The sequence below is a fragment of the Oncorhynchus gorbuscha genome, linkage group LG22 (assembly GCF_021184085.1).
Source record: "Oncorhynchus gorbuscha isolate QuinsamMale2020 ecotype Even-year linkage group LG22, OgorEven_v1.0, whole genome shotgun sequence".
In the NCBI taxonomy this organism is placed as follows: Eukaryota; Metazoa; Chordata; class Actinopteri; order Salmoniformes; family Salmonidae; genus Oncorhynchus; species Oncorhynchus gorbuscha.
The window spans coordinates 29,794,178-29,934,225 of record NC_060194.1 but is presented as its reverse complement, the minus strand read 5'-3'; the positions used below and the strand labels follow the sequence as shown (position 1 = coordinate 29,934,225).

At 43.1% G+C, this 140,048-nt stretch overlaps 6 protein-coding genes, 1 long non-coding RNA gene and 1 pseudogene across 12 annotated transcripts; 5 read left to right on the top strand and 3 right to left on the bottom strand.

Moving 5' to 3' along the window:
- Positions 1–53,481: 53,481 nt before the first annotated feature.
- On the bottom strand, positions 53,482–60,241 carry LOC124009699. The gene is made up of 2 exons (XR_006834315.1): positions 59,156–60,241; positions 53,482–54,056 (listed from the first exon to the last, which is right to left on the bottom strand). It is a non-coding gene; the product is annotated as an uncharacterized LOC124009699 (long non-coding RNA).
- LOC124009698 (HIG1 domain family member 1A, mitochondrial-like) lies at positions 53,689–57,552 on the bottom strand. Its single transcript, XM_046321776.1, has 4 exons — positions 57,434–57,552; positions 56,859–56,933; positions 56,163–56,297; positions 53,689–55,459 (listed from the first exon to the last, which is right to left on the bottom strand). The coding sequence occupies exons 2-4, from the start codon at positions 56,926–56,928 to the stop codon at positions 55,368–55,370; spliced, it is 297 nt and encodes a 98-aa protein (XP_046177732.1). The 5' UTR covers positions 56,929–56,933; positions 57,434–57,552; the 3' UTR covers positions 53,689–55,367.
- On the top strand, positions 58,013–60,032 carry LOC124009697 (atypical chemokine receptor 2). Its single transcript, XM_046321775.1, has 2 exons — positions 58,013–58,514; positions 58,623–60,032. The coding sequence occupies exon 2, from the start codon at positions 58,638–58,640 to the stop codon at positions 59,751–59,753; it is 1,116 nt and encodes a 371-aa protein (XP_046177731.1). The 5' UTR covers positions 58,013–58,514; positions 58,623–58,637; the 3' UTR covers positions 59,754–60,032.
- A 13,206-nt stretch (positions 60,242–73,447) lies between the features above and the next one.
- LOC124010151 (5-beta-cholestane-3-alpha,7-alpha-diol 12-alpha-hydroxylase-like) lies at positions 73,448–75,897 on the top strand. The gene has a single exon (XM_046322530.1). It carries the CDS (start codon positions 73,613–73,615, stop codon positions 75,149–75,151), a length of 1,539 nt encoding a protein of 512 aa, XP_046178486.1. The 5' UTR covers positions 73,448–73,612; the 3' UTR covers positions 75,152–75,897.
- Positions 75,898–77,600: 1,703 nt separating this feature from the next.
- Positions 77,601–96,162, top strand: gjc2 (gap junction protein gamma 2). 2 transcript variants are annotated; one of them, XM_046321965.1, is made up of 2 exons: positions 77,601–77,700; positions 93,355–96,162. In XM_046321965.1, the coding sequence occupies exon 2, from the start codon at positions 93,375–93,377 to the stop codon at positions 94,638–94,640; it is 1,266 nt and encodes a 421-aa protein (XP_046177921.1). In that variant the 5' UTR covers positions 77,601–77,700; positions 93,355–93,374; the 3' UTR covers positions 94,641–96,162. The 2 variants fall into 2 exon arrangements, with proteins under 2 accessions (XP_046177921.1, XP_046177920.1); XM_046321964.1 differs by lacking the exon at positions 77,601–77,700 and adding an exon at positions 88,506–88,857.
- Positions 96,163–111,622: 15,460 nt separating this feature from the next.
- Positions 111,623–113,812, top strand: iba57 (iron-sulfur cluster assembly factor IBA57). The gene is made up of 3 exons (XM_046321356.1): positions 111,623–112,130; positions 112,350–112,699; positions 113,131–113,812. The coding sequence occupies exons 1-3, from the start codon at positions 111,754–111,756 to the stop codon at positions 113,520–113,522; spliced, it is 1,119 nt and encodes a 372-aa protein (XP_046177312.1). The 5' UTR covers positions 111,623–111,753; the 3' UTR covers positions 113,523–113,812.
- A 635-nt stretch (positions 113,813–114,447) lies between these two features.
- LOC124009411 lies at positions 114,448–119,530 on the bottom strand (annotated as a pseudogene).
- Positions 118,930–127,994, top strand: LOC124009509 (synaptosomal-associated protein 47-like). 5 transcript variants are annotated; one of them, XM_046321352.1, is made up of 6 exons: positions 118,930–119,095; positions 120,421–120,949; positions 121,199–121,698; positions 122,510–122,631; positions 126,696–126,838; positions 127,305–127,994. In XM_046321352.1, exons 2-6 carry the CDS (start codon positions 120,444–120,446, stop codon positions 127,318–127,320), a joined length of 1,287 nt encoding a protein of 428 aa, XP_046177308.1. In that variant the 5' UTR covers positions 118,930–119,095; positions 120,421–120,443; the 3' UTR covers positions 127,321–127,994. The 5 variants fall into 5 exon arrangements, with proteins under 5 accessions (XP_046177308.1, XP_046177309.1, XP_046177307.1 ...); XM_046321353.1 differs by lacking the exon at positions 118,930–119,095 and adding an exon at positions 119,701–119,728; XM_046321351.1 differs by lacking the exon at positions 118,930–119,095 and adding an exon at positions 119,747–119,924.
- The last annotated feature ends 12,054 nt before the right edge of the window (positions 127,995–140,048 follow it).

Here is a 140,048-nt window from a genome sequence, read left to right as displayed (position 1 = left end):
CGGATTGTTCTTATTTTCCTCAATAAAGTTAGAAAAATAGGATGATCGAGCAGCAGTAAGGGCTCTTCGGTACTGCACGGTACCGTCTTTCCAAGCTAGTCGGAAGACTTCCAGTTTGGTGTGGCGCCATTTCCGTTCCAATTTTCTGGAAGCTTGCTTCAGAGCTCGGGTATTTTCTGTGTACCAGGGAGCTAGTTTCTTATGAGAAATGTTTTTAGTTTTTAGGGGTGCAACTGCATCTAGGGTATTGCGCAAGGTTAAATTGAGATCCTCAGTTAGGTGGTTAACTGATTTTTGTCCTCTGGCGTCCTTGGGTAGGCAGAGGGAGTCTGGAAGGGCATCAAGGAATCTTTGTGTTGTCTCTGAATTTATAGCACGACTTTTGATGGTCCTTGGTTGGGGTCTGAGCAGATTATTTGTTGCAATTGCAAACGTAATAAAATGGTGGTCCGATAGTCCAGGATTATGAGGAAAAACATTAAGATCCACAACATTTATTCCATGGGACAAAACTAGGTCCAGCGTATGACTGTGACAGTGAGTGGGTCCAGAGACATGTTGGACAAAACCCACTGAGTCGATGATGGCTCCGAAAGCCTTTTGGAGTGGGTCTGTGGACTTTTCCATGTGAATATTAAAGTCACCAAAGATTAGAATATTATCTGCTATGACTACAAGGTCCGATAGGAATTCAGGGAACTCAGTGAGAAACGCTGTATATGGCCCAGGAGGCCTGTAAACAGTAGCTATAAAAAGTGATTGAGTAGGCTGCATAGATTTCATGACTAGAAGCTCAAAAGAGGAAAACGTCATTTTTTTTTGTAAATTGAAATTTGCTATCGTAAATGTTAGCAACACCTCCGCCTTTGCGGGACGCACGGGGGATATGGTCACTAATGTAGCCAGGAGGTGAGGCCTCATTTAACACAGTAAATTCATCAGGCTTAAGCCATGTTTCAGTCAGGCCAATCACATCAAGATTATGATCAGTGATTAGTTCATTGACTAGAATTGCCTTTGAAGTAAGGGATCTAACATTAAGTAGCCCTATTTTGATATGTGAGGTATCATGATCTCTTTCAGTAATGACAGGAATGGAGGTGGTCTTTATCCTAGTGAGATTGCTAAGGCGAACACCGCCATGTTTAGTTTTGCCCAACCTAAGTCGAGGCACAGACACGGTCTCAATGGTGATAGCTGAGCTGACTACACTGACTGTGCTAGTGTCAGACTCCACTATGCTGGCAGGCTGGCTAACAGCCTGCTGCCTGGCCTGCAACCTATTTTATTGTGGAGCTAGAGGAGTTAGAGCCCTGTCTATGTTGGCAGATAAGATGAGAGCACCCCTCCAGCTAGGATGGGGTCCGTCACTCCTCAGCAGGTCAGGCTTGGTCCTGTTTGTGGGTGAGTCCCAGAAAGAGGGCCAATTATCTACAAATTCTATCTTTTGGGAGGGGCAGAAAACAGTTTTCAACCAGCGATTGAGTTGTGAGACTCTGCTTGTCATGCAGGTGAAAGAGGACCCAAAAGCGACTTAACAGAAACAGAGTTTATTCAAGTCCAAACAGAAAACGACAAATCCTGAATCCTTAACAGGAAATGTCCAAACAGGGAATAACAGAAATCCTCTAGTCTGTAGAGGGGGAATAACAGGAGAAGCGGCCACAGACTGCAGGTCGCTTCGGGTAGGCGCAGGCCGTAGCTGACAGAGACACCTGCTCACACGCAGCATCTGATGAAGGCAAAAACACGACAGGACAGGGCGATACACAATCACAGCACGGTGAATTCTAAACAAGGAACCGACAGGACAGGAACGGAACACAAAGGAAGAAATAGGGACTCTAATCAGGGGAAAGGATCGGGAACAGGTGTGGGAAGACTAAATGATGATTAGGGGAATAGGAACAGCTGGGAGCAGGAACGGAACGATAGAGAGAAGAGAGAGCGAGAGAGTGAGAGAGGGAGGGGGAGAGAGAGGGATAGAAAGAGGGAAAGAACCTAATAAGACCAGCAGAGGGAAACGAATAGAATGGGGAGCACAGGGACAAGACATGATAATAAATGACAAACATGACACTGCTGTAGAGCTCATCACTCCCCCTAACTGGGAGGGGGCCAGAGACAATTACTCGATGCAGACACATCTTTCTAGCTGATATGCACGCAGAAGCTATGTTGCGCTTGGTGATCTCTGACTGTTTCATCCTAACATAGTTGTTGCCGACGTGGATAACAGTTTTAGCTTTAGCCAGCACCATCTTCAGATTAGCCTTAACGTCGGTAGCCCTGCCCCCTGGTAAACAGTGTATGATCGCTGGATGATTCGTTTTAAGTCTAATACTGCGTGTAATGGAGTCGCCAATGACTAGAGTTTTCAATTTGTCAGAGCTAATGGTGGGAAGCTTCGGCGTCTCAGACCCCGTAACGGGAGGAGTAGAGACCAGAGAAGACTCGGCCTCTGACTCCGACTCGCTTAATGGGGAAAACCGGTTGAAAGTTTCTGTCTGCTGAATGAGCAACACCGGTTGAGCTTTCCTACAGCATTTCCTTCCAGAAACCGTGAGAAAGTTGTCCGGCTGCAGGGACTGTGCCAGGGGATTTATACTACTATCTGTACTTACTGGTGGCACAGACGCTGTTTCATCCTTTCCTACACTGAAATTACCCTTGCCTAACGATTGCGTCTGAAGCTGGGTTCGTAGCACAGCTATCCTCGCCGTAAGGCGAGTACAGCGACTACAATTAGAAGGCATCATGTTAATGTTACTACTTAGCTTCGGCTGTTGGAGGTCCTGACGAATCGTGTCCAGATAAAGCGTCCGGATTGAATAAATTAAATAAATATATGAACGGTAATGAACGGTAATTAAAAAGTGAAAACCGTAAAGTTGTCAGGTAGCAAAATAGGTTGGCAACAAAACGCACAGCAACTCGAAAACAAGCCTGTAAGTTGTGACCTAATGGCTTGGTTTTTGCTCTGACATGCACTGTCAACTGTGGGACCTTATATATACAGATGTGTGCCTTTCCAAATCATGTTCAATAAATTGAATTTACCACAGGTGACTCCAATCAAGTTGTATAAACATCTCAAGGATGATCAATGGAAACAGGATGCACCCGAGCAAAGGGTCTGAATACTTTTTTTTGTAAATAAGATACTTTTTTTATACATTTGCAAAAATGATTTTGCTTTGTCATTATTGGGTATTGTTTCTAGATTGATGAGGAAAATGTTTAATTTAATCCATTTTAAAATAACATGTAGCAAAATGTGGAAAAGGGGAAGGGGTCTGAAGACTTTCCGAATGCACTATATATAAACCCTGGATTGCTGATGCTATGTATTGGCTATTGAGAGGCTTTGAAGCCACCAGTCGGCCATATTGGCACTCTCCAGTAGAAGCAGTCCTCCATAGGAATTAATGGAATTCTACAGTATTTACATGTTTTAAATTTTGTTGTTGTTGTTGTAGTGGGGACAGTAACGTTAGTAATCAAAAAGAATATACGTACTTCAAGGGAAAAAAAATATTTGTGCATTTTTTAAATGTTTGTCTCACACTCTTGAATGCAATTTAAAAGTATGCATTCAGGTGTCTGTAATGGAATAAATGTGGCAAAAATGCAGACATTAAAAAATGCATTTCTATTTTTTCCTAAATATTTTTTTACAATGATGGGGGAGTGCCAAGATCGAGGCACGGTGGTTTCAACACAAATCCCCCTATCAGTCAACTAGTGTGTATACAAATCATTGGTTTAATCTAGCCCCATAGTTAATGTCTACTGATCAATACATGATGGGTCAGGACATGAACACTTATTAGGTTTTCTGCCGTTGTAAATAATCTAATCTCACACTGTAATGGGAAGACGGTTTATGAAACAATACATCTGGGAAAAAGCCAAAACACTTACTTCAGATGACTGTCAAGCAAATGGGACTTTCATGTGAAAAATTACATTGTTTTTTAAAATTCAGAGTGCAATATTAGAAACAGTCATAAGAGCACCGCCTCCCAGCTGCCCACTGCACAGAGGCTAGGAAGCACTGTCACCACCGATAAATCCACAATAATCGAGAATTTCAATAAGTGTTTCTCTACGGCTGGCCATGCTTTCTTCCTGGCTACCCCAATCCCGGCCAACAGCTCCGCACACCCCACAGCTACTTGCCCAATCCTCCCCAGCTTCTCCTTCACCCAAATCCAGATAGCAGAAGTTCTGAAAGAGCTGCAAAACCTGGACCCGTACAAATCAGCTGGTCCAGACAATCTGGACCCTCTCTTTCATCATCCGCCGCCATTGTTGCAACCCCTATTACCAGTCTGTTCAACCTCTCTTTTGTATCGTCCGAGATCCCTAAAGGGAGGAAAGCTGCCGCGGTCATCCCCCTCTTTAAAGGGGGTGACACTGTAGACCCAAACTGTTATAGACTAATATCCATCCTGCCCTGCCTTTCTAAAATCTTTGAAAGCCAAGTTAACAAACAGATCACTGATCATTTCGAATCCCACCGTACCGTCTCCGCTGCACAATCTGGTTTCCGAGCTGGTCACGGGTGCACCTCAGCCACGTTCATGGTCCTAAACGATATCATAACAGCCATCGATAAAAGACAGTACGGTGCAGCCATCTTCATCTACCTGGCCAAGGCTTTCGACTCTGTCAATCACTGTAATCTTATCGGCAGACTCAACAGCCTTGGTTTCTAAAATGACTGTCTCGCCTGGTTTTACCAACCACTTCTCAGATAGAGTTCAGTGTGTCAAATTGGAGGGCCTGTTGTCCGGACCTCTGGCAGTCTTTATGGAGGTACCACAGGGTTCAATTCTCAGGCCGACTCTTTTCTCTGTATATATCAATGATGTTGCTCTTGCTGCGGGAGATTACCTGATCCACCTTGACGCAAATGACACCATTCTGTATACTTCTGGCCCTTCTTTGGACACTGTGTTAACAAAACTCCAAACCAGCTTCAATGCCATACAACACTCATTCCGTGGCCTCCAACTGCTCTTAAATGCTAGTAAAACTAAATGCATGCTTTTCAACCGATCACTGCACACCTGCCTGCCCGACCAGCATCACTACTCTGGACGGTTCTGACTTAGAATATGTGGACAACTACAAATATCTAGGTGACTGGCTAGACTGTAAACACTCCTTCCAGACTCATATTAAACATCTCCAGTCTAAAATTAAATCTAGAATCCGCTTCCTATTTCGAAACAAAGCTTCCTTCACTCACGCTGCCAAACATACTCTCGTAAAATGGACTATCCTACCGATCCTCGACTTCGGCGATGTCATTTACAAAATAGCCTCCAACCCTCTACTCAACAAGCTGTATGCAGTCTATCACAGTGCTACCGTTTTGTCACCAAAGCCCCATATACTACCCACCACTGCGACCTGTATGCTCTCGTTGGCTGGCCCTCACTACATATTTGCCACCAGACCCACTGGCTCCAGGTCATCTATAAGTCTTTGCAAGGTAAAGATCCGCCTTATCTCAGCTCACTGGTCACCATAACATCACACCGGTCATCCCCAAAGCCAACACCTCCTCTGGCCGCATTTCCTTCCAGTTCTCTGCTGCCAATGACTGTAACGAATTGCGAACATCGCTGAAGCTGGAGACTTATATCTCCCTCATTAACTTTAAGCATAAGCTATCTGAGCAGCTTCCCAATGTTGTTTTTATTTACTTTTTTTGCACTTTTGCACACCTGTATTTCTACTTACACATCATCATCTGCACATTTGTCACTCCAGTGTTAATTTGCTCAATTGTAACTGGTGGCAAGGAAGTCAGACGCAGGAGAGGAGGATTGGGTAATAACCGGCGCAGTTTAATTGTCAAAACCAACGGCATCCAGAATAACAAAATATGGGTACAAAATCCTTTGCGCACCAGTCACAAAGTGCACAAGTACTTACAACAAACAATTTCACACACAGACATGGAGGGAACAGAGGGTTAAATACACAACAAGTAATGTGAACCAGGTGCGAACCAAGTGTGTGGGAAAACAAGACCAAACAAATGGAAAATTAATGGTGGATCGGCGATGGCTAGAAGACCGGTGTCGTCGACCTCCGAACGGACAAGGAGAGGAACCGACTTCGGGGGAAGTCGTGACACACACTGTATATAGACTTTTTTCTATTGTGTTATTGACTGTACGTTTGTTTATTCCATGTGTAACTCTGTGTTGTTGTTTTTGTCGCACTGCTTTGCTTTATCTTGGCCAGGTTGCAGTTGCAAATGAGAACTTGTTCTCAACTGGCCTACTTGGTTAAATAAAGGTGAAATTAAAAAACAGAATGAACGGAACAGAATGAATGGAATGGTCTCAAACACATCAAACATCTGGTTTCCATGGGCTTGATACCATTCAATTAATTCACTCTATTCCATTAATTATTATGAGTCATCCTCCCCTCACCAGCCTCCTTTGGGTGAAATGTAATGTAACAGTCAATAAACAGGATGGGAACAATGTATTACTGTACATCTTGAAGCCATTGTTATTTATGTAGATGTGTTGTTTAGTCATTGGTGGATTGACCAACAAATAACATCATATGTCGGAAATGACTTTGGGCCAAACTCTTCTAGACAGCATACATGCTGAAAGACCATTGCCTTGGGGTACTGTATATTTCGTAAGGGAATTGTATTTCTTTGAAATGTTATATTGTAATTTTTCTCAGTATTATTGCCATGTTGTCTCTCATCTCAGTGTGACAGACAGGGGTGTGTTTGAAATGGCACCCTAATTCCCCATAATACAGTGCACCTTTGACCAAAGCAGATCTATTCCCTACGTAGTGTATGACTTTTGACCAGGGCCCTAGGGCTTTGTACAGGGAATAGGGTTCCATTTCACACTCAGCCAGGGTCTTACAGGGCTGAGTGTTTGGCCTCAGTTGGGAGCTGCGTGTTAGAGCTGATTGGCTTTGGTGAGTCAGCATGTTAACGAGATGTCATGGGCCTAACCTTGTCTGACTTCCCAGCCAATCTCCAAATGTCATCAGTGTACCGTATGAGTATATGTTCTATCTGCCAAGGCCATCAACCTGTTGCCAAAACCAAAACTAATAATGGATTTTTGATTAAAATTGTTTGTAGCCTGACATGACTTTACTCCAGAGTGTAATGCCACTTTAGGGGGGGGGGACAGATTGTAACTCTGCTGCCCTTAATTCAAAGTAGTGAATTCATAGTATTTCAACATGATTATGTAATGCTAAAATGTATTTCTCGCTCTCCTATTTGATGTGGTGGGATTAGTAGATGAGCCAGATAACTTTGGTAAACATATTGAGACAACTCAGATCCAGTGGGAGAGTTGACTGGCTGCAGCTTGCAGTTGCTATGGTTGTCAAATTTTCGATGTCAAACCTGATTCAGGAAAGGCTTAGTTGAGATAATTCTGACTTTATGCCATAAAATGAACACACTCTTAGCATATTTTTTTTCTAAGTAGAACCATACAGAGTTCTTTGGTTTGTCCCCATTGGGGAACCCTTTTTGGTGCTGGGTAGAACCCTTTGCAGAGGGTTCTATCTAAAACCCTCTATGTAGGGTTCTTCAAAGAATCCCCAGTATCCTCTATGAAGGGTTCTACCAAGAACCCTTTTATCTTAGTAGTGTTCTTCCTAGAACCCTCTATGAACGGTTCCACTAGCCTTATTAGCCTTAAAAATGTAATTATTTATAACAATATATTACAAACTTTACATCATAAGGCCTTTCTTTGAGGGCCTAGTTATACCCTAACACAGGGGTGTTAGGAATCTCCTGGTTTACAGGCCACATCAGGCCTGCAAGTCACATTATACTGGCTTATAAAGTGATGTGTAATTCCTATTGGAATCCAGCCAGAGTTAGAATATCCAACAAGTGGAAATGTTAATCACCCGCAAACTGCATTCAGAATAGGAAAGGTTGAAAAGGTTGAATAGTGAGACTACCTCAATCATCTAAACTGGAACAACCATCTCAGTAACTGGTGCAATAAATCCAATTGCTAACAGATGAAATTATACAATTCATCAATCAACCAATCAATGTACTGTACATGCAAAAACACAGATATTACAGTAAAACAAACAATTCTGAAAATCTCCCTGCAATAGAGCATGCTGGGAAATATTATATATGGTTCTATGTATAACCCTTCATGCCTTCTAAATCATTCTTCTTCTCTTCTAAAGAATCAAATAACTATTTCTTCCAAAAATAGTTATTATGATGTTAAAGGTTTTAGGTAGAATCTTTTGCCTTACAAAACTTCCAAAAACGGTTCATCTGATCAAAACGGTTCTTGGTAGAATAACCCTATCCCTCTGCAAAGAACCCTTTTGGAATATTCAAAATGAAACGGATGTCATTCTTCAAGAGAGTATACATCACATGAGTATTGTAATTCAAATGATTTGGGAGAGGTGTCATGTGCATGATGGTTATCTTTCTTTGTTATTATCTAAATGATTATAATTTCTCTAAGATTTCCCATTATTTAGATCCCTCTCGGAACATAATGAAATCTACCCCCTAAGTCAATGAAAATACATTGAGTATACAAAACATTAAGAATAAAACTAATTGGATTTGAAAAAAGTTAATGTAAGGGAATTTAGTCTTTTTTTCACCCAAATTTTTACCTAAATCCAATGACATGGTGACATTTTTTGTTGGTTTCATGTTAGTTGACAACTTAACCAAATGTAAATCAAAACTAGATGCTGAAATGACATCTTGTGCACAATGGAATATGATTGACCTTGTTCACCAAATTCCAATTTCATTACAATCAATAATATATATATTTTTTCAATGGCTCATTATATTATTAATGAATCAGCTTTTCCTACTGGATCTGTCACCTATTCTCTATTAAACTCTCTACCAAAATCTTCTGAAATCAACATTTGAATATCAGAGACTGATAAGTACAAATACATGGAGCAACCACCTTGGGAAAACTCTGGATCTATTGAAGCAAAGTCAGGGAACTACATGAATATTAAAGCTACTCTTCCTCATCATCGGAGGATTTCATCACTAACGCCCACAAGCTACAAATGCTGCTGGCGCTGCTGGTGCAGCATATCAACACAGAAATTGTCCACATGATCAACAGTCTGGGTATCCATCAGCAATAACAGTGCATGTGTTGTCACTATATCAAGACGGACATTTCTAGAACTTTCATGTTTATTCTCTGATCTAGCATGGAATTGTGTTGCTTGTTTTGTACAACACCCTGTATGTGGTATAACATGGTGTCACGGTCGTCGTAAGGAGGAGACCAAGGCTCAGCGTACATACTTATTTAATCAAAGAACGAATACTGAACAAACTATTCAAAACAACAAAACGAACCGTGAAGCTAATATGAGAAGTGCAGAATAGACAACTAAACATAGAATAACAACCCCTAGACAATACAAAAAACAAAACAAACCACCCTCGCCACACCCTGACCTAACCAAAATAATAAAGAAAACAAAGATAATTAAGGTCAGGGCGTGACAGTACACCCCCAACCCCCCACCCCCCACCCCCCCAAAGGTGCGGTCTCCCGGCCGCAAACCTAAACCTATATGGGAGGGTCTGGGTGGGCATCTAACCTTGGTGGTGGCTCTGGTTCTGGACTCCGCCCCCCTTCTTTTCACTGAGTTCGCTCTTGAAGCACTGCACCCGTGGATCATCGTCGGAGGCTCTGGACTGCGGATCCTAGCCGTAGGCCCCGGGCTGGGGACCCTCACTGGAGGATCCGGATTGTGGCCTGTCGTTGGAGGTTCCGTTCTGTGAACTGTCGCCGAACGCTCTGGACTGGGTACTGTCGCCGGATGCTCTGGACTGCCGAGGCGCACTGTAGGCCTGGTGCGTGGTGCCGGCACTGGTGGTACCGGGCTGGTGGCACGCAACTCACGGCGAGTACGAGGAGCAGGAACAGGGCGTACTGGACCCTGGAGGCGCACTGATGGCCTGGTGCATAGTGCCGGCACTGGGCTGGTGACACACACCTCAGGGCGAGTGCAGGGAGCAGGCACAGGATGTACTGGACTGTGGAGGCGCACTGGAGGTCTGGAGTGTAGAGCTGACACAACCTGTCCTGGCTGGATGTCTATTCTCACCCTGCAAATGCAGGGCGCTGGCACAGGACGCACTTGTCATGTTTTGTCATATATTGTCATGTCTTGACCTTGTGCTTCCCCTTCTGTTCGTTTCCCCCTGCTGGTCTTATTAGGTTCTTTCCCTCTTTCTATCCCTCTCTCTCCCCCTCCCTCTCTCCCTCTCTCCCTCTCTCGCTCTCTCTCTCTATCGTTCCGTTCCTGCTCCCAGCTGTTCCTCATTCTCCTAACTACCTCATTTACTCTTTCACACCTGTCCCCTATTTTGCCCTCTGATTAGAGTCCCTATTTCTCCCTCTGTTTTCCGCTTCTGTCCTTGTCGGATCATTGTTTGATGTTCGCTGTTCTGTGTCCTTGTTCCGCCCTGTCGTGTTTTTACCTTCTTCAGATGCTGCGTGTGAGCAGGTGTCAATGTCAGCTACGGCCGGTGCCTTCCCGAAGCGACCTGCAGTCTGTGGTCGCGTCTCCAGTCGTTCCTCTCTACTGACGAGTGGATTTCAGTTTTCCTGTTTTTGCATTTACCTAGATAATATCCAGGATTATCACTTTTGTTTAAGACTGGAATAAAGACTCTGTTTCCGTTAAGTCGCTTTTGGGTCCTCATTCACCTGCATAACAGCACTGGGCTGTGCAGACTCACCGGAGACACAGTACGCAGAGCCGGCGCAGGATATCCTGGTCCAAGGAGGTACACTGGAGATCAGGAGCGCTGAGCCGGCACCCTCCTTCCTGGCTGGATGCCCATTCTAGCCAGGCCATTGCGAGGAACTGGAATAGAGCGCACCGGGCTAGAATAGCGTACTGGAGCATTCCAATGCATAACACGATGCCTGACCTGTAACACGCTCCCCACAGTAAGCATGAGGAGTTGGCTCAGGTCTCTGACCTGACTCATGCAATCTCCTCGTTTGCCCCCCCCAAAACAAATCTTGGGGCTGCCTCTCTGTCATGCAGGTGAATGAGGACCCAAAAGCGACTTGGCGAAAACGGAGTCTTTAATCCAGTAAAGTAATTCTACAAACATAAGACATAATTCCACTCGTAATGACGAGAACAGACTGGAGACTCGATCAAGAACTGCAGGTTGCCTCGGGAAGGCACTTGAACCTAGCAGACTCAGACACCTGCTCTCCACGCAGCATCTGAGGGAAACACGACACGACAGGGCGATACACAGACACAGCACGGTGAACAATAGACAAGGATCCGACAGGGCAGGAACGGAAAACAAGGAGAGAAATAGGGACTCTAATCAGGGAAAAGAATAGGGAACAGGTGTGGGAAGACTAAATGATTGATTAGGGGGAATAGGAACAGCTGGGAGCAGGAACGGAACGATAGAGAGAAGAGAGAGAGGAAGGGAGAGAGAAAAAGGGGAACGAACCTAAAAAGACCAGCAGGGGGAAAATGAACAGAGGGAAAAGCAAAATGACAAGACAATCTAAGACAAAACATGACACTCTCGGGCTTCCGTGCTAGCCGTGTACCCTCATATCGTCGCCATTCCTCCTGTGCTATCTCCACCTGCTTCCATGGCAGTGTCTTGTCCCTTGCCATTACCTCCTCCCAGTTCCAGGATGTCCTCCACTCCTCTTTCTCCTGGGTCCAAGATGTCCACTCCTCTTTGGCACGCTGCTTGGTCCTTTTTTTTGGTGGGCTGTTCTGCCGCGGTCGTCGTAAGGAGGACACCAAGGCGCAGCGTGGTAAGCATACATACTTATTTAATGAAAGAACGAATACTGAACAAACTATACAAAACAACCAAACGAACCATGAAGCTAATATGAGAAGTGCAGAACAGGCATGTAAACATAGAAAATACAAATGGCGGCAAATGACTATCACTACGTCTGTGCATGCTGCAACGGTCCGTATTCGCCATGCTACTCTACGAAGAATGCCACCACAAAGTATACCATTACGACACATGTAGATTGACTATTGTCTAAGGGGCCGCCCAACACTATAGCTCTATAGCGAACAGGCCCCATTCATTAATCACATGAAAACAAGCAACCAGCCTATAAACAGGGGAGGGAGCGAGTGTGACAGACACCCACACCTCTGTAAGCAGTAACCCGATGATGAGCCTCAACCAGTGGACAAAGACATGTATGAACAAACACTTTCTTACCTCTGGGTCTGGGACCTGGGAGAATACAGTGGAGATGCAGAAGGAGAGCAGCGCTGCCTCCAAGCCCAGCATCACTGGCTGGAGAGGAGGACAGGAAGAAGGCCGTTCCCCGGCTGCCATTATTTTCCACTTTCCTTTCTCCCTGAAGGCTACAGCTCCTTGCCCCCTCTCTCCTCTCTTCTCTTCTGCCTGCCTGGCTGGGTGGCTGGGCTGTGTGGTTTCGCTGCAGGCTACCTTGGACAGGACCACAATGGCCCTGGATGATTGATGGTCAGAGAGGGGTGCTGAAGAGGAAAGAGGGTGTCCTCTCTCCTCTCATCTGGTGTACTGCCTCTGCCTCTCCTCCCCTGTTCTCTCCTGTTCACCACTATAGCACATCACACTGTCTTCCTGTAGAAAGCTCCACGAGCCACTAGCCAGCCCCTTCAGGTAGGGTCATTAATTATTGAATAGGACCGGTGTAGTTTACAGCCCATTCTGCCAGGAACGAGAGGTAGGGAAGTTATAACACTGCTCTGTCTGGGAGACGAAAGGTTAAGGAGGTTATAACACTGTTCTGTCTGGGGGACGGGATGTAGGGAGGTTATAACACTGCTCCGTCTGGGGGACGGGAGGTAGGTAGGTTATAATACTACTCTATCATGGGGACGGGAGTTAGGTAGGTTATAACACTGCTCTGTCTGGGGGACGGGAGGTTGGTAGGTTATAACACTGCTCTGTCTGGGGGACGGGAGGTTGGTAGGTTATAATACTGCTCTGTCTTGGGGACGGGAGGTAGGTAGGTTATAATACTGCTCTATCTGGGGGACGGGAGTTAGGGAGGTTATAATACTGCTCTGTCTGGGGGACGGGAGGTAGGTAGGTTATAATACTGCTCTATCTGGGGGACAGGATGTAGGGAGGTTATAACACTGCTCTGTCTGGGGGACGGGAGGTAGGTAGGTTATAATACTGCTCTATCTGGGGGACGGGATGTAGGTAGGTTATAACACTGCTCTGTCTGGGGGACGGGAGGTAGGTAGGTTATAATACTGCTCTATCTGGGGGACGGGTGTTATGCAGGTGAATGAGGACCCAAAAGCGACTTGGCGAAAACAGAGTCTTTAATCCAGTAAAGGAAATATGCAATACTCCTAGACAAATCGGTGCGGTAAATAAAGCATAAAAACAATTCCACTCGTAATGACGAGAACAGACTGGAGACTCGATCATAAACTGTAGGTTGCCTCGGGAAGGCACTTGACCGTAGCAGACTCAGACACCTGCTCACCACGCAGCATCTGAGGGAAACACGACACGACAGGGCGATACAAAGACACAGCACGGTGAACAATATACAAGGATCCGACAGGACAGAAACGGAAAACAAGGGGAGAAATAGGGACTCTAATCAGGGGAAAAGATAGGGAACAGGTGTGGAAAGACTAAATGATTGATTAGGGGAATAGGAACAGCTGGGAGCAGGAACGGAACGATAGAGAGAAGAGAGAGAGGGAGGGAGAGAGAAAAAGGGAACGAACCTAAAAAGACCAGCAGGGGGAAAACGAACAGAAGGAAAAGCAAAATGACAAGACAATATAAGACAAAACATGACAGTACCCCCCACTCACCGAGCGCCTCCTGGCGCACTCGAGGAGGAATCCTGGCGGCAACGGAGGAAATCATCAATCAGTGAACGGTCCAGCACGTCCCGAGACGGAACCCAACTCCTCTCCTCAGGACCGTAACCCTCCCAATCCACTAAGTATTGGTGACCCCGTCCCCGAGAACGCATGTCCATGATCCTACGTACCTTGTAAATAGGTGCGCTCTCGACAAGGACGGGAGGGGGAGGGAAGACGAACGGGGGTGCGAAGAAAGGGCTTGACACAGGAGACATGGAAGACAGGATGGACGCGACGAAGATGTCGCGGAAGAAGCAGTCGCACAGCGACAGGATTGACGACCTGGGAGACACGGAACGGACCAATGAACCGCGGAGTCAACTTACGAGAAGCTGTCGTAAGAGGAAGGTTGCGAGTGGAAAGCCACACTCTCTGGCCGCAACAATACCTTGGACTCTTAATCCTACGTTTATTGGCGGCTCTCACAGTCTGTGCCCTGTAACGGCAAAGTGCAGACCTCACCCTCCTCCAGGTGCGCTCACAACGTTGGACAAACGCTTGAGCGGAGGGAACACTGGACTCGGCAAGCTGGGATGAGAACAGAGGAGGCTGGTAACCCAGACTACTCTGAAACGGAGATAACCCGGTAGCAGACGAAGGAAGCGAGTTGTGAGCGTATTCTGCCCAGGGGAGCTGTTCTGCCCAAGACGCAGGGTTTCTGAAAGAAAGGCTGCGTAGTATGCGACCAATCGTCTGATTGGCCCTCTCTGCTTGACCGTTAGACTGGGGATGAAACCCGGAAGAGAGACTGACGGACGCACCAATCAAACGACAGAACTCCCTCCAAAACTGTGACGTGAATTGCGGGCCTCTGTCTGAAACGGCGTCTAACGGGAGGCCATGAATTCTGAACACATTTTCGATGATGATTTGTGCCGTCTCCTTAGCGGAAGGAAGTTTAGCGAGGGGAATGAAATGTGCCGCCTTAGAGAACCTATCGACAACCGTAAGAATCACAGTCTTCCCCGCAGACAAAGGCAGACCGGTAATGAAGTCTAGGGCGATGTGAGACCATGGTCGAGAAGGAATGGGAAGCGGTCTGAGACGACCGGCAGGAGGAGAGTTACCTGACTTAGTCTGCGCAAAGTCCGAACAAGCAGCCACGAAACGGCGCGTGTCACGCTCCTGAGTCGGCCACCAAAAGCGCTGGCGAATAGAAGCAAGAGTGCCTCGAACGCCGGGATGACCAGCTAACTTGGCAGAGTGAGCCCACTGAAGAACAGCCAGACGAGTAGAAACAGGAACGAAAAGAAGGTTACTAGGACAAGCGCGCGGCGACGCAGTGTGCGTGAGTGCTTGCTTAACCTGTCTTTCAATTCCCCAGACTGTCAACCCGACAACACGCCCATAAGGAAGAATCCCCTCGGGATCAGTAGAAGCCACAGAAGAACTAAAAGACGGGATAAGGCATCAGGCTTGGTGTTCTTGCTACCCGGACGGTAAGAAATCACAAACTCGAAACGAGCGAAAAACAACGCCCAACGAGCTTGACGAGCATTAAGTCGTTTGGCAGAACGGATGTACTCAAGGTTCTTATGGTCTGTCCAAACGACAAAGGAACGGTCGCCCCCTCCAACCACTGTCGCCATTCGCCTAGGGCTAAGCGGATGGCGAGCAGTTCGCGGTTACCCACATCATAGTTGCGTTCAGATGGCGACAGGCGATGAGAAAAATAAGCGCAAGGATGAACCTTATCGTCAGACTGGAAGCGCTGGGATAGAATGGCTCCCACGCCTACCTCTGAAGCGTCAACCTCGACAATGAATTGTCTAGTGACGTCAGGAGTAACGAGGATAGGAGCGGACGTAAAACGTTCTTTTAGAAGATCAAAAGCTCCCTGGGCGGAACCGGACCACTTAAAACCCGTCTTGACAGAAGTAAGAGCTGTGAGAGGGGCAGCAACTTGACCGAAATTACGAATGAAACGCCGATAGAAATTAGCGAAACCTAGAAAGCGCTGCAACTCGACACGTGACCTTGGAACGGGCCACTCACTGACAGCTTGGACCTTAGCGGAATCCATCTGAATGCCTTCAGCAGAAATAACGGAACCGAGAAAAGTAACGGAGGAGACATGAAAAGAGCACTTCTCAGCCTTCACGTAGAGACAATTCTCTAAAAGGCGCTGGAGAACACGTCGAAAGTGCTGAACATGAATCTCGAGTGACGGTGAAAAAATCAGGATATCGTCAAGGTAGACAAAAACAAAGATGTTCAGCATGTCTCTCAGAACATCATTAACTAATGCCTGAAAAACAGCTGGCGCATTGGCGAGACCAAACGGCAGAACCCGGTACTCAAAATGCCCTAACGGAGTGTTAAACGCCGTTTTCCACTCGTCCCCCTCTCTGATGCGCACGAGATGGTAAGCGTTACGAAGGTCCAACTTAGTAAAGCACCTGGCTCCCTGCAGAATCTCGAAGGCTGATGACATAAGGGGAAGCGGATAACGATTCTTAACCGTTATGTCATTCAGCCCTCGATAATCACGCAGGGGCGCAGAGTACCGTCCTTTTTCTTAACAAAAAAAAACCCCGCCCCGGCCGGAGAGGAAGAAGGCACTATGGTACCGGCGTCAAGAGACACAGACAAATAATCCTCGAGAGCCTTACGTTCGGGAGCCGACAGAGAGTATAGTCTACCCCGAGGAGGAGTGGTCCCCGGAAGGAGATCAATACTACAATCATACGACCGGTGAGGAGGAAGGGAGTTGGCTCGGGACCGACTGAAGACCGTGCGCAGATCATGATATTCCTCCGGCACTCCTGTCAAATCGCCAGGTTCCTCCTGAGAAGTGGGGACAGAAGAAACGGGAGGGATGGCAGACATTAAACACTTCACATGACAAGAAACGTTCCAGGATAGGATAGAATTACTAGACCAATTAATAGAAGGATTATGACATACTAGCCAGGGATGACCCAAAACAACAGGTGTAAAAGGTGAACGAAAAATCAAAAAAGAAATAGTCTCACTGTGGTTACCAGATACTGTGAGGGTTAAAGGTAGTGTCTCAAATCTGATACTGGGAAGATGACTACCATCTAAGGCGAACATGGGCGTAGGCTTGTCTAACTGTCTGAAAGGAATGTCATGTTTCTGAGCCCATGCTTCGTCCATGAAACAACCCTCAGCCCCAGAGTCTATCAAGGCACTGCATGTAGCACCCGAACTGGTCCAGCGTAGATGGACCGACATAGTAGTACAGGATCTAGATGGAGAGACCTGAGTAGTAGCGCTCACCAGTAGCCCTCCGCTTACTGATGAGCTCTGGCTTTTACTGGACATGAATTGACAAAATGTCCAGCAAGTCCGCAATAGAGGCACAGGCGGTTGGTGATCCTCCGTTCCCTCTCCTTAGTCGAGATGCGAATACCTCCCAGCTGCATGGGCTCAGTCTCTGAGCCAGAGGAGGGAGATGGTTGCGATGCGGAGCAGGGAAACACCGTTGACGCGAGCTCTCTTCCACGAGCTTGGTGACGAAGATCTACCCGTCGTTCTATGCGGATGGCGAGAGCAATCAAAGAGTCCACACTGGAAGGAACCTCCCGGGAGAGAATCTCATCTTTAACCACTGCGTGGAGTCCCTCCAGAAAACGAGCGAGCAGCGCCGGCTCGTTCCAGTCACTAGAGGCAGCAAGAGTGCGAAACTCTATAGAGTAATCCGTTATGGATCGATCACCTTGGCATAGGGAAGCCAGGGCCCTAGAAGCCTCCCTACCAAAAACTGAACGGTCAAAAACCCGAATCATCTCCTCTTTAAAGTTCTGGTAATTGTTAGAACAATCAGCCCTTGCCTCCCAGATAGCTGTGCCCCACTCTCGAGCCCGGCCAGTAAGGAGTGATATGACGTAAGCAACCCGAGCTCTCTCTCTAGAGTATGTGTTGGGTTGGAGAGAGAACACAATATCACACTGGGTGAGAAAGGAGCGGCACTCTGTGGGCTGCCCGGAGTAACAATGTGGGTTATTAACCCTAGGTTCCGGAGGCTCGGCAGACCAGGAAGTAACAGGTGGCACGAGACGAAGACTCTGGAACTGTCCAGAGAGGTCGGAAACCTGAGCGGCCAGGTTCTCCACGGCATGACGAGCAGCAGACAATTCCTGCTCGTGTCTGCCGAGCATGGCTCCTTGGATCTCGACGGCAGTGTTACGAGCGTCTGTAGTCGCTGGGTCCATTCTTTGGTCGGATCCTTCTGTTATGCAGGTGAATGAGGACCCAAAAGCGACTTGGCGAAAACAGAGTCTTTAATCCAGTAAAGGAAATATGCAATACTCCTAGACAAATCGGAGCGGTAAATAAAGCATAAAAACAATTCCACTCGTAATGACGAGAACAGACTGGAGACTCGATCATAAACTGTAGGTTGCCTCGGGAAGGCACTTGACCGTAGCAGACTCAGACACCTGCTCACCACGCAGCATCTGAGGGAAACACGACACGACAGGGCGATACAAAGACACAGCACGGTGAACAATATACAAGGATCCGACAGGACAGAAACGGAAAACAAGGGGAGAAATAGGGACTCTAATCAGGGGAAAAGATAGGGAACAGGTGTGGAAAGACTAAATGATTGATTAGGGGAATAGGAACAGCTGGGAGCAGGAACGGAACGATAGAGAGAAGAGAGAGAGGGAGGGAGAGAGAAAAAAGGGAACGAACCTAAAAAGACCAGCAGGGGGAAAACGAACAGAAGGAAAAGCAAAATGACAAGACAATATAAGACAAAACATGACAACGGGAGGTAGGTAAGTTATAATACTGCTCTATCTGGGGGACGGGAGGTAGGTAGGTTATAATACTGCTCTATCTGGGGGACGGGAGGTAGGGAGGTTATAACACTGCTGCCTGCTTGTGTTGAGCAATCAGGGGAATATAGAGAGGTGAATGACATCATCTTTCAGTTCTACTGTCCTTGTCCTCTGTGTGGCAGGATATAATATAAAGCATAGGTCGTAGGTGTCTAGCTTCAGATCACAGTGTTTGACTGACACTGTGTTGTTGCCAGTGGACTGTTGACAGGTATTTTGTTGCCAGTGGACTGTTGACAGGTATTTTGCCATTACAGATGGATAAATATCAGAGATGCAAGTATGCTATAACATAGTTCATGTTTTTGTCCAGTTTTTTTGGTCTACAATGACCAGATATTCACACAAATCTGACTGGTCCATTTCACAGGATTGGTTGCTGAATTTATTGGTAAAATCGATGTGGAAATCAGTTGACTCTATACTCTGCTTTGACCATATGTAACACCCCCACCTCCACAGCAAGCAGGCAGAGGCAGAGGTGGTTAGCTAGTGGTCATGGAACACACAGATGATGGCTCAGTTACACAATAAGAGAGCTGAGGCATAGTGACTGTCCCTGTAGCAGCAGCATGGAGGAGGATCCCTTTCCCTTTAATCCCAGGCTCACATCCACATCACAGGAAGAGATCTACTGGTTGATTTAGTTTAGTTGAGTTTTTAAAGATATCCATTAGTCCATCAGGGATAATACTCCCAGAGTCTTTGTCTGGCTAAGCCACCTTTTCTCGACTGGCTAAGGAGTCACTTAGGCTACTTAGGCTCCGTTCACACTTTTTTCTACTAATTGGTCCTTGACCAATCACATCAGGATATTTTCACATCAGATATTTTTCAGAACTGATTGTTCAAAAGACCAATTAGTGGAAGAAAAATAAACATCAGAATCGGGCTGCCTGTCTAAACGCAGCCAATGCCCTAGATCTGTGCTCTTGAATATTAAGCTGTCTTGCCCTCTATGATTAACCCTTACAGGATGTGAGAGGCCTACAGTACTCAATATGATACATTAATGTGCAGCTCTTAGTTTGAATTAGGTTGCATCTTGTTATGTAAAACAAGACACAATTAAGGATTTCATAAAGGGGGCCAACAGCCTAGGTGTTTTTCTTAGACTTTTTAATGATCAAATACCTCACTTTGACATGTAAGTGCCCTTACAATGTGGAAAGAACGGCATTAAATTACTCATCATTCCCTTTTGACTGTTTTGTGTACTACCAACTACCAATGCGCTTCTGATAATGGTATTCGGGAATGTCAAATGGTGGAAAATGTACAGGTTATTTTGGATCTGGGTTGCGCCGGCAGCGTGAGGTTGCTAACTGGGTGACAACATCACTTCCTGTGGGCAGCCATCTGGAACACAAGAATAAAGGGGTTTAAATACATATCACTTAGGTCAATTTTCCAATGGACACACCTGCTGATTTCCCAGGAGCAATTAGTTACACCTGTGACAGAACAAGTGACACAATCTGGCCTGATTCCTCTGATGGTTAGATGGCCTGATGGTTAGATGGCATGATTCTTCTGATGGTTAGATGGCCTGATGGTTAGATGGCCTGATTCTTCTGATGGTTAGATGGGAGGATAAGGGGGTTAACATGACCTAGTGTAAGTGACACAAGCAAATTGGTTGGAAAACAAAATATGATTGAAAAGTGATTACTGGTTATTTTCTTCCAAAATAGGTCATTTTTTTGTTTAGTCTAAATGTATTTGATATAGATGAATGTGGTGATTAGGCAATAAGTATTTCAAGGCATCATACAAACATTTGATCAACTAGTTTTATAATGCCCTCAGCGATAAAATGATATGAGAGTCAATACCCAAAGCGTGATTGGCATTGGAGGAAGCGTTTGGACATTTGCATGGTTACCAGAAGCCATAGCAGCGCAACAACTAAATGGATGTCAATGGTACCTTTTATTCAGCATTGCCCTTGGTGCTACAGATTTTGTCACACAATTGCACATTTGTATTGCTTTTCTCAATACAAATTGCTGGCATGATCAGTTATCCACTCCAATCCATTGATGTACTCCGTGTAGACACTAGACACTGGGCAAGGCTTTGACTAGACGATATACAGCTACGAAAATCATGTACTTTTTTGTAGCAGGTTAGGAGAACTTATGCAGCAGGTTAGGATAATTAACATATTAGCTTAGTAGAAATAGGTTAATGTTAGGAAAAGGGTTTGGGTTAGGGTTAGTTAAAATGATAAAATTCTCCCCGACCACTAGACCTACAGGCAACATGGGAATTAATAATTGGCCAATTAGGTTTTATTTTCTATAGTCACAAGATGCGAGGGGGCAGCTGTCATCTTCACAGCTCACAACAGGAAATAGGCAGCAGTCACGCTCAAAGACGTGCTGATATTCTGTTCTCTAACAGCGAGGTCTGGAACAACATGTTCGTGGAGGAGGATTTCCCTCGTGCTCTTTTCTTCTTCATGACAGTTCCCATTATGGTCTTTTTCTATATATATATAACCATTACTTACTGATTTGTCACAATGTCAGTCTTACATAATGTAGCTATATACTGTATCTTTATTTGATTTTTAACATATCCTTATTAGGGTTCTTCACTGTTTGACCCTGTGTACTTTGCACCCTGACTTCTCCTTCGACCTACTCTTCCTCAGATCAAGTGGATTACATCATGTGCTAGAAACACACTCACACACACACACACACACACACACACACACACACACACACACACACACACACACACACACACACACACACACACACACACACACACACACACACACACACACACACACACACACACACACACACACACACACACACACACACAGGGAGCAACCTTTACCTTAAGGCCATTAAAGCTTGGGACCAGGAAGTAGAGGACAGAGCAAGGTGAGAAACAGGAAGTGCCCTCTGGTAGCACTTGAATAAATGTAGTCTGACAATAATGTATTACTCTATATGACCTTCAGTGATTGGATCCATCTAACATGAATATATTGAGATGCTGTGCGTGAGCAAACGTTGTCCTTTTGACAGCTGCTTTTGACAGTATCATTAGCCTATGAATTATTATTCATCCTACAATTTTCAGGGGATCTGACATTTCCTGGTCTGATCTATTTCTCCTTCGGACTAAGATCAGCATTCTTATCTGAGCAGGGACTGGAAAGACAAACTGATTTCTACAACCAATGAGAGAGCTTGACAAGCCAAGATAACCAAAGAAAATACCAAGAGAAACATGCAAAAACTAGCCTGCATTCTTAAAATACAAATGAAATAACTTTGAGGAAAGAGAATATTCCCTTGATCAATGGTACTCTTCCTGCCATTTGCTATAAACAAGGCAATTCCCCTGTATCTGTTTTGCCACGGCACTGTGATATAACACAACACCAGTCATATCCACCAACCATCTGTCGGTGGGGCGTCATGGACAGCAGTGTGTGAATGTGAAGAGGAGTTGAGCTCAAACGGTCGCCAGGCCTTATCCCCATTTATCCTGTCTTGCTTGTTTAACATATGACTCATGGCTGTACTTACATGTCAACTGGGGTACAAAGGGTATCTGCGTCAGTGGCTATGGCAATCGCTGTGGCAGACACATAACACAGTCAGTCATTCAGACTTCCAGGCAGCTTGAGTTGGGCCTATTCATCCTTACTACCTCAGCCATAAAAAAGTATATGCCCCTTTGCCATGAGGGATGATTGGTAATAATGTGTGTGGTGTCTTCTCAGTGAAAGGTGAAATACACTACCGTTCAAACGTTTGGGGTCACTTAGAAATGTCCTTGTTTTAGAAGGAAAAGCACCATTTTTGGCCATTAAAATAACATCAAATTGATCAGAAATATAGTGTAGACATTGTTAATGTTGTACATGACTATTGTAGCTGTAAATGGCAGATTGTTTTAATGGAATATCTACGTAGGTGTACAGAGGCCCATTATCAGCAACCATCACTCCTGTGTTCCAATGGCACATTGTGTTAATTGTGCTATTCCAAGTTTATAATTTTAAAAGGCTAATTGATCATTAGAAAACCCTTTTGCAATTATGTTAGCACAACTGAAAACTGTTGTTCTGATTAAAGAAGCAATCAAACTGGCCTTCTGTCATGCAGGTGAAAGAGGACCCAAAAGCGACTTGGCGAAAACAGAGTCTTTAATCCAGTAAAGTCAATACAATCAAAAAAACACAACTTTCACTCGAGATGACGAGGACAAACTGGAGACTCGATCTTGAACAGCAGGTGAACAGCAGGTTGCCTCGGGAAGGCACTTGAACCAAACAGACTCAGACACCTGCTCACCACGCAGCATCTGAGGGAAACACGACACGACAGGGCGATACACAAACACAGCACGGTGAATTCTAGACAAGGAACCGACAGGGCAGAAACGAATAACAAGGAGAGAAATAGGGACTCTAATCAGGGAAAAGGATCGGGAACAGGTGTGGGAAGACTAAATGATGATTAGGGGAATAGGAACAGCTGGGAGCAGGAACGGAACGATAGAGAGAAGAGAGAGCGAGAGAGTGAGAGAGGGAGGGGAGAGAGAGGGATAGAAAGAGGGAAAGAACCTAATAAGACCAGCAGAGGGAAACGAATAGAATGGGAAGCACAGGGACAAGACATGATAATAAATGACAAAACATGACAGTACCCCCCACTCCGAGCGCCTCCTGGCGCACTCGAGGAGGAATCCTGGCGGCAACGGAGGAAATCATCAATGAGTGAACGGTCCAGCACGTCCCGAGACGGAACCCAACTCCTCTCCTCAGGACCGTAACCCTCCCAATCCACTAAGTATTGGTGACCCCGTCCCCGAGAACGCATGTCCATGATCTTATGTACCTTGTAAATAGGTGCGCTCTCGACAAGGATGGGAGGGGGAGGGAAGACGAACGGGGTGCGAAGAAAGGGCTTGACACAGGAGACATGGAAGACAGGATGGACGCGACGAAGATGTCGCGGAAGAAGCAATCGCACAGCGACAGGATTGACGACCTGGGAGACACGGAACGGACCAATGAACCGCGGAGTCAACTTACGAGAAGCTGTCGTAAGAGGAAGGTTGCGAGTGGAAAGCCACACTCTCTGGCCGCAACAATACCTTGGACTCTTAATCCTGCGTTTATTGGCGGCTCTCACAGTCTGTGCCCTGTAACGGCAAAGTGCAGACCTCACCCTCCTCCAGGTGCGCTCACAACGTTGGACAAACGCTTGAGCGGAGGGAACGCTGGACTCTGCAAGCTGGGATGAGAACAGAGGAGGCTGGTAACCCAGACTACTCTGAAACGGAGATAACCCGGTAGCAGACGAAGGAAGCGAATTGTGAGCGTATTCTGCCCAGGGAGCTGTTCTGCCCAAGACGCAGGGTTTCTGAAAGAAAGGCTGCGTAGTATGCGACCAATCGTCTGATTGGCCCTCTCTGCTTGACCGTTAGACTGGGGATGAAACCCGGAAGAGAGACTGACGGACGCACCAATCAAACGACAGAACTCCCTCCAAAACTGTGACGTGAATTGCGGGCCTCTGTCTGAAACGGCGTCTAACGGGAGGCCATGAATTCTGAACACATTCTCGATAATGATTTGTGCCGTCTCCTTAGCGGAAGGAAGTTTAGCGAGGGGAATGAAATGTGCCGCCTTAGAGAACCTATCGACAACCGTAAGAATCACAGTCTTCCCCGCAGACAAAGGCAGACCGGTAATGAAGTCTAGGGCGATGTGAGACCATGGTCGAGAAGGAATGGGAGCGGTCTGAGACGACCGGCAGGAGGAGAGTTACCCGACTTAGTCTGCGCGCAGTCCGAACAAGCAGCCACGAAACGGCGCGTGTCACGCTCCTGAGTCGGCCACCAAAAGCGCTGGCGAATAGACGCAAGAGTGCCTCGAACACCGGGATGACCAGCTAACTTGGCAGAGTGAGCCCACTGAAGAACAGCCAGACGAGTGGAAACAGGAACGAAAAGGAGGTTACTAGGACAAGCGCGCGGCGACGCAGTGTGCGTGAGTGCTTGCTTAACCTGTCTTTCAATTCCCCAGACTGTTAACCCGACAACACGCCCATAAGGAAGAATCCCTCGGGATCAGTAGAAGCCACAGAAGAACTAAACAGACGGGATAAGGCATCAGGCTTGGTGTTCTTGCTACCCGGACGGTAAGAAATCACAAACTCGAAACGAGCGAAAAACAACGCCCAACGAGCTTGACGGGCATTAAGTCGTTTGGCAGAACGGATGTACTCAAGGTTCTTATGGTCTGTCCAAACGACAAAAGGAACGGTCGCCCCCTCCAACCACTGTCGCCATTCGCCTAGGGCTAAGCGGATGGCGAGCAGTTCACGGTTACCCACATCATAGTTGCGCTCAGATGGCGACAGGCGATGAGAAAAATAAGCGCAAGGATGAACCTTATCGTCAGACTGGAAGCGCTGGGATAGAATGGCTCCCACGCCTACCTCTGAAGCGTCAACCTCGACAATGAATTGTCTAGTGACGTCAGGAGTAACGAGGATAGGAGCGGACGTAAACGTTCTTTTAGAAGATCAAAAGCTCCCTGGGCGGAACCGGACCACTTAAAACACGTCTTGACAGAAGTAAGAGCTGTGAGAGGGGCAGCAACTTGACCGAAATTACGAATGATGAAACGCCGATAGAAATTAGCAAAACCTAAAAAGCGCTGCAACTCGACACGTGACCTTGGAACGGGCCAATCACTGACAGCTTGGACCTTAGCGGAATCCATCTGAATGCCTTCAGCGGAAATAACGGAACCGAGAAAAGTAACGGAGGAGACATGAAAAGAGCACTTCTCAGCCTTTACGTAGAGACAATTCTCTAAAAGGCGCTGTAGAACACGTCGAACGTGCTGAACATGAATCTCGAGTGACGGTGAAAAAATCAGGATATCGTCAAGATAGACAAAAACAAAGATGTTCAGCATGTCTCTCAGAACATCATTAACTAATGCCTGAAAAACAGCTGGCGCATTGGCGAGACCAAACGGCAGAACCCGGTACTCAAAATGCCCTAACGGAGTGTTAAACGCCGTTTTCCACTCGTCCCCCTCTCTGATGCGCACGAGATGGTAAGCGTTACGAAGGTCCAACTTAGTAAAGCACCTGGCTCCCTGCAGAATCTCGAAGGCTGATGACATAAGGGGAAGCGGATAACGATTCTTAACCGTTATGTCATTCAGCCCTCGATAATCCACGCAGGGCGCAGAGTACCGTCCTTCTTCTTAACAAAAAGAACCCCGCCCCGGCCGGAGAGGAAGAAGGCACTATGGTACCGGCGTCAAGAGACACAGATAAATAATCCTCGAGAGCCTTACGTTCGGGAGCCGACAGAGAGTATAGTCTACCCCGAGGAGGAGTGGTCCCCGGAAGGAGATCAATACTACAATCATACGACCGGTGAGGAGGAAGGGAGTTGGCTCGGGACCGACTGAAGACCGTGCGCAGATCATGATATTCCTCCGGCACTCCTGTCAAATCGCCAGGTTCCTCCTGAGAAGTGGGGACAGAAGAAATGGGAGGGATGGCAGACATTAAGCACTTCACATGACAAGATACGTTCCAGGATAGGATAGAATTACAAGACCAATTAATAGAAGGATTATGACATACTAGCCAGGGATGACCCAAAACAACAGGTGTGAAAGGTGAATGAAAAATCAAAAAAGAAATAGTCTCACTGTGGTTACCAGATACTGTGAGAGTTAAAGGTAGTGTCTCAAATTTGATACTGGGAAGATGACTACCATCTAAGGCAAACATGGGCGTAGGCTTGTCTAACGGTCTGAAAGGAATGTTATGTTTCCGAACCCATGCTTCGTCCATGAAACAACCCTCAGCCCCAGAGTCAATCAAGGCACTGCATGTAGCACCCGAACCGGTCCAGCGTAGATGGACCGACATAGTAGTACAAGATCTAGATGAAGAGACCTGAGTAGTAGCGCTCACCAGTAGCCCTCCGCTTACTGATGGGCTCTGGCCTCTTACTGGACATGAATTAACAAAATGTCCATCAAATCCGCAATAGAGGCACAGGCGGTTGGTGATCCTCCGTTCCCTCTCCTTAGTCGAGATGCGAATCCCTCCCAGCTGCATGGGCTCAGTCTCAGAGCCAGAGGAGGGAGATGGTTGCGATGCGGAGCAGGGAAACACCGTTGATGCGAGCTCTCTTCCACGAGCCTGGTGACGAAGATCTACCCGTCGTTCTATGCGGATGGCGAGAGCAATCAAAGAGTCCACACTGGAAGGAACCTCCCGAGAGAGAATCTCATCTTTGACCACAGTGTGGAGTCCCTCCAGAAAACGAGCGAGCAGCGCCGGCTCGTTCCACTCACTAGAGGCAGCAAGAGTGCGAAACTCAATAGAATAATCCGTTATGGACCGTTCACCTTGGCATAGGGAAGCCAGGGCCCTAGAAGCCTCCCTACCAAAAACTGAACGGTCAAAAACCCGAATCATCTCCTCTTTAAAGTTCTGGTACTTGTTAGAGCAATCAGCCCTTGCCTCCCAGATAGCTGTGCCCCATTCTCGAGCCCGGCCAGTAAGGAGTGAAATGACGTAAGCAACCCGAGCTCTCTCTCTAGAGTATGTGTTGGGTTGGAGAGAGAACACAATCTCACACTGCGTGAGAAAGGAGCGGCACTCAGTGGGCTGCCCGGAGTAGCAAGGTGGGTTATTAACCCTAGGTTCTGGAGGCTCGGCAAGCCAGGAAGTAACAGGTGGCACGAGACGAAGATTCTGGAACTGTCCAGAGAGGTCGGAAACCTGAGCGGCCAGGTTCTCCACGGCATGGCGAGCAGCAGACAATTCCTGCTCGTGTCTGCCGAGCATGGCTCCTTGGATCTCGACGGCAGTGTTACGAGCGTCTGAAGTCGCTGGGTCCATTCCTTGGTCGGTTCCTTCTGTCATGCAGGTGAAAGAGGACCCAAAAGCGACTTGGCGAAAACAGAGTCTTTAATCCAGTAAAGTCAATACAATCAAAAAAACACAACTTTCACTCGAGATGACGAGGACAAACTGGAGACTCGATCTTGAACAGCAGGTGAACAGCAGGTTGCCTCGGGAAGGCACTTGAACCAAACAGACTCAGACACCTGCTCACCACGCAGCATCTGAGGGAAACACGACACGACAGGGCGATACACAAACACAGCACGGTGAATTCTAGACAAGGAACCGACAGGGCAGAAACGAATAACAAGGAGAGAAATAGGGACTCTAATCAGGGAAAAGGATCGGGAACAGGTGTGGGAAGACTAAATGATGATTAGGGGAATAGGAACAGCTGGGAGCAGGAACGGAACGATAGAGAGAAGAGAGAGCGAGAGAGTGAGAGAGGGAGGGGGAGAGAGAGGGATAGAAAGAGGGAAAGAACCTAATAAGACCAGCAGAGGGAAACGAATAGAATGGGAAGCACAGGGACAAGACATGATAATAAATGACAAAACATGACACCTTCTTTAGACTAGTTTAGTATCTGGAGCATCCGCATTTGTGGGTTCGATTACAGGCTCAAAATGTCCAAAAACAAAGACCTTTCTTCTGAAACTCATCAGTCTATTCTTGTTCTGAGAAATGAAGGCTATTCTATGCGAGAAATTGCCAAGAAACTGAAGATCTCGTACGACGCTGTGTACTACTCCCTTCACAGAACAGCGCAAACTGGCTAACCAGAAGAGAAAGAGGAGTGGGACGCCTCGGTGCATAACTGAGCAAGAGGACAAGTACATTAGAGTGTCTAGGTTGAGAAACAGACACCTCACAATTCCTCAACTGGAAGCTTAATTAAATAGTACCCTCAAAACACAAGTCTCAACGTCAACAGGGAAGAGGCGACTCCGGGATGCTGGCCTTCTAGTCAAAGTTGCAAAGACAAAGCCATACTGTATCTCAGACTGGCCACTAAAAATAAAAGATTCAGTTGGGCAAAATAATACAGACAGAGGAAGATTGGAAAAAAGTGTTATGGACAGACGAATCTAAGTTTGAGATGTTCGGATCACAAAGAAGAACATCCGTGAGACGCAGAAAAATCAAAAGATACTTGTATAGTTTGGAGTGCTTTTGACGCCATCTGTCAAGCATGGTGGCGTTAATGTGATGGACTGGCGGTGCTTTGGTGGTGGTAAAGTGGGAGATGTGTACAAGGTAAAAGGGATCTTTAAGAAAGAAGGCTATCACTACATGTTGCAACGCCATGCCATACCCTTAATTGGAGCCAATTTCCTCCTGCAACAGGACAATGACCCAAAGCACAGGACCAAACTATGCAAGAACTATTTAGGGAAGAAGCAGTCAGCTCGTATTCGGTCTATAATGGAGTGGCCAGCACAGTCACCAGCTCTCAACAATATTGAGCTGTTGTGGGAGCAGCTTGGCCGTATGGTACGTAAGAAGTGCCCATCAAGCCAATCCAACTTGTGGGAGGTGCTTCAGGAAGCATGCGGTGAAATCTCTTCAGATTACCTGAACAAATTGACAACTAGAATGCCAAAGGTCTGCAAGGCTGTAATTGTTGCAAATGGAGGATCCTTATGTCAATCAATTACAACCGTGTCAACGTCTTGACTATATTTCCTATTCATTTTCAACTCATTTCATGTATGTTTTCATGTGACCCAAAACTTTTGAATGGTAGGTATAGGTGACATGGGCAGGGGCGGCATCTTGCCGGGGGCGGCACAGGGAGCCGGCACAAAACAAATCGTAATGGTGACATTTGTGCGATCAGTTTTCTGTTGCTCATTTGCATGTCACGTCAATGATATCATGTCACCGTGTGGGACTGTAGGTCAATTAACCTTGTCGGAGAAGTCGCCCTGATTCTAGTTTGTGTGCTAGGCAGGCTACTGCCTGGGAAGGTCTCCACTCAGAAGTACGAGATGGGGATGGAGCGGGGTAGATTGACCTCAGGTCTCCGCACTGGAAGCCCGAGGTAGGGGGAGCAGGGGATCTATGAAATAGCGCACCTCTAACTTTGTACAGTACTAATGCAATTAGTCAAATCAGTCACACTACAAAATGCTACCAAATAAATCACAATTCATTCATAATACTATAAGTATATAGTTTCAAAGACATTGACATGCATTTTTTTCTGGTTTGTGCGAAATCGTTAAGAATAATATAAAACCAGTCTGCACACAACCAATGTGAATTGGTTTAGTCTTGACACTTGGTTGACAGTTTTGGGGTCATGGGTAATGTATTGATGCTCGAGCGCCAAATCAGTACATTTGTGTTTTTATTTGTCTTTATTACTTCTTTTTGATATTTATGAGTCTTATTTTTGTGTATATTTTTATATTTATATAGTTTTAAATGTTAGGATTATTTATTTGTGTTGTTCCAAATGTCTGAATAAAAATTACTGTTAGTGCAGAATGGTGCTTTTTTGTGTTGGGTGGGGTGGGGGGTTCGCCCAGGGAGCCATACAAGCTAGAACCGAGAAGTCATTTTCCAAAAGGATTGCTTTGATGGGAGCCTCTGTCACAGGCTACTATAATAGAGTTGGGGTCAGCTGCCAAGGTGTGCATCCATTAACATCTGATAAAAGATTGTATAAAAACAGGTATAACTAGAGGACAGAGTCATATGAAGACAAAACAGAGGAATTGTCCAAGATAACATGCTGGTGTATTGCAGCCTAGGGTTTAGCAATTTGACCAAATACGTGACCTACACAAAATGGGTTGCTCCCATTCATTTTCAGAATAAAAGTGTTTATTTGAAGACTCGGAACATTGCTATTCATTGAGGCCTCAGGCAACATCTTATCTTTGATTATTTCCCAGAAATGTTTTCTTCTTGGAAATAAAAGCAGTGCTTGCTGTACCTGTTGAAAATACAAGATAAGTCTGGAACACATAGGCTATGAATTCAAATTGGTAATTGAAGGGATAATCTAATTTATTAGAATAGAAAGCTGCACAAATTAATGTGTTTTGTCCATTGTGAAATCAGATGAGATGTTCATCACATGAAATTAAATGATCATTCATTGTCAAAATCATTTCATCAGAGGTAGAAAGTTGAAATACAGAATTGACCATACTGCCATCTAGTGATATGCACTGAATGTAAATATTGACCCTGTCCCGTCTGTTTGTGCTTAAGCCAAGTCTCTGTGTATAATATGTTTGTTATCATTCCAAAGATGAGTTGGTTACAGCACAATATGGTTAGTACTGTTTGGGTGCAGAGCTGGTTTGTGTGCGCAGTTTAAAACCCTGAGAACTTCCCTTTTAAAACCAATGACAGGGAGTGACACTGTGATATCAACATCTATCTATATTGTACATCATGATATATTGAATATCAATGGCAATGTCAAGATCAGTTTCAATTACCTTTTCCAAGTCACCAATGAAGGTTATTCCAAAAAAAAAATATTTTCATTGTTGTAACCTTGATTTCTTTTTATCTAGCCTAAATACCTTTGTTGTAAAACCACAGTCTTGGCTTGCTTTCCTCCTTACTTACTGTAAATGACCAGATTAGGACTCATCTGGGGCAGCATATTTATTTGCTTTCCATTGCATGTAAATGAGAAAGTTGTTACAGTGGGAATGAATAGACTCATAGAGGGGCACACATACCGTCAATTCATTTTCAGGGCCCAGAGAAATGTTCACACACACTCACAGTATCCCTCAAATACTGATGGCTAACTTAAACCTCTGCGTTCACAGCTTCGGTGGTTGACTTTAGTTTCTGGATGCAGTGAATGGTCTGGAGGAAGCACTGATCCAGAATGAGGGGGAACACCTCTGAGGAGAAGGATGGAGAAAGGAGTCATTGAAACCTGGAATGACAAATAGGTCAGCATGTTTACGTACTGCTGTTTACACAAGCTTATGTTTGGCTTGGTGGGTTATTGGGCATTTTGGAATAAATCTACACCTTTCTGCCTAATCCAACTTTTATACAACAACATTAAAATTGTTTGGTTGAAATGTAATTTATTTGAAAGTGATGACAGTGACATCCCTGTAATTACTGAAGTCATCAGGAATAGACATATGAATGTTAATGCTGCATTTGTAAACAAGAGGTGGGAATTTACCTGCTGTGAAGTTGTAAATACCAGTTGGATTCATTCACGTGCTAATGACCAACAAGCTGCATAAACCATAAACTAAAAGTACAGCTATCATGCTTGGAAACAAATTACAGTGTTCAAAAATCATATTAGTTTTATAAACAATGTTTTGTTGCCTCATTTAACTGCCGAAAATGCTGTTATTGAGGTCATTTCCTTAGTAGGTGATGTCAGAGGTCAAAATGTGGGAGAAGTGGGTGAAGTTGGTCTGGATGATAGAGGAGTTTCCCATTAGTAATTTACCAGTGGAAGGGCCGTTGAAGATTTTTTCCCAGTCATATGTGGTAAATTCTCACTTCCCACTTGGTTACAAATGCAGCATTAGACAACATGGAGGTTTACTACTTGGCGACATACAGGAGTGACTGACAGCTCATTTAAGTTGCAAATGAATGCAATATAATGGTATGATTGTATTCATAACTGACTTACACAGAATGTAAAAAACATTAGTCCCGTGTGGCTCAGTTGGTAAGAGCATGGCGCTTGCAATTGTAACGTCAGGAGAGTGATGGGTGTGGAGTCAGGCGCAGAGAGCAGAAGTTTCACGGGGAAAAAAACGCTTTAATGTCCACAGTAAACAGGAACAGGTTAAAAAATGGGTGAAGCCAAAACACAGGCGCAACACAACCCAAAGACCACTGTTACATAAACCGGACAGCGAAAACCCAAAATGAACAATACACCTCCAACGTACAATGACAACAAGCCCGCACAAACACAAGCGGGCTAAACAAACTTAAATAACACCCACCCCAAAACCCCAACAAGGAACAGGTGAAAACAATTAGACCAAAACAAACTAAAAGGAAAAAAAGATAGGTGGCAGCTAGTAGACCGGCGACGACGACCGCCGAGTGCCACCCGAACAGGAAGGGGAGCCACCTTCGGTGATATTCGTGAAAGCAATGCCAGGGTTGTGGGTAGATTCCCATGGAGAACAAGTATGATAAATCTATCCACTCAATACTGCAAGTCGCTTTTGATAAGAGTGTCTGCTAAATTATTAAAATGTACAAATGTATTAGGAAGACATGCTCTTTCCATGACAGACTTGTCACGCCCTGACCAGAGAGCCTTTTTATTCTCTATTTTGGTTAGGTCGGGGTGTGACTAGGGTGTGTAATCTAGGTTGTTTTATTTCTATGTTGGCCTGGTATGGTTCCCAATCAGAGGCAGCTCTTTAGCGTTGTCTCTGATTGTGGATCATACTGTATTTAGGTAGCCATTTCTCCACTGTTTTTTTGTGGGATATTGTTTACATGTAGCTGCCTGTGAGCACTCCATAGCTTCACATTTTGTTTGCTTCTTTTTATTGTTTTGTGTGTTTCACAAAATAAAAGACGTGGAACTCAAAGCTACGATTTGGTCAGAATGTTATTTCGACGATCGTGACAGAAGATCCCACCACACCAGGACTTGGGCTTGGGAGGAGATCAAGGAAGAGAAGATATCCTGGACTTAGAAGGAAATAATGGGAGGACACTAAATCCTTCCTTGGAAGCAGACGCAAAGAGAGAAGGCAAGACAGCGACGACGCCGGGGTTCGCGGCCACAACGAAAGCCCAAAGAACAGCCCCAATTTAAAAAATGGGGGGGGCACACGGGGTGGTCGGCGGAGATTGAACGGAGAGAGTCAGAGACCGTCAGTGAGCTGATGTAAAAATTGGAGGAGAGAGAAATGAGAGAGTCGTTGTGTTGGCGGCACGACATTCTCCCTAAGGAGAGTGTCATCAGTTTGATGCCACCTGAGTCAGCTCTCCGTACTCGTGTGTCATCTGTCGTCTCCACGCACTAGGCCTCCAGTGCGCCTCCCCAGTCCGGTGCGTCCTGTGCGTACTCCTCGCGCTCGCCCTGAGGTATGTGTTACCTGAGCCGGCTCCACGCACTAGGCTTCCGGCGACGGTCCCCGGGTTCAGAGCTTCCGACGACGGTCCCCAGTCCAGAGCTTCCGGCGATGGTCCCCAGTCCAGAGCTTCCGGCGATGGTCCACAGTCCGGAACCTCCTGCGACGGTCCACAGTCCGGAACCTCCTGCGACGGTCCACAGTCCGGCACCTCCTGCGACGGTCCACGGGCCAGAACCTCCTGCGACGGTCAACATTCCGGAACCTCCAGCGGGGGTCAACGGTCCGGAGCTTCCAGGCAAGGTGTCCAGTCCAGCTCCAGGGCAGGAACCCTCCTCTGCGCCGGTGTCCAGTCCAGGCACGGTGTCCAGTCCCACTCCAGGGCTGGAGCCTTCCTCTGCGCCGGTGCCCAGACCAGGCACGGCGTCCAGTCCTGCTCCATGGCAGGAGCCTCCCTCTGCGCCGATACCCAGTTTGGGTACGGTGTCCAGTCCAGCTCCATGGCCGGAGTCTTCCTCTGTTTCGGGGCCCAGTCCGGGCATGGCGTCCAGTCCAGCTTCAAGGCCGGAGCCTTCCTCTGCACCAAAGTCCAGTTCAGGTCCAGTGACAAGTCCTGCTCTACGGCAGTAGCCTCACTCTGCGCCGGTACCCAGTCCGGGTATGGTGTTCAGTCCAGCTCCATGGCCAGAGCCTTCCTCTGCGCAGGTGCCCAGTCCAGGCACGGTGTCCAGTCCTGCTCCAAGGCCGGAGCCTTCCTCTGCACAGATATCCAGGTCAGGTCCGGTGTCCAGTCCCACTCCATCCCAGGAGCCTTCATCTGCGCCAATGTCTAGTCCAGGCACGGCGTCCAGTCCAGCTCCAAGGCCGGAGCCTTCCTCTGCGCTGGTGCCCGGTCCAGGCACGGCGTCCAGTCCCACTCCATGGCAGGAGCCTTCCTCTGCTCCGATGTCCAGTCCAGGAACGGTGTCCAATCCCGCTCCAAGGCCAGAGCCTTCCTCTGCGCCGGTGTCCAGTCCAGGCATGGCGGCCTACTCAGCTCCAGGGCAGAAGCCTTCCTCAGTGCTGGTGCCCAGTCGGTGGCGGCTCTGGTGCGGGTTGAAGAACCCGCTCATCGCGCGAATCCAGCATCGGTAGCGGCTGGATTCGGGACTTTGCCCCCGCCCAGACCACGGGTCCGTCCATGGAGCCTGGTAGAACGCCCTCCCCGTAGTCTGGGCGGGGGCAAAGTCCCGCACCAGAGCCGCCACCGATGCTGGATTCGCGGGATGAGCGGGTACTTCAACCCGCACCAGAGCCGCCATCGATGCTGGTGGATCCGCGAGCGGAGTGGATACTTCGCCCCGCAACGGAGCCGCCACCGACGCTGGATGCCCACGCGGATCCTCCCCTATAGAATCAGGTTTTAGGCAGCCATTTCCCCACTGTTTTTTTGTGGGATCTTGTTTATGTGTAGTTGCCTGTGAGCACTCCATAGCTTCATGTTTCGTTTGCATTTTTTTATTGTACTGTGCGTTTCACGAAATAAAAGATGTGGAACCCATACCCTGCGGCGCCTTGGTCCGAAAGTTATTTTGACGATCGTGACAAGACTGAACAGGTGAAATCTGTGATCCCTTATTGATGTCACCTAATAAATCCACTTTAATCAGTGCAAATTAAGGGTAGGTGACAGGTTCAAAAGAAGGATAATTGAGACGTGAATTGTGTATGTGTGCCATTCAGAGAGTAAATGAACAAGACAATAGATGTAAGTGCCTTTGAATGAGGTATGGTAGTAGGTGCCTGGCACACTGGTTTGAGTGTGTCAAGACCTGCAACACTGCTGGGTTTTTCACACTCAACAGTTCCAGTGTGTCTCAAGAATGGTCCACCACCCAAAGGAAACCCAGCCAACTTTACAAAACTGTGGGAAGCATGGAGTCAACACGGGCCAGCATCCCTGTGGAACGCTTCAACACCTTGTAGTCTATGCTCAAAGACATTGAGGCTGTTCTGAGTGCAAAACGGGGTGCAACTCAATATTAGGAGAGTGTTCCCAATGTTTTGTAGCCTCAGTGTATACTGTGTCTTCGGAAAGAATTCAGACACCTTGACTCTTTCCAAATGTTGTTACGTTACTGTAACGGCGTTCTTCGTTTGTCGAAAGAGAGTCGGACCGAAATGCAGCGTGGTGGTTACTCATGACTTTAATGAAACAAATGACGATACATGAAATAACTAAATAAATACAAAAACAACAAACGGAACGTGAAACCTAATTACAGCCTATCTGGTGAACACTACACAGAGACAGGAACAATCACCCACGAAAAACACAGTGAAACCCCGGCTACCTAAATATGGTTCCCAATCAGAGACAACGAGAATCACCTGACTCTGATTGAGAACCGCCTCAGGCAGCCAACCTAAGCTACACCCCTACTCAGCCGCAATCCCAATGACTACAAAACCCCAATACGAAACACAACATATAAACCCATGTCACACCCTGGCCTGACCAAATATATAACGAAACACAAAACACTATGACCAAGGCGTGACAGTTACAGCCTTATTCTAAAATGGATTAAATAAATAAAAATCCTCAGCAATGTACACACCATAGCCCATAATGACAAAGCGAAAACAGGTTTTTAGAAGTTCTGCCAAATTGATTAAAAATAGAGAACAGAAATACCTTATTTACATAAGTATTCATACCCTTTGCAATGACACTCAAAATTGAGCTCAGGTGTATCCTGTTTCCATTGATCATCCTTGAAATGTTTCTACAAATTGATTGGAGTTCACCTGTGGTAAAGTCAATTGATTGGACATGATTTGGAAAGGCACACAACTGTCTATAAAAGGTCCCACAGTTGACAGTGCATGTCACACAAAAAAAAACAAGCCATGAGGTCGAAAGGAATTGTCCGCAGAGCTCCGAGACAGGATTGGTTAGAGGCACAGATCTGGGGAAGGGTACCAAAAAATGTCTGCAGCATTGAAGGTCCCCAAGAACACAGTGCCCTCCATCATTCATAAATGAAAGAAGTTTGGAACCACCAAGACTCTTCCTAGACCTGGCCGCCCGGCCAAACTGAACAATCGAGGGAGAAGGACATTGGTCAGGTAGGTGACCAAGGACCCGATGGTCACTCTGACAGAGCTCTAGAGTTCCTCTATGGAGAATGGAGAAATTTCCAGAAGGACAACCATCTCTGCAGCACGCCACCAATCAGGCCTTTATGGTAGAGTGGCCAGGCGGAAGCCACACCTCAGTAAAAGGCACATGACAGCCCACATGGAGTTTGCAAAAAGGCACCTAAAGACTCAAGATTCACTTAACTCTTTGCCCTGCATGCCAAGAGGTCTGGAGGAAACCTGGCACCAACTCTATGGTGACAAATGGTGGTGGCTGTATCATGATTTGCGGATATGAATAAAACCTTTGCACAGGTCAAAATTTACAAGGCAGCAGGGCCAGATGAATTACCATGACGTGTACTCCGAGCATGCGTTCACCAACTAGCAAGAGTCTTCACTGACATTTTCAACCTGTCCTGAGTCTGTAACACTAACATGTTTCAAGCAGACCAACATAGTCCCTGTGCCCAAGAACACTAAGTTAACCTGCCTAAATGACTACCAACCCGTAGCACTCACGTCTGTAGCCATGAAGTGCTTTGAAAGGCTGGTCATGGCTCACATCAACACCATTATCCCAGAAACTCTAGACCCACTCCAATTTGCGTACTGCCCCAACAGATCCACAGATAAAACAATCTCTATTGCACTCAACACTGCCCTTTCCCACCTGGACAAAAATAACACCTATGTGAGAATGCTATTCATTGACTACAGCTCAATATTCAACACCATAGTGCCCTCAAAGCTCATCACTGAGCTAAGGACCCTGGGACTAAACACCTCCCTCTGCAACTGGATCCTGGACTTCCTGATGGACCGCCCCCAGGTGGTAAGGGTAGGTAACAACACATCCGCCACACTGATTCTCAACACGGGGGCCCCTCAGGGGTGCGTGCTCAGCCCCCTCCTATAATCCCTGTTCACTCATAACTGCATGGCCAGGCACGACTCCAACACCATCATCAAGTTCGTGTGGTGCCAGGACAACAACCTCTCCTTCAATGTGATCAAGATAAAGGAGATGATTGTGGACTACAGGAAAAGGAGGACTGAGTACACCCCAATTCTCATCAATGGGGCTGCAGTGGAGCAGGTTGAGAGCTTCAAGTTCCTTGGTGTCCACATCACCAACAAACTAACATGGTCCAAACACGCTAAGACAGTCGTGAAGAGAGGACGACAAAACCTATTCCCCCTCAGGAGATCTTTTCCCCTGAAAAGATTTGGCATGGGTCCTCAGATCCTCAAAAGGTTCTACAGCTGCATCATCGAGAGCATCTTGACTGGTTGCATCCCTGCCTGGTATGGCAAATGCTCTGCCTCCGACCTGCAAGACACTACAGAGGGTAGTGTGTACGGCCCAGTACATCACTGGGGCCAAGCTTCCCGCCATCCAAGACCTCTACACCAGGCGGTGTCAAAGAGTCCAGCCACCCTAGTCATGGACTGTTTTCTCTGCTACCGCATGGCAAGCGGTACCAGAGCGTCAAGTCTAGGTCCAAGAAGCTCCTAAAGATGCTCCTTCTACTCCCAAGCCATAAGACTCCTGAACAGCTAATCAAATGGCTACTTTGACCCTTTTTACGCTGCTACTACTCTCTGTTTATTATCTATGCAAAGTCACTTTAACTCTACCTACATGAACATATTACGTTAATTACCTCGACTAACCGGTTTCCCCACACATTGACCCTGTACCGATACCACCTGAATATAGCCTCACTATTGTTATTTTACTGCTGCTGTTAAATTATTTGTCACTTTTATTTTTTATTTAACACTTTTTTAAATTAAAACTTCTTAAAGTGTTGTTGGTTAAGGGCTTGTAAGTAAGCATTTCACTGTAAGGTCTACAACTGTTGTATACAGCGCATGTGACAAATACATTTGGATTATATTTGACTGAAGGCTGTAGTCGCTACCATGGGTCCTTCAACAAAGTACTGAGTAAAGGCTCTGAAAACATATGTAAATGTTATATTTCAGGGTTTTTTGAATGATAAATGAACACAAATGTATAAAAACCTGTTTTTGCTTCGTCATTATGGGTATTGTGTGTAGAATGATTTACTGTTATTTTATTTCTTTACTTACCTATTGGTCACCAAATACCTTTTTTGCACTATTGGTTAGAGCCTGTAAGTAAGCATTGCACTGTAAGGCCTACACCAGTTTATTCGGCGCACATGACAAATAAACTTTGATTTGATGAGAACATTTCTTATTCAATTATTTTAGAAGAAGTCAAGGGGTCTGAATACTTTCCAAAGGCACTGTATGAGCTGTCAGTCACTAAGTGTAGTGAGTAATTAGTTTAGAGAAAATCCTGGTTTCATTTGTGCAGATTGATGTTGTGAAGGGATCCCAATCATAATCATGAATGTTTGGTATAGCCTAACAGTGTCAAATTGGTTATTGAGGAATATTCAGAATGCACACATCATTCATTTGAGTAGCCTACACTTAACATATCAGACTTTGTCATACGATCATTTGAGGATGTTTCTATATCGTGATAATGTAGTTATTGCATATGATAAAAATTTGCTCCATCAACAAAAGCTGTGAAGTTACTTTGATACAAAACCTGGCACCGTTGTGGTGAGAGCCTAAAGTAGCAAGTCCTTTGCTTTCTTCTCTGTCTTACCAAGTCAAAGTCACAGCTACAGTAAGTAAAACGCTGCTAATAGTTCACTACCTAGAGTGCCTCACCTTCGATCCTAGGTGGTGTGCATTGCAACACAAGCAGTTTTTTGTTTTGTTTCTTGCAGTATAAAGCATTTCTTCATCACCTCCTGAAGTCTGATACTTTTGTCTTGTGGCACTTTTTCTCTCTTTTGCTCGGTCCAGCCGGGACCTGCTAATCTCCCACGGGGTTCTGGGAGAAATAGTGCAGTATTTCAAGCAGCACACTAACTCAGCCATGGGTTTAAATTAAGCGTGATGTGGAGGGACGGGGAGGGAGAGCAGGGGGTTCTGCTGAAATCCTTTTGGCTAACTCCCACAAGGGTACACAGTCCAGTGGACAGATCTTTGGAATCGACTAGTGGAATGAGATGCACAGGTCATATACTGTAGATACAGTATGCATTGAGAACATGCTCTAGGGAACCTAGTTTGTGTAGCTTTAAGTCTGCATTCGTTTTCAACCACTATTCCCCCACATCTGGTTTTAAGTCAGAAGTGATTATCCGCGATAACTCTGAATAAATTGAGAACTATGGAATGTCTTTACTTTATTTACTATTTGGTTTGGGGTTCTCAAATATTTATGTGTGATACTGTAGCCAAGTCTAACTAAACATTACCAAATGTCCTTTCATTGATCAAATTAAAAGAATATTTCTGTTGCTTTGTTGCTATAACATGTTGAAGACTCCATTGGTGGAATACAAACACACTGCGTCTCTCTATAATATATCTTACAAACACACTGAGGCTCTATAATATATATTAGAAACACACCGAGAGAGTGCTAGAGGTGCTAAAAGGAGGATACACTATATTAATACGATATGAAAGTGACATTTAGAAAAGAAAAGCACCTATGGACATGTCTATCCACTACATGGGGGCCATCAAAGTAGGTCATTGTCTTTTTGTGGTGAACAGGGTTAGCAGGGAGCAGTCGGGAGACCAGAAACCAGTAATGACAATGTATTGCTGAAACAGACAGGCCTGTTCCATTACTGTTCTTCCTCAGAGCTGATATGACTGGACAAGAGGAACTAAAGGTCTTGTGGGACGTTGTTGAAGTCCAGCAGCCAAGCCAGGGCCTATTATAACATAGCTAACTAACTCCCCTGGTTTGTGTCCCTGTCCTGCTTGTGTTGTCGCAGCGCCTGCAGGAAGACGTGCTTGACTTGGTTCATCATGTCACTGCAGAGCTGCATGTTCTCAACCTTGGCCTGGAGAGTGCTCCTCAGCTCAGCCCCTCAGAGTTTCATTCTCTCCCTGCAGCACCGCCAGCCTGGGGGACAGAGGGAGGGAAACACACAACAACACGGTGGTGTCCTCCACTCATTTAGGAGTTTGTAATGTATGAATATCCTCTGCATTTTGCCAGCTGTTCTTAGTCTTCATAGAAAGCGAAGCTCCAATGTGTACACATGTGATGCATCTGTCTTTGTTTCCCTAATTGTGATTATACAGTACATTTACATTTGAGTCATTAGCAGACGCTCTTATCCAGAGACACTTACAGTAATGAGTGCATACATTTTTATACATTTTTCATACCCATGTGCCATGCTATACCAACTGAGCTACACAGGAACACAGTACTGTATGTAGTATTTCTAGTATGTTAGTTATATTCTGTAGTCTTGTGTGTGAGCTCACTGAAAACTTTCAGTCTTATCGGAATTTAACAGAGGTTGACAGTTTGTTTCTCCAGGCTGTGAGACCGACAGGGTAACCACCCACAACTTCAAGGAGAGATAGAAGACAAAATAACACTAAGTCAGATTCGCTAGGTAGTTAGTTCATTGACTTGGGCCTCCCTGGAGAGGTCAGGAGGGCTTCGAGAGGATGATTCCCCCTGTCTCCCGCTGGATGAAGCTCCTGGGAAGCGGAGGAAAAACAACAAATAAGAGAAATAGCAGGAATGGATCAATATATCCCATTTTCAGTCTTCTCACTGTGTTACTGTGTTATAGATCAGTGTGCCTAATCCGAGACTTATCTCCAGTGCCCTTGTTGCTAGTTTTCCTGGGAGTCAATCCTTTGCCCAGATCCAGCTTTGCCTTCTCTAGCTGCTGCTCTAGGGCTACGGCCCTTCTGCGTTCTCCCTGGAATGTTTGCTCTGCCCCTAGGCACCCCTGCTTCACTTCCTCCTCCCTGTCACATCAATCACACCAGCCCAGTCTCTCACTACTACTGTGTGGTCATCATGAAAATCCCCATCAAGTACTATGTAGTACTATGTATGTAGTACTATGTAAATGTAGTAATAACAAAGTAAGGAGGGTTACATTTCCATGGCGGAGAGAGATGCAAAAAAGCAGTGATAAAACAAGAAAGGGAAAACAAAAAGGCCCACATAAAATATTTGCATTCTAAACACCCACCCGGGGAAACTAAACAAACATACTTTACACAATACACCCCAAAAATAAAATGCACTGGGTTGCTGTATGTAATACCCGGGTTGCTGAAGCTTGACTAGCCCTAGGAGCCTATCTCTCTCCACACAGGCAGCCTCACAGAGGGTCTGGGACTCTGTACACTGGGGATTCAGGGACCTCACCTCCTCTGAACAGTGTTGACAACCCAAAGGAGCTCCTGCATCTCTGAGATAGTAGTGGTAAGCTGTATCAGTCCACCATAAACAGCTTTTATTGTAGTACTAACTTGTACCACACGCTGCTGAGGCTAAGACTTGCCTGACCTCGAAACTGATCCCAGCTGCTGACAACACTAGTTCATGTCCAAGTTTACATACTGAACTATATGAGAGAAGAAAAAAAACTCACTTGAGAAAATGTATAATGCATGAATATAGTCATTATACAGTCAATGAAACGATCAACAGATAATTCAATAATATGTAGGCAAGTTGGAGGAGTCATATGTACAGGAAATCTACATGGTCATGGATGTACTATAATATTGAGCTTATAACCACTTACTGTTGTCTCCCCCTGCTGTCGAAGGCCTGGAACTGTCAGTAGTAGTCTTGAGCCTGACTGACCGTCATCCTCTCTCAGCAACACATTTACAAAGTCCATTGTGTTTCAATTACAGCCCTGAATTCCACAGGGAAATTTAATTTGAATAAATGCTCTTCACCATATAGCATCCTTGTTACATTTTTCTATACCGGAAACGATAGGAACAAAATTGAACTGGAACAAAATGCTGGTGCCAAAACTCAGAAATAACTTGAATTGCTGCATCTCGTTGTGTTGTTGTCCTCCGGTGGCTAGCTACCTAGAAGAAAATGTCCCTTTCCTGAATTATCCATGGATGGAGATAGGGATTTTGTGGTTTTAATTTATTCTCCGTACTGGCCAATGATTATAACAGCGATTCTGATCCAACCATTAATTCATACATTGTTGTGCCCCTGGCATGATAGGATGGAAGTCCGATATGTACAGTAGCTAGATGTAGAAGGCTAATGTTATCTAGATAATGTTGCCCATGAATGGAAGTTAGCCTAGGACAACAAAAAATAAAGGTAGGTACTGTATGACAGAGTGATAGACCATTTCGTCAACATGAAAAAGAGGAGGATGGCATTGGCATTTCTCCACAAGTAGGATGAGTCAACATGTTTTTCTACTTGCACGAACAAACAAACGAATGCACGCACGCACACACACACACACACACACACACACACACACACACACACACACACACACACACACACACACACACACACACACACACACACACACACACACACACACACACACACACACACACACACACACACACACACACACGCGTCCGCAAACAGAAATCAGATCCATGGACAGCCACATATTTAGCTTATGTTGATTGGACTCAATTGTTAATTTGCTTAACCATGCTGTAGGTTATGTAACTGTCTGTTACATGTGATATGCATCATGGACTTCACCAGATAGAGGTTTCTGTAAGGATCTTTGAGTGAACATTTAATAACGACGGACAGGAACAGAATACGGACAGCGTCTGGACAGGGGAAACCCAAAAGACAATAATGCTGACACAGGGATGAAACAGAGGAAACACACAGATATAGGAAAGTCAATCAAAACGTGAAGTAGTCCAGGTGAGTCCAATGAGCGCTGATGCACATAATAATGGTGACAGGTGTGCTTAATGAAAGGCAGCCTGATGTCCTCGGGTGCCAGAGATGGAGAGCGGGAGCAGGCAAGACAGGTTTCTATCCGGTTTTGTGATTACAGTAATAAAAAGGTGTGGTTGAATTTATTCTGAACAAGAACAAGTTGACAATGACGGCCTACAAAAAGTAGGCCGTCATTGTAAATAAGAATTTGTTCTTAACTGACTTACCGAGTCAAATAAAGTTTTATTAAAAAACTTTTTTTTAAATACTTATTTAAAAACTTAGTGTATTCTGTTTAACATTTTTATAAATGTGCAAACATTCTAAAAAATATATTTTTGCTTTGTCATTATGTGGTATTGTATGTAGATTGATGACTTTAATCAATTTTAGAATAAGGCTGTAACGTAACAAAATGTGGGGAAAGTACTGTATATATCACGGTTGAAAGCACGGTTGGAGTGCTTGGCTTCCCCAGTGATTTTACCCACACACTGCTACCGGAGATAGGTAAGTATAATTAGTTCACAATACAATACATTCATTGCACTATAATGGTGACAAATGGTGCCCACAAACTGTTAGGGTCTACATAAAGCTGTCCCAACAGCAGTCCCAACATCTTACGACTGCTACACCTGGCTATCAGCAGAGCCTTGTCTGTCAGCAAAACAGTTCATTCAGCCTAATTTACTGCCTTTAAAAAAACATAGCTGATATGGCTGACTTGCTTAAACAACTGTGGTTTCCTAATGACAATTGAGATGTACGAACTATGGCATAAGGGGACGACAAGCGCATAAGACTATCCGTAATTCCGATTAAGACATTAATGAGCGAGCTAGGATGGACGTAGTCAATATAACTATGTTTAGCACTTTTGAAGTGTACAGCAACAGAATTCAGAACATGGGCCATTCATACAGTGTTCTCCTTGTACACCAAGTCAGAAGCGTAGGATAAATAAAGGGGGCATATAAGCAGACAATGAAAGCTCTTACCATATTCAAAGATTACATTTCTCTTAAACAGGTTATAGGCATGTGCACCACCAAATGAGAACCGCATGCAAAATGAATAGAGGTAAGTAGACCAAATTATTAGGGTGAGGCATATGGGCTACTAACATCTTAATACACAACACACACTTAGTATTAATTTATTAGCTACAGTATAGATATCTCCCTGGCATATTACTGCAGCATACAATACATTTTTGGACTCACCTTGTGTTGTGCTCACTTGAACAGGAAGGTGGCGCAGTGGTCCTTCGTGGGCAAATGTTGTAATCAAAGTCTGGCATTCTCTGGATTTATGGTGCTTTCAAAACAACAGGGAACTCTGAAAAAAACAAGGTTGAATCATGATGATGTCATTGATGTTCAGGTTGTAGCTCTAGAAAGAGGCCGGATTTACAATTCCGAGTTGGATGACCGTTCTAAATGTATTTTCCCAGTCGGAGCTTGTTTATTCCCAACTTCCCAGTTGTCTTGAACACACTGAAGTCAAGTTTTCGCAGTTCAGAGTTAACAGTTGCCTATTCAATTCATTATTTCTCTTCATATGACAAGGATTAAAAATAATTTGCCAGTAGATTGTCGACTTGATTCATGATGATGACTGCGAGCTAAGATTTTGAAAGTATGATGTTGACAAGATCAGTCCATTCACAGCTACAGTACATATAATGTAATTTGAAGTAATTTTATCTGTGTTCAATGACCATGAGCGTTCTTGGATGGGCACTTCTAATGTATCTATATGGCAGCACCCAAGAGGCTAGATTTTTCTAGCTCTACCCTTAGACTTGGCGGTGACGAAGTGTCCTCATGAGTGACAAAACACTGAGGCAATCACGGCGCAATGCACCGTATTTTCTCAGGGCTTGCCCCACCATCACAGAAAGCACTGAGTTAGGCTGAAACACCCCCATTTTAGAGCTGCCTTACTCAAGACAACAAAAAACAGACCACGTTTGTATGCGGCTTTATTAACTCAAAGATATGTATTTTTTTTACATTGTTTGCAAACTGATGTGACATGTATTAATGCCAAAATAACATGCAAAACAGGCAAGCCCCAAAAACAGGTGGCGTTCAGCCCCACATGCCCTGAATGACGGGTTACCACTGCTCAGTTGACATGCCGGTAAGCGAAAATGAAAAGCTGATCGAGTTGTCATGTCACCGAATGCATTCACGGGTGACTACGGATAAGCGTTGGTTCCTGACTCAAAAGGAATTACCCTGCTGTTTCCCTCTGACCTTTAACTCCGCTTTCAAAACTCAGAAATCTCAAACTTCCGACTTCAGGACGTTCAAGACAACTGGGAATTTGGAAAAAACAGAGCTCTGTCTCGGAAAAAATAGTTTTTAACGTTCATCCAACTCGGAATTCCAACTCGGGAACTTTGCCTCTTTCTAGCGCTCCAACATTCCGACCTGAAAATCACTGACATAATGATTTGACCTTTTATTTTTCCAACTACCTAGTGTTCTTGAAAGAACCATAAAACTAATTTTACCCTTCGCCAGTTCATATATATGTGAAGCTGGATTCAGTGTTTTCGTCTGCATTAAAAACAAATATCGATCCAGGCTTAATTTGACAGCAAAGAAGAGGTGCGCACTGTCGACCACGCCCCCTGACTTTTAAAATCTCCAATGCGACATGCATCAAGCACACCCATCTCATTAGTGTGGAGAGAACATACATTGTGTCAGACTAATTTGCAATTGACTGTCATAGCCCCACATTAAAGGTATGTGATGGTGAGCTGAGAAGACAATCAATGGCTGCTAATTGCATCATTTTTTTTCAGATGGTTGGGGTCATGAGAATTTACAGATTTCAAAATGGGGTGGTGGCCCTAAAAGGTTTGGGAACCCCAGGCTTATGGTATGCATAATTTTAGGCTGCATTGGGGGATAAAATGTTGTCCAACTTTAATAATATTGACCTAACTTTATAAAAATGTACACCTTTTACTAAGATCATCTGTGTGATCAGTGTCTAGCTGGGAGAGGTTCAAGTCGTCCTGGGTCTCAGTGGCCTTCTGCTCCCCTTCTGTTTGTCTAGTATTCCCTGGTGATGTTTCTCCTGCTGCTCCCGTGGAGCCTGGAAATGTAGTCGTAGGCTATTGGGGGTCATTGGCGGAGATCTGTATAACTGGATTATGGACTCATATGGATGAGGGTGGGATCAGATTTGTCAATGGGGTTGAAGTGGATAGTACTCCTCGGGGAACTGTGGTTAGTCCGGTGTTGTTCGCCCTGATGACAGATTACATACTTAAGGAGGTGGGACAGGTAATGTGCGTGGCCTTGTATGCTAATGATGGGGCTGTATGGAAGACTGGTGGGAATGTGAAATATGTGATGAGGAAGATGCAAGAAGTTGTGGAAGATCGGTATCTAACATGGGGTTTTAGGATGTCTGTGGTGTATTTTAGGGCAGAGGTTAAAGATGTTAGGTTGCAAATATACGGTCAGGATATACAGTTGTGGCCAAAGGTTTTGAGAATGATACACAAATATACATTTTCACAGTCTGCTGCCTCAGTTTGTATGATGGCAATTTGCATATACTCCAGAATGTTATGAAGAGTGATCAGATGAATTGCAAAGTCCCTCTTTGCCATGCAAATGAACTGAATCCCCCAAAAACATTTCCACTGCATTTCAGTCTTGCCATAAAAGGACCAGCTGACATCATGTCAGTGATTCTCTCATGCATTGACGAGGACAAGGCTGGAGATCACTCTGTCATGCTGATTGAGTTTGAATAACAGACTGGAAGCCTCAAAAGGAGGGTGGTGCTTGGAATCATTGTTCTTCCGCTGTCAACCATGGTTACCTGCAAGGAAACACGTGCCGTCATCATTGCTTTGCGCAAAAAGGGCTTCACAGGCAAGGATATTGCTGCCAGTAAGACTGCACCTAAATCAACCATTTGTCGGATTATCAAGAAAGTCAAGGAGAGTGGTTCAATTGTTGTGAAGAAGGCTTCAAGGTGCCCAAGAAAGTCCAGCAAGCGCCAGGACCGTCTCCTAAAGTTGATTCAGCTGCGGGATCGGGGCACCACCAGTACAGAGCTTGCTCAGGAATGGCAGCAGGCAGGTGTGAGTGCATCTGCACGCACAGTGAGGCAAACACTTTTGGAGGATGGCCTGGTGTCAAGAAGGGCAGCGAAGAAGCCACTTCTCTCCAGGAAAAGCATCAGGGACAGACTGATATTCTGCAAAAGGTACAGGGATTGGACTGCTGAGGACAGGGGTAAAGTCCTTTTCTCTGATAAATCCCCTTTCCGATTGTTTGGGGCATCCGAAAAAAAGCTTGTCCGGAGAAGACAAGGTGAGCGCTACAATCAGTCCTGTGTCATGCCAACAGTAAAGCATCCTGAGACCATTCATGTGTGGGGTTGCTTCTCAGCCAAGGGAGTGGGCTCACTCACAATTTTGCCTGAGAACACAACCATGAATAAAGAAAACATCCAACACATCCTCCGAGAGCAACTTCTCCCAACCATCCAGGAACAGTTTGGTGACGAACAATGCCTTTTCCAGCATGATGGAGCACCTTGCAATAAGGCAAAGGTGAGTGGTTCTGGGAACTAAGTGGCTCGGGGAACAAAACATCGATATTTTGGGTCCATGGCCAGGAAACTCTCCAGACCTTAATCCCATTGAGAACTTGTGGTCAATCCTCAAAACGTGGGTTCACAAACAAAAACCCACAAAACCTGACAAACTCCAAGCATTGATTATGCAAGAATGGGCTGTCATCAGTCAGGAGGTGGCCCAGAAGTTAATTGACAGCATGCAACACTGCAAATATTGACTCTGCATCAACTTCATGTAATTGTCAATAAAAGCCTTTGACACTTATGAAATGCTTGTAATTATACTTCAGTATTCCATAGTAACATCTGACAAAAAATATCTAAAGACACTGAGGCAGCATACTTTGTGAAAATTAATATTTGTGTCATTCTTAAAACTTTTGGCCACGACTGTAGGTAGGGTATATGAATTTAAATATCTACGTATGTGGTTTGATGAGAGGCTCACGTGGAAGTTGAGTATATTTAATTTTAGTGCAGGAAGGTGCGGAACCTCATGAGGGCAGTGGTAGGATGTGATCGGGGGTCAAATAGACAAACACTGTTGTGTATGTACCAGGCATTGATCAGGTCATTTTTGGATTATGGGTGCTTTGTATATGGATCAGCAGCCAAAACGGTACTATAGTACCTGGATAAGATACAGTCAAGGGCATTGAGATTGTGTGTGGGTGCATTCAGAACGACACCCGTTGAGGCATTACAAGTTACAAGGATAGTGAAGAACTGCCACTGAGGATAAGTCGGAACAAACTTGCATTAGCGTACTTGGGCGAGGTTGAAAGGGAATTCAGAAGGACATCCTGCGGTCACAGTAACTAGGGAATGCTGAGAGCGAGGAATGGGTAAGCAGAGGGAGAACGGGTGGACAATCGGGAAGAAAGTGGTAGAATATGGAGAGGGAGATAGGGCCAGCAATTGCATTGGGGAACGATCCTCCATGGCTGTTTCCGAAACCATGTGTAGATGTGCACATGATTGAGGGCAGGAGAGAATAGGGTGAGGACGTGAGACAGTGTGTGGAGAGATATATAGATAATCATTTGTATTTGTTTTTAAGGATATACTGTATAGAGATGGTTCAAAGGATCCAGTCAGTGGTAGGGTGGGGGCAGGGGTGTATATCCCAGATTTCAATGTTAGAGTATGTAAGCATTTAACTGATGTGGTGTCAGTGTATGCGGCTGAGTTGATGGCCGTGATTATATATTTGAGATGGGTGAAAGAGGCGAAACCACATACCAGAGTGGTGATCTGTTCTAATTTGGCTGCAGTGTTTAGTAGTGTGAATACAGGCAGGTTGGATAGAGGAGACATGTTTGTGGAGATGATGGTGTTGTTATTGGGATTGGAGAGAATGGGAGTGGTGGTAAGCTTTTGCTGGGTTCCCTCCCATGTGGGTGTGGATAGTAATGAGAAGGCCGATGTGGTGGCTAAGAGTGCTGTGACGAGAGAGGGAGTAGATATTCAGGTTCCGCTGGCCCGCAGTTAAGTAAAGTCCTTGATTGGGGCAAAAGGGCTTGATCTTTGGCAAAGGGAGTGGGATGTTCATAGTAAGGGGAGGCAATTTTATCACGTTCACCTGTCAGTAAAGGAAGAAGTGGGGAGTATGGGATGTAGGAGAGAGGAAGTTGTGTGGAGTGGACTACGGTTTGAGCACAAGGGTTTGAATGCCACATTGTGGATGATAAGGAAACATGAAACAGGTCTGTGTGATGTGTGTTTAGTGGAGGAAACGGTGGAGCATGGGTTGATATTTTGTGAACTGCATGAAGTAGATAGCGAGAGATTGTGTGAAAGGGTTTGGGTGGTGTAGTGGGGGGAGGAAAGGGGAGGGAAGTGATCCCAAACAAGAATAAGAAGAAAGGGAAAGCCCCACCCATAATCCCATTGTCAAGATGGCTGCGACTCAGTCTGTTAGTGTGGAGAAGCTAAAACTATATGGTATATCAGCTGGTAAAATGAAAGATGGACAGTCATGTTACCAATGAAATCAGCTTTACAGTCATATCAGATGATCTGGGTGGGACTGGGTAAGTCTGACTTGCTCTTTTGCATAATACTAACCATTGCTACCAGCATTGTGAAAGGACGCACTCAGAACACATTAGGTATTTTGAACAGATGCTTTCAAAGCCTTGGCATGAATATGTTTTGGACTGTATGTATAGCCAACACACAGTGTAGGCCTATCTAATTGTGTCCTGTTTGTACAATATTTTCTAATTAGTTTTCCACTGGGAGGCAGGGACACAGGCCTACCCACTTGGGAGCCAAGCCCACCCAATCAGATTGAGCAAAAACAAAAAAGAACACATTATTACTACAAAAGGAACCAGTTTATAATTCCCCATGACCTGCTATGTGCAGTGGGGGAGGGGGACTTACTGAAGTAGTTAGACATTTACAGTGTTGCCTCTGAGAGAGGGCTGTGAGATGATGTGATAAAAGTCCCCAGTAGGGAATTTGTAGAAAAGTTGAGGCTGGGTGTAAACGTTAAGTATATTGCTTTTACATAACAGTAATGTAGTGATGTGTATCTTAGCAATATCGATCCTTTTGTATTCCTTTATTTTATTCTCCACAGAGAGGTTGATGACGTTTAGGAGCAAACCCCCCCCCCCCCCCCAAATCAAATGTTATTAATCACATGCGCCCGACTACAACAGGTAGACCTTACAGTGAAATGCTTACTTACGAGCCCCTAACCGACAATGCAGTTTAAAAAAAATATGAATAAGAAGTCAAAGTAACAAGTAATTAAAGAGCAGTAGTAAAATAACAATAGCGAGACTATACACAGTGGGGTACCGGTACAGAGTCAGTGTGCGGGGGCACTGGTAAGTTGAGGTAATATGTACATGTAGGTAGAGTTATTAAAGTGACTGGGGGGGGGGGCAATGCAAATAGTAGCCATTTGATTAGATGTTCAGGAGTCTTGTGACTTGTTGAGAAGCCTCTTGGACCCAAACTTGCCGCTCCGGTACCGCTTGCCGTGCGGTAGCATAGAGAACAGTCTATGACTATTGTGGCTGGAGTCTTTGACAATTTTTAGGGCCTTCTTCTGACACTGCCTGGTGTAGAGTTCTTGGATGGCAGGAAGCTTGGCCCCAGTGATGTACTGGGCCGTACGCACTACCCTCTGTAGTGCCTTGCGGTCGGAGACTGAGCAGTTGCCATACCAGGCAGTGATGCAACCAGTTCTCACCATGCTCTTGATGGTGCAGCTGTAGAACCTTTTGAGGATCTGTGGACCCATGCCAAATCTTTTCAGTCTACTGAGGGGGAATAGGTTTTGTCGTGCCCTCTTCCCGACTGTCTTGGTGTGCTTGGAGCTCTCAACCTGCTCCCCCTGCCGGTCAAGGTCTTCACCCTCCTCTGCCAGATCCACAACCCCCACTGCTGTCTCTAATGATGGTTCAAGGTCCACCAGTTCACACTCCTCTTCCACTACCTCCACTGCAGGCCCTGGCTCCACTCCTCTCTCAGACAGTTCATCTAGAGGTGGGGGGACAGGGAGGACAACTAGGCCTCAACAGAGAAGATGGAGGAGCAAATGTAGCGGCACTGGAACCAGCACTGGAACCAGCACTGGAACCAGCACAACAGAGGGAGATGAACCTGAGGACAGATGGCACACACTCATTGAAGAATATGTGGAACCAGGTTCACTTGGATGTCCTTTGACACACTACAGTGTTTGAGAGCGGTTGATATTGTAGAAATTGTGTTTTTACAGTGACCAATAGCTTTTAGGCATATTCGATGTGTAATAGCAATGGAATTCCCTAATTTACATACTTAGGACACTTTGGAGAGGTTGAGGGGACACTTGGATATGTCCCTTGACTGCAACTAATACCCATTACTAAAACATCTGTAAAGTTCAAGCTGTTGTGTCTATCAATCCCATTTTTCCCAGAAGTTTTTAGACTTTTTGTGGAAGTCATCTGATGTGTTTCATCAACAATTTACTTACAGGTTGTCCACAAAACAGTTAGTTTGTGTGTGCTTGATCTTGTGTGATCTGAACTGTGCCATTCCTATCTATGTTCTGACCATTACCTTATAATTTCCCAGGTGATTTATTTCTAATGACACCAAGTTTATGCATGTCCTTATGTAACTGCTCATTAAAAACACTTACATTTGGGTATGTCTATTTAGGCAGAAATCTACATTTTTGCAGTTACATTTAAGAGGTTTTAAGCTAGCTGGTTATTGTTATGTTGTAGCTAAATGCGGAACTATTCAACATCTGCTTCCTGTTAACAGCTAACGCTAAGAAGGTTGTTTAAAATGAAGATATCTGTGGTTATAAGCTTGTTTTGGGGTCAGTGCTTCTTGGGATCATTGTCTCAGGACATAGACATGTCCTTATATAGGCAGAAAGCTTGCATGCTTGTTAATCTAACTGCACTGTCCAATTTACAGTAGCTATTACAGTGAGTGAAAAAATACCATGCTATTGTTTGAGGAGAGTGCACAACAACAAAAAACTTTTATCACGGCAACAGGTTTGATACATTCACCTCTGAAGGTAAATAATGTACTTACATTCAATAATCTTGCTCTGATTTGTCATCCTGAGCGTCCCAGAGATAAAATATAGCAGTTTTGTTTGATAAAATCCAGTTTTATATTCAAATGTAGGAACTGGGTTCTACAGTTTGGACCCCTGTTGTGTCTGGGTATGTCATTTTAGGCGAATATTGAAGAGAAAAAATGTCAGATCCTTAAGAGGTTTTAACCCTTAACCATCTTGAATTTTAACTTCAACGGTACTGTGGACGTCCCCCACGGATCCCGAATGGCATGGACTGTTGTTTTGGTAGTGGCGATGCACTTCCTAGTCCCATCGAATGCTATCATTTCCATGCTAACGTGCTCTTCCTTGGAGGCACGCACGGCGCAACAGGGTCAACAGGCGGGGAGAGGACCAGGCCCCGTGCCCGGTCTGATGTTTTTGCCAGACATACTGGATGATCAAATCATAGACATACAGTAGACCTACGTCATTCAATCAAACACATGACCATTTTGATTTGGCAACCTGTGTGCCTGTGCATTCAGCATTATCAGTCTACAGTTATTATTGAAACCCATAATAATCCAAGGTACATTAGAATGAGTGTGATGAAATTGGTTAATATTGTTTTCTGACTGATTTTCTAAAGTAATATTGTCATACACAACACTTAATAATAATTAGTATTTATTTCACACACTATTGTTGATGAATATGTTCCAGTGCACTCAACATTGGGAGAGAATGACTTATAACATAGATGGGTAAAATTTCAGCAGCTTGTAGACAATAATGCCTTCAATGCAGTTCCATCAAAGTTATGATTATAGGCCTACTGCCCAATTACTTACTCTGTATAAACAATTCAGCCATTAGCTATGTGAGACCATTTTATTACAGAATATCAATTTATTAAGCTTCTATCAGAAAACAAAAATCACATAAGGATCTCTTTTGAGATCCTGATTTAGGTAGATTTAGGCAGCCTCTCCTATTTTCAGGTCACAGGTCACTACCACCTATTAAGGGGTTGCTTTATTGCACTCATAAGTAAAGGCTATTTGACAATAGTAAGGTGCAACACATATTTTTCATTGGTAAAATACAATACATAAAGATTTACTATGCAGAAATCGCAAAAATTCCAATAGTTTGTCCAATTTCAGTTTATGTGACAAAACAAGCAAGTATAGTGTAGAGAATCATTGTACCGTCTAAACTGCTGTGAACAGCTCCACATTGGACCTTCGTTCAGGAACAAGAGTTTCATGGCCAGAAGATTTGCATGTACCCTTTTGGAGGAAAATCACTTGCCTCTGTGGATTTTCACATAGGCAAAAATATTGTATGTTCAGCTGTTTGAAGCTGGTGCACAAAATCGAAAGTAAAAGTCACAAAAATGAAACTTAAAAGTGAAAAGCATAGAAATAGTGCACATAGAACAGATCTACAGCTAGACTTGCTGTCAATGAGTGACATATCGATTACTCACATTTCCATGTGAATTTTGTCAGGTCACCCAAAAAGTTACACATTGCAGCTTTAATAATAGAGTGAATCTAAATAATGTAACAATCAACCAATAAAATAAAACAAATACAATAAAATACCCTTCAAAGGAAATCCAGAAAAGCATTCAGAGTGACGATTGGAATAGTGGTGGTTGAGCAAGACCTGTGTCCTAATAACAGCTGGCAGTCTTGTACCAACACAGTCACTTCAACTCAAATACCCAATAGGCAGTCGCAATTGCCAGGTCGCAATTGTAAATGAGAACTTGTTCTCAACTTGCCTACCTGGTTAAATAAAGGTGAAATAAATAAAATAAAAATAGCCTTCGCTGATCCAGAGCATGTTATATAGCCCTCAAACTCAAAGCCAGTTTCACTGTATTTTTTAATTGTTCCCCTTTAATCAGAGGCTGGGACAATAGGTGCATGCAATTAATTGTCAGGTAGAATAGAACCAGCAGGCTTCGGATCTCGTAGGGTAAGAGTACCCATTTTATAGCAATCAAATGGCTGTTTGCTCCTTATTTGATAACCAGATGTAACTAACATCCAATAAATATTTCATACAACATCCTGTGACCTATCCCAAAATATTGTTCTCCTAAAATCTAAAACATTTTTTTTTTTTTTTTTTTAGAATGTGAGTTTCCATTACCAATTGTCCTCGTCAACCACGTACCTTCAACAGACTTGCATTCACAATAATCTCATACGTCATGTTTTGTGTGTCACTAAGATGCAATACCATCTCAGGTAGTTACAGTTGGCTCATATCTATGTCTCATCAAAGTGACAACCCTCAGGAAACACACACATTTTGAGGATATGGAGACTCAAACCTGAGTTGAGGTAAGGCATGGCATCTTCGTCTAAAAAGAGTGCAGTAGACATTCTTGGTGAGTGATAATTCCTTAAAACTACCTAGTACATTAAGAGGTGTGTTATATGTGGGAAAGGTGTAGATATACAACTTATGGCAAACTGAGGTAATATTAAGGGGACATACAAAATATAAATCCAAAAGAGTCCATATTCATTTATCAGGTTATTTGTGTTGAACTGCAGTCTGCTGTTGCAAAGCCTTCAGTTCTTCTCTTGGCTTCACAATGTAGTCTTTGTACATGGAATAAATGACACCTGAAAAACAGAGGGAAGAAAATGTTAAATGAAGATAATTTCCAAAACCGGTACATAAAATATTACACTGTATTGGAGCTGCTGTAACTATTAAATAGGAAAGTGTACATAATTTCATACGGTATACTTTTTCATGTAACATAGCAACATAATGACGACATCTGCATTGTGAGAGGCTTTAAGACTAGTTTACATCTAGAATAAAAATGTATCAAAATAACAGTTTCCACATCCTGTGCGATCTGATCAGTAGCCAAATCTGTTTTGGGACAGATACATTTCACCAGAAACCTTACAACACTGTGCTAAAATGTTTCAATTTGGCATGTGCCAGAAAACTGGTGCCTGCAACATTAAATAACATTACAACCTCATCCAATCACAATGTGGACACGTGACACATTTAAAGGTCATGTCATCAAATACAGATTTCAAGTTTAATACCAGTGGGGTGTTCCAGAAAGCAGGACCATTAAGTTACCAAGCAAACTTGGATAAATATAGCTCTTGATTTTCTAAATGATTTAGAATGCTAAACTTGAATATGGGTTATCGAGTCAATTATTTAAAGTTTATATTTCTCAAAAATATTAAGTTATTTCATTTTTGGGACAGTTTGCTACCTGGCTTACTTATTGATCCTGCTTTCTGGAACAGCCCCTAGGTGTCAACAGGGTCGAACAGCCTGTAATACTGTACATACCAATGGTCATAGCTCCCACCACAAATCCTTGGGCCATAACACGCATGTGGATAAGGTGCACTGACATCTTCATGTCTCCACGGCTCTTCAACTTGTAAAGTCTGTAGCCCACAATGGAAAAGAATCCTGCCATTCCTTACAAAAAAAAAAAAAGTTAACTTAGTACACAATATAAAGGATGACTGGACATATAGGACAATGGCAATTGAAGACATACAGTCAATATCTACATCAATAAAAAACAACCAATTTTCAGTTCCATAAAGGTGCATGAAAAAACTATGACGATATGGGCTACAGGTGTGGTTGTGTGTGCTGTGTATATAAATTATTGGTAGTATACACTAGATGACTAACATGGGGCACTGTTTTAAAGCCACCATCTTGGCAATCCCCCACCGTCGTAAAAAATATTTGAGTTGCAATGGAAATGAATTTGTCAATATCTAAGTTTGTTTTTGTCATGTTCATTCTATTAGATACTTTAATGCATACTTTTACATATTATGTGAGCTAAAAATAATTTAAACATTTTCCTTAAAGTATCATTTTTATAAAGTTCTAATGTTACTGTCCGCACTACAACAACAAAATACTTAATACATGTAATTTTGTCCTTCTTCTGGGGAGTGCCAATATGGCCAATACATTGCATCAGCAATCCAGGGTTTACATACAACATTTTATACTACTCACCTATTGGGACAAAAGGGTTCTCCTTCACCTTTCGCATAAACTTAGATTCTTCTTCATCATATGCAGACATCTTGGCTGAAACCAGAAAAGTATAATTACTCAGAGGTACTGTACTTTATAACATAAATCTACCAAAGACGTTATTCACAATGATTGTCTCACTACATCAACGACACAGATAATTACATTAAATAGGCTATTAGCAGTCATACTGTTGGAAAATATTGGGACATACTTATAGGTCTCAGTAGGCCTATTTGAGCTTGTAAAACCTACAACACCAAATGTAACTTGAAGTAGAAGTTCAGATATCAGTAACATGGTGTTCTCTTGGGAAATACAGTAAAACGTCGACTTATTTCAAGGACTGTCAGGATGTAACCTAGTAGTTAATATAAGATATTAAAGCAATGTGATAATTGAATACAGAATAACTTTTGGCCTAGCTATACAAGACTTCTCACGTCAAGGACACTTTTGAATGAAAGTCAAAGGGAACTGTTTCATAGTAAATATCACTTGTGATACCGTAAATAAAGACAACATCCGACATTAGAATTAACATTTATTCTTACCGTTTTGTCAAACTTCTATTGAAGATAATGGATCCGGACTGATTCTGTATGCGCTACACACCAAATAGACACCGCGCTGTCCTTACGTCGAGCTACTCAAACAGCAGTCCAAAATTAAGTAACATTTTCACACACGTGACGTAGGCTGTCTTTTTCCATTGAATTATCTCACACGTTTAGCCAAAAAAAACCTCTCAACCTTTTTAAATTAATTTGTTCAATCTCTTGATTATTATCCCTTGTTAATGGCACATTTTATTATGGCCTTTCGCTGGAAAATAATAAGCTCGAGTTGCAAATAAACTAAATCCTTCACAGAAGAAAATCTGTATGAATTGTAGTTCGGGGGGAATTACAAAATCGGTTTTGACGGAGCATATACCTCCAAATAAAACGTGTTTAATTCCATGATTTACACATGTGTATGTATGTATTTAAGGATCAGAGTATACATTTATTTTTGAGCTACTTACATTTTAAACGTCGTCTTAAAGTTTATTGGAACGCCATTTCCCAGAGTGCAAAACTAAACGGGTGGAGGGGGGGCGCGGTGTATTAAAATAGCTTGTCTCATCCAATCCATTCCCCACGTGCTAGAACAGAATGTGCGCTAGTTATTTTGGATCTCGTGCTGTGAATCGATTTGCATGAAATTATTATCTTATACAACTCAAATATCTATCATAGGTTTATAGAAATTGATAGAATTGACTAAAAACACAGGTGGTTCATGTTTTAAATATTTAAAATAATAAACGTCTATACCCTATCTATACATAAAATAGATTCAAGTTAGGTCTATAGAGGTATAGGTCTACAGGTAAGTCGTTGAGTTCAACAGCTGTATTTTGAGGTTCCATTAAGAGCACAAAAAAACAACATGATTTTTACATACCTCTTATACGTAAGAGGAAGAGGTAATGACAAATACCAGGAAACAGAGGAATGCCTTCTTACTTCAGACAAACTGCTTACTTTGTCATACCTGTAGTGCTTATTACTTAAATGCTCTTTTGTATTGCTGGAACAGAACTTTAACTACTGGATTTTAGGATTTCAGAAACACTTTTTTTCCCCAGAGGTAAGCCTACCCTACTGCATGCATAAAACATCATAGAGGAAAGTTGTTTCTTCTTCTTGACAGTACATCATCTGTCTGACGTCTGTATTTCACATTTCTCCTCCTTAGATATACAAGAGGATAATGGATTTAAACATCCCCGAACTGAGTGATGACTATAATTACAGCCATTATTATGACTATGGAGATGAACCATTGGACAGCTTTGGACTTTGTGAAAAGGCACACGTCAAAGTATTTGGAAGAATTTTTCTACCCGTCTCTTACATTATCATTTGCACCCTCAGCATTATAGTAAATATACTTTTTATTTCAACTTTAATCAAATCCAAACATCATAGAAAAACATTTCCTATGAATATGGCAATTTCTGATATGTTGTTTGCATTAACACTCCCTTTTTGGGCAGTGTATGCCCACAATGAATGGATATTTGGCAATGATTCCTGCAAGACAGTTACTGCGATTTACATCACTACTTTGTACAGCAGTATCCTGTTCATCACTTGTATAAGTGTGGATAGGTATTTAGGTGTAGTATGGACTCTTTCCAGCTGGAACCACTGTACACCTATGGAAAGCACCTTAGTGAGCTTTGTGGTGTGGAGCCTCTCCATCTTAGCAGCAGCTCCACATTGGACCTTCGTTCAGGAACAAGAGTTTCACGGCCAGAAGATTTGCATGTACCCTTTTGGAGAGGAAAATCACTTGCCTCTGTGGAAGATTCTCATGAAGTTTCAGCTGAACGTCTTTGGGTTTCTCACACCTTTTCTGATCATGCTCTTCTGCTACCTGCGAGTCTGCTGTGCTGTAGCGAAGGTTAAAGTGGGACCGAGACGAAAGAGTCTGAAATTGGTCATGATAGTAGTTGTGGTATTTTTTGTGTTATGGTTCCCGTACAACACTGTGTCCTTTTTACACTCCTTGCAACACTTGCATGTGATTTCTAATTGTGCCACAAGCCTACATCTGGATTTCGCCATTCAGGTTACAGAGGTCATTGCCTATAGCCATGGTTTTGTAAATCCCATTGTGTATGCCTTTGTCAACAAGAGGGTTTGGAAGGGCTTTGCTACGATGTGTGGGGGGAAATGCAGAAGAAGAACCAGTGATGAGTATGTGCTGGAGTGCTCTGATAGCACAAAGTCCATGTCAGTTCAGAGTGGAGTGATAGAGTTACAAGCAGTTCAGAGCTACCTAGAGAATAATACTCAACCAACAAACACAGAGCGGAGATAATCCTCCATAAGAGTTGAAATGGCTTTGCACAAATAACTGTTTACATTATAACATGTTAAATATACCTGGGAAGTTAAGTGGATTATTTACAATCAATCTTTATTTACAGTGTGTTTGTGTCCTTCTATTCCTTGTTTTCATATACAGTATATCATTGTACAAATAGGGGGGGCTATATTGGCAAAATATATGACAATAAATATGTTTAATAGTTGAGCAGTTGTTTTGCTATCACACAGTGTACTGAATAAAATGAAGAAATAAAATAAAGTCACTCAGCATATGTGTGACACCAGTTAAATCTCTTGGCAATCTTACAAGGATAAAGTGGTGTCCTCCCTTCCTGTAACTCATAATTTCATAATGCCAGTACAGATTTTTTACATTTTTTATCAGTGCTATGTACAGTGCATTTGAAAAGTGTTCAGACCCTTTGACTTTTTCCACATTTTGTTACATTACAGCCTTATTCTAAAATGTATTAAATATTTTTTTCCTCATAAATCATAAATCCCCATAATGACAAAACAAAAACAGGTTCTTAGAAATGTTTGCAAGTGTAAAAAACAGAAATACCTTATTTACATAAGTATTCAGATCCTTTGTTATGAGACTCAAAATTGAGCTCAGCTGCATCCTGTTTCCATTGATCATCCTTGAGATGTTTCTACAACTTGATTGGAGCCAACCTGTGGTAAATTCAATTGATTGGACATGATTTGGAAAGGCACACACCTGTCTTTATAAAGGTCCGACAGTTGACAGTGCATGTCAGAGCAAAAACCAAGCCATGAAGTCGAAGGAATTGTCCGTACAGGATTGTGTCAAGGGACAGATCTGGGGAAGGGTACCAAAACATTTCTGCAGCATTGACGGTCCAAAGGGGCCTCCATCATTCTATAATGGAAGAAGTTCTGAACCACCAAGACTCTTCCTAGAGCTGTCCACCCGGATAAACTGTGCAATCGGGGGAGAAGGGCCTTCGTCAGTTCCTCTGGGAAGATGAAACTTACAGAAGGACAACCATCTTTGCAGCACTCCACCAATCAGGCCTTTATGGTAGAGTGGCCAGACGGAAGCTACTCCTCAGTAAAAGACACATGACAGCCCGCTTAGAGTTTGTCAAAACGCACCTAAAGGACTCAGACAATGAGAAACAAGATTCTCTGGCCTGATGAAACCAAGATTGAACTCTTTGGCCTGAATGCCAAGCGTCACGTCTGGAGGAAACCTGGCACCATCCCTGCGGTGAAGCATCCTGCTGTGGGGATGTTTTTCAGCAGCAGGAACTGGGAGACTAGTCAGGATCAAGGGAAAGATGAACAGAGCAAAGTACAGAGCAGTCCTTGATGGATACATGCTCTAGAGCACGCAGGACCTCAGAGTGGGATGAAGATTCACCTTCCAACAGGACAATAACCCTAAGCACACAGACAAGTCTCTGAATGTCCTTGAGTGGCCCAGCCACAGCCTGGACTTGAACACGATCTAACATCCTCTGGAAAGACCTGATAAAAGCTTTGCAAGGAGTCTGAGGATATCTACCATATTCAAGGGATATATGTATAAAACTGCTAAAAATCTCAATGTAGTCTACTGCATCAGATTTTTTAAATTTTGTTTAAAAATAATTTCTAACAGACTAATCCCGAGGAGGTACTTCGAAAGGTCATAGTGGTAAGAAAGCAACTTTGACCCATCAGACTTTCCACCCTAATTCCTGCCAGGACAGAACACAATCACTGAAAAGTAGACCCAATTGAATAACTCTAAAATATCTCCTAGAAGACTGTCGATAATATGCAAACAACATGGACCATAGTACTGTGACCCCTAATTCCTGACAGCAGGACAAGACACAATCACTGATAAGTAGACCCAAAGAGATTGAACTATTCTAAAATATCCGCTAGATTAGAAGACAGTCAATAATATTCAAACCACATGGTATTTTTTGGCCATATGACAAAATAGCTCAGTTTTCCTTCAGATCCTTTTCAAAATAATGTGATTTCATATACTACAGGGGTTATATTGTCAAGATACTGACAATAAAGATGTTTATTAGTTGAATTTTCTTTTTTGCTATCACACAGTGTAATGAATATTAAAAAATGTGGCACTCACCATAATAGATTATAAAACTGCTACGAATCTCAATGTAGCCTACAGCATTTAATTTCTTACGTAAGTAATTTGTCACAGAGACATCTCAATTCCTGTTTCCCCAAGAGGTACTTCAATGTTCATCATAGGGGTATGGAACAAAACAGGATGCAACTTTGACCCATCAGACTTTCCACTCCAATTCCTGCCAGGACACAATCACTGACAAGTAGTCTCAAAGAGATTATACTACAACATGGAAACAACATGGACCTTTTTTCTGTGGCCCCTATTTAAAGAAGAATGTATGATCAATGGTGGTATAGATATACATGGCGTGGCTTAACGTAACCACACACCCGAGTAGTGTACAGCAGTAGGGTATTCTCATTACTCCCATGTAATTAGTCAAACTTTGGCGGCATCCTCAGCAAACAACTGAGAGTTTTTGGTCGTTTCAATAAACGTTTTCAGCAGCCTCACATGTTGTTATTAACATACTTGGCGGTCACAACAACACATTATTTGAAAGGCACGTATTCTGCCACTCTAATCGTCTCTTTGGCTGATAATCGAGACGTACATTCCATGCGACAGTCTATCTGTTCATGCTAATATTTTTACGTTTCGAATGAAAGGGTATTTAGGAATTATGTTTGTTGATTAAGACGGCATGGAAGTATGAAAAATGACCAACCAAGCCTATCCTAAGTGTTCATAGAATTAATAAAAAAATGAATACAGCAGTTGTCGGGTCATGAATAAATTAAGTAATTTAAGATATATGAGCAACGGGAGTACCCTATGGCTGTATCCTACTCGGGGGCGTGTTCATGTTAAGCCCTGCCTCGCTGTGTGTATCTATAGCAAAACAAATGTACCCTATCATTTTTGGCCAGATGGCATGTCCCGTGACAAAATAACTAAAGTTTTCCTTCAGATCCGTTTCAAAATAATTTGATTTCATATACAGGGGTTATATACTGACAATAAAGATGTTTATTAGTTGAACTTATATGTTTTGCTATCGCACAGTGTAATGAATAATACAACAATTGTCATTCACCATAATAGTTTATAAAACTGGTACACATCTCAATGTAGCCTACAGAATTTCATTTTGTTATGTAAGTAATTTGTCACAGAGACATCTCAATTCCTGTTTCCCCAAGAGGTACTTCAATGTTCATCATAGGGGTATGGAACAAAACAGGATGCAACTTTGACCCATCAGACTTTCCACTCCAATTCCTGCCAGGACACAATCACTGACAAGTAGTCTCAAAGAGATTATACTACAACATGGACTTTTTTTTCTGTGGCCCCTTTGTGAAGAAGAATGTATGGTCTGTGGTGGTATAGATACACATGGCAAGGCGTGGCTTAACGTAACCACACACCCGAGTAGTGTACAGCAGTAGGGTATTCTTATTACTCCCATGTAATTAGTCAAACTTTGGCGGTATCCGCTGCAAAAAAACTGGCACTTTTTGGTCGTTTCAATAAACGTTTTCAGCAGCCTCACATGTTGTTATTAACATACTTGGCGGTCACAACAACACGTTATTTGAAAGATACTTATTCTGCCACTTTAATCGTTTTTGGCTGATAATCGAGACGTACATTCCATGCGACAGTCTATCTGTTCATGCTAATATTTTTACGTTTCGAATGAAAGTGTTTTTAGGAATAATGTGGTTTGTTGATTAAGATGGCATGGACGTATGAAAAATGACCAACCAAGCCTATCCTAAGTGTTCATAGAATGAATTAAAAAATGAATACAGCAGTTGTCGGGTTATGAATAAAGTAAGTAATTTAAGATATATGAGTAACGGGAGTACCCTATGGCTGTATCCTACTCGGGGGCGTGTTCATGTTAAGCCCTACCTCGCTGTGTGTATCTATAGCAAAACAAATGTATACTATCATTTTTGGCCAGATGGGGGCGGCATGTCAAAAGATAAATTAACGCGGATCCTTTCTAAAATGATGTGTTTCTAGGCCCTTCACTGACAAGATAGGGTTCCAAAGTGTTATCATGGTGAAGGAAGTCCATGCTTAGTACGTTGCCACCCCACAGTTAAACTTAAAGTGGCACTCCAGTCACCTCTTCTAGTCAATTAACAGCTGATTTACTTAAAAGGCACATCTCAAAAGGTGGTCCAAGTAAGTCATGACATGGTACAAGTTTTAAACATTGTAGCATGAGGATGTTAGCATAAGAATTACCAATTCATAACACATTGTTGGATGTTCTCTAATACCACAATGTACCACAACGGCTTTAAAAAATAAATAAAAAATCAGTTACAATGTAAATAAATATGAAACTCCCTGAAAGTTGATTTCAATGGCCTAGAGTTAGTTTCCCTTTCAGGAGGAGAGCAGATTTACACAATATACTTATCTTTTAGATAAAGCGTACCTTGATACATGGTAAAGATGTCATCTGCCTGTAACATTATTGAGGGAAAAAAGAACACACTGGTTTTATCACACACATGATAGAGATCTGAATGTATTGTAAAAGTACTTAGGGGAATCTGGGGCTAAAAGTAACACAGGGTCAGTTGTAACAGCTAAATAACTCAAATATGAAACCAGGTAGAAAGCTGTCATTCAATGTGCTAGTGGTTGGTTAGTGTCTACATACCTGAGAAGTTTTAGGAGTACTCATAAATATTCTACATAAACAGTGCCTTGCGAAAGTATTCGGCCCCCTTGAACTTTGCGACCTTTTGCCACATTTCAGGCTTCAAACATAAAGATATAAAACTGTATTTTTTGTGAAGAATCAACAACAAGTGGGACACAATCATGAAGTGGAACGACATTTATTGGATATTTCAAACTTTTTTAACAAATCAAAAACTGAAAAAGGTCGCAAAGTTCGCAAAGTTCAAGGGGGCCGAATACTTTCGCAAGGCACTGTAAATCATATATCATCTTTAGCAATAAGAAGAGTTATTTTTATTGATAGAGTTGATAATAATTATTGCTCAGATTACACTCAAATTAGTAATTGGGGTCAGTTGTTGACACATGTTACAATTGACCCCTTACCTAAAGTGTATGCTATGTTATATAGTATTTAGAAACATTTACGTAATTACATAAAATTGTATTTCTTTACATCAAGTTTCCCAGTACAACTAAGACAAGAACTTAGAAACATAATAAATCATACCTTTGAATACTAAAAGTATCATACATAAAATATATACATTTTGGCTACTCTGTTTTTGTATTTTCATCCGAATAGCAGTTTCAAATCATACTATTTTTCATCCAGGCAACAGTAAAAACATGTCACACCACACAATCCATGATAAAGCATCCCCCTTTGAACAAATTAGTGACAAATATTCAAATCTACAGTATGTTGCATGGATTAATGAGAAAGAAAAACAAAAGTATTTTTCCCTCCCTTATATTATAGCGCCCCCTTTGGCCAGTCAGTGTAATTGTGTAAATGCCGAATGTCAATGAGAAGACGGACAGTACCAGACAAAAGTTTGAACACACCTACTCATTCAAGGGTTTTTCTTGATATGTACTATTTTCTACATTGTAGAATAATAGTGAAGAAAAACATATGAAATAACACATATGGAATCATGTAGTAACCCAAAAAGTGTTAAACAAATCAAAATATATTTTATATTTGAGATTCTTCAAAGTAGACACTAATTTGCTTTGATGACAGCTTTGCACACGCTTGGCATTCTCTCAACCAGCTTCACCTGGAATGCTTTTCATACAGTCTTGAAGGTGTTCCCACATATGCTGGGCACTTGTTGGCTGCTTTTCCTTCAATCTGCGGTCCAACTCATCCCAAACCATCTCAATTGGGTTGAGATCGGGTGATTGTGGAGGCCAGATCATCTGATGCAGCATTCCATGACTCAACTTCTTGGTCAAATAGCCCTTACGGAGCCTGGAGGTGTTGGGTCATTGTCCTGTTGAAAAACAAATGATAGACCCACTAAACACAAACCAGATGGTATGGTGTATCGCTGCAGAATGCTGTAGCCATGCTGGTTAAATGTGCCATGAATTCTAAATAAATCACAGACAGTGTCACCAGCAAGGCACCCCCACGCTATCACACCTCCTCCTCCATGCTTCACAGTTGGAACCAGACATGTGGAGATCATCTGTTCACCTACTCTGCATCTCACAAAGATATGGCGGTTGGAACCAAAAATCTCAAGGACAGATTTCCACCGGTCCATTTCATGTGTTTCTTGGCCCAAGCCAGTCTCTTCTTATTATTGGTGTCCTTTAGTAATGGTTTCTTTGCAGCAATACGACCATGAAGGCCTGATTCATGCGGTCTCCTCTGAGCAGTTGATGTTGAGATGTGTCTGTTACTTGAACTCTTTGAAGCATTTATTTGGGCTGCAATTTCTGAGGCTTGTAAACTCTAATGAATGTATCCTCTGCAGCAGAGGTAACTCTGGGTCTTCCTTTCCTGTGGCGGTCCTCATGAGAGCCAGTTTCATCATAGCGCCTGATGGTTTTTGCAACTGCACTTGAAGAAACCTTCAAAGTTCTTGAAATATTGACTGACCATGTCTTATACTAATGATCGACTGTCATTTCTCTTTGCTTATTTGAGCTGTTCTTACCATAATATGGACTTGGTCTTTTACCAAATAGGGCCATCTTCTGTATACCACCTATACCTTGTCACAACACAACTTATTGGCTCAAACGCATTAAGAAGGAAAGAAATTCCACAAATGAACTTTTAACAAGGCACACCGGTTAATTGAAATGCATTCCAGGTGACTACCTCATGAAGCTGGTTGAGAGTGTGCAAAGCTGTGCAAAGCCAAAGAGTGGCTACTTTGAAGAAGTGTAACACTTTTTTGGTTACTACATGATTCCATATGTGTTATTTCATAGTGTTGATGTCTTCACTATTATATTACTATTATTACTATTAATGAAAACGGGTCAGGAGATATACTTGTTCAATGTTTGGTAGGGGACAAAAAGTCTAATTTGCAGAAAGTCCATGTGTGGAGTTTATAGGTTCTTATGGGAAGTTGTTGCTCATGAGAGGCTGCATATATCTACAACATGTCATGACTGTAGCTCAAACGGGAGAGGAGATATGCTTGTTTAAAGTGTGGAATTTCAGTTTATTACTATAGCACCCCCATTGTCCCAATTTTGACGAAACTTGGGTGAATGATGTGTCTTGTCATCGAGATCCAACATTTAATTTGGCAAATGTTCGCTCTCGATGACAAGAAACATCATTCATCCAAGTTTTGTCAAAATTGGGCCAGTGATGTCTGAGATATGAAGCACGCAGATAGCCTAGGGGTTACGAGCATTAGGTTGGTAACCGAAACGTCATTGGTTTGAATCTCTGAGCTGGCAATGTGGAAAAATCATCCGTTCTGGCCTTGAGTGAGGCAGTTGACCCCCAAAAGCAAATGCTCCCCGGGTGCCGATGACATCGATAAAGGCAGCCCCCCTCTCTGATTCAGGTTAATTGCGGAGACACATTTTGGTTGAATGTATTCAGTTGTTCAACTGACTAGATATCCTTTTACTAATGTACGGACAGAGACAGATCCATAGTCCCCCTCTCAGTTTCATAGTGGGGGACAATTACCCATAATTTTTACCATTGAAGACAGTGTTACATTTAATCCTGCAGCCTGTTACATTTAACTCCATCCATAGGGTCAATTGTAACATTTCACCTCCGCCGCTCTTGGTTGAATTGTAAATGACTGTGTAAGGGGTGCGTAACCGGTTGCAGGGAAGTCAGACGCAGGAGAGCAGAATTAGGTAATAGCCAGAGCAGTTTAATAGCAAAACCAATGGTCTAATTGTCAAAGGAATTGAACAATTCCTATATGTGTTCAATAACCAATTCAATTAAAATCATTCTGTCTGTTTCTAAGAATTTGTAAGATCCTTATTTGCATGAAATAGACAGAGACCAGTCTATTAAAATGAGCTAGCAGTATTTATTCTCGGTGCACGCTGCTCATAGAACCATGTACAACAGCTTATATTTCACATATGACATCATAGGTTATAAAAGGTATCTCCTCCTCTCGACCAGGACAAAGCAGGTTCAAAAGTTCATTCCAATTTACTAGCGCACATACATGACACACAATATATCTGGATTATCTCCTGAAGTCTCACCATAGTTTATTACCACTTAGCAGACAGTTCCAGATACGGAAAACCTGGAGGGGCTCTCGCTGTCTCATTTGATCACCGCAGAGATATAGTTGAGTCGGTTCAAACATAGGTTAATGATTATCTTTGCTTACTTTAGACCAGTCCTTCTCAAATAGTGGGGCGCTCCCCACGTGGGGGGGCTCGGAGCGATGCCAGGGGGGGCGCGTGTGACCCCCCTGGTGAACATGCGTGTGGACATGCTTTTTTTTGCAGGGAATATTTTTTTTTTTGCACCGAACAAGAGCACACAGCACAGAGCAGCAGATATGAAGTGCAGATAACAAACCCTTAAGAGACACCATGGAAAAATATTTAACAGGGATGAAAAGAAAGGCGGAGGGAGACGGAGATATTGAGACAAGCTAAGACGAGGAAATATGACAAAGCGTATGTAGCGCTTGGCTTCACTGTGACTACGGTGGCAGACGAGTAAAGACCGGTATGTTTACTGTGTCTAAAAATGTTGGCATCGGACAGCATCAAGCAAAATCAATTAAGGCGTCACTTAAAGACATTACACCCCAATCACGCTGATAAGCCACTTGAGTTTTTTCAGCGAAAATGTGCAGAATATTGCCAAGAATCGTCCCGCTTTGTGAATGCTATTTCAGTAAACCAGCAAGCACGGTTAGCATCATATAATGTGGCGTACCAAATTGCTCAGTTAAAAAAAAACACTCCATAGCAGAGGAGCTGATACTGCCTGCAGCATTAGACATGGTCTCTGTCATGCTGGATGACGCAAGTGCTGCAAAAATAAAAGTACTTTCCTGAAAACAGATCCCAATATGACTGGGTGAGAGATCCTTTCAATGCACCAACTCCAACTAGTTTCAGCTCTGCAGAGGAGGACCAGTTCATTGATATGACATCTGACTCCACATTGAGACTGACGTTCACATCACAGACACTGAGTGAATTCTGGCTGAGTGTAGAGAGGCAGTATCCACTCTTAGGGCAGAGGGCCATGTGTCACGCCTTGGTCATTGTATCTTGTGTTTTTGTTATATGTTTGGGTAGGCCAGGGTGTGACATGGGTATATATGTTGTATTTCGTATTGGGGTTTGTATTAATTAGGAGTGTGTATTAGTAGGGGTGTGTCTAGTTAGGCTTGGCTGCCTGAGGCGATTCCTAATTGGAGTCAGCTGATTCTAGTTGTCTCGGATTGGGAACCGTATTTAGGTAGCCTGAGTGCGCGTTGTATTTCGTGGGTGATTGTACCTGTCTTTGTGTTAGTCACCAGATAGGCTGTAATTTGTTTCACTTGTTTGTTGTTTTTGTATTTTCATTATTTCATGTACCGCTTTATCTTTATTAAAGGTCATGAGTAACCTACACGCTGCATTTCGGTCTGCCTCTCTTCTAACAGCAGACGAAGTTCATTACAGAATCACCCACCACGATTCACAGACCGAGCAGCGTGTGAACTGGCAGGAGCTAAAGGAGGACGATATGGACGGCAGAAGCAGGGATTATAAGACGACCCAGAGCGAGTGCAAGAGCCCGCCTGGGATTCCCTACAGCAATGCGAAGAGGGCTATACACGGATGGAATCGAGAAGGAAAGCATTGCTATACAGAGCGAAAACTGAAGGTAACAGGGGAAAGCGCAGAGAGAGAGTGGCTGAGTCAGGAAACAGACCTGAGCCTACTCTCCCTGTTAATCGTGAAGAGCAGTTGCAATGGGAGAGAATGCATCATTTGGAGATTTGGACATGGGAGGAGGAATTAGACGGTCAAGGACCCTGGGAGCAGCCGGGAGAATATCGCTGTCCCAAGGAGGAAATAGAGGCAGCTAAAGCGGAGAGGCGTATGTATGAGGAGGCAGCACGGCGACGTGGTTGGAAACTGGAAAAACAGCCCAAAAAAATTATTGGGGGGGAGCTAGAAGGGAGAATAGTTATGCCAGGTAGGAAACCTGCGCATACTCCCTGTGCTCACCGTTGGGCTAGAGAGACCGGGCAGGCACCGTGTTATGCTATGGAGCGCACGGTGTTTCCAGTGCGGGTGCAGAGCCAGCTGCGACTCATACCAGCCCTTCCTATTGGCCGGGCTAGAGTGGGCATCGAACCAGGTAAGCTTGGGCAGGCTCGGTGCTCAAGAGCTCCAGTGCGCCTGCACGGTCCGGTCTATCCAGAGCCACCTCTACACACCAGTCCTCCGGTAGCAGCTCCCCGCACCAGGCTTCCTGTGCGTGTCCTCGCGCCAGTACCACCAGTTCCAGCACCACGCACCAGGCCTCCAGTGCGCCTCGCCTGTTCAGCGCAGCCAGTGCTTTTCTCCCCTCCTGCGCTGCCGGAGTCTCCCGCCTCTTCAGCTCAGCCAGAGCTTTTCTCCTCTCCTGCGCTGCCGGAGTCTCCTGTCTGTCCAGCGCCACCAGTGCTCCCAGTCGGCCCAGCGCGTCCAGTGCGCCTCGCCTGTTCAGCGCAGCCAGAGCCTTTCTCCTCTCCTGCGCTGCCGGAGTCTCCTGTCTGCCCAGCGCCGCCAGTCGGCCCAGCGTCACCAGTCTGCCAGGATCCGCCAGAAGTGCCAGTCTGCCAGGATCCGCCAGAAGTGCCAGTCTACCAAGATCTTCTAGATCGGCCAGACAACCTTAATCATCCAGGTCCACCAGCCAGCCAGGATTTACCGGAGCCTACTACCTGCCTGAGCTTCCTCTCAGTACTGAGCTTCCTCTCAGTACTAGGCTCCCTCTCTGTACTGGGCTCCCTCTCAGTACCGAGCTCCCTCTCAGTACCGGGCTTCCCCTCAGTACCGGGCTTCCCCTCAGTACCGGGCTTCCCCTCAGTACCGGGCTTCCCCTCAGTACCGGGCTGCTTCGGTCCCGGGCTGCCCCTCTGTCCCGAGTTGCCCCTCTATCCCGAGTTGCCCCTCTATCCCGAGTTGCCCCTCTATCCCGAGTTGCCCCTCTGTCCCGAGTTGCCCCTCTGTCCCGAGCTGCCCCTCTGTCCCGAGCTGCCCCTCTGTCCCGAGCTGCCCCTCCGTCCCGAGCTGCCCCTCAATTATGTGGGGATCAGGGTGAGGACTATTAGGCCATGGTCGGCGGAGAAAGTGGATTATCCTAGGACGCGAAGGGGAGGAACTAGGACATTGATGGAGTGGGGTCCACGTCCCGAGCCAGAACCGCCACCATGGACAGACGCCCACCTGGACTCTCCCTATGCTCTTGAGGTGCGTCCCGGAGTCCGCACCTTAGGGGGGAGGTTCTGTCACGCCTTGGTCATTGTATCTTGTGTTTTTGTTATATGTTTGGGTAGGCCAGGGTGTGACATGGGTTTATATGTTGTATTTCGTATTGGGGTTTGTATTAATTAGGAGTGTGTATTAGTAGGGGTGTGTCTAGTTAGGCTTGGCTGCCTGAGGCGATTCCTAATTGGAGTCAGCTGATTCTAGTTGTCTCGGATTGGGAACCATATTTAGGTAGCCTGAGTGCGCGTTGTATTTCGTGGGTGATTGTACCTGTCTTTGTGTTAGTCACCAGATAGGCTGTAATTTGTTTCACTTGTTTGTTGTTTTTGTATTTTCATTATTTCATGTACCGCTTTATCTTTATTAAAGGTCATGAGTAACCTACACGCTGCATTTCGGTCTGCCTCTCTTCTAACAGCAGATGAAGTTCATTACACCATGGGTATTCTTCTTCCTTTTGCAACATATTATCTTTGTGAGACTGGCTTCTCTGCTGTTGCTGCACTGAAGACCAAGTACAGGTCCCGGCTAAACATTGAGCAGGAACTGAGAGTTGCAGTATCATGCTTCAAACCCCTCTTCGAAAAGCTGTGCTCTGCAAAAGGTGCTCATTGTAGCCATTAATCCTGACTTCCTCATTTTGATTTTTTTTTAAAATCAGCACAAATTGTTTTATTCATTTTTGTTGTATAGGTCAACGTGTTCCATATATTGTGCTCCTGAGTTAATGTTGCTGATCAATTTGAATTTATTATTTATTGATTATATTTTATTTTATTTTTCAGTATCAAATACAATGGATACAATGTTATGCAGAGATGTACTTATAACAATTTTATAGACAAATGATAGTATTTACAGTCGTGGCAGAGAGTTGGGGGGCGCGAAATGTTTACTTCTTCCTAGGGGGGGTGTAACAGAAAATAATTGAGAAGCACTGCTTTAGACACACACACACACACATTATAAATCAGATATAGTAAAACAGGGTAGAATTCAATTAGTTATAGTTATAGTTAAATGTATACATTGTTCAGCCATTATTCATAAAATTCATAACAATAATGAATAACAAGACACGGGTAACAAAACCCGTCGCGCACCAGTCAACATGTGCACAAGCACGTACAATAAACACTCCACACAAAGACATGGGGGGAACCGAGGGTTAAATACACAACGCTAAATGAGGGAAATGAGAACCAGGTGTATAGGAAAACAAGACAAAACAAATGGAAAATCAAAAGTGGATTGACGATGGCTAGAAGACCAGTGACGCCGACCGCCGAACGCCGCCCGAACAAGGAGAGGAACCGACTTCGGTGGAAGTTGTGACAGACTGGTATGTCCTAGAAACGTAGAGTAGTGTGTAATGGTAGCTGAGACATGTATGTTGTGTGTATAATATTTTTAGTTATCTAACTCAAACAATCTTTTCATAAATAAGCAAAAGGCAAAAAGTTTTACTTTTAGCCCCGGTCTCCCTTTGTATTTTAACTCAAACCATTAAGGACACGGGGACTATCAATCCTATATTTCAAATACTGTATGTAAAAGGAAGATTATTAAACACAATTATTGTACATTTCTAAATATTTAACACTTAAATCAAATCAAAAATCAAATTTTATTGGTCACATACACATGGACAGCAGATGTTAATATGAGTGTAGCGAAATGCTTGTGTTTCTACTTCTGACCGTGCAGTAATATCTAACAAGTAATCTAACAATTTCACGACAAGTGTAAAGGGATGAGCGATGTCCATGTGGCATAGGCAAAATGCAGTAGATGGAATAGAGTACAGTATATACATATGAGATGAGTAATGTAGGGTATGTATACATTATATAAAGTGGAATTGTTTAAAGTGACTAGTGATACATTTATTACATCAAATTTTACTTACTGTAATATGCAATTATATCAATGGATTGACCTTTATACCTAATGATTCAACAAACTTGCAACAGCAAGGACTGTTCTGTACTTTTGGGTAGTGCGCAATCTAGTTACTCATTAACTGCTGACAAGGACATTATAGTTCCATCACTGCATGGTTAGATCTGTCCATGTACGGTACAAAATGTTTACATTATATTCTTTCCAAAAGTTTAGACATTTTTGGCTACGGTACTGAACATAGCTGAGTGTTGTAAAAGAAAGTGACTAAAACAGTCCAAAACACCAAAGTCTATAGTGGTTCCCTGAGTCTGTAAAAGTGATTTAGTAAACTAAGGGGACTCCCACAGTGCTTAGGGAAGGGGAGGAGCATGGCTGTCTTCAACACAAAGGAATTGAATCTGTGCTCCAGACTGGCTCAGTGAGAACGAAGAGGAAAGAACATGGGCTTTTTGCTTCCAATCCTTCTGGCTTTGCTAGCCTCTGTCCTGGGAGGCCTCTACTTTCTTGGGGCCTTCAGGCAGCGTCGACCCGGGGAACCCCCACTGGACCGGGGCCCAATCCCCTGGCTGGGCCACGTCCTGGAGTTCCGTAGGGACACTGCAATGTTTCTGGAGAGAATGAAGAGGAAGCATGGGGATATTTTCACCATACAGCTGGGAGGATTATATTTCACATTCCTCATGGACCCTCTATCCTTCGGGACGGTAGTGAAGGAGGCTCGCGCCAAGCTGGACTTCACCAAATTCGCACAGCAGCTGGTGCAGAAAGTGTTTGGTTACCACTCCATGGAGAATGACCACAAGTTTCTGCAGATGTCCAGCAACAAGCACCTGATGGGGGATGGGTTAGTGGTAATGACACAGGCCATGATGAGCAACCTACAGAATCTAATGCTGCACAGTGTAGGGACAAAGCATGATAGAAATAAGACCTGGAATGAGGATGGCCTGTTCAACTACAGCTACAATATTGTCTTCAGGGCAGGCTACCTGGCTCTGTTTGGTAACGAGACACCAAAATCCCCAGGGAGCTTAGAGAAAGCCAAAGAGGTCGACAGAGAGGAGTCCCAGGAGCTCTTCCGTGAGTTTCGTAAGTACGACCAGCTCTTCCCCAATCTCGCCTACGGGGTCCTGCCTCCGGGGGAGAAGAGGGAGGCAGAGAGGCTGAAGAGGTTGTTCTGGAACATGCTGTCAGTGCAGAAGATGAAGACTAAGGATAACATCAGTGGCTGGGTGCGCGAGCAGCAGCAGTCGAGGGAAGAGCATGGCATGGAGGACTTCATGCAGAACAGGTACATGTTCCTCCTCCTCTGGGCTTCCCAGGGGAACACCGGCCCTGCTGCCTTCTGGCTTCTCCTTTACCTCATGAAGCACCCAGAGGCCATGAAGGCTGTGCAGGGGGAGGTGGAGGAGGTGCTGAAGGAGACAGACCAGGAGGTGAAGCACGGTGGACCCCTCATCGACCTGACCCGGGACATGCTGCTGAAGACGCCCATTCTGGACAGCGCTGTGGAAGAGACCCTCCGCCTCATTGCTGCCCCTGTCCTCACCAGGGCCGTACTCCAGGACATGTCCCTCAGGATGTCTGACGGAAATGAGTACCGCATCAGAGAGGGAGACAGGGTGGCCCTCTTCCCTTACACCGCTGTTCATATTGACCCAGAGGTCCACCCCGACCCACTCACCTTTAAATATGACCGCTTCCTGACCCCAGAGGGGGGTAAAAAAACAGATTTTTACAAAGGTGGGAAGAAGTTGAAGTACTACAACATGCCGTGGGGTGCTGGGATCACCATGTGCCCTGGGCGCTTCTTTGCCACCAACGAGCTGAAGCAGTTTGTCTTCCTCATGCTCACGTACTTTGACTTTGAGCTCAAGAACCCAGAGGAAAAGATACCTGATATTGACATAAAGCGCTGGGGCTTTGGGTCCATGCAGCCAACCAAAGATATCCAGTTTAGATACAGACTCAGGTTTTAAAAATGAGTGACTGACACGAACCAGCCATTAACAACACTTTGAATGTAAATGTCAATTTTCTGAGCTGTTAATTTGATGTTGATTATTATAAACTAGCTTACGCCTAAACATGATTTTATCTAGAGTAAATAGTACAGCAACAAGTGGTACAGTATTACAATACTGGATATAATTGTTGTATTTATTAGAGGAGAAATCATCAACTTTGTCTCTCAAAAAAAACATCTTTAAGGATTCGTTTTGAGTCAGCTGGAAAGCAGACATTGCAAAATGGAAAGCTGACATGAGTAGAAAAAAATAAAGACTGTAAAGCTGGTTTACAGATAGTATTAGAAATGCACAGATGATAAGAACCAACTACATGTAGGAGTTGAGTTGACAATTATTTTAAGATGTGGGAAGAAGTGTACTATATTGCAGGGGCCTACTCCCACTGGGGAGCCAGGCCGACACACTGAGGAGCCAGGCCCAGCGAATCAGATTGTACATTAATAGGGTTCATAGCTTTCACCTGGATTCACCTGGTCGGTCAATATTATAGAAACAGCAGATGTTCCTAATGTTTTGTACACTCAGTGTATGTCACAGTGCTTCTATGGCTATATACACCATGCCACTGTCTATTTAATTTGTTCATTTAGCAAACAAGACAGAACCATTGCTCTTTGAAAAACATTGTGATAAGCATTACATCTTTGTGTTTTTTTCCTCCTGTCAAATGTAATAAAATATGCTTTTAAAGCCTTGATTGCCATACAAGTCTTATTGTGCACATGAAATGTGGCCTTGAATGTATTGGCAGCGGTGAAGCTAAGTGAGCAATGACCTGCGACTCTGGGAAACTGTGTCCATCAATACTATAGCCTAGCTCCCATAGATGTGCCCTGAGAAACGCTCAGGTGTACTGCGAAACCTGCCTCTAATGCGTTGGTAGAGGCTGTCTGGAGTTATTGGGGGTTGAAGCATCCCACAGATTCAACACTAAACTAAACTAGTAAGCTAGATATAAGGAAGCTTTGTGAAATGCTAAGCTTGCTAAGCTTACTGTGCACATAAAAGGGTGATGCATACTCCTACAAGTGTCCTAGGGCACCCAGTGGACACAAAGGGCAAATGTGGAAATCAGTCTAAGGTTACTAAAGTTGCTCCCATAATCAGGAAAAAAGTATTGGTTAATAAGGTTGTAGAGTATATTCTCACTTTAGTTTAACATTATGGCCTTCAACCATAATAATAAAATAAAAAACATAGAAAACATCAAGCCTAAAATTCAGATCGAATTCATTGTATTTCTGAAAATAGACCAATATTAGCCTGGGATGGCTTCTAACAGACCCCATAACAGACAAGTAATAGGGTTACTTGAATTAGGCTTCTTATTAATGCTGGGCAGCCCAACATGGTAGGGAAATATACCGAACTTCAGCCTCCATAGTGCTGCCTGCCTTGTGTTCAACAATATGGGCCATGATTCCTGAACACTGCATATCGTGTGATTGTACTGTAATGCCTGGGGCAAGATAATCATCAGTTCCAACAGAGAATATTTACTCCTGTTTTTACATAGGCAATTTACAACTGAGCTCTGGGAACGAGGCCTGGTACTGAAGAACTGTTTACAACAGCAAACAGCTTGAATTTGTATTGTGCTAGCAATAATTAATGCACAATATGATCATCTTTGAAGCTTGTTGTGCCCTTTGAAAGACACTGCCATTTATTCCAGTTTGATTACCTTCATTCTTGATAAATCCACACTATGACATTTTCAATAGTTGAATCTTTCTGACAGCCCTGTCTAAACCATGAGAGACAAAAAGGTTCCGTTGGTCTGTATTCTACCTTTGATAAGGCGTACATTTGATGTAATATTAACAAATTCTCTTATGGCCAAACTACATGATGTACTCTTATGTTAAGTTTATAATGTACATTGATAATTACAGAAAATGTAGAAACTACATTGGAAAGAAAGAGGAATAACTCCTGTTCATATAATTGGAATAGGACTTTTTCATTTGTATTTGACAATGGGTGTAAATTCACCTTTTACGTTTGTCCACATTAATACATTATTTTGCTCTACATATTTAGAGAAGAATGTAGTGGTTACTCTCTCCATCTGAATTGCTGCCGTGAAACACACACATACACACACTGTTAGTTAAGTCACAAGGCTCTGTAGCTCTGGGGGTTCATAGCAGCATCAGTGACAACTTTCTGGGTGAATAAACAGCTGTAACAGAACAAGTCATCCTGGATGAAATAAACAAATAGTCAAACTACAGTAGTTGAGCAAGAGCACCACCAGTCATGGAGGCGACCGACTGACCAAGCCAGGGAACAATGGGGCCATTGGCAGGAATCCTGAGTGTCTTGCCTGTACTTGGTGGTGAGGGGTTTTGAAGAAAAATGAGCCATTGTCTCTCTCTCTCTCTCATCCTGTTTCCGAACCTCAGCAAAGCTGAGCAATGTCTCCGGAAGCCGTCCCAGGATGCTCCACTGTGAAGAATACTAGTCTGGTCAAACCTCGCTGGCCCCATGGAGAGGTAGGTGTGCCTTCTTTATTTGTTATCCATTTGTGATGCTCTTGTTTTACCTCAGGGGTCTTCTGATGTATTTTTATGTAATGCTATGTACGTATTCTAATTATGAGGGCACCAGGCAAATCAGGCAGCTGCCCTCTGGGCAGTTGTCACACCGGTAAATTTTTGCATGTTATTTCCAAAGAAGCTTTCTTGGTTTCTTATAGACCATATCATTTACAGTATTTACAATCAAAGGAGAAGTACAGCTGAGTGTTGTTACTGTTTCTGTATGTCAGTTACCTTCGAACTGCAAACTACAATCAATCAATGTTGCCTTGGAGGCTGCTCTGCAGGGTGGTCAAGAGCTGGCACAGCCATAACATCTGTTTTAAACCTAACCCTAACTTTAATCTTAACCACAATGCTAATTCTAATGCCTAAGACCAAAAACACATTTTTGTTTTCATGAATTTTTTACATATTGACAATTTTGACGTTGCAGCTGGCCCATCTAGCGTAAACCACTCAAATCATTGTGTATTTGTCACATGCTTTGTAAACAACAGCTGTAGACTAAAAGTGAAATGCTTACTTATGGGTCCTTCCCAACTATGCATTAAGGAATATGATTGTTATTTGTCTACAGCACAGTGTGTATTCTCTTCCCTTTCTGTGAGTACACTAGAATAAATAGGATTTTTGTACCCTATCAAATTTAATAACCACCAATTCAATATTAGTAATTGAATGTCAATGAGTTTATATACCACGTATCTTCCTTGAGTTATTGTATTATCATTATTGCATGGTGTTATCATGTCTTTAATGGCCATGATTCCTGAACACTGCATACAGATAACTGGAGGTTGACCTGATGTACCCTTTAACGGGCTGATGACACAAGTCACCCTTTAACTCAGGTTGACATTTATTGCCAAGAGTCCTACCCCAGGGACAGAACAAACTGTAAGAACAAGATCATTTCTAAAAAGATTATGCTGATTTCATTCAAAAACGTTACTTTGTATCAAAGTGTAATTGTCTCGGCGGTCGACGTCACCGGCTTTCTAGTCACTACCGATCCATTTTTCTGTTTAGTTTCGTTTTGTCTGATTACACACACGGCCTGTTTTACATTCCCTCATTACATTCCCTATTTAACCATCTGACAAACATTTCTGTTCTGTCCGTGATTGTTCATGTCGTTAGTGGTTGTGTTTGTGTTTGAGTTGTGTTGTATGTTCCTATTTGGAATGCTGCTTTATTCTTTGAGTAAACTCAGTTGGATTACTCTATACGTGTGTCCTGCGCCTGACTCCGCTTTCACTCTGCACCCAATCGCTGACAGTAAGAACAAGATCATTTCTAAAAAGATCATGCTGATTTCACTCAAAAAAAAGTCACTTTTATCCAAATTTTATCAAAGGGACTTTTTTGAATGAAATCAGCATGATCTTTTTAGAAATGATCTTGTTCTTACAGTTTGTTCTGTCTCTGGGGTAGGACTCTTGGCAATAAATGTCAACCTGAGTTAAAGGGTACATCAGGTCATCCTCCAGTTAACTGTTGGCACACTACAAAAGTGGATTAGCAACAAGGTCATTCACCTTGTTACCCTGAATCACACTTGAACCAGAAAGAAAGTTCAAATAAATGATTTTTCATTGTAATGAGACTACTATCCAAATACTTTTCAGCCGGACATTGCAGCTGTATTGGGGTATTTCAATAATATCATGGTCCTGTTCAATGACTTCTCTCATAGTTGGTATGTAAAAAACATTCTCAGTATGGCCAAACCCCTAGACATGTGCTGTGTGTTGACAGAGTGATAGTTACTCAATGGCAACAAAATCTATTGAGATTCATATTTGTTATTCTGCTGGCATTCCTACAGTGACTATTGCATGTTACTAGGCTACCAGCCTTACTCAAAGTTTTACATGCGGTGTCATACTGGGGTGAAGATGATCAGTGTAGGCTCACCTCAAGCCAAACACCTGATGCCTTCTGTAAGTCTGAACCAACAAGTCATAAAATACCGATCCCATATTTAAAAAAGGAATGGGCTGCTATACATAGGGGTCATGTACCTACCTTCTTTTTTAGGAGGGGGGGGGGGGGATGGCCAAATGTGATATCTTTGAAATAATTATGCATAAAATATACAATACATTTGATATGCTCAGCTTACAAATGGGTGAAAAGGTGGTTTCCTGCTATGTAAGAACAAAGAAGGCTCTGACGGTGTGACAGATGCACCATAGGCTAAGCTATCAGATTCAACACATTATTTAAGTATAACTAATATGTTACCCTGTCTGTTTGCATCCACTTCTGATGTGAATGTGTAATTAGTGAAATTTTTTTTTATTGTGTCCCATGAAACCCTACAGTGTTGCTACGGTCCTAGTAGAACAAAAGCTTGTCAATTCACTTACAAAGTAGGCTGGATCTGATTACCTAATTCTGACCACACTTTTACTGTAGCATTTGTTACAGGCTAGGCTAAGGATTGTGTAGTGATACAATAGAGAGCCTTTTGTCATATTGTTAGAGTGGCCTACTACCCTGAGACAGCGTGTGGACGCACAACCATTCAGATACATGGATGCCACCTAGTGGTTTAAAACATCCACTGTCAAAACCAGATATGTTGGGGAAATGACATCCTGCTTACACACGTTTGTATAGAAATTACATTCTGTATCAGTAACAATGAATATGACCTCTTGCATTAAGAAATACGATTGTTCTTTTGTATACAGAAAGGGGCATATTCTATCCCTTCCTGTGAATACACCAGGATAAATAGGATTTTTGTACCCTATCAAATTTAATAACAAGCAATTCAATATTAGTAATGGGATGTCAATGAGTCTATACACAGCATATCTTCTTTGAGTTTATTTAGTTTCAGGTAAGACCCAGATGCAGACAACGTCGAAGTAACAGTTTATTAATCAAACAGGGGCAGGCAAAAGGCAGGTCAAGGGCAGGCAGAGGTCAGTAATCCAGAAAGGTGGGGCAAAGGTACAGGATGGCAGGCAGGCTCAGGGCAAAGGTCAGTAATCCAGAAAGGTGGGGCAAAGGTACAGGATGGCAGGCAGGCTCAGGGCATGCAGAGGTCAGTAAACCAGATAGGTGGGGTAAAGGTACAGGATGGCAGGCAGGCTCAGGGCAAAGGTCAGCAATCCAGATAGGTGGGGCAAAGGTACAGGATGGCAGGCAGGCTCAGGGCAGGCAGAGGTCAGTAAACCAGATAGGTGGGGTAAAGGTACAGGATGGCAGGCAGGCTCAGGGCAAAGGTCAGTAATCCAGAAAGGTGGGGCAAAGGTGCAGGCCGGCAGGCAAGCTCAGAGTCAGGGCAGGCAGAATGGTCAACAAAAAAGGTTTGTTATTTGTTGCTTGGTTTGGTTTAAGGGGAAGTTGTGTAGAGTGATTCTTCTGGTGACCTGATAATTATGCAGTCTATTTTAGAGCACATCGATGAAATATATCAGGGATTATTGAATGTCTGGACAATCTACTTTTTTCCCCACAAAATGTTTTCTTTATATATTTTATATTTTTTTATATATAGACCAAAGTATCAGCTAACACACCATGTAAAGAAACAACCTCCTAATTCTTTTTTTTCCTCCATGAAATATAAAAAATGGATTTGTCAACTCTGTCAGACGTCATAAAAGGCTTTTCATTCTTAAACGTATGGTACAACAAATGTTTGAAACCTTGATTGTTTAATTCTAACATTAGATTATTCAAATATGAAATACGAATCTTCAAATGTTGTTTTGTTTTATATATAATGTTATATAATGTTCCAGGTCTAATATTGTTAGCATTTGGCATGTTCTTCTAGATTTAGAACATGTTTTACGGAGTTGACAAAAAGGGCACTTTTCTAGGTAGCAATTTAGTTTTTCCTCAGTTGCATTGACTCTAAAAACCGCAAAGGTTGTGATGTGTACCTTACGTATGTCTCACATAAAGATAACTGATGGTCGGCTAGTAATGTTACAAACATCTCTAATCATCTAATCATTTATTCTAGACAGATCACATCTTAATGTTGAGATTAAAAAGGATAACTTTTTTTCAAATCCAAAAATATTGCATGAAAATCAATTTAGACATCAGCAAAGCATTTCTCTTGCTGCCTCATTGAAGCTATACTAGAACGTCTCAGAATAAATTGACTGGTGCTTTCACCTCAGAACCTAGGTGAATGGACAATTGGGTGCTTTTCTGGCATTTTTCATGCAGTTTTACATGAAGCGGCTTAGAGTGTGTTTTATACAATCGAGAGACATGGTCCGTACCAAGCAGACAGTACTAAGCACTTGTTTGAACATACAGTCAGGTCCATAAATAGTCATTATTATTTTAGCTGTCTACCACAGCATATTGGAGTTTAAATGAAATAGTGCAGACTTTCAGCTTTAATTTGAGGGTATTTACATCCAAATTGGGTGAACGGTGTAGGAATTACAGCACTTTTTATATGCGGTCCCCCCCTTTTAAGGGACCAAAAGTCATTGGACAATTGGCTGCTCAGTTGTTCCATGGCCAGGTATGTGTTATTCCCTCATTAGTTAATTTACAAGTAAGCAGAAAAAAAGTCTAGAGTTGATTTCAAGGGTGGCAAAGAGCTGTCACTGCCAGTGAAGCAAGAAATTATTAGGTGGAAAAATCTTAACAAACCCATCAGAGAGATAACAAAACATTAGGTGTGGCCAAATCAACTATTTGGTACATTCTTAAAAAGAAAGAACGCACTGGTGAGCTCAGGAACATCAAAAGTCCTGGAAGACCACGGAGAACATCTGTGGTTGATGACAGAAGAATTCTTTCCCTGGTGAAGAAAAAACCCTTCACAACAGTTGACCAGAGGTAGGTGTATCTGTGTCAAAGTCAACATTCAAGACAACGACCCAAGGCACACTGCGAAAGCAACCCAATACTTTTTTAAGGCAAAGAAGTGGAATGTTCTGCAATGACCAAGTCAATCACCTGACCTGAATCCAATTGAGCATGCATTTCACTTGCTGAAGGTAAAACTGAAAGGAAAACGCCCCAAGAACAAGCAGGACCTGAAGACAGCTGCAGTAAAGGCCTGGCAGAGCATCACCAGGGAAGAAACCCAGCAATTGATGTCTATGAGTTCCAGACTTCAGGCAGTCATTGACTGCAAAGGATTTGCAACCAAGTATAAAAACTCACAATTGAATGTATTAATATGTAAGTTTGTACAATTACTTTTGAGCTCCTAAAATTGGGGGGACCACATAAAAGTGCTGTAATTCCTACACTATTCACCCAATTTGGATGTAAGTATCCTCAAATTGTTCATCTTGATTGTTTTCTTTCAAATCCATTGTGGTGGCGTACAAAGAAATAATGATAATAACTCCAAATATTTATGGACCTGACTGGATGTGGGTGAGGTAAAACATGCTTTCTAGATGCTACCTACCAAACGTGCAGAAAATAGGATTGGTGTAGCTCAGGTAATACTAATTACATTTTTGGGATCATCCATTAAATGAACAAACAAATCACTTTTAATCTGCAGAAACTGAATAAGACAGTCCTTAGGCTTACATCTCACTCACTCCAAGTGCAACATCTGCCCGAAAGACAGAGCACTGATACATCACTTCCTACTGACCCCGGAATAGACACAGCAGCATATGCTTTTCCACTATTTCTCTCAACTTGCATAAACATTAACGGGACATGGATGTCTGCTCATCATGTCAACCCTACAGGCAATGCCAGTCTTCAGGCGAGAGGTTCTGTCTCAATATACATTAGTACAGAATGTCTGCATAGAGAAGACTTCATTCTTAGTGTGTTTATACTATCTGAACACAATACAACCAAAACCTCCAGTTGGATATTTAGCAGACCCAATGTTCTATTGGAGCATCCTTTTTGGCTGTAGTTGTAGAAATGTCCTCTTTGTCCGTGTTTGTTCTAAGAAATTGTATGGAGTTACAGTGTATGCATAGTTCTTACGTAATGATAAGCAAGGGTTTCATTGGAGGAAGAGTACTTCAGCCATTCCAATTCATTCTCAAGTTGTTTGGGGCAGTCAAAGTTTACAGGCTATTTATGTCCTACATCAGATGTACATTATTCTATTATATAAATGTACAGCAAAATGTCAGGGATCTTGCGCAATATGTTACCACGTCCTACACAACTATATTGCAATGCCTTGTTGACTAAGAGTAGACATCCAAGCTCAGCTGAAGGAAGTTTTTCTGGGATAATGTTGGCATTCACCTCTAGGCTCTTTATCCCCAGTCGCTTCAGTGGACTGGAGCCTCCATCAAACTGGCACGGGACGCACAGAGCCAGGGGGTAGGATAGAATAGGCTTGGATAAAAAACGGAAAGAAAAGTGAACAAATGAGAGAGGACTGCCACCACTCTCAGGAAGCCTATAGGATATACCCCACTCTACTCTGTGCTGCCTGGGAAGAGCAGTTGGATGGTGTGGGGGAAAGGAGAAGGGGGGGGCAAGCACCGATAGAGTTGCATGCTTTTCTCTGGTGTCTTGTGTCACTCTTTTCTCTGGGGGGCCCCGTCCAAGTCACATGGCTGTGCTTGATCTGTTACATGAACACAGACCTCTGTGGCCCCCAGTCGGCTCCCATTAACTTAGTTCTGCAGAGAGAGAAAAACTCTCTGTGTCTGGGTGACATTGGCAAAGGGCTGAGGAGAGGAAAGCTGTCGAGATGTTCACTTCTTGTTGTCCTTGTTGTTGCATCATTTAAATTCCACTGCAGACAGACGACATAACTCTCAACAACCTCTTGAAGGTGATAACTGATTAACATTGTATATTTGTGCGCTTATCAAATGCTTGTGTAAAGGGTTGTTTGAACAGCATGCACCATTTTGTGCAGCAAAAGATGACACACTAAAATTAATCTGTTTGTCAACTCAACAAATCATTTTGTACTTTTATTTTGAGTAGATACAATTCTTGGATGGGATAGCCAACACAAACTTACATTTTCTGTCAGTTTACCATCACACCCTTAAAACCTCTTAAAGATATTTTTTTCACTCAGAACCTGAAGCAAGGATATGCACCTTCTTGATACCATTTTAAAGGAAACACTTTGACGTTAGTGGAAATGTGAAAAGAATGTAGGAGAATAACACATTAGATCTAGTAAGAGATAATACAAACAAACAAAAATAATTCCATAATTTCCCAAAAAATTGTTCCATTATCTTTGAAATGCAAGAGAAAGGTCATACATTAAGGTAGGATCCTAGGTGTAATTTAGATTTTGCAGTGTGTGCAACGTTTCAGACGGATCCAGTGAAGAATTACATCCCTACACAATATTTTGTATCAAGTCTGCCAGGAGTCTGCAAACGTCCCGAATTGGTAAATTTATACATTTTCAAGTACATAACTATACAGAACATACAAAAATGCTATAATAATACAAAAATTAAGTTTACACACTCCCAGGAATGTCATTTATGATGGATCATTAGCTTCCCTACAGAAAATACACTAATTTTCACACATCTAGATGGCCGGGAGGGAGGAGTCAGAGACAGTAGTGGGGTCAAATTGTGGAACCCAGATCGTACATTTAAATATAAATCTATGCTACATTTAATCTATGCTACATTTTATCTCTGGGACCCTCATGATGACAAATCAGAGCAAGATTACTGAACGTAAGTACATTCATTTACCTTCAGAGGTGAATGTATCAAACCAATTGCCGTAATAAAAGTGTTTCGTTGTTGTGCACTATACTCAAACAATAGCATTGTATTTTATTTCTGTAATAGCTACTTGGACACTGCAGATAAATTAACAATAATTTAAGCTTTCTGCCCATATAAGATATGTCTCAGAAATGTGGCTGTTGTATTCAACGTTTTCTAGTCACATTATTGCATATTGAGCAACAACCGCCCCGGTTTAGGGACACAGTAGAGGTTACATTGAGTGGCATTTTTTCAATTGGAGATTACATTAAATGCCGAGCTTGAACAGAAAGTTTCATACACTGTCTTAGTTATTAACTGAGTGAGCACCACTTAATAGATAATGACTAACTTATAATAACCAGAACATGTATATAAATAGACTAGTTACTGGACCATCTGTGTCTTTTGGACGGCAGCAAGATTTTGGAGCTGTGCATGTGATCCGACTTGGAGAAGAAGCCATGTGATGGCCTGACTGTGTTGCTTCCCCCAGGGACAGCACAGCACATGGCTGGCTAGATGAACTCCTAATGCTCCAGTCATTCCAGCAGCATCCCCTTTTCTCCTCTAGATCTCCTCAGTCAGATTAGGGGAGGGGAGGGAGGGATATGTGGAAAATGGGATGTTTTGAAGCAAGGCCTTTGGAGGATGGGTCCTTCAGGCCCAGCTGGCTTGGTTTCAGAGCCAGCACCCCACTCTGTCCACTCACTCACACAGCCTCACGTCTCAACCACTAAAATGGCCAAGATTCTCTTCTTGAGCACTCTCACCCAGCTCACCACTCCCTCACCCAGCTCTCCACACTCTCACCCAGATCTCCACACTCTCACCCAGCTCACCACTCCTTCAACCAGCTCTCCATACTCTCACCCAGCTTTCCACTCCCTCACCCAGCTCTCTACACTTGCACACCCAGCTTTCCACGCTCTCACCCAGCTCTCTACTCTCTCACCCAGCTCTCTACTCTCTCACCCAGCTCTCCACACTCTCATCCAGCTATCTACTCTCTCACCCAGCTCTCCACACACTCACAAAGCTCTCCACACTCTCACAAAGCTCTCCACACAGAAATAAAACATTGATGTGAAACATCAAATTACAGTTGATACAAATGACAAATCTGTTACCCACACACCCCAGTATTCTAACAACAGAGATGGATAAGGCTTGCATCTGCTTTGTATCCAGATATACTTAATTTAATTATGATCATTGGCATCATTGAGGTATCTTTCGGAGGAAGACTGTAAGTCACTACACAACACAGCTATATGTTCATTGTAACACTGGCCAGATACATGTATTTTAACATTAGCCAGATACTGTTTTCTTTATACTGTTGTGCACCAAAGGTATTTGAGTTTAGCGCAAGGTCACTTACAGTATTAAATAGCATACAGTACAATGGCTAGCACATTGGGGAATGATTTTACCAATTACAACTTATGTATATGAACTATGATTTCGCCTTGGATACAAATATTTCAGCCTGGCCTTGAAGACTGGACGTAACATAATAAATGTAAATCTGTGACAATCAAATTATTCTCAAAAGTATGATATGTTGCTTTTGGTATGTTTACATAAGACAGAAGGTTACTTAAGCCCAAAAAATGTATACATACCATACAAAGTGTAACATATCATGATAAATGGAGGGAGACAGATTTAGGTTTACTATATTAGGTCTACCCCAGAGTCCAGGTTGAATAGTTATGAAGTAGGGATATAGAATATGGGCAGAGAACAATACAATATGAATAAGGTATGGTTGGCTTCCACTGTACACATAGATGCTATTTTAGTCATGTGAAAAAAGTTGGCACATGCACTATTTAACATTGTGTGCTATTGCGTTCCAGTTCTACGGCCTGACAAAAAGCCTTGAGTGTAAACACAATGTCGGAAAAGACGCGGAGCGTAGGGCAGAGTGGGGCCTGTCCACCAGTCCCATCTTTGGCCATCCGCCTGGATGGAACGTCTAAATATTTGGACATCTGATATGACTGAGCGTACCTGTTGGATACATTCAAACGAATCTGGTGTAAGGCAATGTGGTTTTTATCTCTGGGTGGCACTTTGGAGAGTGGATATCCCAGCAGGCTCTCCCTCTCACTCTCTCTCTCTTTCTCCATTGTTGATTGTTACAATTGTGGACACCTGTTATAATTATGACATATAAGTAGAAGTACAGTTGTTCCGTGTGTGTGTGTGTATGTGAATAAGAGAGAGAGTGAGAGCACTCACACGCATGACTAGCCATATGCCAACTACTGTGAAGATGTGGCTACTTTACACATCGTGCATTTTCAAGGCAAGCTATCACATACAGAACTTTAGCTGTACAGGTAGCCTAGGTATGGGGAGGTGAGGAGAGGCAGTTGTGTGGAGATAACCATGTGTTGCTGAGATCAGAGAAGTGGCAGAGAGATGGAGACTCTGGGTATTGAGCAGTGTTGAGCTATAGGGACTGAGTATTGAGCAGTGTTGAGCTATAGGGGCTGGGTATTGAGCAATGTTGAGCTATAGGGACTGGGTATTGAGCAATGTTGAGCTATAGGGACTGGGTATTGAGCAGTGTTGAGCTATAGGGGGTGGGTGTTGAGCAGTGTTGAGCTACAGGGGCTGGGCATATTTAGCAGTGTTGAGCTATAGGGGGTAGGTGTTGAGCTATAGGGGCTAGGCATTGAGCAGTGTTTAGCTATAGTGTGTAGGTGTTGAGCAGTATTGAGCTATAGGGGCTGGGTATTGAGCAGTGTTTAGCTATTGCGGGTAGGTGTTGAGCAGTATTGAGCTATAGGGGCTGGGTATTGAGCAGTGTTGAGCTATAGGGGGTGGGTGGGGAAGAAAAGGGTGGGGGTATTGCCACTAACAAGCCTCCCTCAGCTGGATGGGTGTTCATTTCAAACTGCAGTCAGATGTCCTTAAGTTTGACCCTTCTGATGAGGGTCACTTGCCAGGGGAGGGAGGGAGAGATTTTTTTCTTCTCTTTTTTATACTTCCTTCTTGGGCAGAAGGCTGGCGTAACAGAAACCAGACACGAGTCAGAATGTGAGGCATTCACAGGAGAAAGAGTGCAGTTCCGTCCTCACTCAGTGGATACACAGAAAAGAGAGAGGATAGACAGAAAATGCTGTAATAACATATAGTCTTATTATAAGATGTTTGTTGTTTTTACTATGTGGGGAAGCTAATGTTGTTGTTAGCTAGTGGGGGTCACGGCATCAGGATCAGGATCAGGATCAGGATCAGGATCAGGATCAGGATCAGGATCAGGATCAGGATCAGGATCAGGATCAGGATCAGGATGGACCCTCCATGCCATTGCTGTTGTGGAGACTATGCACGGGAACTCTAGAGATGGCCGTGGAAATGTGGACAAAGTTATGTTTGAACAGAGTGTGCGGTGCAACATCTTCTCCAGGTGGGTTTTCTCAGTTCTCCGTCAAAATTTTCTCCAAACCCTAGGATGCCTATCTCTGCAGAGTTACCATATTTTCTACTGTCATACTGTAGGTGTTGTATTTGGGAAATAGAAAGCTGACTTCAACCCATAAAGAACTTGTCTCTGATTGTTGATGATTGAATTTGAATGATAGTTATTTTTTATAGACTGAAAATGCAATATGAAATTCCAAGAACTGTGTCTGGGTAAAAATGCAAAATGCAAAAGTAGAATGTAAAATAAAACTGTTATGCCAGGTGTACCACCGTTTTAAATCCACAGGGTAAAAGTATAGCTTAGAAATAACATTGAGATAAGTGTCTATTAGAAATACTCAAGGGTTTTGTTCCATATGCTCAACTAGGGCTGAAAATTGCCAGGGACCTCACCATGCAATATTATCACGATACTTAGGTGCCGATACGATGTGAATTGCGATTCTCACGATTCTATATGTATTGCAATTCGATGCTGTGATTTTATTGCGATTCGATGTTTCAAACATATTGCTCACCATTTGTCTTCTGCAGAGGGACGAGACAGAGCCATGAGAACAAGTTTTGATCAGTCAGTCAGTCACTATTTAAAAATAAGATTGAGAACAATCTATAAAGGGCAACAGGTAGCCTAGTGATTAATTAAGAGCTTTGGGCCAGTAACTGAAAGGTCACTGGTTTAAATCCTGAGCCAACTCAACGAAAAAGTCTGACGATGTGCCCTTGAGCAAGGCACTTAACCCTAATTGATCCTGTAAGTCGCTCTGGATAAGAGCATCTGCTAAATGACTAAAACGTAAATGAAGGAAAAATACTGGAGTTTTGGTACAGCCAACTAGCACAAAAATTATATTGCGATATTGTCAAAAAAGATACATCGTCAAAAATATACCTATACGTAAATGTATCAATCCTTTCCGCCATCACTATGCTCATCACTTTAAAGCCCAATATGCCTCCTCGCTCTGACAACAATTTAATCTCAAACATCTGCATCCTTTAGTCCTGCTGTGTAAAATGTATTTTGCAGCAAAAACAAAAATGTAATTCAACTTGACATACACCCCTGACCAGGGGCACAACTTTCAGTGGGGACGGGGTGACACCCGTCCCTCCCAGTTTTATCATTGGAATGTGATACAAAAGGTGGCAATGGTGTGCTTTAGGACCATTCGGATGCCTCCGTGCGGTCGGGTAGGTTGTTGGAGAGTTTATCTGACCGGATATTTTTTTTTACAATTTTTTTTCTAAATACCAAGGTTATGCCCCTGCATCTGATACCAAGTTATTTGCAATTTTTTATCATGTATATTCTCTCAGGCAGCTACAACCTCAACATTTGTTCATTTCTAATATGGGTGGTTCTCAGTTGGATAGACAGATGGTGATGCAACCTGTGCAATAATGGGGATAGAGATTAAAACCAGAGAAATTCCACGCAATTACAGCAACATGTGCTACTGCAACTTGTTTACACCAGACTTGTAAATGCTTGTTCTATAGTTGTAAGATATTGAGGTATAGTTCTTGTTATTGTTTTCACCTTATACAGACTTGTACGATTTGGAATATATTTGACGTGTTCAAAATATTGGTTTAGATCATGTTCAACGATGAATAAAAGTGATAAAATACAACTTTTCATTCGTTATTCATAATAGGACACAGGTCAAAGGTCAAGGTCAAGATCTTGAGGGCAAATCAAGTTGCACTCCTCAGGTGCGATTGCCTTCAATGGGAGAACAAGGCTGGGGTCAATTCAAATTGAAGGCAGTCAGTTCAGGAAGTAAACTTAACTAAAAATGTATCTATTTTCAATGACTTCTCAATAAACTGAGGAGTAGAAGCTATTTACAGTATTTCAAAGATCCCCCCCCCCCCCCCCAAAAGAAATGTATACATGAAAATCACTTTCTGAATTGACTGCCTCCAATTCTTATTGACCTCAGTCCTATGGAAGCCCAAAGCATATGTTGTAATACAGAAATGGAAAGAGAGCCTACATAATAGCAGTGCATCTTTTTGGTCATATCACTCTGTTGTTTTTTCCTTCAGCTAAATCCAGATACTGAAATCGATATTTACAAGATGAATTTATATTAGGAAAGGGAATGAAATAAGATATGCCTACAATTAAAACTAACACATAAAGATGGTAATTGCGTTCATTAATACAGCATTCTCAAATCATGATTTTTCCAATACTTTGTTAAGACATGTTGTTTACAGAAAGTAAATATTGTTATTCCCCAAAGGCTCTGTTAGCAGACTTGTGAGCATGAAAACATGTGTATTGCTTTCTTGTATGGGTAACTTGCTTTTTCTGACATTAAGCATGGTATATACAGTACGTGTTAGAGACCCCACAATAAAACAGTACAATATCACACAGCGGAAGAGTAGTGTTAACAAGCTACAAAAAAACATATTCCCTTTTCAAGTTCAACTGTATGAAATACCAACTGAATAAATAATGTTGCAAACTACCAACAAACCACTGAATTGCTGTATACAGTTCCACCTCTAAAGCAAGCCCTAATTGGGGCACTATTCATAATAAAGCCAAATCATAATCCTCGATTGGGCTTCAGTTAAACAAACCTGCCTTACCTCAAGATCTAGGCAGTGACGTACTTTAGTGAAGTGTAATTTTACGGATACGGTTTACTAACTTATTACACTAGGTAAGTGTTTCAAATAACGGTTCACCCACCTATTTTTTACACCCCTGGTCCTGGGGCAGATGAAGAGTTACCCACAGTAGCTGCCATCTGTGGCCTGGCCATGTGGTGCTAGCTGATCCTCCCTCCCTCCTCAGTGTGAGACTGAAGCAGCAGCACTGGGTCTGGAGGGCAGACCTCGTGGCAGCTAGACAGATGAACAAGCCTCTCCTGTTCGCTGTGTTCACTCAAATGGCAGCGAAGGGAGATCGGGGGAGATGGCACGTCTCACGCCAGGGAAAACAGTACTGCTATACAGTCATGATACTATCAACTCACAAAGTGGACAGTCGGCCTGCTCTGTGTGTGAGGGGAGTCGTAACACTAGTGGGACAACATCCTGGGGTATAGATGGTTTACTTTTGACTTCTAGAATTTGAATTTTTATTAGGATCCCATAGCGTCACCTAGTCTTCATGGGGTCCATAGAACTTAAAAGAGATTGCAAAAAATTACATTTACATTAAGACATTACAAACATTTAACAGGTAGACAGACGTCTCTAGACTAAGATTCAACAGCCGATCTGAGAGACACCAGGTCAACGTTCAAGGGAACCTATAGGGATTCTCTCTCAGAATACTGAGACCAGCACACAGAGACACCTCCACATATGTGTTCTCTCTCTCCTCCTCCATATGCCTCCTATCGTCATATCACCCAGCTGCATCACTCAGTACACTCCTTTAACCTGGGTAGAATTCATCTAGTTATCCCTTCATTCAGCCATCAGAAGCTGCATCATTAAATAATATGAGAATAGTAGAAGCTTTTAGAGTCATCTTTACAGTAAGTTAGGTACCCCTCACTATGTATGTATATGTTTGACTAGTCTAAGGTATAGCCTATGCAATGGATTACAATTTAAATGAGTTGTATCATTGTCACACTGGTAGGAATTTGTGTGATATGTCATAAAACATCTGTGTGTTTTTAGCTAAATTGAATTGATCATTAACATTATTTAAAAAAGAATTACTCCAATAGTTTTATGTGCATTTAATAATTATAGTGTATAAGAAAGGACATACAAGAAAGCCAAATTAGGACATAGTTTTTTTGCACATGGAAGTGAGTGGGAACAGTCGATTAATCATTTGATTAATTTCAAACGGGGCCCAGGGATTATCTTCATAGTTGTTGCTTTTAATTAACATTAGTCTGTTGTGTTGTGTCCCTCTGAGGTCTTGCATGTCCAACGCCTTGGTTGACACTGTAGTGTGAATTTAATTGGATTATCTTGACTGTTGATGGGCTGAGGATCATTAAATGCCTCAGCTTGCCTTACCAAGCAACTTTGGCATTATGTACTATTTATTATAGCAAACGTTATGTGAAAATATATAATTTTAATGCATGGGATTATGTTGGGATTATCTCAATATCAAACCATTTCTGGGTAACCATGAATTACTTTACTATGATTATTTTCAATTAAAATGCTTAAAAAGAAACAACAATAGTTTCTTTGCAAAGAGCAATTTCTCGAGCAGAATTTTGATAGGACTGTCAGAGTGGAGTGAGTGGGGAGGGGGAAACCAAAAACTAGTTGTTATTGGCAGAGAGCTTTGGAACCCTCTTTCTTATTGGTCTGTTAACTAATTGACCGCCTGTTGACTTAACAGTATTATTCCAACTTCATAGTGTGAAAACATGTATAAAACACAGAAAATCACATTTTTGACTGCACTGGGCCTTTAAAAGAAAAGCAAAAGTTTTAATGAACCAAACCCCTAATTATACTTATTCTGTGTTCCCAGATTCTAGTTGAAAAGCCTCTATGACCACCATGAGCTGGAGCTTTCTAACTCGTCTTCTGGAAGAGATCCACAACCATTCCACCTTTGTGGGGAAAGTGTGGCTCACAGTACTCATCATATTCCGTATCGTGCTGACTGCCGTGGGGGGCGAGTCCATCTACTCGGACGAGCAGACCAAGTTTACCTGCAACACCAAGCAGCCCGGCTGTGACAACGTGTGCTATGATGCCTTCGCTCCACTTTCGCATGTTCGCTTCTGGGTCTTCCAGATCATCATGATCTCCACCCCCTCTGTCATGTACCTGGGCTATGCCATACACAAGATAGCCCGCGCTTCCGAGGTGGATCGCCGGAAGTTCCACCGCCGGAATAAACCCATTCGGGCCCACAGGTGGAGGGAGAGCCACCCGCTTGAGGAGGTGTTGGAGAATGAGGACGATGATGCAGAGCCCATGATCTACCAGGAGGATGTGGTGGAAGTCCAGGAGGTCAAGCTGGAGCCAGCCAAGCCGCAGAAACATGACGGCCGCCGGCGGATCATGCAAGAGGGCCTGATGAGGATCTACGTTCTGCAGCTTCTGTCCCGGGCTGTATTTGAGATTGGCTTCCTGGTGGGCCAGTATCTTCTCTATGGCTTCCATGTTAATCCGTTCTATGTGTGCAATAAGGTGCCCTGTCCACACAGGGTAGACTGCTTCATCTCTCGGCCCACAGAGAAGACCATATTCTTGCTCATCATGTACGTGGTCAGCTGCCTCTGCCTGCTCCTTAATGTTTGCGAGATGTTCCACTTGGGTATCGGAAAGTTCCGGGACACTCTCCGCAAGAGGAGGAACCAGGGGGGGCGACGGACATCGTACAGCTACCCGTACTCTCGTAACATTCCCACCTCTCCCCCCATGTACAACCTGGTCATGAAGTCAGACAAGCCCAACAGGATCATCCCCAACAGTCTTATCACCCACCATGAGAAGAACATGGCCAACAATGCCCTAGAACATCACCAAGATTGCACCAGTCCAGACGAGAACATCCCCTCAGACCTGGCCAGCCTGCACCGCCACCTACAGGTGGCCCAAGAGCAGCTTGACATGGCTTTCCAGACCTACAATACTAACAAGAACCAGCCCACCTCCGGGACAAGTAGTCCAGTGTCTGGGGGTACCATGGCAGAGCAGAACAGGGTCAACACAGCCCAGGAGAACCAAGGAGCCAGGCCGAAATCAGCCACTACAGAGAAAGCTGCGACCATTGTAAAGAACGGAAAGACTTCTGTGTGGATTTAAGAATGATTAACTTCACGTGGTACTGTAATCATACTGAAAAGCCAGTTTTCAATTTCCAGGACCATATTCTGTGGATACTGGAAGACGTGTGAGATGAGACAAGATATTAAAGGCTTTGGTGCATGAATCGATTGCACTGCCCGAATACACTGTAAAAAGTACAATTTCATTCAACATACAATTTTAAGGCAACCAGCTGCAATAGGATTGTGAGTTTGCGAAACAACATTTTCACACACAACCGTTTTGTTGTGAGTTTGCTCAACAATATGTTTGTTGAGCAAACTCACAATCCTACTGTATGTTGAATCAACATCTTTTTTCTTTTTACCGTATAGATGTAACTTTTGTCACCAGCAGAAACCAGCAGTGTGACATGTCAGACCAGGAGCACACAAAATAGGCACATTGTGACCATTGTGAACAATAGTAAACACATTTTCTTTAAACAAACAAACAAACAAATACAGTAGTATGGATCCTATTATTAGTATGTTATTGTGTGCTTTAAATGCCATAGCCATTTAAAGCCATAGCCTGAACATAATTAATATCTGCATATGTCAAACTTTTGTAATTTAATGCGATATAAAATAAACCATGCTGGCAATATAATTTTACCCTAGCTATTGAACTGGATTAATTTGAAAAAATATATTTATAATGGCTTTAACTATAACAATTGTGGCCTCGTTAGCCTAGTTAAAAGCAATGCAGTGGTAAGCACTGTTTAATGGTACTATGCTTGAATCATGATGTTTGAAAAATGGACAGTCAACCAAATGTGAAGATTTTTGTTGTTGTTGAGAAATTCAGAACTGATCAGATTTGCACTTGTAACTTTTTTAACTCATTTTGAGTTGTATTATGACATTTAGAGAAATGATGCATGAATAATTTATTTGTTTAAGAAATTTTGGATGTAGTTAGTATAGGTTTTGTTGAAAGAAGAGATGTGACATGTTATGGAACAAATGGTGTTCCATCAGCAGCAAAGATTTGAGCTACACTGTTCTCCATAAAGTCATATTTTAATTCACTCCACTTCTTAAAGCTTTGTCATGTTAGGCATTGTCAGAATAAATTAGTTAAAGAAGAAAAAGGTAAGTTGTTGTCTTGAAAACGTACCGTAAACCAATTTCTGATCATTTCTGATGTTTTTGTGGGGCATATAATGCATGCTTTTACTTTAAAACATTGCTACATTTTTACACACATGACATATACAATACAATGTACATAGTCAAAAATCTATCCCCATAAAGTTGACTCCATATTTTCCTATATTTAGGAATTTGTCTTGAATCAAGTAGTTTTCTGCATTGTTTTCATAGTAGATACATAATTCTGCCTTTAGCATTATGATACTCCAGTCCAAAGTGCCTCAAACGGTTCAGATTGTTCCTGTGTTTAATTAAAAAATAAATAAACCTAGATTATGTGTGTCTCTAATTATATGTCATTGTATATTGTATATTGTATGTGAAAGGGGATACCTAGTCAAATAAAATGTTATTTGTCACATGCGCTGGATTCAACATTTTACCTTACAGTGAAATGTTCACTTACAAACCCTTAACCAACAATGCTTTAAGAAGTTAAGAACAAAAACATGTTAAGTAAAAAATGTATAAGTAAAAAAATTAAAATAAAAGTATCAAATAATTAAATAGCAGCAGTAAAATAACAATGTGCAGGGGGACCAGTTAGTCGAGGTAATTGCGGTAATATGTACATGTAGGTAAAGTTAAAGTGACCATGCATAGATAATAAACAGAGAGTAAATAATAAATGGAGATGAGTAGCAGCTTAAAAGAGGGGTCAGGTTAGCCCTTTGATTAGCTGTTCAGGAGTCTTATGGCTTTGGGGTAAAAGCTGTTGAGAAGCCTTTTGGTCCTAGACATGGCGCTCCGGTACCGCTTGCCATGCTGTAGCAGAGAGAACAGTCTATGATTAGGGTGACTGGAGTCTTTGACAATTTTTAGGGCCTTCCTCTGACACCGCCTGGTGTAGAGGTCCTGGATGGCAGGAATATTGGCCCCAGTCATGTACTGGGCCGTACGTACTACCCTCTGTAGTGCCTTGCGGCCGGAGACCGAGCAGTTACCATGCCAGGCAGTAATGCAACCAGTCTGGATGCTCTCGATGGTGTAGCTGTAGAACCTTTTGAGGATCTGAGGACCCATGCCAAATCTTTTTAGTTTCCTGAGGAGGAATAGGCTTTGTTGTGCCCTCTTCACTACTGTCTTGGTCTATTTGGACCATTCTAATTTGTTGGTGATGTGGACACCAAGGAACTTGAAGCTCTCAACCTGCTCCACTACAGCCCCACCAATGAGAATGGGGGCGTGCTTGGTCCTTCTTTTCCTGTAGTCCACAATCATCTCCTTTGTCTTGATTACGTTGAGGGAGAGGTTGTTATTCTGGCACCATCCGGCCAGGTCTCTGACCACCTCCCTATAGGCTGTCTCGTCATTGTCGGTGATCAGGACTACCATTGTTGTGTCGTCTGCAAACTTCATTATGGTGTTGGAGTCGTGCCTGGCCATGCAGTCGTGGGTGAACAGGGAGTACAGGAGGGGGCTGAGCATGCAGCCCTTGGTACCCCCGTGTTGAGGATCGGCGTGGAGGATGTGTTGTTACCTATCCTTAGCACCCGGGGGCAGCCTGTCAGGAAGTCCAGGATCCAGTTGCAGAGGGAGGTGTTTAGTCCCAGGGTCCTTAGCTTAGTGATGAGCTTTGAGGGCACTATGGTGTTGAACGCTAAGCTGTAGTCAATGAACAGTATTCTCACGTAGGTGTTCCTTTTGTCCAGGTGGGAAAGGGCAGTGTGGAGTGCAATAGAGATTGCATTATGGTACGCAAATTGGAGATGGTCTAGGGTTTCTGGGATAATGGTGTTAATTACCAGCCTTTCAAAGCACTTCATTGTAATTATTGTGATTATATTAGCAGAATACCTTATTGAACATGTGACTAGTGGCTGATAACATAATGTCACTGTAAAATTGTCTGAACACAGTTCAGCGACAATGGATAAGTCTGCCCTTCTCTTTCTCACCGTTACAGTTAGAAATATTAGTAGTATTATTGGGGACAAAGTGATACTCCTCCTCGACTTCTCTCAGCTATGGAGACAGGTTATCAGTCAGAACTGCCTGTGAAAAAGCACCTAAATTATGCAAAAAGTTTAACATGGGGGGAAAACATAAAACAAATAATCAATAGCTAGGCTTCCATCCAATTTGCAACAGATGTTCATGTGAATATCCTAAAATCTGCATAAAACAATATGTGGATTTTCCCACCAGAGATGTGTTTCCATCAAAATTACTATTTGAGAGGAAAAGGTTGTGTGTGATGACGTTGTGCACATTAAAAAAAAGTTAAATTACGTTAAATTCCCATGTACCAAATGAAAAATACAATTGAAATGGGTTTCCATCACATTTTCAACTCTACTGATGGTGTTGTCCCAAAATATTTTGCATTATATAGCAAATGTGCCCACTCTGATATTGACATGTGCGCTCTAGCCTAGCCAACATCTTGCATATACAGTAAAGATAGGCTAACTATATTATGAAATTATTATGGATAAGAGCGATATTATTTCTATTTGTCAAACAGCAGCCAAGCATCGACCATCATATCACCAGAATAAGATCCTCAATATTTATTGGAAAGAAGCATCAACCTCATCACCACATAACATATCACGTGACTCCAAGTTTATTTCAATATGATGGTTATTATATCAATATTTGCGTTTCCACCGTCATTTCTCAAATAATTAATTTTACCGACACAAAAAGATCCCACCATGTCAAATGAACAAATTGTCTGTCAGCATTTATAAAATTGTACTGGCATTTCATGTTTCCAACAGCCGGTTGTAAAACTTTTGTCATGCATCAAGTAATAAATTCACATGAAATGGTTTGATGGAAACATTGGTAATGTAAAATGAACTAATAAGTGCACAAGTTACAATTCAATAATTGTTTTTTATTGTTCACGATAACTATAGTGCATTCGGAAAGTATTCAGACCCTTTGACTTTTTACACATTTTGTTACATTACAGCCTTATTCTAAAATGTATTAAATAAATAAACATCCTACACACAATAACATCAATCTAATAACATCAATCTACACACAATAACCCCATAATGGTGAAGCAAAAACAGGTTTTTTGAAACTTCTGTGAATTTATAAAAAAAATTACGGAAATACCTTATTTACATAAGACCATTTGTTGCTATGAGACTCGAAATTGAGCTCATGTGTATCCTGTTTCCATTGATTATCCTTATGATGTATCTACAACGTGATTGGAGTCCACCTGTGGGAAATTCAATTGATTGAACATGATTTGGAAAGGCACTGTCACGATCGTCGTAAGAACATTCGGACCACAGTGTAGCGTGATATGGGTTCCACATATTTATTGACGTGAAACGGACAAAACAATAAAAAGCAAACGATACATGAAGCTATGGAGTGCTCACAGGAAACTACTCATAAACAAGATCCCATAAAATCCCAGTGGGGAAACGGCTGCCTAAATATGATCCCCAATCAGAGACAACGCTAAACAGCTGCCTCTGATTGGGAACCATACCAGGCCAACATAGAAATAAAACAACCTAGATTACCCACCCTAGTCACACCCCGAACTAACCAAAATAGAGAATAAAAAGGCACTCCAATGGTCAGGGCATGACAGGCACACACCTGTCTATATAAGGTCCCACAGTTGACAGTCCATGTCAGAGGAAAAACCAAGCCATGAGGTTGAAGGGATTGTCCGTGGAGCTCCGAGACCCGATTGTGTCGAGGCACAGATCTGGAGAAAGGTACAAAAAGAAGTTTGGAACCACCAAGACTCTTCGTAGAGCTGGCTGCCTGGCCAATCTGAGCAATCGGAAAAGGGCCTTGGTCAGGGAGGTGACCAAGAAGCCAATGGTCACTCTGACAGAGCTCTATAGTTACTCTGTGGAAAATGGGAGAACCTTCCAAAAGGACAACCCTATCTGCAGCACTCCACCAATCAGGCCTTTATGGTAGAGTGGCCCGACAGAAGCCAATCCTCAGTAAAAGGCACATGGCAGTCCACTTGGAGTTTTCCAAATACCACCTAAACTCTCAGACCATGAGAAACAAGATTCTCTGGTCTGATGAAACCAAGATTGAACTCTTTGGCCTGAATGCCAAGCGTTACATCTGGAGGAAACCTGGAACCATCCCTACGGTGAAGCATGGTGGTGGAAGCATCATGCTGTTGGGATGTTTTTCAGGGGATTGGGAGACTAGTCAGGTTCGAGGCAAAGATGAAAGGAGCAAAGTACTGTGAGATCATTGATTAAAACCGTCTCCAGAGCACTCAGGACCTCAGCCAGGGGCGAAGGTTCACCTTCCAAGAGGACAATGACCCTAAGCACACAGCCAGGACAACGCAGGATTGGCTTCGGGACAAGTCTCTGAATGTCCTTGAGTGGCCCAGCCAGAGCCCGGACTTGAGCCCGATCTAAATCTCTGGAGAGACCTGAAAATAGCTGTGCAGCAACGCTCCCCATCCAATCTGACAGAGATTGAGAGGATCTGCAGAGAAGATTGGGAGAAACTCCACAAATACAGGTGTGTCAAGCTTGTAGCGTCACACCCAAGAAGACTCGAGCCTGTAATTGCTGCCAAAGGTTATTCAACAAAGTACTGAGTAAAGGGTGTGAATACTTGTGTAATGTGATATTTCAGTTACTTATTTATTTCAAAATGTTGCTTTGTCATTATGGGGTATTATGTGTAGATTGATGAGGGTAAAAAACAATTTAATACATTTTAGAATAAGGCTGTAATGGGTAGAAGCTGTTCAGGGTCCTGTGGGTTCCAGACTTAGTGCATCAGTAACGCTCACCATGCGGTAGCACAAAGAACAGTCTATGACTTAGGTGGCTGGAGTCAGACAATTTTTAGGGCCTTCTCCTCTGACACTGCCTGGTATAGAGGTCCTGGATGACAGGGAGCTTGGCCCCAGTGATGTACTGGGCAGTACTCACTACCCCCTGTAGCGCCTTGCAGTCGGATGAAAAACAGTTGCAATACCCAGTGGTGATGCAGCCAGTCAAGATGCTCTCAATGCTGCAGCTGTAGAACTTTGAGGATCTGATGTTCGGTTGCAAATCTTTTCAGCCTCCTGAGGAGGAAGTGGCATTGCCGTGCCCTCTTCATGACTGTGTTTCTGTGTCTGGACCATGATAGATCCTTAGTGACGTGGACACAGAGGAACTTGAAGCTCTCGACCCTCTCCACTACAGCCCTGTCGACATGAATGGGTGAGTGCTCAGCCCTCCATTTCCCATAGTCCAAGATCAGCTCCTTTGTCTTGCTGACGTTGAGGTTGTTGTCCAGGCACCACACTGCCAGGTCTCTGACCTCTTCCCTATAGGCGGTCTCATCATCATAAGTCCAACCCCTGTTGTGAGGTCAGCAAACTTAATGATGGTGTTCGGCGACGCATTCAAGGTTGAACAGTCCTGAAGGGAACTTAACACGCACTGCTGAGGGGCCCCTGCGTTGAGGGTCAGCGTGGCAGATGTGTTATTGCCTACCCTCATCACCTGGGGACGGCCCGTCAGGAAGTCCAGGACCCAGTTGCAGTGGGAGGCGTTCAGTCCCAGGTTCCCAGGGTCCTTAGCTTAGTAATGAGCTTGAAGGGCACTATGGTGTGCTGTAGTCAATGAACAGCATCCTAACATAGGTGTTTCTCTTGTCTAGATGGGAATGGGCAGCATGGAGTGCAATAGATATTGAGTCATCTGTGGATCTGTTGGGGCAGTATGCGAATTGGAGTAGGTCCAGGTTGTCTGGGATGATGGTGTTGATGTGAACCATGGCCAGCCTTTCAAAGCATGTCATGGCTACAGATATGAGTGCTACGGGGCGAAAGTCATTTAGACAGGTTACCTTGGCGTTCTTAGACACAGGGACTATGGTGGTCTGCCTGAAACATGTAGGCATTACAGAGTGGATCAGGGAGAGGTTAAACATGTCAGTGAAGACACATGCCAGCTGGTCAGCGCATTCTATGAGAACAATTCCTGATAATCCTTCTGTCCTTGTAAATGTCAACCTGTTCATAGGTCTTCCTCAAATCAGCTATGGAGAGCTTGATCACACAGTCATCTGGAACAGCTAGTGCTCTCATGCATGGTTCAGTGTTGCTTGCCTCGAAGCGAGCATATAAGGCATTTATCTCGTCTGGTAGGCTTGTATCACTCGGCAGCTTGCGGCTGGGTTTCCCTTTGTAATCCGTGATAGTTTGCAAGCCCTGCCACATCTGGCGAGCTTCAGAACTGGTCTAGTAGTATGTGATTTTAGTTCTGTATTGATGTTTTGCTTGTTTGATTGTTCATTAGAGGGCATAGCAGGATTTCTTATTAGCATCCGGATTAGTGTCTCGCTCTTTGAACGTGGCAGCTCTAGCCATTAGTTCAGTGTGGATGTTTCTTGAAATCCATGGCTTCTTGTAATCCATGGGATATGTATGTACGGTCACCGAGGGGATGATGTCGTTGACGCACTTATTAATGAAGCCGGTGACTGACGTGATAAACTGCTCAATGCAATCGGATGAATCCCAGAACAAATTCCAGTCTTTGTTAGCGAACCAGTGCTGTAGCTTAGCATGCACTTCATCAAACCAGTTCCTTATTGAGCACATCACTGGTACTTCCTGTTTGAGTTTTTGCTTGTAAGCAGGAATCAGGAGGATAGAGTCATGGGGATATTTGCCAAATTTGTGTGTGTGGAGTAAAGGTGATCTTGAATTTTTCCACCTCTTGTTGCACAGGTAAAAAGCATAATATGTTCGGCGCTGAGGAGGGTGTGCATCTTTCCAGTTCCTTCTCAACGTTGCTCTTTTATTTTATTTTTGAGTTATTGCTTTGTTAGCTCAGAATGTTCGTGCAATTATTTTCTATGACCGACAAAAACTTCTGGATTTGTTCCCTGCACAGCGGGCTTACCTGTTGCTCTTGGCCAAGATGACCTAAGGCAACAAAGAAAAGGAAGGAAAGGGGGACTCCAAGCTAGGCTACATGGCCTCCTCTTCTTAGTATCCAAAATAAACTTTGTGTACTCAGAGAAAGGCTTCAATTGCAAAGGGACATTATGTATTTGTTTTTACTGAGACGTGGCTTAGAGACAATATACTGGACTCTGCTATTCAACCAGATGGCTTCTCCATATTCCAAATGGATCGATCGGCGGCTCCTGGTAAGAGTCAGGAGGAGGGGTATGTTTCCTCATAAACAATTCCTGGTGTACTGAAGTTGAAAACATTGCAAGCTCCTGTTCACCTGAACTGGAGTTTCTGATATTAAAATGCCGACCCCACTATATGCCGAGGGAATTCACTTGTGTTATTATCACAGCATCTACCGCCACAAGCAAACACCAAGGCGGAACTCAGTGAACTGTACAGGATCATTAGCCAACAAGAATCCTCTCACCCGGAAGCAGTCCTTATTGTCACGGGTGGATTTAACCAAGCCTGTCTAAAACACATTTTCCCAAAATATCACCAACATGTGTCCTTCCCCAGAAGAGGATCCGCCGTGCATGAACATGAATACACAAACATCTGTGATGCGTACAAAGCCACCCCCCGCCCCCATTTTGGCCAGAGAATAGTGAGGTGCTGTACAGAGGCAGAGTCAATGCTGCAGGATTGTTTTGAGAATACTGATTGGAATATGTTCAAAGATTCAACCACCCTGGACTCATCCATTAACATTGAGGAATATACATTGCCTTCAGAAAGTATTTACACCCGTTGACTTATTACTGTGTCTGAATTCTGGCTTAGGAAAGCCACCAAATATTCTGAAATTTCCATCCCCAAAGTCAACATTTCCCACCAAGATAGAACTGACAAAGGGTGTGGAGATGCAATCTACTGCAGAGACAGTCTGCAGAGTTCTGTCATGCTATCCAGGTCTGTGCCCAACCAGTTCGAGCTTCTACTTTTAAAAATACACCTTTCCAGGAAAAAAGTCTCTCACTGTTGCTACTTGTTATAGACCCCCCCCCCAGCCCCCAGCTGTGCCCTGGACACAATATGTGAATTAATTGCCCCCCATCTATCTTCAGAGTTCATACTGTTAGGTGATCTAAACTGGGATATGCTTAACACGCTGTCCTACAATCTAAACTAGATGCCCTCAATCTCACACAAATTATCATGAAACCTATCAGGTACAACCCTAAATCCATAAACACGGGCACCCTCATAGATATCATCCTGACCAACCTGCCTTCTAAATACACGTCTGCTGTCTTCAACCAGGATCTCAGCAATCACTGCCTCATTGCCTGCATTCGTAATGGGTCCGTGGTCAAATGACCCCCCCCCACCACTGTCAATTGCTCTGTAAATCACTTCAGCAAGCAGGCCTTTCTAATTGACCTGGCCCGGGTATCCTGGAATGATATTGACCTCATTCCGTCAGTAGAGGATGCCTGGTAATTCTTTAAAAGTGCTTTCCTCACCATCTTATATAAGCATGCCCCATTCAAAAAATGTAGAACTAAGAACAGATACAGCCCTAGGTTCACTTCCGACTTGATTGCCCTTGCCACAAGATGTTTTTGTGTTGGTCATACTGCATTAGCATTGAATAGCCCCCACGATATGCAACTTTTCAGGGAAGTTAGGAACCAATATACACAGGCAGTTAGGAAAGCAGATGCTAGCTTTTTCAAACAGAAATTTGCATCCTGTAGCACAAACTCCAAAAAGTTCTGGGACACTGTAAAGTCCATGAAGAATAAGAGCACCTCCTCCCAGGTGACCACTGCACAGAGGCTAGGAAACACTGTCACCACCGATAAATCTACAATAATCGAGAATTTCAAGAAGCATTTTGCTACGGCTGGCCATGCTTTCCACCTGGCTACTACTACCCCGGTCAACAGCTCTGCACCACCCCAGCAACTGGCCTCCCCCACTTCTCCTTCACCCAAATCCAGATAGTTGATGTTCTGAAAGAGCAGCAAAATCTGGACCCCTACAAATCATATGGGATAAACAATCTGGACCCTCTCTTTCTAAAACTATAAACCGCAATTGTTGCAACCCCTATTACTAGCCTGTTCAACCTCTCTTTCGTATCGTCTGAGATCGCTAAAGATCGGAACGCTGCCGCTGTCATCCCCCTCTTTAAAGGGGGAGACACTCTAGACCCAAACTGCTACAGACCTATATCTATACTACCCTGCCGTTCTAAAGTCTTTGAAAGCAAAGTTAACAAACAGATTACCGACCATTTCAAATCCCACCGTACCTTCTCCGCAATGAAATCTGGTTTCCGAGCTGGTCATGGGTGTACCTCAGCTATGCTCAAGGTCATAAACAATATCATTACTGCCATCGATAAAAGACAATACTGTGCAGCAGTCTTCATCGACGTGGCCAAGGCTTTCGACTCTGGCAATCACAGCATTCTTATCTGCAGACTCAATAGCCCTGGTTTCTCAAATGACTGCCTCACCTGGTTCACCAACTACTTCTCAGATAGAGTTCATTGTGTCAAATCTGAGGGCCTGTTGTCTGGACCTTTGGCAGTCTCTATGGGGGTGCCACAGGGTTCAATTCTTAGGCCGACTCTTTTTTCTGATTACATCAATGATTTCACTCTTGCTGCTGGTGATTCTCTGATCCACCGCTCCGCAGACGACGCCATTCTGTATACTTCTGGCCCTTCTTTGGACAGTGTTAACAAACCTCCAGATGAGCTTCAATGCTATACAACACTCCTTCCGTGGCCTCCAACTGCTTTTAAATGCAAGTAAAACTAAATACATGCTCTTCAACCAATCGCTGCCCGCACCCACCCGCACTTCTAGCATCACTACTGTGGACGGTTCTGACTTAGAATATGTGGAAAACTACAAATACTTAGGTGTCTGGCTAGACTGTAAAATCTCCTTCCAGACTCACATTAAGCATCTCCAATCCAAAATGTATTCTAGAATCGGCTTCCTATTTCCCATCAAAGCAACCTTCACTCATGCTGCCCTCATAAAACACACCCTCATAAAACGGACTATCCCAATGATCCTTGACTTCGGCGATGTCATTCACAAAATAGCCTCCAACTCTCTACTCAGCAAATTGGATGTAGTCTATCACAGTGCCATCCGTTTTGTCACCAAAGCCTAATATACTACCCACCATTGCGACCTGTATGCTCTTGTTGGCTGGCCCTCGCTACATATTCGTCACCAAACCCACTGGCTCCAGGTCATCTATAAGTCTTTGCTAGGTAAAGCCCCGCCTTATATCAGCTCACTGGTCACCATAGCAGCACCCACCCGTAGCACGCGCTCCAGCAGGTATATTTCACTGGTCATCCCCAAAGCCAACTCCTCCTTTGCCCATATTTTCTTTCAGTTCTCTGCTGCCAATTATTGGAATGAATTGCAAAAATCACTGAAGCTGGAGTCTTATATCTCCCTCACTAACTTTAAGCATCAGCTGTCAGAACAGCTTACTGATCATTGCCCCAGTACACAGCCCATCTGTAAATAGCCCACCCAACTACCTCATCCCAATATTATTATTTATTTTTTGCTCCTTTGAACCCCAGTATCTCTACTTGAACATTCATCTTCTACACATCTATCACTTCAGTGTTTAATTCTTAAATTGTAATGATTTCGCCTCTATGGCCTATTTATTGCCTTTACCTCCCTAATCTTACTGCATTTGCACACACTGTAGATATACTTTTCTATTGTGTTATTGACTGTACGTTTGCTTATTCCATGTGTAACTCTGTGTTGTTGTTTGTGTCGCACGGCTTTGCTTTATCTTGGCCAGGTCGCAGATGTACATGAGAACTTGTTCTCAACTGGCCTACCTGGTTAAATAAAGGTGTTCTCAACTGGCCTACCTGGTTAAATGAAGGTGAAAAATGTATAAAAGGTGAAAAATTAATAAATTAATAAATATGACACATTTTTTGTGTTACAGTCTGCATTTAAAATGGATTGAATTGTGATTTTTGGCTCTGGCCTACACACAATACCCCATAATGTCAAAGTGGACTTTTGATTTGACAAATTAATGACAAGCTGAAATGTCTTGAGTCAATAACTATTCAACCCCTGTTGTTATGGCAAGCCTAAATAGGTTCAGGACCTCAAATGCACTTAACAAGTCACATAATAAGTTGCATGGACTCACTCTGTGCAACAGTAGTGTTTAACATGATTTTTGAATGACTAATTCACAGAGTTGTGGACTTGAGTCACATGAATGAACCCCAATGACTCGGTGGCGCGTGATGTTTCCATTGAAAGAAGGTACGAGGTCCGCAAATCCATTAGGGATGCAAAAAGACAATACAGACTCAAACTTGAATTGATGTGACAACTCAGACATGCATGTGATAAGGACTACAGACTATCACAGACTACAAAGGGAAATCCAGCTGTGCGGTGCCCACTGAAGCATCCCTCCCACACGAGCGTAACACATTCTATGCTTGCTTCAAGGCAGATAATACTGAGCCATCCTGGAACACTGTCGCTGCTCCGGATGACCAGGTGCTTTTGCTCTCTGAGGCCGACATAAGAAATCTCAAGAGTGAATACTCCCAAAGCCTCCGCTTATCGTTCTGAACAGTCTGGACATTTCCGTGCCTCCTGTCCCGAGCTGATCGGAAACAGGATGACTCGTCAGTAGATGGGAGAATACTGGCGGGTCAGATACAGTCCCCAGCTTCCGACACGGTACGCACCTTGCTTCTGGCCAACCTGCAGTGGGACAATGGGCAGTTGAACATTCCTTATTTCATAAAATCTGGGGCTACCGGCTGTTTTCTGGATCGTTTTCTGGATCGTTTTCTGGATACATTAGCTCGCCAACAGGGGCTGCCTCTCACTAAGCTGGACATTCCGTTGTCGGCCACTGTGCTGGATTGTCAACCCTAAGGTCTGAGAAGGTGGAGCAACTCAACATGCCTATTCAGCTACGAGTTCTGGATTATCATGTGGAGTTTATCCAGTTACATTTGGTCTCCTGAGCTTCCCCTGGTTCTTGGATATCCGTGGCTTTCTATCCATAATCCTCAAATTGACTGGCCCTCGGGAAGAGTTCTGGGTGGAAATCCTTTCCAGTCCACCCGCCAGCAACTATCTCCAAACCTTTCCGGGCCCTGCATGTCTGGAAGCTTTCGATTCTCCTGTTCCCCTGGCTGGGGATTACAAGCCTGATCTTTCCCACGTACCTTGGGAGTACTGGGATCTGGGTGAGGTCTTTCGCAAATGAAGAGTCAGCGAACTGCCTCCTTACAGATCCTACGATTGTTCCATTGACATCCTGCCCGGCACCACCTCTCAGAGAGGAGGGCACTATTCTCTCTCAGGTCCAGATACTGCAGCCATGAACAGTTACAGTTGAAGTCAGACGTTTACATACACTTAGGTTGGAGTCATTAAAACTTGTTTTCAACCACTCCACAAATTTCTTGTTAACAAACTATAGTTTTGGCAAGTTGGTTAGGACATCTACTTTGTGCATGACACAATACATTTTTCCAACAATTGTTTACAGACAGATTATTTCACTTAAAATTCACTGTATCACAATTCCAGTGGGTCAGAAGTTTACATACACTAAGTTGACTGTGCCTTTAAACAGCTTGGAAAATTCAAGAAAATTATGTCATGGCTTTAGAAGTTTCTGAAATGCTAATTGACATAATTTGAGTCATTTGGAGGTGTACCTGTGGATGTATTTCAAAGCCTACCTTCAAACTCAGTGCCTCTTTGCCTCTTTGCTTGACATCATTAGTACATGTAAAAATACAAATGTAGACCTCCACAAGTCTGGTTCATCCTTGCGAGCAATTACGAAACACCTGAAGGTATCACGTTCATCTGTACAAACAATAGTACACAAGAATAAACACCATGGGACCATGCAGCCGTCATGCTGCCATTTCACATCTGTTACACTCACCCCCCTTTTGACCTCCTCCTTTTCCGCAGCAACCAGTGTTCTGGGTCAACAGCATCAATGTAACAGTATAACTTTAGTCCGTCCCCTCGCCCCTACCCGGGCGTGAACCGGGGACCCTCTGTACACACAGACAACAGTCACCCACAAAGCATCGTTACCCATCACTCCACAAAAGCCTTGCAGAGCAAGGGGAACCACTACTTCAAGGTCTCAAAGTGAGTGTCGTCACAGATTGAAACGCTATTAGTGCGCACCACCGCTAACTAGCTAGCCATTTCACATCGGTTACAGTAGCAAATGGGTCTTCCAAATGGACAATGACCCCAAGCATACTTCCAAAGTTGTGGCAAAATGTCTTAAGGACTTCAAAGACAAGGTATTGGAGTGGCAATCACAAAGCCCTGACCTCAATCCTATAGAACATTTAAGGGCAGAACTGAAAAAGTGTGTGCGTGCAAGGAGGCCTACAAACCTGATTCCATTACACCAGCTCTGTCAGGATGAATGGGCCAAAATTCACCCAACTTATTGTGGGAAGCTTGTGGAGGGCTACCCGAAACGTTTGACCCAAGTTAAACAATTCAAAGGCAATGCTAACAAATAGTAATTGAGCGAATTTAAACTTCTGACCCACTGGAAATGTGATGAAAGAAATAAAAGCTGAAATTAATCATTATCTCTACTATTATTCTGACATTTCATATTCTTAAAATAAAGTGGTGATCCAAACTGACCTAAAACAGGGAATTTTTACGAGGATTGAAAAACTGAGTTTACATGTATTTGGCTAAACTTCTGACTTCAAACTGGGTGGTTTGAGCCCTGAATGCTGATTGGCTGACAGCCGTGGTATATCAGACCATATACCATGAGTATGACAAAACATGTATTTTTTTACTGCTCTGATTACATTGGTAACCAGTTTATAATAGAAATAAGCCACCTTGGGGGTTTGTGGTATATGGCCAATATACCACGGCTAAGGACTGTGTCCAGGCACTCAGCGACGTGTTGGTCCTGAAGAACAGCCCTTAGCTGTGGTGTGCCTTATTACCTTAAATGTGCACCTACTAAACCAAATCACAAGCTTCAATCTGCCGCTTTTCACAGTGCGGTGGCAGGAAAATGAGAAAATAAGAAAAAAATAAGAAAATATAAGCAGTACTTAATTCAATGCCTGAGAAATAAGCGGTATGGTGTGTGAAGGGTCAAATGAGTGAGAGTTGGCAGCACTGAATCAATATTTCAGTTGTGTGAAGGCTTACAAATCCTTATTCAGCCTATCTCCTCCCCATCATCGAAATTGATTGAAGTTGAAGTAAATTACCTCAATAAGGGATCATTGCATTCATCTGGATTCACCTGGTTAGTCTGAAACCATGGGAAAGAGCAGGTGTTCCTAAATTTTTGTACACTGTAGAGTAGTCGGTCCATGAATCAGTGTACGCGAACGAGTGGATTACCTTGAAAACAACAGGCGGGTAGTCCTATTAACTACCTCAGAGCTCTGAACACACAAATCTTTTTAAAATCTTTTTTTTATATATATATATTTTTTATTAACAACAAATCAATACATAAAGCACATGAGGGAACACAAGCATACATAGATTACAAACAATGGACAATCGAGCTAGGGGGTACAATATCACATTACAATTACACAAGGACCTTAAGGGACATGCATATACTTACAACTCTAACAGCTTTTTTTGTTAGTAGAGCATTTAACCGTCTTAAAATACAGTTCAATTTATTTTTGTAGGATACAAAAATGTGGTTTTCTGTTTGTAAATTTACATTTGTGTATATGAAATTTTACCAAAAGAATAATGAAATTAATTACATAAAAATGATTCCGCTTATTTCTATTGTATGTAAAGAATCCAAACGGTACATCTCTCCACAATAGTGTAAAATCTTCATAAATGTGTTCAATTATAAACCTACTGATGTCTTGCCACAGTTTTCTTACATGCATATAATGCCAAAAAAGATGCACAACTGTTTCTGTGTGGTCTTTACAAAAGGAGCAATTTGAGTTGATGTTTTCCTTAAACTTAAAATAACCTGCTCATGGACTGCGGTTGAAAATTAGCTGGCTGGCTAAAACCGGCACTTTTACTGAAACGTTGATTAATGTGCACTGTCCCTGTAAAAATAAAATAAACTAAACTAAAAAAACTTCTTCATATAGTGGTTGGCAGGATAATATTTATGAATAATTTTAAAGGAAACTTCCTTAATTTTGTTAACAAGTAGGTATGTTTGTGGCAACATCCAAAGTTTTTTCCAACAGATATTATCAATAAATCCATTCCAATAAGGCATGACATAAGGTATAGATACAACATCCTGCTGAAACAAGGATCGTATCGCTCTGTTGTTGAATGGATCAAAAGAGAAACAAATCTTTCCTACTGATGAGTCAACAGGGTCAACAGAAGGTAGGCTCTGGGGGTCAGGTCTTGACATGTTCCTGAATAACATAGCAACACCTGAGGGAATGGCATCTAAAACAATTGCAAAATCTTTAGGTGTTACAGGGACCTTGTAAAGTGATAAGAATTCTTTATAACTGAGTAAAAGACCCTCTGCATTTACCAGTTGGCTCACCAATAGGATATTATTTCTGAACCAATATTCTAAAAACAGAGAGGTATTTTTATACAATATATCCCGATTATTCCATATATAATATCTGTGTGGAGAAAAATTGTGTTTATAAATTAAGGACCATGACAAGAAAACCTGCCGATGAAAAGCAGAAAGTTTCACTGGAACTTTGTCAATATTATAATTGCAAAACAACATGAAGTTAAGGCCACCAAAAGTAGAGAAGACATGATGAGGAATAAAATTCCAGATAGAAGTGGGTCTTCTTAGGAATTGTTTTATCCAATTGCTGAACACACGAATCTTCTGGTACGCACCCATCGTCGTGACGTAAATGCGCGCAGTGCATTGTGGGATTCAAAATGGAGTTTGTTATCAAGATGTCAGCTGAAACGTCGCGTCTTGGACTTATTTAACGAATTTTATTTAATTGTCTAGTTGCTGTTTTTCGCACACGTACCAAACAATGCACTGTATGGGATTGGTTTGTTTCGCTAGGGCCGCGGTTGGTCCAAACTCTTTTCTTCGACTCTACTCACGCAATTTCAATGCTAGAAAATGTTCCGAAAGCCGGTACCAGTGGACAGATGCTCGGTGCCCAGCAGGATGGACCAACATCAATAATTACAGTCAGGAAGCACGTAAGAATGAATTGGGACAGTATGTTTGCTATCATCTTCCACACAGGACCTTAATGAAAGTTCAAGGGCAAGATACAAGATCGTTTCTTCAAGGTATTGTAACCAATGACATGGAGCTCTTTGCAAAAGAGGAACAGAACGTTTTGTATGCGCACATGCTGAACGTTCAAGGAAGGACACTGTATGACATTATCATATACAGGTAATGCCTTATTGTAACAGCTACATCTTGTTTACGGTCAGGTTAGCCATAACCTCCATTGTGGGCGTGGCTTGCTTATCTAACTACAAAGTTTCACATAGAAGTTACTGTGCAGCAGTTAAGACTGTTTCAATTAGTTACTAGAAACCCAGGCATGGTATACATTTGAAGCACTCCCACATGATGGCTGACATGTTCTTTTTTTAAATTGTTATTTAGGTTGAAAGTAGCAGAAGCGGGTTGTGGTGTTCTGGTCGAGTGTGACACCACCATAAAGGACGTAATTTTGAAACATTTGAAGGTGTACAAAATCCGCCGGCAGGTGCAGATCAGCACCTGTCCAGAGCTTTCTCTATGGGCTGTGTTGCCTCAGGGAACAGCCCCAGGCCACAAGAGGCCTAAGCCAGATCTCACTGCCCCAGAAAAAGCTCTGATGTGGGAGGAAGATCCGAGAACTGAAGCCATGGGCTGGAGGTTGGTGGTGGACAACGAAGTCGATCCTCTGGAAATGATTCCATGGTGTCAGCAAGGCAACTCAGAAGAGTACCACAGGCACCGCTATGCAATAGGTAGGATCAGCCAACTAGAGGTTTAAGTGGTGGAAATGGTTTGCTTACCTCATCTAATACTATGTGGTGTGTAGCCAACTCTATGGTTGTATACTGTCAACTACTGGGTTGTTGTTATGCCATATACAATAGAACAGTTGGTTGCAGCATACGGTATGCTGCAACCTGGTAGCCTAGTGGTTAGAGCGTTGGACTAGTAACCGAAAGGTTGCAAGATCAAGTCCCAGAGCTGACAAGGAAAACATCTGTCGTTCTACCGCTGGACAAGGCAGTTAACCCACGGTTCCTAGGCCGTCATTGAAAATAATAATTTGTTCTTAACTGACGTGCCTAGTTAAATAAAGGTAAAATAAAAAATATGGCTAGCAGGGCTGTTGGATTGAAATCATTCCTGTAATCACTGTATGTTTCTATCTACCTGTTTCGCTTAGGACTTCCTGAGGGGGTGAAGGACCTTCCTCCCGGGGTGGCTCTTCCTCTGGAGTCCAACCTGGTCTACATGCAGGGCATCAGCTTCAGTAAGGGCTGTTACATTGGCCAGGAGTTGACCGCCAGGACTCATCACACCGGGGTGGTGCGGAAGCGCCTGATGCCTGTACGCATGTCAGCACCAGCCAAAGGCCTGGAGGAAGGAGTATCGCTACAGACCCAGTCTGGCAAGCCAGCCGGGAAGCACAGGGCCGGGGTTGGAGAGCTGGGCCTGAGCCTGATCCGCCTGGCTCACGCTAAAGAGCCACTGACACTCAAGGCGTCAGAGGACACCACAGTGACTCTAGAGGCCTCTGTGCCAGACTGGTGGCCCAAAGACACTAAAGCAAAATGAGGATAGAGGTATTTATTGACCCCAACAATATGAAACGTACATATGTTCAAAAGAGCCATCTTCTCATTCCAAATTCATCTAATACAGTATCTCACTGGTACCACTAGCAGCCATGTCTGACAATAGTTTTACTTTGTTTGCAATATTGAAATTGCTTTAGATAGGCAAATTATAATTTCAGAGTCTATCTTCCTTGAAACTATGCTGTTTGCCAGTTGTGCACCACAATTTACTAGCTATTGTCAGAAATATTACTATGCATCTCTGGTGTAATAAACATATAAGGACACAAAGTATGGATGTTTCTCATTTTCTCAACATCTCATTCACACAAAACATCCATAAACGTATGTATTTCAAGACATCAGGCAAGTCATTTGGGCTACCTATCTCTGAAACCAAAGCCTTATCAACCAAATGTATTGATAAAGATGCTTAGAAAGGGATACAGTGGCCTACTCCTGGTAAAGGGAGTGCTGCCCTCTAGTGGAGTGTATGGTTTCTTTAATCTACTCCAGAAAACTTTCAGTTTTTTAAATTTCACCTCTATTTAACCAGGTAGGCTAGTTGAGAACACGTTCTCATTTACAACTGCAACCTGGCCAACATAAAGTAGTTTGACACATACAACAACACAGAGTTACACATGGAATAAACAAAAATACAGTCAATAGTACAGTAGAAAAAGTATATATACAGTGTGTGCAAATGAGGTAGGATAAGGGAGGTAAGGCAATAAATTGGCCATGGTGGCGAAGTAATTACAATATAGCAATTAAACACTGGAATAGTAGATGTGCAGAAGATGGATGTGCAAGTAGAGATACTGGGGTGCAAAGGAGCAAAATATATAAATACAGTATGGGGAGCTGCTCTGACAGCTGGTGCTTAAAACTAGTGAGGGAGATGTCTCCAGCTTCAATGATTTTTTGCAGTTTGTTCCAATCATTGGCAGCAGAGAACTGGAAGGAAAGGCGGCCGAAGGAAGAATAGGCTTTGGGGTGACCAGTGAGATATACCTGCTGGAGTGCAATCTACGGGTGGGTGTTGTGTGAGCTCAGAGTTAAATGTTCCAGTTAAAGTAATTGCAGAGCATGCATTCTAGAATGTGAGCCATCCTCTGCAGGTCACAGGCAGCGTGGTGCGGTCCTAACGTGGTCAGGGTATCTGAAAGATGCAGGGGGTAATTTGAGGAGGTGTTTCAAGAGCTCAAGAAAGACATGCGGTTGTCAGCGATGATCTTTAGGAAAGAGGTAAACTCTCTGTAGTCAATCCCAGAGCAAGACTTCATGATGACCTGGAAAACAAAAACAATTTTGTTACTACAGACCACAGCTTTTTCAAGATAAATCTGCTTTTGACATACAGATAGCTCGTCTGTACGAGCAGACAGCTCGTTCTGAAGAAACTGCCACATAATGTACACATTGCAGCCATTCAACCAGTTATGGTTGATAGAGATGGTGTCTTCCTGTAGGATTATGAGACAAAAATGGGGTTATTACATTTCAAAATTAACCAGATGAGCTTATATGTGTTTAACTGGCAATGATTTATAAATAAGTTCTTGCACCACATCCAAACAGCAGCACTTACCAAATTATAAACCTGATGGTGCCAACCACTGAGCACACGAATGATCTCCCCTGCTTCCTGAATGATCTCTAGTGGTTGGCAGGCCTCAACAGAGTGTGGGAACTGCCCCTTGTCTTGAAGCTCGGAAGTAGTGATGTCATATGCAAGGTTGCCATGGCTGTCTTGTAGAAACTCTTCTTGGCCCGGGGGAAATAGGAGCCATTTTTTTCCTGCCACAGATATTCACTGACCAGCTGTAGGAGCGAAACGCATCAGTGTGGAATGGCGTCCTGTAGTGATGAGAGAAACAAGCACATGATGTTAAGGGAGAGTGAGATAAGAGGATATCCATATTAGGGTCTATAATGAAATATGTTTTGTTATACCATGAGTCTTTGGGTTCCATGTAGACGAAGCGGTAGTCGTCCACCTCCAAGGTATCCCAATACTTATTGAACCAGTCAGAAGGAAAGAAGACTGGGGTGGTATAAACGTGTTAAGGAAAATCCCTGCTGCAGACAGGAGGGAACAGTTGAGCAATGTCTAAATCAAATCTCACATCAATTCAAATTTTATTGGTCACATACACATGGTTAGCAGATGTTAATGCGAGTGTAGCGAAATGCTTGTGCTTCTAAATCAAATCAAATTTATTTATATAGCCCTTCGTACATCAGCTGATATCTCAAAGTGCTGTACAGAAACCCAGCCTAAAACCCCAAACAGCAAACAATGCAGGTGTAAAAGCACGACCATGCAGTAATATAACAAGTAATCTAACAATTTCACAACATCTACCTTATACACACAAGTGTAAAGGAATGAATAAGAATATGTACATATAATATATGGATGAGCGATAGCCGAACGGCATAGGCAAGATGCAGTAGATGGTATAGAGTACAGTACATCCATGTGAGATGAGTAATGTAAGGTATGTAAACATTATATAAAGTGGCATTGTGATACATTTATTACATCCAATTTTAAATTATTAAGTGGCTAGAGATTTGAGTCAGTATGTTGGCAGCAGCCACTCAATGTTAGTGATGGCTATTTAACAGTCTGATGGCCTTGATATAAAAGCTGTTTTTCAGTCTCTCGGTCCCAGTTTTGATGCACCTTTACTGACATCGCCTTCTGGATGATAGCGGGGTGAACAGGCAGTGGCTCAGGTGGTTGTTGTCCTTGATGATCTTTTTGTCCTTCCTGTGACATCAGGTGCTGTAGGTGTCCTGGAGGGCAGGTATTTTGCCCCCGGTGATGTGTTGTGCAGACCTCACTACCCTCTGGAGAGCATTACGGTTGTGGGCGGAGTAGTTGCCGTACCAGGCGGTGATACAGCCCAACAGGATGCTCTCGATTGTGAATCTGTAATCTGTTTGAGTGTTTTTGGTGACAAGACAAATTTCTTCAGCCTCCTGAGGTTGAAGAGGCGCTGTTGCGCCTTCTTCACCACGCTGTCTGTGTGGGTGGACCATTTCAGTTTGTCCGTAATGTGTATGGCGAGAAACGTAAAACGTTCCACCTTCTCCACTACTGTCCCGTCGATGTGGATGCTCCCTCTGCTGTTTCCTGAAGTCCACGATCATCTCCTTTGTTTTGTTGATGTTGAGTGTGAGGTTATTTTCCTGACACCACACTCCGAGGGCCCTCACCTCCTCCCTGTAGGCCGTCTCATCATGTTGGTAATCAAGCCTACCACTGTAGTGTCGTCTGCAAACTTGATGATTGAGTTGGAGGCGTGCATAGCCACGCACTCATGGGTGAACAGGGAGTACAGGAGAGGGCTGAGAACACACCCTTGTGGGTCCCCAGAGTTGAGGATCAGCGGGGTGGAGATATTGCTTCCTACCCTCACCACCTGGGTGCGTCCCGTCAGAAAGTCCAGGACCCAGTTGCACAGGGCGGGGTCAAGACCCAGGGTCTCGAGCTTAATGACGAGTTTGGAGGGTACTATGGTGTTAAATGCTGAGCTGTAGTCGATGAACAGCATTCTTACATAGGTATTCCTCTTGTCCAGATGGGTTAGGGCAGTGTGCAGTGTGATTGCCATTGCGTCATCTGTGGACCTATTGTGGCGGTAAGCAAATTGGAATGGATCTATGTTGTCAGGTAGGGTGGAGGTTATATGATCCTTGACGGAAGTGAGTGCTACGGGGCGATCGTCGCTTAGCTCAGCTACCTTGGCCTTCTTGGGAACAGGAGCAATGGTGGCCCTCTTGAAGCATGTGGGAACAGCAGACTGGGATAGGGATGGATTGCATATGTCCGTAACCACACCAGCCAGCTGGTCTGCACATGCTCTGAGAACGTGGCTAGGGATGCCGTCTAGGCCGGCAGCCTTGCGAGGGTTAACCCACTGTTCCTAGGCTGTCATTGAAAATAAGAATTTGTTCTTAACTGACTTGCCTAGTAAAATAAAGGTAAAAAAAAATAATGTAAACGTTTTACTCACGTTGGCTGCGGTGAAGGAGAGCTTGCAGATTTTGGTAGCGGGCCGTGTCGGTGGCACTGTATTGTCCTCAAAGCGAGCAAAGAAGCTGTTTAGTTTGTCTGGGAACAAGATATCGGGGTCCGGGACGGGGATGGTTTCGTGGTCCGTGATTGACTGTAGACCCTGCCACATACCTCTCGTGTCTGAGCCGTTGAATTGCGACTCTACTTTGTCTCTAAACTGACGCTTAGCTTGTTTGATTGCCTTGCGGAGGGAATAGCTACACTGTTTGTGTTCGGTCATGTTTCCGGTCGCCTTTCCCTGATTAAAAGCAATGGTTCGCGCTTTCAGTTTTGCGTGAATACTGCCATCAATCCACGGTTTCTGGTTGGGGAAGGTATTAATAGTCGCTGTGGATACAACATCACCGATGCACTTGCTAATAAACCCGCTCACCGAATCAGCGTATACATCAATGTTGTTGTTCGACGCCAATGGGAACATATCCCAGCTTCAAGCAATCTTGAAGCGTGGAATCAGATTGGTTGGACCAGCGTTGAACAGACCTGTCGTGTTCCTGGTCATAATGTTGGTAAATTGGCATTGCTCTTATATCCATTAGTTCCTCCCGGCTGTATGTTATAAGACTTAAGATTTCCTGTGGTAACAAGTGTAAGAAATAATACATTAAAAAAACAAAATACTGCATAGATTCGTAAGAACGCAAAGAGTACAAGTACTATTTATTACAAATAAACACTTTCAAATCTTTTGGACTGCTGCTCTTTTGGACTGAGGCAACATATCAGTGAATTCAATACCTTGACATGTGTCAATCCTTCAGATAAAAGATTTAAAAAACATGAGCTGGCGCCCACCCAGAATAATAGTTTGTGTGGAGGTGCTGACTAACGGCGAATAAGCTATCGAATTAAAGTCGCACACTCCATGTATAATCTCCCAGCAATTTAATGGGTATTTACCAATGTTTTGGCATCACTGTGCCTTCCTCAGGGTGATGCTGGGAGATTATACATGGAGTGTGCGACTTTCTTTATTTTGATAGTTTAGAATTGTTCAGATAGACATCCTTTTGGTGACGAGTGTCCATTCTGGATGTATTCTTTCCAGTAGTGAATAAATAATTTGCTTGGGGTTTGCATTGTATTTCTTTCACATTACTGTTTGCAAAAGGAACCAGTCTCATCTGCAAGGGTAAACATAAAAATAGAAAAGCCTTATGTGAAAACAACTTAGAAATGGGTTATTTGTTCATCATAACTGCAGCACAAATTATATCAGATAATTCCACAGACGATGAGATATAGCTGTCAAATCACAGATCAGAACAGCCCATGCATAGGCTAATCAAACTCGTTCATGTCACACCAACATTATGAATACAAAGTTACTGGGCATTGTAATAGATCTGTAACAACATTTATTTACCAAATTGCTGCAGCAGTTTCTGGAAGGTTGGTTTCCCCTCTTCAGTGATCCACTGTTGTCTGCATGTCCAGTCTAGTGAATTTCCTCGAGAACATGAATGGGTGGTTGGGAAGTAAGTACCTTTTAAAGAATTTGGAATAGCTCAACTCCTTGTCTATGTAATCCACAAAGTGCGAAGACCAGAATTTTTCATAGGATTGCCTTGGTATTTTGACAAGGCTGCAGCAGTTATAGTAAGACTCCCTGTCTATGATATTCAATAATGTAAAAGATCCTGGATATAGCTAACTAGTTAGCAAGCAATTAAAACTGGCGACGTATCTACGATATAACTACATAATTTTGGGATTTGCATTACAAAGATACATCGAAAATTAGGAGGGTCTGGTTCGTTTATTCGAACCTACAAATAGCTTTCTATTTTACATGCTATGGCTATGATATTCAGTTTGCATTGCAAGGGAACACATTTATCGATGCACAAGCCCAATATTAATTACAAAGCTATATTTGTTTATTTCTTTTGCACCTTATTGTTTCCGTACATCTTGGATATTGTCTGCTAATTCAACGTTGTCTTAAAAATACAATGTATGTAGTACATATAAGCAACGAAATTAGACAATCATGTAAATCTACACATTTAAGGTAGCAGGATCATTGTTTCGAGACGGACTGTAAACATGTCTGTACTGAGAACCTGCCGCTGTTCCACTTCCTAAACAAATCAGTCGCCTGCAAACAGGTGTTTTTATTTAATTTTACGAATTATTAAACTGACAGATTGAAATATATATTCACAGAACAACTGTTCTCGAATAAAAGTTACTTTTGCACAATCGATAATATTAGCGCCTTGCCCAACATTGCAGAATTGTTGCCATTGATTTCCTGGGATTAGTCATAACCCTGCAAGAGCTCACGTGCCAGGTTTCTAAAAAGTAAACAAAAACATGAACGTTGAATGGTCGCTAGCTATTTTGTTTGGTTACAGCTATTATTTAGTTTGCACACTAATGTAATTTAATGCAAAATATATTTTATTTTATTTTAGAGGTAAGTTTATGAAGATGGCTGCTGGCTGGATAACTAGCTAACGTTAGATAGCTTCCTGGCATATTATGATTGTGCATGTTTTTATAGCCAGCTAGCAAGCTTAGCATATACACAGTGGCCCTAGCAAAGTAACGTTAAACTATTACACGATAACGTATGTTTCTAGCTGTAACGTTACTGCCATGCAGTAGGTCTAAATAGCTAGTCCAAAGTTCATTGATTACCATGATGACATCTAGCTAGCTACTTGAAATACCTAGCTAGTAGTTCCAAAGGTTTAGGGTCTAATCTTTAATCTTGATTAACATCTTGACCTTGATTCAAGTACTCTGTTATTTCTAATATGACATCTGAATTTATGTTCACCCCTCTTTACCTAAGTGAGCATCTGAAGCCAAGTCAAGATGACAAGCCCAAACCGAGACATCCCCATCCACAGCTGGCCAGGCTCCTACTACATCAACAGCGAGAAGCGCTGGGAGGCCGGGACCCTGTCCCTGACCCGCACCATATTGCGCTTCACCTCAGACCAGAGCAAAGAGAACCTGGTTGGCTTCCGCCTCACCAGGATCATGGAGATCAAGATGGAATCGTCCAGCTTCATCTTCAGCACTCTGACTGTGTTGGAACAGGGGAATCTCAAGCACTGGTTCGGCTCACTGAGGCCCAACCGGTTGGTGGTCTACAATGTCCTGGAGCATTTCTGGAGGGAGAGGTTGTTGTCCCCCTCTACTGAGGTCCAGGGGGGCGAGGCACAGCCCACCAAGGGGAGGGAGCTGATTAACCTGGTGGCAGGGGCTCAAAGACGGCTAGAGGACACAGGGAATGTCCTCCACCACCAGGGAGAGCAGTTTGATAACGTCATGCAGGGCCTGGACAAGATCGACTCTGATCTGGGCGTGGCAGACAAGTAAGGAGGATTTTGATATTCTATTCTAACTCTTGGCCTTGTCATGTAACTGTTTTATTGTTTTTATGTTTACAAATATTGTAGCTTGCCATGGATATTGTCTGACGTTTTGATGCCTTTCTATTTACATGTAATTGGTTAATCTATAAGAGTAAGGAATTGAGATTGGATAGTCCAGAAGATTGATTTGTGTAAACCGTCACTGAATTGGATGGATTCCTCTAACTTCTGTCACCATTCACTCCGCAGGCTACTGTCTGAACTGCAGTCTCCTCCTTGGTGGCCTTTTGGCAAATTACCCTGGAAGAGTCAGCAGGATGCCAATGCTGAGCATGCTGCCAGAGAGGCCACTTGTAAGGGAACAGCAACAGGCAAGCACAGAGTGATCACCAGCATACCAGCCATCGTTTCCAGACGTGGAGACTCGGACCTGAAGCCTGGCTGCTTGATGGTGATGGTCTCCTCTTTAGAAGTCCGAGACACAAACTATGTGCTCCTCCACCGCTTTGAGAGGGACGAGGTGGATGACATCCGGGTGCACAACCCTTATGAGATCAGTGTGAGGCAGAGGTTCATAGGGAAGCCAGACATATGCTTCAGACTCCTGTCGGCTAAAATGCCGGAGGCCATGTCTGTGCTAGAGATGCAGTACAAGAAGAAGGTAGAGTACACGAGTGAGTACTCTGCCTTTAAGACGACCCCAGCCACAACCCCATGTGACCAGAATCAAGTTTTAATATGGAATGCAGGTAAGAACTGTAGATTTCACCTCTGAAGTCACAGGCAGTTGTTCTTCTTTGTTTATTTTGTATTGTACATTGGTTTGTATTTGACCACCAAGTGGCAGTAAAGGTCTATGTTTTAGCATTAGTTCAATATATATCTTTGAAATAGCTTTAGGCTCAAATGTCATGATACACTCTAGATCATTTTATTTGGCACCCCAAGTTTTCTGATTTAAAACATATATCATTTTTGTTGTTTGACATAAGACTGTAAAATCCCCAGGATATCAGCTCAAAGTGTGTTTTAATTTAGGAAATCTGTTCCCATGTGCTCCCACACATAACTAGAGAGACATTGGCGGTCGTATTCCAGTGTAATCAAGGTTTTAAAGGATTCTGTGTTTGTCAAATACTATATCTGTTTGGGATTCTTGCGGTCAATTTTGCTGTATACAAATTATTTATAACTATGTTGACCCCTGCTCTTGATTATTGATTTATTATACAATTCTGCCTTTTATGTTATGAGCTTTCCCTCATACATTATCATGGGGATATTGTTACGCTCATAGGATGATCAGTTGTTTGTTTGAGTTGCCTTCTCACTGTACCTCACAGGGTAGCCTAGTGGTTAGAGCGTTCATTGGACTAGTAACCGAAAGGTTGCAAGTTCGAATCCCTGAGCTGACAAGGTACAAATCTGTCGTTCTGCCCCTGAACAGGCAGTTAACCCACTGTTCCTAGGCCGTCATTGAAAATAAGAATGTGTTCTTAACTGACTTGCCTAGTAAAATGAAGGTAAAATAAAAAATCTCTGTCCCCTTCCTTGGAGCAGGCTTGCAGCAGTACCAGGAGACAGAGGTCCCCAGTACGGTCCCAGCAGGAGAGCTTTCCCAAGTGCATCTACATGTCCTTAAGCCAGAGGTTACTCAGGATGAGGTTCAGGAGCTCCGACAGGTGAGAGATCTCTCCATCTGTATACTAAAGCAGTCTAAAGTTATACTGCCCTTACATTGTCTCTCTTTCTGCTTAATACCTGTCCTGTAGACACCTGTTTTGTATGTAGAGGAAATGCATAATTTAATAACCATGTTACGATTCAGTAAAGGTATTCCATTTCAATAGCAGGTTTTAAAGAACAAGCATAACTTTGCCCATGGAAATCATGGGAAGATAAATGCAGTATTTCCATTCCAAACAGAGATTCACTGTAATGATTTAGATTTGTCAAATTATATTTTATATGTAAGTCGGTGAGACCACAAACCAAACTCCAATGTGTTTAGGAGAGAGAGAGGAGAGAGGGAAAGATACATGGCCAGTTATTTGGTCGACTTTTCTGGTCAGACAGTGTATAAAGTATTTCCATTCATAGCCATAATGTTGAACAGGGTGAGCTCCATACATGGTCTATGGTCGCGAGACATAAACAGTGACGCAAATGCAGTCAATTATTTTTTATTTAACACATTATTATAACTTTCTCAGAATGCTGTATTCCATATTAAACCTCTTCATAACACAACATTTTGTGTATATCTAAGACCACATATGTAATTGGTTGGTGAACCGTTACAGGTATGTTGTCATTTTCATAATCCTCCTGAAACATAGGCTACAGTCTCTCCAGACATGGATGGTTCTTACTGTCCCATAAGCAATTCTTTAAAACTGAATGAAGCTAAGATTGAATGAGCCTTTTGAGGAAACTGCGTTTACAACGGAATAGTTAGTTAGGTATTACAAGTTAAGTATTGACCACTTCAGAATGGTCTCAATACGATTGTATCTCAATATAGTTTTATATATAATCATTTTACAAACAAATCGATCATGTAAGTGACATTTTTCTCAATTAGTCTGTGTACAATTCAGGGATGTGTATTCTTTATCTATCAATGGATTATTATGTTGTGCTGATAAGTCTTAATGGTTCTTTTGAACTACAAAGCCTGCCACTTTCTCAAGTGATACAATAGTACACTTTTTGACACACCCAACCCTTCTCTTGAAGTCATTCATATCATGATTAGAACCTATAGTAAGAGCCCCTCATTGAGAGCCACTTTCAACCTTATTTCCTACCCAAGTGTATAGCAAATAGACCCTTTTATCAAAAGATATTTGATACAGATTATCAATAGGTTTATTGTTCAAATCAGTTAAATATTTACAGTTCTTTATGTCCTAAACAAATTCCTACGAGTCACCTCACCTCACCTTTCATCAGTTTGCTGAGGTTATTAGCCTGCTTTTTAAAACTTGTGTGTATTTTACTAACATTTACATTTACATTTAAGTCATTTAGCAGACGCTCTTATCCAGAGCGACTTACAAATTGGTGCATTCACCTTATGACATCCAGTGGGACAGTCACTTAACAATAGTGCATCTAAAACTTAGGGGGGGTGGGGTGAGAGGGATTACTTAACCTATCCTAGGTATTCCTTAAAGAGGTGGGGTTTCAGGTGTCTCCGGAAGGTGGTGATTGACTCCGCTGTCCTGGCGTCGTGAGGGAGTTTGTTCCACCATTGGGGGGCCAGGGCAGCGAACAGTTTTGACTGGGCTGAGCGGGAGCTGTACTTCCTCAGTGGTAGGGAGGCGAGCAGGCCAGAGGTGGATGAACGCAGTGCCCTTGTTTGGGTGTAGGGCCTGATCAGAGCCTGGAGGTACTGAGGTGCCGTTCCCCTCACAGCTCCGTAGGCAAGCACCATGGTCTTGTAGCGGATGCGAGCTTCAACTGGAAGCCAGTGGAGAGAACGGAGGAGCGGGGTGACGTGAGAGAACTTGGGAAGGTTGAACACCAGACGGGCTGCGGCGTTCTGGATGAGTTGAAGGGGTTTAATGGCACAGGCAGGAGCCCAGCCAACAGCGAGTTGCATAATCCAGACGGGAGATGACAAGTGCCTGGATTAGGACCTGCGCCGCTTCCTGTGTGAGGCAGGGTCGTACTCTGCGGATGTTGTAGAGCATGAACCTACAGGAACGGGCCACCGCCTTGATGTTAGTTGAGAACGACAGGGTGTTGTCCAGGATCACGCCAAGGTTCTTGGCGCTCTGGGAGGAGGACACAATGGAGTTGTCGACCGTGATGGCGAGATCATGGAACGGGCAGTCCTTCCCCCTCATTGTAGGAAGAGCAGCTCCGTCTTGCCGAGGTTCAGCTTGAGGTGGTGATCCGTCATCCACACTGATATGTCTGCCAGACATGCAGAGATGCGATTCGCCACCTGGTCATCAGAAGGGGAAAGGAGAAGATTAATTGTGTGTCGTCTGCATAGCAATGATAAGAGAGACCATGTGAGGTTATGACAGAGCCAAGTGACTTGGTGTATAGCGAGAATAGGAGAGGGCCAAGAACAGAGCCCTGGGGGACACCAGTGGTGAGAGCGCGTGGTGAGGAGACAGATTCTCGCCACGCCACCTGGTAGGAGCGACCTGTCAGGTAGGACGCAATCCAAGCGTGAGCCGCGCCGGAGATGCCCAACTCGGAGAGGGTGGAGAGGAGGATCTGATGGTTCACAGTATCGAAGGCAGCCGATAGATCTAGAAGGATGAGAGCAGAGGAGAGAGAGTTAGCTTTAGCAGTGCGGAGCGCCTCCGTGATACAGAGGAGAGCAGTCTCAGTTGAATGACTAGTCTTGAAACCTGACTGATTTGGATCAAGAAGGTCATTCAGAGAGAGATAGCGGGAGAGCTGGCCAAGGACGGCACGTTCAAGAGTTTTGGAGAGAAAAGAAAGAAGGGATACTGGTCTGTAATTGTTGACATCGGAGGGATCGAGTGTAGGTTTTTTCAGAAGGGGTGCAACTCTCGCTCTCTTGAAGACGGAAGGGACGTAGCCAACGGTCAGGGATGAGTTGATAAGCGAGGTGAGGTAAGGGAGAAGGTCTCCGGAAATGGTCTGGAGAAGAGAGGAGGGGATAGGGTCAAGCGGGCAGGTTGTTGGGCGGCCGGCCGTCACAAGACGCGAGATTTCATCTGGAGAGAGAGGGGAGAAAGAGGTCAGAGCACAGGGTAGGGCAGTGTGAGCAGAACCAGCGGTGTCGTTTGACTTAGCAAACGAGGATCGGATGTCGTCGACCTTCTTTTCAAAATGGTTGACGAAGTCATCTGCAGAGAGGGAGGAGGGGGGGGGGGGGAGGGGGCGGAGGATTCAGGAGGGAGGAGAAGGTGGCAAAGAGCTTCCTAAGTTAATACACCCAAACAAACCTCATTTTCAAGCAGCAGTGTGATGATATTGAACTTGAGCAGTAGGACTGAGTTAAAGGTCCCGTGCACATTGTTTCTGTGTCACTTACTGGCTGTTGAAAACGTACATAATGTCAATGGGTGTGTGTGTGAGCATGTGTAGGATAACATAATATTAGTTCTGAAACCACGGTGGAGTTTGGAGTGAATGTTTATTAGATTTTGCTTGGCACAACGCAGTTTATTTTAGATGTTCCATTGACCATTACATACACAGTATTTGGAGCTTGGAGATGGAGTTGCAGAATTCCCTGAACACATGGAAAGTTGAAATAACATTTAATTTGACTTGGTTGTTATCGATGACCAGAGGAGAACCTCTGTCAAACCACCATGTGCTTGAGTATCATATACTAGTCACATGAATATTGTTTCACATGGCGATTGTGTCTTGACCTAGCGATGTAAATTCAGTTATTATATATCGTTTTCTTTCTGTCTCCTTGGCCCCGGCAGGCAGTGGAAGAAGAATTATGACTGAGAAGAAAGTGTTATTCCTCCTCTCTGCTCATCTCCCCCGTCTTTTCCACTGACTGACTCACTCCCTCTCCTCTCAGGACATAACGCCTAGACAAGACACTTTTTCCCCCACAACGAGAAACAAAATGACTCCCACAGACCTAGGTCAAGTACATATGTCAAATACTTGAGCTGCACTTGATTTACTTTGCCCTGTAAAGTGAAACAGAAGAAATGGATCCAAAAGTGCGAACCACAAGCTAAATCAAGTGTGTGTGTGTGCCTATATGTTTCTCTCCCTGTTCTCTCAGATGCTAATGCAGCTGAAGAATCTTGCTCTGGAGGCTGAGACTGAGCTGGAGAAGCAAGACGAGAGCCTGGATGTTCTGACCACCTCTACGGACCAGGCCACCATGGACATAGACAAACACACCTGCCACATGAAAAGGCTGCTGTAACTAACTCACTTACAACGCAATGCAGAAATGCACCGAGTTGCTATTGCCTTACGACGAATGTATTCTGTTAGAAAGTTGTTGTACTGTACCTCTATATTTGAGGTTCCATAACCATTGAAACCAGATTTTACCATCTGCTTCGTTGTATCACATCAAGTTAAGTCTTAGCCTCAGGTGTAGTCATACACCCTTACCTCATTGTAACGTGTAAAATATAGAAATCGATGTTCCTCTCAATGTGGTAATTACTGACCAGGAAGCGTTCACTCATCAGCACTTTGTGGAGATATCGTCCTCTTTGCACTGACAAACTATGAATATATCCAAACTTGGTTGTTGTTGACGGGAGGTTGGACAGACATAATGGTCTCTGTCACACATGTAATCCATGGTTTCTGATGATGTACTTAAATCACAGTGAGGAACGATTGTCACACCTGTTTTTTCCTTCTTCTTTTTCAGTTGCAGGTGTCAGTAAAGCCATCCCCCTCCCTCCATGCACATGGTTTCCCTCCAGCTCCAAGTGTTGCATGTTCCCATGTTTCTGCTGAGTAAAGCGATGCATCGAGTGGGATCTGTAGATCTGTGAGGTATGCAGTGGGTATGTAACATGTAGCAAAGTCCGTTGAAACTGTGTCCCTTGAAATACACGGAATACTTTACAGAGCCCCTACTCTTAAGTCAATTTCTATACCATAAAGTTCCGTACTAGAGAAAGCAGGGAGTAACTCACAATAGGTTGTCTCGCTGACATTATCACTGGATTTAGTAATATCTGTATAATCTTATGTGTATATGAATGACTTGCATATTTCTATGCTGTGGTGTACTCGGATGTTTTACTGAAATGTAATTATTGTCTCGCTATCATATGTGAACTTGCGATATACTGTTATTTAAACTCAATATCTGGTAAATAATGCTTTTCTCCGTACAAATAATGCCCAAGGCTCCCCATGGTACTGTACTGTAGAGAGCAGAGGAAGTATTTGAGTGGCGTGTAATTATCCAATAGAATCATTTACATAAAATACAGACGAATATCTTTAAGTAGTACAGTACGACCCGCCCAGTTCATAAAAGGCAATTGACACTGAAACAAAATATAAATGCAACATGTTAACTGTTGGTTTCACGAGTTGAAATAAAAGATCCCAGAAATATTCCATGCGTCTAAAATTTTGTTCACAAATTTGTTTACATTCCTGTTAGTGAGCATTTCTCCACACCTGGCAGGTGTGTTATATCAAGAACATGATTAAACAGTGTGATCATTACACAGGTGCACTTTGTACTGGGGACAATAAAAGGCGACTATAAAATGTGCAGTTTTGTCACACAACACAATGCCACAAATGTCTCAAGTTTTGATAGGGAGTGCAATTGGCATGCTGACTACAGGAATGTCCACCATAGCTGTTGCCAGATAATTTAATGATAATTTCTCCACGATAAGCCGCCTCCAACATTGTTTTAGAGAATTTGGCAGTACTTCTAACTGGCCTCACAACTGCAGGCCAGATGTAATCACGCCAGCCAAAGAATTTCTGCACAAACTGTCAGAAACCGTCTCGGGAAGCACATCTGCACGCTCGTTGTCGTCACCAGGGTCTTGACCTAACTGCAGTTCGTCGTTGTAACTGACTTCAGTGGGCAAATGCTCAAACGCTTTTCACGGATGAATCACGGTTTCAGCTGTACCGGGCTGATGGCAGACAGCGTGTATGATGTCACGTGGGCGAGGGGTTTGCTGGCGTCAATGTTGTGAAGAGAGTGCCCCATGGTGGCTGTGGGGTTAAGGTATGGGCAAGCAAAGGTTACAGACAATGAGCACAATTGCATTTTATCAATGGCAATTTGAAATCACAGAGATACCGTGACAAGATCCTGAGGCCCATTGTCATGCCATTCATCCGCTACCATCACCTCATGTTTCAGCATGATAATGCACGGCCCCATGTCGCAAGGATCTGTACACAATTTCTGGAAGCTGAAAATGTCCCAGTTCTTCCATGGTCTGCATACGCACCAGACATGAACATGTTTGGGATGCTCTATCTACGTGTACAACAGCGTGTTCCTGTTCCAGCCAATAACCAGCAACTTCGCACAGCCATTGAAGAGGAGTGGAACAACATTCCACAGACCACAATCAACAGCCCGATCAACTCTATGTGAAGGAGATGTCTATGCGAATGAAATGTGTCGCACTGCACGAGGCAAATTATGGTTACACTAGATACTGTCTGGCTTTCTGATCCACGCCCCTACAAGAAATGTGTGCAGTGGTTGAAAAACAAATTGTAAACTTAGTGTAAACTTAGGTTGGAGTCACGTAAACTTCTGACTTCAACTGTAGGTTGGAGTCATTAAAACTTGTTTTCCAACCACTCCACAAATTTCTTGTAAACAAACTAGTTTTGGAAAGTTGGTTAGGACATCTACTTTGTGCAAGACACAAGTAATTTTCCCAACAATTATTTAACTTATAATTTCACTGTATCACAATTCCAGTGGGTCAGAAGTTTGCATACTGTGCCTTTAAACAGCTTGGAAAATGTAGCTTCAGAAGCTTCTGATAGGCTTATTGAGATCATTTCAGTCAATTGGAGGTGTACCTGTGGATGTATTTCAAGGCCTACCTTCAAACTCAGTGCCTCTTAGCTTGAGTTCATGGGAAAATCAAAATAAATCAGCCAATACCTCAGAAAAAGAATTGTAAGACCTCCACAAGTCTGGTTTATCCTTGGGAGCAATTTCCAAATGCATGAAGGTACCTCGTTCATCTGTATAAACAATAGTACTCAAGTATAAACACCATGGGACCACGCAGCCGTCATAACGCTCAGGAAAGAGACGCGTTCTGTGTCCTAGAGATTAACATACTTTGGTGTGAAAAGTGCACATCAATCCCAGAACAACAGCAAAGGACCTTGTGAAGATGCTGGAGGAAACAGGTACAAAAGTATCTATATCCACAGTAAAACAAGTCCTATATCGACATAAGCTGCAAGGCCGCTCAGCAAGGAAGAGGCCACTGCTCCAAAACCGCCATAAAAAAGCCAGACTACGGTTTGCAACTGCACATGGGGACAAAGATTGTACTTTTTGGAGAAATGTCCTCTGGTCTGATGAAACAAAAATATAACTGTTTGGCCATAATGACCATCGTTATGTTTGGAGGAAAAAGGGGGTGGCTTGCAAGCCGAAGAACACCATCCCAACCGTGAATCACATGGGTGTAAGCATAATGTTGTGGGGGTGCTTTGCTGCAGGATGGACTGGTGAACATCACTAAATAGATGGCATCACGAGGAGGGAAAATTATGTGGATATATTGAAGCAACATCTCAAGACATAAGTCAGGAAGTTAAAGCTTGGTCGCAAATGGGTCTTCAAAATGGCTTAAGGACAACAATGTCAAGGTATTGGAGTGGCCATCACAAAGCCCTGACCTCAATCCAATAGAAAATTTGTGGGCAGAACTGAAAAAGTGTGTGCGAACAAGGAGGCCTACAAACCTGACTCAGCTACACCAGCTCTGTCAGGAGGAATGGGCTAAAATTCACCCTACTTATTGTGGGAAGCTTGTGGAAGGCTCCTCAAAATGTTTGACCCAAGTTAAGCAATTTAAAGGCAATGCTACCAAATACTAATTGAGTGTGTGTAATCTTCTGACCCACTGGGAATGTGATGAAAGAAATTACAGCTGAAATAAATAATTCTCTCTACTATTATTCTGACATTTCACATTTTTAAAAATAAGTGGTGATCCTAACTGTCCTAAAACAGGGAATTTTTGTTAGGAAATGTCAGGAATTGTGAAAAACTGAGTTTAAATGTATTTGGCTAAGGTGTATGTAAACTTCAGACTTCAACTGTAAATATCTGAATTCCCAGTCATGTGAAATCCATTTCATAGGGCCTAATGAATTGATTTAAGTTGACTGATTTACTGATATGAACTTTAACTAAGTAAAATCTTTGAAATTGTTGCATGTTGTGTTTATTTTGGTTCAGTGTAGTTCCCTTTATTAATTTAAGAATGATAATGAATAGAAAACAAAACAGGCAACAAAACAACACTCGGAGAGAGGCAAAGCAAGGCAACACCCAATAATAACAGGGTTCACGTGACAAATTGGCATGGAGATTGTCATAACTATGGCAAATGAGATGGAAGTGGAAGCTATTTACTATTGAAAGTTCTCCATGCGTGTCGGTCCCTGGCCTGTTGAATGAAAGTGAGTGCAGAGTAAACAGGCCTGTTGTTATTACATCCTGTTGGCACCAGGAGTTGGTTTGGTATCTGCTCACTGTGTTGGGGCCGGAGCTCTCTCTCACACACACATACGTACACCACCGAAGATGTGGCCACGGGTAGTGGCCACTAGCTTTCACGAGAGAGGGGACCACCAGGAGCCAAGAGCCCAGATTAACCCGATTTGGTGGGGTGGCTGTACTCTCATTAATGACTCAGGAAGAAGCTAAACTAGTTTTTAAAGAACACTGGCGACCTCTCAAAGGTCTCAGCCCGGGTCCATCACTGGGATGTGATCCTACACTAAAGATGTAATAAATTGAGGATGAACACTTGTCGTGAGTTACATTGCCTTCGGAAAGGATTCAGACCCCTTGACCTTTTCCACATTTTGGTACGGTACAGCCTTATTCTAAAATTGATTAAAAATAATAATAATTGGCATCAGTCCACACACAATACCCCATAATGACAAAGCAAAAACAGGATTTTAGAAATGTTTGCTAATAAAAAAACTTGAAAAAACTGAAATACCACATTTACATAAGTATTCAGACCCTTTACTCAGTACTTTGTTCATGCACCTTTGGCAGAGATTATAGCCTCTTCTTGGGTATGACGCTACAAGCTTGGCACACCTGTATTTGGAGTTTTTCCAATTCTTCTCTGCAGATCCTCTCAAGCTCTGTCAGGGTGGATGGGGAGCGTCGCTACACATCTGTTTTCAGGTCTCTCCAGAGGTGTTCGATCGGGTTCAAGTCCGGGCTCTGGCTTTGCCACTCAAGGACATTCAGAGACTTGTCCCGAAGCCACTCCTGCGTTGTCTTGGCTGTATGCTTAGGGTTGTTGTCTTGTTGGAAGGTGAACCTTCGCCCCAGTTTGAGGTCCTGAGAGCTCTGGAGCAGGTTTTCATCAAGGATCTCACTGAACTTTTCTCCATTCATCTTTGACTCGATCCTGACTAGTCTTCCTGCCGCTGAAAAACATCCCACAGCATGATGTTCCCACCACCATGTTTCACCGTAGAAATGGTGCCAGGTTTCCTCTCGATGGGACTCTTGGCATTCAGGCCAAAGAGTTCAATCTTGGTTCATCAGACAAGAGAATCTTATTTCTCATGGTCTGAGAGTCTTTAGGTGCTTTTTGGGAAACTCCAAGCGGGCTGTCATGTGCCTTTTACTGAGAATTGACTTCCGTCTAGCCTCTCTACCATAAGGGCCTGAATGGTGGATTGCTGCAGATAGGGTTGTCCTTCTGGAAGTTTCTCTCAATTTCCACAGAGTAACTCTGGAGCTCTGTCAGATTGATCATCGGGTTCTTGGTCACCTCCCTGACCAAGGCCCTTGTCCTCTGATTGCTCAGTTTAGCCGGGCAGCCAGCTCTACGAAGAGTCTTCGTTGTTCCAAACTTCTTCCATTTAAGAATGATGGAGGCCACTGTGTTCTTGGGGACCTTCAATGCTGCAGAAATGTTTTGGTACCCTTCCCCAGATCTGTGCCTCGACACAATCCTGTCTCGGAGCTCTACGTACAATTCTTTCGACTTCATGGCTTGGTTTTATCTCTGACATGCACCTGTCAACTGTGGGACCTTATATAGACAAGTGTGTGCCTTTCCAAATCATTGTCCAATCAATTGAATTTACCACAGGTGGACTCCAATGAAGTTGTTGAAACATCTCAAGGATGATCAATGGAAACAGGATGCACCTGAGCTCAATTTCGAGTCTCATAGCAAAAGGGTCTGAATACTTATGTAAGTCAGGTATTTGTTTTTATTTTTAATACATTTGCATACATGTTTTTGCTTTGTTATTATGGGGTATTGTGTGTAGATTGCTGAGGATTTTGTATTTTTATTTACTCAATTTTAGAATAAGGCTGTAACGTGACAAAATGTGTGAAAAGTCAAGGGGTCTGAATACTTTCCGAATGCACTGTATATGACAAGAAAATTGTTGCCGGAGAAAAGGGGGTTATACCAAACACTTCTTCTAGTCTGATCAAAGATGGTGAACTGGAGAGAGTTTCTTCTGTTGTTGATTTGAGCGATAAACAGTTCCATTCATTTGGGAGACCCGGTGTCTCGAACTCCAGAAGCATACCACATGGTTATGTGCATTCTTAGCCTCTAAAAAAAGGTTGAGGAAGGGAGAGAGTGAACACATACTGCCGTGGTTTCGAAGCAGCCCTGCTTTAGAAGGAAGTGGTGTCGGTCTGGTCTGACCACAGATGCATGAGATCCGGCATTGCCTTCCTAGCGGATGGTATGGAGACACCATGCAGGCCTGGACTTCCAAGTCTGTTTACTAGATTGTCCCTGTGGTGAGGTCGTTCTTTCCAACAAGGAGCGTGTCTCAATTGAAAGCCAATCAATCAAGTTCTGCTTGGAAAGAGCTTCACAAAGGCTGTGGGATTCTGTCAGGGCACATGTGGGTTGCTCTCTGTTGAAATGAGAGAAAGAACCTAATAAGATTCCACTTAGAGGGACAAGGCATGTAATCAATGACAAACTGACAGTACCTGGTCCCTAGAGGGTTAATGGCAACTGGAGGAAAAGTCGAAAATAAGGAGCCATGTGATGGTTATACCAAGTCAGAGTTGTCATTTCCCCAAGGGCTTTGAGGTAGATGTTGTTTTTGCTTTCTGTAAAAATAGTGCTCAAGACGTCTCTCATGACATCCTTTGTCATTTAATTTCCATTGTTTTGTATTTAGGTTACCTTGGCAATATTATCACAGATTGCATCAGTAAAATAATACATGTTTTCTGTGTTGGTAAATGTAAAATATTTAACTGACAATTTTTCTGTTTATCATGCAAATGAAACTCTGTTAATGTCGGTAAGGATTTTGATGTTTACATTCATCAATGTGATTCATTTTGAGAATGGATTCCAAGGTCTCTAATTGGAAATGAGAGAAATACACAATATTATTTTATTCCTGTGTAGCACTATAATATTAGAGTGTGTCTGTAATGGTTGGACTCTTGACTCACGTCCTGGCTGGTCTCCTACTGGTGCAGGTGTTGCTGCTGCTGTGTTCGTTTCACGACGCAGAGGGAGGCTCCAGTTTCAGGAAATTAGGCCTGTTGGTTAATGTTAGAACTGGAAGGAAAAGTTCCTGGAAGGTGGTTGAGTCCAACCGGGGGGTGGTGAATTGGTTCCCTTTCTATTAGAGAAAAGATATGACACCCACTTCTTATAGATGGCTTTGGTTGAAAGTCAATTGTGTCATACACGTTTTACAATACGTTTGCTGTAAACTTACAGTACATGAATTGCATTTTATGTGTTTTCAATCCATTTTTATAACATTCCTCCATAGTTGAATTCAATGATTGATGTCATAAAAGTAGTGGTAAGAGTTTTGTTTCTGTTTGTGTACCTGTTGTTGTTGATGAGGATTTGGCTTCAAATGAATTTAACTTCCGATTGCAATCCCATCAGAAGATGCCCTATGTTTTAGTATTCATGTGGTACTTTCCCACTGAGAGACAGAATGATATCATATACCTCTTGCACTTGTTATTGTTATCTTTTCTTTGGTGTTCAGACGGAGGTGCACTTTGTTGGATTTCCGTTTCTCTTTATTCAGAGAGTGACTCTCATCTCTGCTAGAGGGAGTTAACTGCGAGTCGCCCTGGCCAAAGTAAACTCCAACCATGGTCTGGTCTTTCTGAAGCAACTCGAATGAAGGTCTACTACTCCATAAGCATTGGTGTGTGAACAGCACCGGCCTACTGTATTGAACAGCTGAAACAATTGTGTGATCACTATTTAAACTTAAATTGACTTGTATGTAGTGACAGGTAGGTTTTAGCTGAAAAATAAACCAATGTGGATTGTTACCCAATTATTTAATATTTACACAGTAAACATCTTAAAATATACAAGATTCTAATTGTTCTCAAGGACCAGTGCCACTGTTCATGATTAAATATAGGGACATTTAATCATTGTTGTTGAAGGACTGATAATGGGTAAATTTCCTTTGAGATAGTATCCTAATGAGTAGTGTCTCAGTTATGTATGATCATGACACTTGTTGGCTGTAGATTCAGAAGAGGGCAGCAGTGAGTTGCTTATTCAAGGGAATGTTGGGCTGCAGTTAATTGATAGACAATTATTAGACCTCGTGAAGTTTCAGTACTTGGGTCTGGTGTCTTATTTCTATTGCAGCTGTATGTAAAGTTTTCACTATTTTGTTGTGATCAATTTGTGTTACTTTACATTCTAGATATGTTAACCGATGCTTCACTCTGAACTAGATTTGTCAATGGGCTTCTTATTGAGCAACCCTCATATTGTAAGTTAAAAAATCAACCCACAATTTGACACTCACGGTTCTTTCTCTATTTCATTCCAATTTTGGGTTCCTTATTTTCCTCTTCGTAATGATGTAAAAAAACAAAACAAATCTGCCCCATCTTCATTTCTACTCTTTCATATTATGGAACAGTTACAGGGAATTGGAAACCATTTCCCAAATAAACATTTTCTTGTTTTCTTTCTGAAACCTACCCTAAAAACGCCTCACATTTCTCTTGTGTCTGCTGAATGAAAACACAATGGTCAGGAGTGTAGCCTACCTTTGGCAAAGAGTTAGGAGCTAGGGACGGGGTCTTTTTGTGATGACTGGATTATGTATTCATTAAAATCACATCTATACTGCTCCCCAAACAGGTTGTCAGGCTGGGAGCCAGCTCACACCGCATCAGTACTTTTACGAGTGGGCCCCCCAGAAACTTTCAGCGAGACTGTTTTTAGTGGCTCTTGATGCAAATGGAAACACTTAGCTCCCACAATAAATTATCCTGAAGCCAGAGATGGTGATGCCACACTGCACAGACCCCCAGCCCTGCCACTCTGCCCGGTCAGAGAGATACTTGCACATGTAGCAGCAGAAGTGTTTGGATTGAGCAAAAGTAGCAGTTATGGATAGTGGAATGATGATGGCAAACAGTGAACGGACATAAACAAGAAAAAGGAATGGGGTTGTTATACTAGGGTGTAGTGTCCTCTGGTGAAGAGTGATAAAGGCAGGAGATATCATAGCCCCCCCCCCTCCCCGGGGTTGAGATTGGGTTCGTGTCAGGATAGTCGAGTGTCTTGCTCTTCATTTTTTGGAGGGAAATAGATAAACAACCATTAGTGTTGTTGGAGTTCAGTGCTCTCCAGAGTAATACTCCCATCTCACCAAAGTACTACTATTCAATATAGCTACTATTATTCTGAATATGCTTTGTATGATTAATAGATACATTATGAAAGCTCTATAGGCTATTGTCAAATCAAGTAGCACTTTCTCGGCCAATCAATGACATACTCTCTTTCTACCAGACTCGGATGTCGTCAAGTTCAAACATTACAACAACACACTTACAGGTACTTTACTTAAACTGCTGTATTAGAAGTCCAGGTGCATAAGGAAATAATAGTTGCAAAATGGTGTGTTGCCTTTGCCTAAGAACACCTACCCAAATAAATAATACAAATGATTATGCCTGCTGGTTCTAACTTGTTTGACTGCCTAATGATGTAATTGCAGCTGACCAAACTGATTGTTGTTGAAATATTGCCCCGCTGTTATAGCTACGTTGTGACAATGTTTGTGTTCGCCGAGAGGGCCAACGGCACAACCATAACAAACACAACAAACACAGCTGAATGTGGGGTTTCCATTTCAATTGCATGACGAGGCACGCAGCGTCTGGATGGGACTTGGGAAAAGGGAGCTCAGTCATCCGCTGTGCTCTGCTCTGTTTGGCTACTGGCCAGCATGGTAAGCAGAGCCCTGACAGTACAACCGACCTGTGAAATTATTGTCCAGATGCACTTCAACATTTCCAAATGCAAATGATACATAAAGAGACGGACAAAATCAGTTACAGGTTGTGCACAACAGAATGGATGCAGGGACTGCAGGAGAATGTTTGACAAAGTAAAGCTGTGCCAGATTAAAGGGTTGTGCCTTTAATGAGGGTGTGCACCAAGAAGGTCAGGTCAGAGAGACTGTGACGTAGGCTGATGTTCAAATTGTATTAGTTTTCATTCAAACACTCCCAGTGTTTGATCGAATCTGCCTGGAGCGCCTGATGGGGAGGATTTTGCATGCATGAGACTATTCCATTGATTCCATTGCACCAGGCAAACTCAGTTAAGCGCAGCTAAAGTATAAACAAAAATAATAATAATAACACTACCGTTCAAAGGCGGGGCGGCAGCGTAGCCTAGTGGTTAGAGCGTTGGACTAGTAACCGGAAGGTTGCGAGTTCAAACCCCCGAGCTGACATGGTACAAATCTGTCGTTCTGTCCCTGAACAGGCAGTTAACCCACTGTTCCCAGGCCGTCATTGAAAATAAGAATATGTTCTTAACTGACTTGCCTGGTTGAATAAAGGTTAACAAAAAAAAAAAAAAAGTTTGGGGTCACTTAGAAAGTCCTTATTTTTTAAAGAAAAACTTTTTTTTGTCCATTAAAATAACATCAAATTGATCAGAAATACAGTGTAGACATTGTTAATGTTGTAAATGACCATTGTAGCTGGAAACTGCATTTTTTTTTAGGGAATATGTACATAGGTGTACAGAGGCCCATTATCAGCAACCATCACTCCTGTGTTCCAATGACACGTTGTGTTAGCTAATCCAAGTTTATCATTTTAAAAGGCTAATTGATCATTAAAAAAACATTTAGCAATTATGTTAGCACAGCTGAAAACTGCTGTGCTAATTAAAGAAGCAATAAAACTGTCTGTCTTCAGACTAGTTGAGTATCTGGAGCATCAGCAATTGTGGGTTCGATTACAGGCTCAAAATGGCCAGAAACAAATCAGCCACCCTTTGCCTTGATGACAGCTTTGCACACTCTTGGCATTCTCTCAACCAGCTTCATGAGGTAGTCACCTACTTTGTGGAATTTAATTTCCTTCTTAATGCGTTTGAGCCAATCAGTTGTGTCATGACAAAATATGGGTGGTATACAGAAGATAGCCCTATTTGGTAAAAGACCAAGTCCATATTATGTCAAGAACAGCTCAAATAAGCAAGGAGAAACAACAGTCCATCATGACTTTAAGACATGAAGGTCGTTCAATCCGGAAAATTTCAAGAACTTTGAAAGTCACATTCGCAAAAACCATCAAGCACTATGATGAATCTGGTTCTCATGAGGACTGCTACAGGAAAGGAAGACCCAGAGTTACCTGTGCTGCAGAGAATGAGTTAGAGTTAACTGCACCTCATATTGCAGCCCAAATAAATGATTCACAAGCGTTCAAGTAACAGACACATCTCTACATCAACTGTTCAGAGGAGACTGCGTGAATCAGGCCTTCATGGTCAAATTGCTGCAAAAAACACTACTAAATGACACCAATAAGAAGAAGAGACTTGCTTGGGCCAAGAAACACAAGCAATGGACATTAGTCCGGTGGAAATCTGTCCTTTGTTCTGATGAGTTCCAAATTTTCGATTTTTTATTCCAACCACCGGTCTAATGTCTATTGCTCGTGTAGAGTAGGTGAACGAATGATCTCCGCATGTGTGGTTCCCACCATGAAGCATGGGGGAGGAGGTGTGATAGTGTGGAGGTGCTTTGCTGGTGACACTGTCTGATTTACAGTTGAAGTCGGAAGTTTACATACACTTAGTTTGGAGTCATTAAAACTTGTTTTTCAATCACTCCATGCATTTCTTGTTAACAAACTATAGTTTTGGCAAGTCAGTTAGGACATTTACTTTGTGCATGACACAAGTAATTTTTCCAACAATTGTTTACAGACGGATTTCACTTATAATTCACTGTATCCCAATTCCAGTGGGTCAGAAGTTTACATACACTAAGTTGACTGTGCCTTTCAACAGCTTGAAAAATTACAGAAAATTGTGAAGATACTGGAAGAAACGGGTACAAAAGTATCTATATCAACAGTAAAACGAGTCCTATATCGATATGACCTGATAGGCCACTCAGCAAGGAAAAAGCCCCTACTCCAAAACCGCCATAAAAATGCCAGACTACGGTTTGCAACTGCACATGGGGACAAAGTTTGTACTTTTTGGAGAAATGTCCTCTGGTCTGATGAAACAAAAATAGAACAGTTTGGCCATAATGACCATTTTTATGTTTGGAGGAAAAAGGGGGTGGCTTGCAAGCCGAAGAACACCATCCCAACCGTGAAGCACGGGAGTGGCAGCTTCATGTTGTGGAGGTGCTTTGCTGCAGGAGGGACTGGTACACATCACTAAATAGATGGCAACATAAGGAGGGAAATTATGTGGATATATTGAAGCAACATCTCAAGATGCTTTTTGCATCTTGGTCGCAAATGGGTCTTCAAAATGGCTTAAGGACAGCAATGTCAAGGTATTGGAGTGGCCATCACAAAGCCCTGACCTCAGTCCAATAGAAAATGTGTGGCCAGAACTGAAAAAGCGTGTGCGAGCAAGGAGGCCTACAAACCTGACTCAGCTACACCAGCTCTGTCAGGAGGAATGGGCCAAAATTCGCCCAACTTATTGTGGGAAGCTTGTGGACGGCTACCGGGAAGGTTTGAACCATGTTAAACTGTTTAAAGGCAATGCTACCAAATACTAATGGAGTGTATGTAAACTTCTGACCCACTGGGAATGTGATGAAAGAAATTAAAGCTGAAATAAATCATTCTCTCTGACATTTCACATTTTTAAAGTAAAGTGGTGATCCTAACTGACCTAAGACAGGGAATTAAATGTCAGGAATTGTGAAAAACTGTATTTGACTAAGGTGTATGTAAACTTCTGACTTCAACTGTAGCCACCATCAAATGACCCACCCGCCCCACCCGCGGTGGGTCTATATTTATTTTCCTTTAGTTGAGAGTGATTGGCTCTATAGCCTAACCTTGGCCTACTAACCTTTCAGCCTACTTTTATTTCCCCATTCTTATTATTTTTATTAT

Bases quoted from the DNA above. Each gene is read 5' to 3' on its own strand.
- LOC124009698 (XM_046321776.1), bottom strand. From the start codon at position 56,928: ATGTCTGCATATGATGAAGAAGAATCTAAGTTTATGCGAAAGGTGAAG. The intron at 56,298-56,858 runs GTGAGTAGTATA...TTTTTTTGTAAG, and splicing joins GAACCCTTTTGTCCCAATAG to GAATGGCAGGATTCTTTTCC. The intron at 55,460-56,162 runs GTATGTACAGTA...TCTGTTTTTCAG, and splicing joins GGTGGGAGCTATGACCATTG to GTGTCATTTATTCCATGTAC.
- gjc2 (XM_046321965.1), top strand. From the start codon at position 93,375: ATGACCACCATGAGCTGGAGCTTTCTAACTCGTCTTCTGGAAGAGATC.
- LOC124010151 (XM_046322530.1), top strand. From the start codon at position 73,613: ATGGGCTTTTTGCTTCCAATCCTTCTGGCTTTGCTAGCCTCTGTCCTG.
- LOC124009697 (XM_046321775.1), top strand. From the start codon at position 58,638: ATGGATTTAAACATCCCCGAACTGAGTGATGACTATAATTACAGCCAT.
- LOC124009509 (XM_046321352.1), top strand. From the start codon at position 120,444: ATGACAAGCCCAAACCGAGACATCCCCATCCACAGCTGGCCAGGCTCC. The intron at 120,950-121,198 runs GTAAGGAGGATT...TTCACTCCGCAG, and splicing joins GATCTGGGCGTGGCAGACAA to GCTACTGTCTGAACTGCAGT. The intron at 122,632-126,695 runs GTGAGAGATCTC...CTGTTCTCTCAG, and splicing joins AGGTTCAGGAGCTCCGACAG to ATGCTAATGCAGCTGAAGAA.
- iba57 (XM_046321356.1), top strand. From the start codon at position 111,754: ATGCACTGTATGGGATTGGTTTGTTTCGCTAGGGCCGCGGTTGGTCCA. The intron at 112,131-112,349 runs GTAATGCCTTAT...ATTGTTATTTAG, and splicing joins TATGACATTATCATATACAG to GTTGAAAGTAGCAGAAGCGG. The intron at 112,700-113,130 runs GTAGGATCAGCC...TGTTTCGCTTAG, and splicing joins CAGGCACCGCTATGCAATAG to GACTTCCTGAGGGGGTGAAG.